We start from the raw sequence: 143812 nt of genomic DNA, 5'->3' as shown, positions 1-143812 counted from the left end.
CCCTTTACTCTACATGGATCTCAAAGGGAAAGAAAGAGAGAGGACCCACGTTCTTATGCCTGGACTAGCCCCTCCCACATTTCAGAGAGAGCCAGGCATGCTGCTCCAACCCCCAGGGCTCCCTGAGATCCTTCAGTGGGTCTGTAGGTCTTTTACTGGCCTCAAGCTCCGCCCTATTGCAGAAGCACATGTTGTGCCTTATGCTTTCTGGACTGTGGGAGGGGACATACCCCTAGGCAGCATTATGGTACAGTACACCCCAGATGGGCCCTTGAAGCAGAAAGCAGTAGTGGAAACCAGACACATTGCTGGCATCTGATGTGTATGCAGGACCCTCTCCTTCCAGGAAGCCAGCCTGCTCCTACTGTCAGGCTGCAGCCCTCTCTTTCCGTCCTGAGAGCAGATGAGGCCTTGAGGTCCTGCAAGAAAGGGGGGATGGCCCGAGGGGTTCCTGCCTATTGCTCCAGTGAGGTCACAGGGTGTGACATCATAACCACCCTTCCCCGTCTCCACCTCCTCTGACCTCGGTGCTCAGGACAGCCTGGAGGACCATGAGTAGAATGGAAAGGCCCGCAAACCATTGGAGCTGCCTGGGCATCTCACCCAGACACTTTGCCATTCCCACTTGGCAGAATTTGTAGTTGGTGGTCACAGCTCTCCTCACCAGCCCTCCAGGGCCCTCTGAAGCTCAGAGGACCCTACTCCCAGTTCACGAGTCACATGCCCAGAAGGAACCAGGCTCAGAACCCCCCCGGACTGTGGAGAGTGGCCTGCAGCCCAAAGCGAGTACCCAGTCTTCCACCCCGAACAAGGGCTCTGTGAACAGCAATGCCACAGCCAGAGGCAGCTCAGGATTGACTCATGCAGCCACCCCAGACGCCTGTCCCAAGACTCCATCACCACCGTAGACCCAGATCCCTCTAACGACTTAGGAATCATGCTGGTGGGCCTTCCCTGTCTCCTGTCTTCTCTGGGCCTATCTTCAGAGGCTGCCTCCCAGTGGTAGAGGCTGCTCAGGACCTGGGTGCAGGTCATTCATATATATTCCAGAACTTTATTCATGCACTCTTCAATGCTTTGCCCACCCTCACCTTCTGCCGGCTTCAGGGTTCTAGACTAGACCAACTCCAGTGTGGCTACCATCAGCTCAGTTGACTCCATGTCACGGGAAGGTACTCCTGCTCCCACAACTGTCTCCAAGCCCCAGAGGGCCCCCTGAGGGCCCCCTTGGTTCTGAGTACATGGCCAGTAGTGGAAGAGCTGGGATGGATCTGCCCGACTTCTAGGTTGAGAAAAGCACCTGAAGCTTCAGACTTGTCCTTCCAGGAGCACCCTTGTAGCCTTCAGAGGACAGGACAAAAGAATTAGGAGATGCTGATCCAGGAGACCTGAATCTGCCATGGTTTGCCCAGTGGTGCTGGCCAGCTATTTCCTCCCTGGGCCTCTACTCCCCAAGCCTGTCATCCTCCCCAGCAACCCTCCTCCCTCCTGCCACTGCTGAGACAGACAAGAAGACTCAGGGTCTGTCTAGTCTCCAAGCAGGCAGAGAGCAGGGTTCTTCATGGCGGGGGGGGTGGGGGGGTGGGGGGGTGGATGTCTAGGGCCAAGTTTGGCTCAACTATAGTGGAAGGAAAGTCACGTGCCCTGTACCTCTGCTTCACTGTTTCTTTCCTCTTTTTCCCTTCCCCCTCCCCCAACCCTAACCCTATATGCTTCTCTGTCATGAAAAAGGTCACAAACTTGCATGCAAACATAGCCGGTTTTGAACATCAATGCTACCATTTGGTGGCTGTGTGCCCCTGGGTGAGTCATTTGACCTCTCTGAGCCTCAGTTTCTTCATCTAGACACATGGAATGACAACACTTCACAGGGTTTCAAGGAAGGAATGAGATAACCTTTGAAGAGATCCTGGCAAATAGGAGGCTCTCCATAAATGGACCTTCTTTTCCTTTCCTCTGCCAGACAATTTTCCAGTTCCTGGACTACTCTCTTTCTATGCAAAAAGGAAACTTCTGGGTACACTAGTTTCCAGTCAAGCATTAGGAGCTTAGGGCAGATGTACTCCTGCCAGAGAAGGCAACACTTAGCCCGCAGCAAGGCGGGGCTTGTGGGGCAGCAGGAGACATTTCTGGCTAGCTGGTAGCCTTTCTGGGCACCTCCCAAGTCACACCCTGTGCTTGACTGTCCCTACACACAGGCTGATTCTAGAATCTGTGAAAAGATTTGCTGCTCCAGTTTGCAAAAATAGCAGTGTCTGATTTGGGGAGTGGGGATAGGGCAGCCAGCTGTCTTCCCCAGAGAGCCACGAGGCCCTCCCCACTCCCCCCCAACCCAGCCTCCTGCTGACCAGCCTGCTTCTCCTGCTCCAGCCTCCTCCCAGCCCCACACCCTCCCCTCCCCCATCCCAGGAACATCTGGTTCCAATCTCCTCCAGATGCTGTGGCCAAGCTGTTTTACGGCCAATCACCTCAGCTCAGCTTCCTGAAGGCCTCCCTCCATTTGGGGGAATGGTCCCTCCTCATCCCTTTCCTTGGGACCCCAGCCACTTCTTTTCCTAACACAGAGAAGAGATGCACACCAAAACCATACAAAACTGTGAGGGTCCTCAGAACTGGCACCTCCCCTCCCACTACCTTGGGAGAACTGTCATCCATTCAAGATTAAAAGAACGTTGCTAGCCCAGAAGGGAAGGAATAGGCAGAGGAGACCAAAACAGGGAGGTGGAGGCATGAGTGTGTGTGTCCATGTGTATGTGTTGAGTCTATGTGTTTGGGCTATGCCCCACTTGTAACCTGGAAACACCCCTTGGTGGCCTCTGCCTCATTTTCCCTCCCTGCCTGTACTGGAGTGGGGCTAACTTGGAATCCCTTGGCTGGACAGTGGCAGCCACAGCCCAGGGTAGTCCCTCACCTTGTGGCTCTCTGTGGCAGCCAAGCGTGTCTTCTAAACCCAGCACAGGGAGGTGGTGTTTCCGTGTGTTTGCGTGTGCACCCACTCTCATGTAGACCTCTTTTCCCTCCACCAGGTCAGATTAGAGAAACACAGTCCAGAAGGGACCCCAGGGCAGATTCCAGCGAGTGCCCTGACCCAGCTCTGACGAGCGCCTTGAGCAGCACAGGGCTGGCAGTATGCCAGAGAGCAGCCATCTGGAGAGAGGAAGGAGAAGCAGGCTCTCTGGAGAAACCTGCATGTGGCTCCACCCCCACCCCCACCTCAGTTTGCTGCCTTCATCCCCCACTAAGAGGACACTGGGAGTCAATCTTTTCCTAAGAAACCCAGAGGGCTCACAAAAGGAAGACTAAAGCCTGCTCCTCTGGGAGGATTCCAAAAACCCCTCTGGGGTGGGGTGGGGGTGTCCTGACCAGAGGTGGAAGGATGGATCCTGGAGGTCACTCCCCATCCATGGAATTCTGGACACCAGTGCTGCCCACTACTCCTTTAAAAGAAGGCTCCTTGGCATTTGTGACTCCACAGCCCCCCCTGGTGTTATTCAGGATGGAGGCGCAGCCTTGGTCAGCCAGAAGAGATGTGGAGGAGACCCTTGAGAGGGCCACATATTCAGATAGGCCTGCCCATGTCTTACAGCCCAGGTGGTCCCTGGCATACATGAGGGAGGACAGGACAGTGCAATGGGAAGATTCCAGCCTCTGAATCAAACCCAGGCACTGTCGCCTACCTGGCAATCCTTTTAACTTCTTTGTGCCTCAGTTTCTTTATCTGTTAAGTGGGAATACTACAGCACAGGGCCATTGTGAAGCTGATGTGTGTGAAAGCACCTGGCCAGATGCCTGGCCCATAATAGGCCCTCAGGAAGTGGTCATTTGCCCTTCAGCTTTCCCCTAGCCCAAGGAGGCTATGCCCCAAGCTCTGGATGACACATGTTCATTTGGCCCTGAGCCCAGGCAAGTGTCAGTGAGGTGACTCTAATTTTTCTGGAGCTTTCATACTCTGGCAGAGGATAATTTTAATAAGTCCATAATAATAGACGCAGAGGTGACTCAGATCTGCAAATGAGGAGCCCTGCTGGGGAGGGGACATTTGGGCTCTGGGGGAGGGAAATTCAGTAGCATCTGGGGTTGATGCAGTGTCAGGCTGCTGCACTGGGAAGGGCTCCAAAAAGAGGACCTTGGTTAGGTCTCCAGATTGCTGTAGGTTCTCCTCTAAGAAGCCTCAGTTTCCCCTTCTGCAAAGTGCAAGGTCATAAGTACCAAAAGACCTTCAAAGTCCCTTCCAAGCTAGAGATATGGCTCTGCTCTCTGAGCTCTGCCTCCCACAGCAAGATTTGGAACACCCTTGGAGACAGTTCCAGATGTCTTGTCCTGGGGGGCATCCCCATTTGAGTTCCTCTGTGCTTGTGCAACTTGCCTAGTCAGAACTACCCCTCCCAGAGCCCAAAGAGAGTCGGGGCTCTCAGGCCATGGTGGTTTATTGATGCAAGCACAACACAGGCGGGTGTGCCCCCAGCTCAGGGCAGACACAGGGCCAGGGGAGAGCAGTGGGCCACCCCCACAGCAATGCTGTCAGCAGAGGCAGAAAAGGCCTGGGGGCCCATGTCCTCTCCTCCATGCATCTCCCAGGGCCCCCAGACCTGTTCTGTGCCACAGAGACAGCTGACCACACCACTCCCTGTGGCTACACAAGAGGCAACCAGCTGTCCCACCTGTGCCCTTACTGAGATATGGCCTTGGCCTGCTGGCCCCTTCTGTACTTCATCACAGAAATCCGTCTCTCACTGTGGGGGCTGTTGTCCTCTGCCTGACATCATCTCCGTCATCCCCCAAACAGCTAGCTGCCTTCATCCACACCTCTACCCAACACCCCCCCGACCTGGTCCGCTTATCTCGGGGGTTCACCCTCACCACCCTCATGACCCATACAAAAGTAGGAAATTGGCAAAAACGCTGGGAAGCCCAGGAAGACTTCATCAAGAACTCCCCAGGGAAGGAGCTCTTTGCCAACAGGCTCGCAGTGGGGAGTAGACAGTGCCAGTGGGTGGGGTGTGAGGTGCGGTGGCAGGGAAGCCACAGTCCAGGTCACACACGGGCACAGGGCAGTCACGGAACCGTGGCAAAGAGAGCGAGCAAAGCGCACAGTCAGGCAGGGTGCCAGGGCTCTTAGGGAAAGCCCTCAATTCTAGTTCCACACTGGGTCCCCTCGGAGCGTGAGGCCGCCCATTCCTGGCCTAAAAGGGGTACCTCTGGGTCTCAGGGGTCTCTTTCCCCCTCCTCAACCCCAGTGGCTGCCATTGGGGGAACCAGACCTCAGTGCTCTGAGCAAGAGAGAAGGTATGCTGGGGTATTTATCATCTCCAGGTAAGAAAGGAAAAGTCCCAACATCCCGGAGCCCCCAAAGCCGAGAGGAAAAAGAGGGCCCCTTTCTAGAGGGCAGGTGGAGAAAGGAAGGGACAGCTCTCCCCATGCAGGAAGAGGGTGCTGGGAGTCAAGGAGCAGCTGGGGGGCAGAGCGGTGCAAGAGGCTATGTATAGAGGGAAAGGGCCAGGCCTGAAGTGGGAGGTCCCCGGCCCAGCAGAGCGGGGAGGGGCATTCTGTGGTTGGCCCTGAGTGGGGTGGGCGGGGCTAAAAAGGAGCACCCCGCATCTCTCTGCTGTGCCTCTGGGGGCGGGCAAGCAACTCGTGGGCTTTGGCTAGGGTGGGCTGCTCAGCGAAAGCCCCCAGGCTGAGAGTCTCCGTTAAGTGGAGGCCGGAATGAAGCAAGAAACAGCAGGACGGGGAAACCGGGAATGGGGAAATCTCCAGAGATCTACCCTCCTTCCACCAACCTACCGCGGCTAAGAAGCCTTTCCAAGTCCGCCAGACGTTGAATAGGCCACGCCCACCAAGGGGACCGCCCTCTGTTGCCTCTAACGCCTGCGGGGTGGGGAAGGGGGAGGCCGTGGCGTGGAGGGAGCGGTTGGGGGGGGGGCAGGGGAGAGAAAGCCAGCTCCCTGAACCTAGGCCACCCATCGCCACCCTGCCTGTCATCTCTCTCTAGCCCCCCACCTCCCCAGGAGTCCCTAGCGGCCCACGCTGATGTTGCAGGTTTTGCAGCTGGGGTCTTTCTTGGCGTCAGCAGTGGACAGGCTCATGAGCTGGTGCCCGCTGATCTCCCCCAAGGTGCCCAGGGACAGGTCGACGGGCTCGGTATAGATGATCTCCAGGATGAGGTCCTGGGCATGGCGGAAGATCAGCTCCCCATCCTCCACGCTGCAGGTCAGGAACTTGTTGCAGGCAATGTCCAGGAGGGGCAGGCGGTCACGGCAGAAGCGGTCCCCCAGGGAGCCCTTGGGGGCCAGCACCAGGATGGCGTAGTGGTAAGCTGTGTACATACAGTAGAAGTCTGCAAAGTAGAGGTTGGTGCTGGGGTTGAAAAGGCGCTGGGCAGGGATCTGGAAGCGCCAGCGGCCGTAGGGGGAGTCCTGAGGCGGCTGGCCTGTGTTGAACTCTGTGTTGCAGCTGAAGAAGACGCCGTGGAGCATGCCACTGGTTGGAGAGCCATGGCTGCCGCTGTTGTCCTTCAGGTAGGGCTGCAGCATGTTCCCGCAGTGGGTCCTAACCACCCCCGGGGAAAAATGCCAAAGGGAAGAGAAAATGCCGCTGGTTAGCTGGGCTGAGGCTTGGCTGCTGTGTATGGTTGAGAAGGGAGCCAGCGCAGCACCCCGCTCTCCCACCCGCTGCCGCCTCCATCAGTCACAAATAGAACATTCCAGAATGTGAGAGCAGGGAGAGCCCTGGAGATGGGCTGATGCAGCCCACTCCTTCGCAGAGGAGATGTCTGAACCTACCACTCCCCAGTTTAAAACCCTTTAATGGGGCTTTCATGAAAAGCAGGGCTATCACGATCTGTCCTTTCTAACCCCACCTCCCAACACCCCCACATCCATAGGTAAGATCCTCCAGCCACATGTGAACCCCAACTTTCCTGCCTCTGTGCCTTTGCAGTGCTCTTCTCTCTGCCTGGACTGCCTTTCCCACCTCCTTTCACCTACCCTGGCAAATTCCTAATCATCCATCAAGGCCCAGCATAGGTATCCCCTGCTCTCAAAATCTTCCAGGAGCATCAGGCATTTGTATTCAACAAAACCATGTGCAGACACTGAATTTTACTCAACAATCACACACACACTCATTACATTCCATCTGTCTGTACTGTCCCCCCGATAGACTCTGAGGTTTTCAAGAGGGGGCACTCTGCCTTTATTCACATTTATATCCTAGCACATATGGGTGCTTTCTGACTCTTTCTTACTTGCTGAAAGAGGAGCTCAAACTGGGCCAGTGAGCTCACCACACACCTCACTGCCTCTCTTCTTTAGTACAAACACCAAAGATCTCCCTTGTTCCCTGCTGCCCTGGGGTAGGGTCAGAACGCCCCACCCCAGCTGAATGCAATGACAAAGACAGTAAGAGTAGCAGCTTGCCCTAGTCCAGCCTTAGAAGGACAATGTCTTGGAGCAGTGTCAGCAGGCCTGGGGAGGATGGGCAGCCCCAGACCCAGCCTCACCCTTGCCTGGTCCTGGAAGTCTCAAGTAACTAGTGGCTTTCTGGGCTTCAGGCTCTCCATCTGTAGGCTGAGTGGGTTGGACCAGATCATCAATTGGATTGAATATTTCTGGACTACAGAGCCCCTCTCTTTCTTCCCCGAAGGAAATTATACATAGGCGGTCCATAGGCAATAAAATTGAAGATGCTCCAGCTGAATGATAGGTGTGGGGCCCACCAAGACTCAGCCTGATTTCTTCAACAACCCGTCAGTACCCCCCTCTCCCCCCACCCCAAAGTGCCCTGAGATAGCTTCCTGGAGCCTCCAGGCTATCCAGCACACAGTTGGAAAACAATGACCCTTCATGCATGGAAACCTGTCGCTCTGTGCTACCCTCACCACCTCCCCCAGGGACCCAGGGCTTGAACTGGAGAGATGGCTGACCCTTGGCATTAGAACCCAGTGAAAGGAACTGTCCCAAAGGAGGAACAAACCCGAGATCTCGTTCACCCAGGCCAGTTAGCATGGTTCCCCCAGGCAGCCCCATCCCAAGGAGAGTCCTCTCCTTCCTTGGAGCCCAATCCCAAACAGCCAGCCACCCCCCCCCCCCCCGCCCAGAGCCAGCCTGTGATAAGATGCCATGGGGACTCTGGTCTGGCAATGAAAAGGTGGGGGTGATGTCAGACAGCCAGGCTGTGTGGGCAAAGCAGAGCCAGGGGAGGAAGGAGAGACCCAGGCCCTGCTAGGGGCCATGCTGTACCTGGCATGCTGGAAGTACTCCTTGTGGTGGTTGCGGTAGAAGACAGAGAAGCGGAGCATGCGGCCTGCGATCTGTTCAGCCTTCTCCTGCAGCTGGGCCAGGTGTTCCTTGGCATAGTCTGCAAGAGTCCAGGCTGGTAAGCCCAGGGCCAGACTGAGCATCACAGCCTCCCACACTCACCCACTGTGCACATTGAACACCAGCCCACAACTGTCCTCAGAGCAACAGGGGATACCAAAGAGTTACAGCACCTTGGACCACATAGGAACAGGCCAGGTGGCCCAGCTGGGAACATGGACAGCTGGGTGCACCTCTGCACCCTCGCTGCCAGAGGCTCAGGGCTCTGAGTCAGAAAGGGGCAGGGGCTGCCCAGTTAGACAATCACGCTGGGGACCCCAGGAGCTGTAATCACTAGCTATCCTCATGTGAAGAGGACCAGCAAGCAAAGGAAGGATTGAGAGGGGAGAATTTGAGGTCCTCTAGGGAGAACTCAAACCCAGCAGGCAAAAGGCTGTGGAAGCCAGTGGTAATTACAGGTGGGGGCTCATGAGGAGATCACAGAGCACTGAAGTGAATGGTTAGCCGGACCAGGGTCTGAGGCAGTGAGTGCATCTGCACCCCAGGAGAAGCAGGGAAGGCTGGAAACAGGATGGTAAGATTGGACACCTCCCAGGGCCAGGATCAGAGTCTGGGGCCCTGGGGCCCAGGCAGGGTGGCTGCTAGCCAAGACAGAGCCTTTGTACAAATTAGAAAAAGGTGCCCTTTCCTCCTTGCTGATGTAGCCCTGGCCAGGGTGCTGGGTTTGGCAAGAGTAGTGTGGACTGGACTGCAGCCATCCCCAACTCCCCAGTTTGAATTAAACTTCCACCACGTGTGGAGTTCTGGGGTAAACCCAGAGGCTTTCCCCACAAGGAGTGGGAGCACCTCCAGAGAGTGGGGTTTTGCAGCCGAGCTAAGAAAAAGCACCACTCAAAAGAGAATGGCATGTCAAGGAGACTTGGGGCATAGGCCTTGGCAGAGGATGGAACCAGCAGCTTCAGAGGCCCGGGGCTAAGAATGTTCCCTGCCCCTTCCTTGTGACAGAGAGAGATCTGGAGCAATTCTCACTGTGGACACCAAAGGAATGGAATATTGTGGGGCAGATCGTGGGTCATCCACGACCAAGTACACATAAGCCTGGTGTTTGTTCATGCTGGAATTTGCCAACTGAATTCTGCTAAGAGGTTTGCAGGACCACCGAACAGGGGTCATTTTCCAGGCTAAGTGGAGCCTCAAGACAAGCAAATGTGATGACCTACTGAGTATCCATCTACCGACGATGGATGAACAATGTGTAGTCCGCACATACAATTGTTCAGCCTTGTAGAGGAAGGACGTTTTGACATATGCTCAACGTGGATGAATCTTGGGGACATTATGCTGAGCAAAATAAGCCAGTTGCAGAAGAACAAATACTGTGATTCCCCTCACGTGAAGTACCAACAGTAGTCAAATTTACAGACCCAGAAAGTGGAATGGTGGTTGCCAGGGACTGGAGTGAGGAGGGAAGGGAGAGCTGCTGTTTAATGGGGTTAGAGTTTCAGTTTGGGAAGTTGAAATAGTTCTGGAGGTCAGTGGCACACCAGTGTGAACGTACTTAATACTACTGAGCTATACATTTAACAATGGTTAAAATGGGAAATTTTGTGTTGGTGTGCATTTTACTACAGTTCAGAAAAACATGCTTGCCCCAAGCCAGAAAAGTAATTCCATGCCTGTACGGGAATGGTATTGTCAACATGTTTAGCAGGGCTTACGTCTGCCTCCTGTGTCAGACTGCAGGTTTGTTGCGGGCAGGCGCGAGGCTCATCCATGAGTATCTCCCTGACAGCCTGAGCATAGAGCCTGTATACAGCAGGTGTTCCTAAGTGTGTGCTGGGGTAAGATCACAACTAAGCCAGATGTGCTAAAGCAGCAGGACAGCAGGGCCTCACCCCCAGTGCAGAACTCGACTGTCTCGCTCCAGCCCGACACCAGGTACTCTCCATCACTCTGCTTTACGGCGGTCTGCACGGCCACGCTGTACTCTGTGCGGGGGCTCAGGAACCAGTGGCCTCTCACTGTCATGGGCAGTGGCACGGCCTTGGCCACAAGCTTGGTGGGGACATCCTGAGAAATGGGATACAGACGGAGAGCCAAGAGTCAAACTGGGAGTCACGTCCAATCTTGGCATTCTGCCAGACCTCACACTCCCCAGATGGCACCTGGGCCACCTGAGGAGGGCCAAAGTCTCCAAGATTCAATGGCTTGGTGCCCTGGCCACCATTTTCCTGAGGAAGGAAGCAGTGGCCATTGGGAAGGCCATTTTGATAGCCCCCAGCCTCCACCCCTCATCAATGCCCCCTGACACCCACTCTCTTGGGAACTAGGGAGAAAGGCCACTAGGGTGGAGGCCGAAAAGTTGAGGGCGGTGAGACCTCCGTTTTCGAGGGAGACTTCGAGAGCTCTGCACACTGCAGTGCCGTCTCCACGGCAACGGCAAATGCTGAGAGCCAGGGAGGAAGGGAAAATATCCTTATTCTTTGGGGGGGGAGGGTTAAGGGGGTGGTGTTGAACATTCACGTCACCGTGGCAACTGGCCTGCCAAAAGACACCCAGATCGGGAGAGCCAGTTCCAAAGAGAGAGAGGGTGAGTAACCCACATGATACGGTCGTCGTGGGAACCAGCTCCTTCCCACCTCACTCTTCCCCCTTCATCTCTGCCAGCTTGAGAAGGTGGGAGCCTTCCTCCCGCCCACCCCCACACTGCTCTGACCCAGGGAAAGGACACTCCAGCCAGCGGAGGACTCTCTCATGTTTCTTTCCTAAACCCAGCCACACCACTAAGCCAGAGGGCCAGGGCCAGAGAGGATCACAGGGGCCTAAGAGGCGTCCTTGAGGACCAAGCAAAGGGCTCCACCCCTGCCCATGGCCCGAGTGGCCCACACAGTCAACAACAAAGCTGCTTCCTGAGTCGGGGGCTTTGTTGGATCCTGAGACACCAGCCCCAAGTGTGATGTCTGTGCCCCCCCACACACCCCCACACCCCCCGCCCCTCCCCCCTGCCCAGGTTTTCCTGATCCGTCTGAAGCCCAGTCTTGATGCCGATAATGGTGTCCATGGTGGCTGGGCCCCAAGCCAGACACCACGCAAACATTACCTCACCAAAGCCTCTCACAAGCCTGCGGGGGCTGGCATTGTTATTCCCTTTTTACCAGTGAAGGAACTTGGGCTCAGAGAGGCTAAAGAACTTTCCTAAGATTACACAGGGTAATCTGAACCAGGCTTCTCTGACTCCCGACGATCACCCACAAGCATTCCATCACCCTGCTCCCTTTAAGGAGGGGTGTAAACAAGAGGCCCTCTGCACACCCTCCACTCACCCGGTGCTTGAACTTGTTGGAGTTCTTATTCTCCTTCTTGTTAAGGTCAATGAAGTAATGGGTGACCCTCTCCAGGTCACTGTTCTCCATGGCCCAGGAGATGCGGAAGGAGTCACAGGTGATGTTGTTGACCTCGATGCTGTGGGGCGTGGACAGCAGCTCCATGCTCCCCTGTGGCTTGGCTCCTTTGGGGACTGATGGGAGAGGAAGAATTAGCAGCTTCCTCCCTGCCACCGAATTTTCTGGAATGTCTTGCTCCCACCATCTCTTGCAAATTGGAACCTTGGGGATAATCCACTGATTACACCTGCCTCATCCAATCTGATGGGAAGATTGCATGGGAAGATTGCACGGTGGAGGGGTAAGACCAAAGGTGGGATGGGGTGTCCCCCCTGGGGGGTTCTTGGCTCTCCTCAGAGGGGTCTGCTGAGCAGACGCACCTGACAGGTGGCAAAGGCAGTGGGAATGCTGCAGACGCCAGGCAGGACAGATTTGCAGCAGATGGAACCGAGGAGGGGGGCTCTCAGCCAGCAGGCGTGAAAAGAGAAAGGGGGTGGGGGTGGGGAGAGCTGTGCGAGGCGTAGGAGAGACAGGAAGCACCCACGGAGGAGACCGGTGTGAGGGTTGAGGCAGGCAGAGGGCACTGGCAGCCGAGAGGCCAAGGGTGACAGGTCGCTCCGGCTTGGGCCACCCTCGTCTCTAGGGGTGACTCAGGGAGGGTCACCAAGATGCAGGGCTAGGAGGACAAGTGCCACGGAGATGCCCTTGGATACACTGGTGGCGGGAGGGGGCAGCGTGGGCCACAGCTCTTCTTTCACCCATGACTTTTCAACTATCACTCTCTCCTTTCAGCTGATCCTCTGTTGCTTGACTTGTTTAAATAATTGGTTTTACCTTTGACATTTTCCTCAGGCATCTGTGTGGTAATAATAACTGCATAAGCATCATATCGTGCAAACCTCACAATAGGTAGGTACTCTTATTGCCCCCCATTTTATTTTATTTATTTGTTTTTAAAGTAGGCTTCATGCCCAGCACAGAGCCCAATGTGGGGTTTGAACTCAAGCCCCTGAGATAAAGAGTCGGATGCTTAACTGACTGAGCCACTCAGGGGCCCCTATCCCCATTTTACAGATGGGTTAACTGAGGTGTGGGGGGGTACCAAGATGCCAAAGGTCACACAGCCTAAAAAATGATTTGAATTCACATCTGACTCCAGAGCTCAAACTCTTTATCATTAAGCCAAGGTTGTGTCCCCTCGTGTGTGCGTGTGCGTGTGTGTGTGACATGTGTGGCATGTGTATATGCATAGGTGCACATGGTTTTATTGCTATTTATTTTTCTTCCTTCTATCCTTCCCTTTCAAGTAACTGCATTTTCTCTCACCTTCCTCTTCTCTCACCTTTGCTTTTTCTACCCCGGCTGCTCTTCCAGGTATAAAAGGACCATAGCACTGTCACTCACCTGTGCTTTTGCTAGGAAGATCTGACCCTGTCCTTGACTGTGGCCTGGCTCATGAGGTCTGGGAAACAGGGTGGGGAAGGGAGAGGGAGTGGGGAGAGACTGTCTCTGGGACAAGAACATGAATGTGGGTTGGACTTGCTCCCGGGCATTTGCTTAGTGCCCAGTGAAGCTCATGCTTTCCTGGTTCTTTCTCAAGCCCCGTCCAAGCACACCTCAGCTTTCTGGAAAGTGGTTTCCTTTTCTCCCCTTCTGCTTCTTCTCTTCTCTTTGCCCAGGTGCTAAGGGTAAGGGTACCTTGTACCTTCGAAAGCAGGTACTTCTATTTATAGCTTCCAGAAGATCCAACCCACACTCTCCTGTCAATTAAGCCTGTTGTGGAGCCTAATACCTCTAAATTCATCCGTGGGCTGCCTGAGTGGCAGGCACAGGGTGAAGGATATGGGTGATGGCTTTTACCTATTCCAGGGTGTCCCCTGAGCCCTTGTTTCATTTGAGCTTCTTACCCTAAAGCGTGAGCCTGCCTGTTGTGAAGTCCAGCCAAATGCCGGTGGCTTGTGCACAGAGAATCCTACGGTAAACAAGCATGGGGGTGCTACCAGGTCCACCCAAAAATAAAACAGAATAGGATTGGTAAACAACTGGATGATAATAAACCAGTTTGCAATTCATGGGGACAGATGTGGAGACGTGGGGAGTTGCTATCCTCTGGGCTCCCTGTGAGAAGCTCCCCAGGGAGACACACGCATGCACCCACATACACACACACACACACACACATGCACCAACACAACACACCAACACAGACACAATCCCACGCTAGAAAGGGCCTGAGCCACCACCTCCCATCCACAGGGGATTCAGTCTATGCCTACCCCACATGTGGACACCTATTCCTCAATACTCCTCTCTTCAGAGTCTCCTCCAGAGACGGGGCAGCCATCTTTGCAAGGGGGGGGGTGCATCTCCAGGACCTGGCTCATCCTTTCTTTCTACAGTTCTAGAAAAGCTGAGATTACTCCCCCATGCTAGTTTGGGAGAGTGGTCATGAGTGACACTCGGGAGAACAGCAAAGCCAGGGTGGACCAAGGGTGGGTGTGAGCCCCAGTTCTCCAAGTCCAAGTGACTGGGGAAGGTCGGGGTGTGAGGGACAGGTTGAGACAGGACCTGAGAAACACCCACGCTGCCAAGACAAGCATTTACACACCCACACACAGGTAGGCACATGTGTGCGTGCACACGTATACACACACGCACACATACACTGAATGTGCCCGCCCACACCTGCCGCACACGGGCTGCACACACCTCCTCGGACATTCTCGGTCCCACTCACTCACCTACGCACTCGGGTGCCTCCGCCACGTTCCACATTCTAAGAATGTCCCACAGTTTCCCCTCTACAAGCTGTCACCTCCACACAGACCCACACATGTTCAAGTTCATAGGCTCACGCACACACATATACAGGCACACATTCTCACAAGCTATATTTGGAGGGAAGAGAAAGCCACAGGCGCGTCCTACCTCCACAGAAGGCATACAAAACCCATATGCCTGCTTCAACACACATGTGTATTCACACGCACGTCAACCTCTGCCCATATTCTGATATTCTCTCTCAAGTCTTCCCCAGGCTCAAAGACCCCAGCTATGGAAATGTGGTTTGTCTCTAGCCACACTCTGCCAGCCCTGATCCTTCCCGTGCCAACAGGTTTGCACACCTATGAGAGGCTGCCCACAGACAGTGGCTTCTGCCCACACTCTCCACCTACCTATCCCTTTCTGCTCTGGAGTCGCCCCTCCCCACATAGAAATGCTTTGGTTGCACGCATTCCCTCCCTCACCATGTACTCCCACACACATGACAAGTGATATGTCCACCCCATAAATATACTGCCTCACACTGCCCCCGCCCACATAACCCAAAGGCTACTCAGATAAGTGACCCCCCCACACACACATACCTCACATGTACAAGAAACGTATGTTCCTAAACATGCCACACAGCTGTGGAGACCCACACATGAGCACAGGCGTGTACATACAGAACTATCTACGCAAGCAAACCTCCAGGCTCCTCGCAAGCATGCATACATGCCGTGCACACGGATACCCTTTGCCCATGCCCATCCAGAAAAGCCACCCACAAGCCAGAGGGAAGTCTCTCCCCACCCCACTGTCCCTGTTGGCATCGCTGACTGCAGCAGAATGGTCACGGGGTGACTGACTGTGGTGCCCCGGGGACTGGATCCGGGGGTTAACCTCTTTGCCAAGGCCCTGGGGAACAGGGGACAAGGTCGTTGGCCCTGGCAATCCAGGTGGGTACCGTGGGCAGTGGCAGGCCCCTGGTGCCCCCACCTCCTAGCCCCTTGCCACCTGAGTCCCTCTCAGAATTGACAGCAGGATGCTCTGGGGAGAAAGGGCACTCACCTGGCTCCACTGGGCTCTGCAGAGGAAGACCTGGAAGGGAGGGAAGGGAGAGACCTCTGTGTGGATGTGCTCCCCAGGGAGAGGGGCAGCGGCGACGCCTGGGTCACAGACAGAGGCGCGCTCGCTCTCCTCTCGCTCCTCTCGAGGCTGCCAAAGAGGCTTCTTCCATGCCCCGGCAGGCAGCTCCTGCCGGCTCTGCAGCGCACTGCTGCTGCCCCCAGAGAGGCGATGTTCCCAGCCGAGCGCAAGGAGAGGCAAGAGCGAAATCAAAGCAGCGTGGAGGAGAGAGAGAGAGGCAGAGAAGGCGAGAAAGAACGAGAGAGCCAGACTGAATCTGGCTCCACCAATGGGATCAGTGGCTGCCCAGCGTCAGGTGACGATAAGCAAGCTGGGTCCCTGATCGCTCTGCTCGCTCGCTCTCCTGGGCTGGTGTGGGAGGGGAAAGGGCAGAGGGTCTCCTGGGAAGCTACGGTGATGTCCTCAGAGATAGCAGCGGTGGCTGCCACTCTTTTCCTTGTTTTTCCAGGACAAGCTGCCCTCAGAAGTCCCTCTAACACACCCCTACTTGGAAATCTCTCACTTGAATGCAGCCCCCAAACTTTAGGTGCTGGGAGAGGGGTGGAGCTGTGCTCAAAGCCTTGGGAGCCCCTAAACAGGGATTCTGACTGGGGGAAGGGAAGGGGAGCCATGAAGGGAAAGGGTCCAGATGGGGGATGTGGGGGCGGTGTAGGGGAGGTTGGTTTGTCTTCAGTCTGGATTCTCTCCTCAGGGACTTAGGCTGATCCATGGCTCTATTTTTTTTTTTTTTTTTTTTTTTTTTTTACCAACTCTATCAAAACATATTAGACCTGCAGTCCCAGGGATTCCCAGTTGTCTAGGGAGAGTCCTCTGGCTGCTTAGGTGTCTCTGGGGAAAGGGACAAGAGAGAGGAGTTGTTGGGCAGTGAAGGGTGTGCAGAGGCAAGAAAGGGGGTGGGAAGAACACACAGAGGGCCTGGAATTTTCTCATCCCAGCCAACCATCTGGGCCAGGGAGAGTACTATCTGCTCTCTTATTGACAGGAGGCTTTGCTACCACCAAAGGAAAACTCCAGGGATGCCACTGTGAAGAACACTCAAGGAAATTTGAATCAAGCAACCAACAGTGACAAAGAGTGTGCAGTGTGGAAAAGCATGGGCTTTACAATTAAACAGATACAATTAAAATTCTTGTTCTCTCACTTTCTAGCTGAGTGATCTTGGACTAGTTACTCAATCTCTCAGAGCTTTGATTTCTTCATCTGTCAAGTGACATTATAAACACTGCCATCACTGAGTGAGAAATTATGTAAATCACTAAGCTGTGGGCCTGTACACCAGAAGGGCCCAGTCACCTATCAGAACTGTTATCATTGCCATCATTATTGACAATGTCTGCCTGCAAGGAGCCCACAGTCTTTTAGGGGGAAAAGGGTGGACATAGAGAACAAGAAATATACAACTAAGTTGCAAGGTACAGATAAGGATTCAGAGAAGAAGTCCGAACCAGCTTGAATACAGGTGGAGCATGGCCAAGAGGGGACCATGGAAGCAGGAGCATGGTGGGGGTGGGGAGGGCTTGGTGCAGGGGCAGCAGACAGACCGTGCAGGCTTCAGAGTGCCACAGAAGACATGAGCTGAGTGCACAGGACCTGGGGGCTGCGGACATCAGCAGGCGGTAAAGGTTAGAGAAGGTGACAGTGGACAGAATGTGAATATTGCACAGAAAGCAAAGACAAGCAGAAGCCAATCCTTCCCTAAATGGGTGTGGAGAATTTGAGCAAGTTGGGTCAGATCCTGAGCCACAGAATGCAGTGCCGTGTGTTACACTGAGACAGGATTAAGCACTCCCTTCGCCAAACAGAGGTAGGTCCCGCCCCATGCACACCTACACTGAAATGTTGCAATCCCGAAGAGATGCAAAACGTAATCTCATGGTTATGGCCAGCACCAAACATCTGGACCAAAACCTGGCCCTACAGCTAACCTGAGAGGCGGTGTGAGGAAAAGTCATGTTCTCTATGACTCGGTTCTCCCCTTAAAAGGAAGATGAGTCCCAGCACACCTCTGCCTCCCACCTTCCCGGGATGGCATGTGGAGACCGCGTGAGATCATGTGTCCCAAGCGTGAACAACAGCCATATGAATGCCCTTTTGTGGAGCTATGTGCTAGCATCAGGTGGAGGCACAAAGCCTCTCAGGGCTTCTGCTTCTTCTTGCCTCTGAGGACTTCTCTGCAGATCACATGAGAAAACACATGGTAAGAATGAAGCTTAACAAGCCAAATATAAGTAACTCTGTATGAAACCAAACAACCACCAAAATGCGCTTTTGCTGCATTTTTATTTTTAACAACTTTTTATTACACAAGTAATACATGATCACTATAGGATGAGAAATTTTAATTCTAAAATTTAGGAGAGATTAAAATCATTCATTCCCCCACCATTCGAAATAGGCATATGAGATATATATTTTATTAACAAAAATAGAAAGTGTAAATACTGTTTTATAACCTGCTTTTTTCACTCACCAATACCTTTTCTGTTCAATACACAGTCTTTCTACAGTATTGTTTTAAACTGCTGTGTATATTCTATTGTCAGGTCACATACCCTTTTTTTAGAGCCAATCCCCTATTCTTCTATGATTATTTTATTTTTCTTCATTCTAAACAACACTACAATGTGCATTCTTTTTTTTATTTAAAAAACTGTTTTTTAACATTTATTTATTTTTGAGAAAGAGAGCACGAAAAGGAGAGGGAGACACAGAATCCGAAGCAGGCTCCAGGCTCCGAGCTGTCAGCACAGAGCCCAGCATGGGGCTCGAGCCCACAAACCGTGAGATCATGACCCGAGCCGAAGTCAGTCGCTTAACCGACTGAGCCACCCGGGTGCCCCTACAATGCACATTCTTATGGCAAAACTCTTCCCATACCTTAATTATATTTCCAATTAAATATTAAGGGGTATAGACCTTATTTGGCTACTGACTTAAACTGTTCAAAAACAAACCCCATGTGACAATTGGGCAATTTGAATACTAACGGGGTATTTGATAGTTTTTAGGAATGACATTCTGATAATAAGATTTTATGGTTATTTTTCAAAAGAATGTGTCCTTCAGAGATACCTACTATAATATTTACAGATGAATGACATGATATCTGTGATCTATTTCAAAATAATCGGGGGGAAGGGGGACACAGGACGGACAGATGAAACAAGATTGGCATGGGTAGATAATTGTTGAAGCTGGGTCCTTGGAGGTCCAATAAACTATTCTCAGCATTTTTGTGCATGCTTGGAAGTTTCCATATTTAGTAGTATATCTAAAGTATGATTCCAATGATAACAACAGCATTTAAGTACCAAGACCCTAGGCACGGGATTCTCACAACAACCTTGAAAGGTGGATCTTTCAGTCTCATCTTGAAATGGTTGGTGGTGGGAAATGAGACTCAGTTCATAAGAAGTAAAACTAGATTCAAATTCAGGTCTGACTGCAAAGGCTGGGTTGTTCATGGTAGGACACAGAGCAAATAGAGTCTGAGGCAATAGATAGAGTCCGTAAGGAAAAAAGATCTACAGTCTTAATATTATTTGTGCATTTTAAAGACTGAAAATGTTTACGTGTATTTCCCCATGGTTGAACTAAGTGTGGAGATCTCAGGGCCAATGAATGCAAACACATCCAGACAGCTCATAAAAACAACTTTGTTCATTGACATGTGTTGGCAATGACAGGAGTGGGCAGTGACTATTTATAAGAACTGTGTGGATTTCTCAGTGCTTATTTACTTTATTGTATTGAAATTATGTTTAGACCTCTTACAACCTTCACTACATTGAACGTTTAAAGTTCTTTAGCTGTTTTTTACTTAAAGACTTAATAATTTTAAGACTGGGAAAATGCTGAATTATATTTAAGGACACTGAAAAAGCTACAGGAGAGACACTAATGAAATGTTGGAGGGGCAAAAGGGACTTCAAGGGACAAAAGACCACAAGCAATGAAGAAAGAATCACAACCAAAATAAGAAGTGAAAAGACTAATATGATGAATCCATGGTCCTGGAATAGCCACTGAGTTACATCCGAGAGGACAAGCATAATGTAGAAGCTATGGAATACCATTGGGCACTTCCTGGCAAGACACCAGGGACATGTCTTGACATAGTGTGTACAGAAACTGCTGCCATGCTGCAAAGGCTTCCCTCCACTCACTATTTGCTGCTTACCTACTTACTCTATGAAGCGACTTGCATACAGAGAACCTATAGAGAAGACATACAGACACACAATGCAAAGATAGCTCTTACATCAATGGTGCTAAAGTTAAATCACGGATACAATCCACCAGAAAACAATCCACCCTTATTTCTCCAGCGCACATCTGGATTTGCTACTTGGTCTCAACACAAACTGGAATTCATTCATTCATTTAACAAAAATTTATTGGGGGTGCCTGGGTGGCTCAGTCGGTTAAGCATCTGACTCCTGCTCAGGTCATGACCTCGTGGTTCACGGGTTCAAGCCCGACATCGGGCTCTGCGCTGACAGTTCAGAGCCTGGAGCCTGCTTCATGGATTCTGTGTCTCCCTCTCCCGCTCATTCTCTCTCTCTCTCTCTCTCTCTCTCTCTCTCTCTCTCAAAAGTAAATAAAACATTAAATTTTTTTTTTAGATTTATTGGGTGCTTACTCTGTGTGAGACACTGTTTCTGGCAATTAGTATACTGTAGTGGAAGAAGGGGAAAAATCTCTGCTCTCATGGGGCTTACTTTCTGGTGGGGAGGGGGGGAGACGGACAGACAAACTCTACAGTCTATTAGAGAAAATATATTAAATATATTACAGAAAATATAGTGCTATAGATAAAAAGAAGTCCGTAAATAGGGAAAGAGAATGTCGTGGGGGAGGTTACAATATTTAATAATGCTATCAGAGAAGGCTTCCTTGAAAAAGTGACTCTGGGATAAAAAACCTGACTGAAGAGAGGAGGAGAGCTATGCAGAAATATGCGGGGGAAGGGCATTCCAGGTAGCAGGTGCAGAAGCCCAGAAGAGGAAACACATCAGATTGTTTCAGATACAGCAATGGGACCAGTGCAACTAGAGCAGAGTGAGTGGGGGGCGTGTGGTAGGAGTCAAGGACAGAGAGATGGTGGGTGGAGGGATAGATTACGTAGGGCTGTGTAGGCCAGTCTAAATTCTTTGGTTTTTACTCTGAAATGGGAAGCCGCTGGGAAGTTTAGAGCAGAGATGTGACCTGATGTGAAATATGTTAATTATGCTACATTGAGACTAGATGGAGGGGGCCAAAGTGGAAACAGGGAGGCCAGTTAGGAAGCTATTAAAATGGTGACAGCAGAGGCGTCTGGGTGGCTCAGTTGGTTAAGCAGTTTGACTTTGGTTCAGGCCATGATCTCACAGCTCATGAGTATGAGCCCTGCATTGACTCTCCTGTAGAGCCTGCTTCAGATCCTCTGTCTCCCTCTCTCTCTGCTCCTCCGCCTCTCTCTCAAAAATAAACAAACATAAAAAAATTTGTTTTAAATAATTACAACAACAACAAAAAAATGATGATGGCCAGGCCCAGGGTGGGATGTCAGTGAAGGTGGTAAGAAGTGGTAAGATTTGGGATAGATCTGGAAAAGCTGACATACTAGATGTGTCACACGAGAGAGAGGAGTGAAGAATAATTGCAAAATTTTTTACTTGAACTGCTAGAGGGATGGAGTTGCCGTGTATGGAGATGGGGAACACTTCAAAGTAGTTTGAGGAGGAGGGGCACCTGGGTGGCTCAGTTGGTTAAGCGGCTGTCTTTGGCCCAGGTCATGACCTCGTGGTTCCTGAGTCCAAGCCCTGCGTCGGGCTCTGTGCTGACAGCTCAGAGCCTGGAGCCTGTTTCAGATTCTGTGTCTCCCTCCCTCCCCTCCTCTCTCTCTCTCTGCCCCTACACCTCGCTCTCTCTCTCTCCCTCAAAAATAAATAAACATTTAAAAAATGGTTTTATGTAGTTGAGGAACATCAAAAGTTTGGGTGTGAGGGGCACCTGGCTGGCTCAGTTGGTAGAGCATGGGACTCTTGATCTTGGAGTCATGAGTTCAAGCCCCATGTTGGGTGTAAAGATTACTTAAATAAAAATAAAATTTAGGGGCACCTGGGTGGCTCAGCTGGCTGAGCATCCGACATCGGCTCAGGTCACGATCTCACGGTTTGTGGGTTCGAGCCCAGCATCTGGCTCCATGCTGATAGCTCAGATACTAGAGCTTTGGATTGTGTCTGCCTCTCTCTCTGCCCCTCCTTCACTTGTGTTCTGCCTCTTTCTGTCAAAAATAAATCAACATTTAAAAAATAATAATAAATAAACATTAAAAAATTTGGGTGTGGACACAGGTTTGAGATGGCTCGCAGATATGCAGGTGGAAGGGTGGGCTAGGCAGAGATGCACATCTGGAGTTCAGAGAGGTCCATGCTGAGATAAGCAGTGGGGAGTCATCAGCATTTATCACAGGGGTTGAAGCTGAGAAACTGAACCATTGCCAAAAGAGTAAGTATAGAGAAAAAAGGGACGGGGTCTAAGAACTGAATCCTGAGCTCTGCAATGCACAGAGGTCAAAGACCTGAGGACGAACCAGCAAATAATGGTCTGCAAAATGATGCAAACAAATTAGGGTAAATTACTCATAGAGAACATGCAATGGCTTGAACTTGGATAGCATCTTCATACCACACGTTCCTTTTATTCTACACACATCCAAAACAGTTTCCTGTTCATTTAGTATTTCCAATGCCCACCGGGAATTCATAGAAATAGGCTTTTGACAGAATGTTTATACCTTCTGAATTCTGCATTAGACCAAAAAAACTGTATTTGCTCTTGAGTTTATTAATTTCATTAAGTTATCAGAAAAGAATGAGATTATTGCCTTTACTATGAAATAGGTAGAAATAAATGTTATTAATAAGATCGCTAGAACCACAGATGCAATGACATGGGGTTCAGCTGGTAACGATTTACAAGTTTCTTTTGAGGCTAGATAAAAGAATGTACACTCTTTGAAAGAAAATGGAGAGGGAGGTGTTAGAGTAAATAAAGAAAGGAGAATGGTGCCAAAAGTATATTAGTCTAATTAGAGGGAACACTGGAGAATATTCTTAATGAGAAATTACAGTAATTGTTGTTAGGAAGCAAGCCCCAAAATATTAAAGATAGAAGGCTTTCTTCTCTTGTCTTGTTGGGGTGAAAAATTTTGTGGAAATCCAATCAGCATTGCAGGAAGGAAACTGGTTAAATTATGGTGCAAGATAACAATGTGGAGTACTATTTAGCCATTAAAAACTATAAGGTAAGGGTGCTAGGTGGCTCAGTCCATTGAGCATCCAACTCTTGGTTCCAGCTCAGATCATGATCCCAGGGTCGTGGGATTAAGCCCCATGTCGGGCTCTGCACTGAATGTGGAACCTGCTTGAGAGTCTGTCTCCCTCTCTTTCTCTCTTTCTCCCTCTGCCCCTCTACCCCACGTGCACTGGCTTTCTTTCTCTCTCCCTCGCTCTCTAAAATAAAAAATGTTACAATTTAGAATATTCAGTAACTCAAAAAATGTTTATAATATATTGTTAAGATGGAAAAAAAGCAGCTTTTAGAACCATATGTAAAACACCTCAATTTTAAAAAATCTACATGCATAGGGACATCTGGGTGGCTTGATAGGTTTGGCATCCAACTTGGGCTCAGGTCATGACCTCACGGTTTGTGGGTTTAAGCCCCACGTTGGGCTCTCTGCTGTCAGCACAGAGCCACTTTAGATCCTCTCTCGCCCTCTCTCTCTGCTCCTCCCCCACTCTCACTTTTTCTCTCTCTAATATAAAATAATAAAAACATTTTAAAAATCTATATGCATAGAAAAACAACTTTGTTTTATTACTACAAGTAATAAATACTTGTTTTAATACTTCAAGTGTATAACAGATGACTTTCATTTTCTTCTGGGTGCTTGTTAAAATTTTCCAAATTTTCTGCAATGAATAAGTATCTTTGTAAAAAACAAAACAAGAAACAAAAAACCTAGGAGATACTAAAAGGTCTGTGACCTCAGAGCCCAGAGAAATGAAAGCAACTTCATCTAGTGCTCTAGTCAGAAGGTAAGGGCTACTGTGTATAGCTCTATAGGAGACAGGAAGAGTCTTCCTTTGGTTGGGTTTAGTTATCATAAAACCAATATGGAGAAAAGAAGTTGAAAAAAGTCTGGTTAGAAACTGACCTAAAAAATATTAATTTAATATTAACATATTGAGAAATTTGCAAAAAAAGTTTAAAATCTTAAGAGCCCATACTCAAAAGGCTCCTGGGTGGCTCAGTCAATTGAGCATCCGACTTAGGCTCAGGCTCATGGTTCATGAGTTCGAGCCCTGCATCAGGCTCACTGCTGTCAGCCTGTTAGCGCAGAGCCCGCTTTGGATCCTATGTCCCACTCTTTCTGTGCCTCTACCTCTGTTCGTGCTCTCTCTCTCTCAAAAAATAAATAAAACATTTTTTTAAAGTATGTGGCAAAACATTACATATGTTATGTACTCTACATTCCTAGTGGTAATGCATATTAGCATGACCCTTTTTAAAAAAAATTTTTTTTTTAACATTTATTTATTTTTGAGACAGAGAGAGACAGAGCATGAACGGGGGAAGGTCAGAGAGAGAGGGAGACACAGAATCCAAAGCAGGCTCCAGGCTCTGAGCTGTCAGCATGGAGCCCGACGCGGGGCTTGAACTCACAGACCGCGAGATCATGACCTGAGCCGAAGTCGGACGCTCAACCGACTGAGCCACCCAGGCGCCCCAGCATGACCCTCTTTGAAAACAATTCAGCAATACAGATGAAGAACTATAAAATGTACAATGTTCAAAATGGTATAGCCATTGTGGAAATAGTTTGGCAGTTTCTTATAAAACTAAGCATATGCTACCATTCAACCAAACAATTGCACTCATGGGCATTTATCTCAGAGAAATGAAAATTTTTATATATTTACTTACTTATTTATTTTTTGAGGGAGAAAGCATGAGCAGGGAAGGGGCAGAGAAAGAGGGGACAGAGGATCCGAAGTCAGCTCTGTGCTGACAGCAGTGAGCCTGATGTAGGGTTTGAACCCATGAACCATGAGGTCGTGACCTGAGCTGAAGTCTGATGCTCAATTGGCTGAGCCACCCAGGTGCCCCTTAATGTGTGTGTGTGTTGTTGTTGTTGTTTTTGAAAATTTATGTTTATACAAAAACCTGTACATATGTGTTCACAGCAGCATTATTTGTAATAGCCAAAAACCAGAAACAACCCAGATGTCCTTCAAAGAGCAAATAGTTAGGGGCACCTGGGTGACTCAGTCATTTAAGTGTCTGACTTCAGCTCAGGTCATGATCTCACAGTTAGTGGGTTCGAGTCCCGTGTCAGGCTCTGTGCTGACAACTCAAGAGCCTGGAGCCTGCTTCAGATTCTGTCTCCCTCCCTTTCTGCCCCTCCCCCACTCATGTTCTGTCTCTCAAGAATAAAAAAAAAAAAAACATTAAAAAACTTTTTTAAAAAGAGCAAATGGTTAAACAAACCATATATACTCAGCAATAGAAAGGAACGAACTAGTGATACATGCAACAATTTGGGTAATCTCCGGGGAATTATGCTGAGTGAAAAAAGCCATCCCCAGAAGTCACATACCATATGATTCCATTTTTGAAGGAGTTCTACTTTTGAAATAACAAAAGTATAAAAGTGAAGAACAGATTAGTGTGGGCGGAAGGAGGGAGGTGTGGCTATAAAAAGGCAACAAAAAGGGCTCCTTGGAGTGATGGAAATGTCTTATATTTCCACTGTATCAATGTCAATATTCTGGTTGTGATATTGTACTATAGTTTTGCGGTATGTTTCTATTGGGGGAAACCAATAACCTCTGTTATTTCTTTTTTTTTTTTAAATTTTTTTCAACGTTAATTTATTTTTGGGACAGAGAGAGACAGAGCATGAACGGGGGAGGGGCAGACAGAGAGGGAGACACAGATTCGGAAACAGGCTCCAGGCTCTGAGCCATCAGCCCAGAGCCCGACGCGGGGCTCGAACTCACGGACCGCGAGATCGTGACCTGGCTGAAGTCGGACGCTTAACCGACTGCGCCACCCAGGCACCCCTGTTATTATTTCTTAAAACCACATGTATACCTACTATCTCAATTTGTTTTGTTTTGTTTTGTTTTGTTTTTTTTAAAGAGTACATCTTCTTTTGGCCAGTTATCACAAGTCTGAAAAGTTGTCCTACGGAGGGGTGCCTGGGTGGCTCAATTGGTTAAGCATAGGACTCTTGATTTCAGCTCAGGTCCTGATCTCCAGCTGTGTGCTGGCAGCACAGAGCCTGACTGGGATTCTCTTTCTCCCTCTCCCTCTGCCTCTCCCCTGCTTCAGCTCTCTTCCTCTTAAAGTAAGTAAATAAACATTAAAAAAAAAAAAAAAAAAAAAAAGCTAGTCCTACGAATATAATCCAAAAGAAGAAAAAACATTAGATGCACCAGATGTTCACCACAGCATTATTTACGGGAGTGGGGGTGGGGGGCAACCTAAGCGTCCAAATAGGAAAATAGGCAAATCATGACATAGCCATTGAGAATTACATCAGTTATTTGATGCATCAAGAAAGAAATGTTATTTCAAAAGGAAGGATTCAAAATTGTAGTACAATATGACAGCTCTATGAAAGGGATTGTAATATTTTACAGAAGTTTTAAAAGTAGTATTCTATGTGGAATTGTAGCAGAAACGTTTTCCTTCCCTCAAACTTTCCGCAGTATTAAGTGATTTTTACATGGTTTGGGGGTGGGGAGAAGAACAGTAAAGGCATTTTTTTATGTTAAATTACAAATGCTGGAATCATCATAAAAGTTCTTTAAATTCTTGCCTCCCAGTCGATCAACCTTCGTTTTTCAGGTTCCGGGCTTGGAACAAGAGTCCGCCACAGCTGCCCTAGCGCTGCGCCCACAGCCCCACTACAGGACCCCACCAGGAATCCAGGGAAGGGACACCCCCCAAGCGAGGGCGAGGCCGGAGCCCAGAGTACAATGACCACTCCAAGGTCATCATCGAGCCCGCAGCCGCAACTCGGCCGGACCCAGGGATCCTCAACTCTGAGTCCGGATCTCGCTCTCGGCCCCTCGCCCTGTCCGGAGCCGCGACCCCACTGCTCCCAGAGGCTCCGCCACGGCAAATCCCCATATTGGGTCGTGCCGTGCCAAGACCCCCGGACCCCGAGCTGGACGCGTCTACCGACTCGCCGCTGGCCAAGACCCCCGAACGCGGCACCGCAGGGTAACCTACACCCCTCTTCCTTTTTCGCCCTCTCAACCCAGCTTTTCCCGACTCCGGGAAGAACCGGGAAGAGAAGGCGGAGGGGAGCGAGGCGCCGCCGGATAAATACTGTGGCCCGGCCCCGCCCATCGACCTCACTTCCGCCCCGCGGCAAGATGGCGGCGCCCGGACCCTGCCACGCAGACTTCCGCCGGGCGGAGAGACTCAGGGCCGGCTGCGGGCCGCGTCGGAGGTGAAGTCGGGACGCGCCTGGTGTGGAGCCACAGCTCGGGGGCGCTGGGGTGCGTCTCAGCCTCGTGCCTGACCCGGGTCCTGGGCAGAGGGCTAGCCAAGCTCTCTAAGTGGGTGGTCCGGGGAGTCTTGCCACGTGGAAAGGGAGGGACGCACTGACTGGGGGGCGGGTGGCCACGTGGGCAGGGTTCCGCCCAGGGTCCGCGTGTCCGCCCCCTCGAGTGACTTTGCTGCCCCTTTCATCCTCTTCTCCCAGGCAACATGTCGCAAGGAAACGCCGCAGGCGAGCCGAGTGGTCCGGGAGGGCCCCGACCCCTCCTCTCTGGGGCCCGGGGGCTTATCGGGCGGAGGCCGGCCCCTCCACTTACCCCAGGTCGTCTTCCCTCCATCCGCTCCAGGGACCTCACCCTCGGAGGAGTTAAGAAGGTACCCGATGGCACCTTTCTAAAGAAACCCAACTACCTTGAATTCCAGGACCTGGAGTTCTACCGATGTTCACGTAGGGCCTGCCTTGTGCCAGGCGTGGCTTTGGGCCTAACAAATCTTGTCCCCAGACTTTGGCCAACAAATTCAAGGGAGCCTGCCCTACCTTTAAGTCTAGATACAGGGTACAAGATGTTGACGTGTTTCTTGGAGATGGCTGAAGGGCCGAGAATCCTAACTAGTTCCCAAGCAACTTGAGCATTGTTTATTTACCTTTTTTTATATGTTTTAGACACCTTTAAGAAACCATGGAAGCCAGCAGGCATAAATTTTGCCTGCAGTTTTAGAGTTCTGAATTGGCCGTGGATCCTAAGGGGCAAACTTTTATCTAGAGTGTAATGAATCCTAGGCACAGCATAAGAGGCTCTGTGACCTTTTCTGTTGTGTTTATGACTGTAGATATAGGGATACCCCTGAAATTGGGGGGTGGGGTGGATAACAAGCATAAAGCAGCCAGTGTTTGAAGACTTGTTTGCATTGGGAAATGCTGGTGGCAGTCTAAGGCTATCATCCATTTGTGAGTGCTGGCCTACTTCCTACTTGAGCCTTGCTGCTAGACTTCTTTCCTGTGATACTCAATGGTTTCTATAGCTGTTTGAGGACAAGAAGTGAGATTAGATAATTAAGTTTTAGAAATCCCGAGGGCTCTCTTTTCAGAGGGCAGAAGCTGAGGCTGCTAGCTTAATGGTTTTTGGTATCCTGTTCCGTAAGCCCACTGTTACCACAACATGCTGTTCTTCCCTCTTAAGTACACATATGTCTCTGTAAATCACTGGCAACAGTGTGGAATGTAGAGTGGTAGTCTTGGTCCATACAAGATGCCCTTTGAGAGTTGTCATTTTTCTCTGTACTTTGGGATCAGAACTTACCAAATCAGTGACTCCCATATTTTACTTTCAGAAAACCTTCACCCCAAATATCATCAGTCGGAAAATCAAGGAAGAGTAAGTAGCTGGGCCTTCTAAAAACTTTCCCCTTATTTACTTGCTCTGAATTTCGGTCTTTTGGGAAATAACTAGGTATGTTATTTCCTCAGACATCTAAATGTGCATATTTAGTTTTTTTCACTAGTGATTTTCAACCCTGGCTCCAGGTGATTCTAATGTGCAAGTTTTAAAAAAATATTGATGCCTAGAAATCCATTTCTAGAAATGGTGATTTAACTTTTTTGCAATGCAACAGTGATTATTTTTTTACAGCTGGAGTTGAGAGCCATTAGTTTAGACAAAGATGTATCAGGTTTTCACTTATGTTCTTTTGTATTACAACCTTTTGCTTTCAGGCAATTGTAAAAAGTCCACATTGGGGGCAGTCTCTGTAATTCAGCGTTTGAGTTATAATTCTAATACAGTTCTTCTCAAGCAAGAAGGTAAAGCAAAGCAAACTGAAAGGATGCTGCCCCATCAGGTAGAAAAGGTGCTAGCTAAACTTAGTATTGGGTTCTGTTTCTGATACAGTTACTGGCTCTCTACTTATCCATTCAGGTGGAGGAGCAGAGTGGTGTGAGGAAGTAAGACCAATTCTTTGAGGTGGAGTGAATGAGTGGTTTTCCTTAATCCATTTTCTTTTCTAGGCCCAAGGAAGAAGTAACCATCAAGAAGGAGAAGCGTGACAGGGATAGAGACCGGCAGCGAGAGGGGCATGGACGGGGGCGGGGCCGCCCAGAAGTGATCCAGTCCCACTCCATCTTTGAGCAGGGCCCAGCTGAAATGATGAAGAAAAAGGGTACCAAGCTGCTGGGGTTCCGGGAGGAAGGAATCAGTGGATTTCAGTTCAGACTGCCTGAGAGAAGGGCAAGGGCAGTAAAATTACCTTGCTCCCAGTTTAGTTTTCCTTGCTGTTGGCCTCTTTCGTACCCTTGGTGAACTGAGTGATTTCCTGCAGGGAACTGGGATAAGACAGTGGATGTGTCAGACATGGGGCCCTCTCATATCATCAACATCAAAAAAGAGAAGAGGGAGACAGATGAAGAAACGAAACAGATCCTGCGCATGCTGGAGAAGGATGATGTAGGTACCGGCAGACTGGGAGGAATGGGCTTCTGGGGGGCCGAGCTTGGTGGCAGAACTCTCTGATGTCCTGGAAGCCTGTGAGCAGGAGGAATCTTCAGTTAGAAAAGGCTGAGGTGGGCTGCAGTCCACCTGTGTGTATGCTAGCCAGACCATGTGACCCCCTGTCTCTTCTCTGGTAGTTCATCGATGACCCTGGGCTGAGGAATGACACTCGAAACATGCCTGTTCAGCTGCCGCTGGCTCACTCAGGATGGCTTTTCAAGGAAGAGAATGAAGAACCAGATGTTAAGCCTTGGCTGGGTGGCCCCAAGGAAGAGGACATGGAGGTGGATGTACCTGCTGTGAGAGGTACTCTGTGTCCATTAACGTCTCATATCCTTTCCTGTGGATGCCCCCCCCTCACCTGAATCCTCCCTAGGAATGAACCTCCCAGACTAATAAGCAGATCCCCCTCCCCCACGTTCTAGCTGTAAAATACATGACCTTACAGAGACTGTAAGTTCTCACTCACAGAGGGTTCATGCTTCCATGGATCTGTGGGTCAGCCTCAGATAATCCTTTTTAGGTAAGTCATACAACTCCTGGGTCCTTCTTCATAACCATAACCCTCCAGCTTCCTAGCTGAGTGACAGTGAAGCAGACAAGGATGAAGGGATGGGTACAATGAGAGGACGTAGAGGGTGGCCACTTGATAGCTCTTCCATTTGTTATCTTGGGCAGTTAAAGAGGAGCCCCGGGATGAGGAGGAGGAGGCCAAGATGAAGGTTCCTCCCAGAACAGCCAGAAAGACCCCAAGCCTTCCAAAGGACGTATCTGTGGCAGAGCTGCTCAGGGAGCTGAGCCTCACCCAGGATGAAGAGTTGCTGTTTCTTCAGCTGCCAGACACACTCCCTGGTCAGCCACCTACCCAGGACATCAAGCCTATCAAGACTGAAGTGCAGAGCGAGGATGGACAGATGGTGGTTATAAAGCAGGAGAAAGACCGGGTATGCTCAGGAGTGAGTTCTGTGAAAATGCGGGGGGACCAGGAAGGGAAACAGCAACCTGTTGGGGAGGCAAAAGTGTGCCACCCAAGCTGAAATGCCAAAATAATACACATTTGTTCTTTCTACCCATGAGGGGCTTGGGGCTTTGTACTTCAACCCCAATTACACGTGTTTACTTTTTACAATGAAATATTTTAAACATGTACAAATGAGAAAATGTCAGCAATTATGAATATTTTGTCCATTCGTTCATCTGTTTTATTTGGGTTTTGTCGTTCAGCCAACGACAGGCAGCCTTGGGAAAAGGCCTTCTTGAGGAGCTCATTCTAACCTTTGCTGCTGCCTTCCTTTAGAAAAGGTTTCATCCATGAAGGATGGAGGAAGCGGCTCCTTACCCAGTGTCCATCTCCTGATTCTCTCCACAGGAAGCCAGGCTGGCAGAGAATGCTTGTACCCTGGCTGACCTGACAGAGGGTCAGGTTGGCAAGCTGCTCATCCGCAAGTCCGGGAAGGTGCAGCTCCTCCTGGGCAAGGTGACTCTAGATGTAACGATGGGAACCACCTGCTCCTTTCTGCAGGTGAGAGTCTGTAGGGGTTGGGGATTATCACATGAGAATCATAGGACTGAGTAATGAGCTGTTTGGTTTGTTTCTCCTCACTGTCTCTGTTGGTTGGCAGGAGCTGGTGTCCGTGGGCCTTGGAGACAGTAGGACGGGTGAGATGACAGTCCTGGGACACATAAAGCACAAACTTGTATGTTCCCCCGATTTTGAGTCCCTCTTGGATCACAAACACCGGTAAAATGAGCAGATGGAGGATGATGGTGACTGTGCCCACGGCTGCTGCCTGCTCCAGACGTTTTGTTCCCAAATCTGTGCGACCCAGAAGGGGCCTGTTTAGCCCACTCACTCCAGCCTTTGGCGGCCATTGTCCCAGTTTTCCCCATAGGGCCCACGTGGCTCCCTCCCACAGCAGCTGTGAATGGCACAGTGGCCTTCCCACAGCATGGATCCTGCACATCCTCGCTGCTGGGGGGCTTGTCCCTTCTATTTATTTTTGTATTTATGTCTTATCTCTTCAAATGACTGCACCCTCCCCTGGTAGAGAGGGGAGGGTCTGTGGGAAAGCCCAGTCTCCTTCTCTTGCTGACTGTCTTGTTCTCAGGGTAGGAAGCGTAAAGACTGCTGCTGCTTTTGCTCCCTCCTCCTTCCCAAGAAACAGTGTTGGAGAGAGAGCAGGGAATTTTTTATTCTGGGACTCAGTGTGCAGTCCCAGTTCCATCAGTTACTAGCTGTGTGACCTTGGACAAACTACCTAACCTTTCTGAGCCTCATACTCCTCATAGGACAAAAATGAGGATAATACCTACCTCACAGGGTTGGTGTGAGGATTAAATGGAATGTTGTAGATGAAAATTCCTTGCACAAGGCCAGATATACACAGTAGGCACTCAATAAATGTTAGTTTCCCTTCCCTTTGCCTGAGTCTGTTTTCAAACAAAATAGAGGTTTCAAGAATCTCTTGAGAGAAGTGAATAGAGCTGCTGTATCTCTGCCTTCTTGCTGCACCTCCCATCCCCCCCTAGGCCCTGAGGCTCTCAAGGTATAGGTTCAGGCCCTTCTCTGCCCATTTTCTCCTGAGCAGTTAAGTGCTGCCGGTTCACTGTGGTGAGTTGCAAGCCAAAGGTTCTACCAGAGGTGAAGTCAGAGACTCCTCCCAGCTCTCTACACTTGCCTTTGGGTGACATCATGGTCCCGGGACTCCTTCCTTTTATCCCTCAACTCCTCTCCCCTATCCCCCCAACTCCTCCAATAAGTAGCAGTACTCTTTTGACTTCCATTTAAATATTTCCCAACAGAATCCTGTGACCACTCAGAATTATAACCACACTCAAAATACTGCTGAAGAACAACCTCTGATAAGACAGAAATTAGGATTTATTGAAGAGCCGCCTCTTTGACACTTGACAGATGACCTCCCACTTCAAAGCTTTGAATTTGAGAGGCCCCCCTCTACCTCCTGTCCTACCGTCACCAGATCTGCATCTCAATCCCAGCTGGCCACAATGGCCTTTGAGTTCATGGGTCTGTGATCTTGTTTCTTGTACCAGGTCATTACACTCTTGAACCTTCCAGTGTAGTTTCTGGAGGAGCAGCTTCTCTTCCCTTGTCCACAGGCTGGGTTTTTTCCCTGGTTCAGTGGTAGGAGACATCTTTGGGATTAGGGAAGGCTGCTCGCAGCAGTGTCTGTGATTGTTAGATGCTGATGTCACAGCTCCCTGTTCACTGTAGTGAGGTGCTAGCTATAGGCTATACCAGAGGTAAAGTCAGAGACTCCTTCCAGCACCCTACAGTTACCCTTGGGTGACATCATGGTCCCAAGTTGAGAGCTTAGCCAACCACCTCTGGAACAGTGATGGACCACACAGGCTCATAAGAGTGCCTCCTCCTGACTTTTAGGTGGTTCCAAAGGTTTTGGATGGATATACATTCCTTTGGTCTCACCTTTCTGTCCCTCAAGTCTGTTTTTTATTCATGACAGCTGGGGTTTTCCTGTCCTGAGCCCCTCAAACTGCCTAGCCAGCAGGTATGAGGGGTGATTGAACATTGCCCCTTCTGTAGCTAAGAGGTCACATGAGCTCTGTTGGTAGTGTTGCTCTGGTGTCTTCATTATAAGGGACAGAAGTCTTCTGTGGAGGCATATACCATGAAAGTTCTGTTTTGTCTAACGCTGAGTTTTTGTTCTCTGGGCTTCAGTGCTGTCTTTTAGATAGCTAATGCACTGCCAGTGGGCCTCTTGTAATTCTGTTTCTCTTCTGTTTCTTTGGTTCAAAAAATCTTCTGCTTTTTTGGGCTAACTCAAAGGCCTTGCCTCCTTAGTAACTTGCAGTCTTTAGCTCTTTGACTTCTAAGAAAGCTTGAGGAAGAGTGTGTACCACTTTCACATTATTCATTTCAAGTATCTTAGCGATTGAATATTATGATCCTGCATCAGAGTCCCCATGACCTGTCTCTATATCCCTGGTGTACAGACTGGAGGTCATCAGTGAAAGTGTGGAAAAAGATGAAGCAAGTCTGTTTTTTTAATTTTAGAGAGCATGTGCAAGTGAGGGAGAGGGGCAGGGAGAGAGGGAGAATCCCAAGCAGACTCCACACTCAGTGCAGAGCCTGACACAGGCCCAATCCCATGACCCTGGGATCATGACCTGAGCTGAAATCAAGAGTGGGACGCTCAACCAACTGAGCCACCCAGGCACGCCAGGTCTACTTTCTTTAAAAAAAATTTTTTTTTAAATGTTTATTTATTTTTGAGAGAGCGCTAGCCGGGGAAGGAGAGAGAGAGAGGGAGACACAAGATCCCAAGCAGGCTCCAGGCTCTGAGCTGTCAGCACAGAGCCCAACATGGGGCTTGAACCCACCAACTGTGAGGTCATGACCTGAGCCAAAGTCAGACATTTAACTGACTAAGCCACCCAGGCGCCCCCCCAAGTCTACTTTCTTGACCAAGCCTCTGAAGTATACATTTCTACCAAGAAGTACATGCAAATAAGGAGAGTAAAAAGCCTAGAGTCAAGTTCATAGGTGTGAGTCCAAATGCATGCAAATTTATTACTACATGCATCTGCGTGTAGGCATTTTGTTACGATTCTAAAAGAGAGAGCTATAGACTTGTTCATTTTTTAACTGTAAGTGACACAGTGTAGGCTTTAGAGTCAGGGTTGGGTTTTAATTCAATTCCACCAGTAACTTTGGGGAAAATTGGTTACCCTTCCTAAGTTCAGTTTTACTCGCTTTCTATAAAAATGAGGTCATAGTAGACTTTTAATAGGGTTGTTTTTCAATTAGAGCGAACATAAAGCGTTTATTTATATATGTGCTGCTGAAGCAAGCACCATAAAGCATTTATTTGTTGCCAGACAGAAAAGTGTTTCTTGCAGAATGAGATTGGCACAAGTGTGACAGGAAACTGGGCGGACAGTGACATAAGCAATAAGGATGTTATCACCTGTAAGGAGAAGTCTAGAGATAAATGGCTCCAGACTTGGGCAGCAGCCAAAATGTTATCAAGATTTTTCTTAGATCCTTTGGTTTTGCTAGCCTCAGTACTGCAAAGTGGCTGCTACACAATGTCATTTCTTCAAATAACCGTCCAAAGACACAGCAAGAAGCAAAGTAAACAGCAGTAAAGGAACTTTCTCCTCATTGTGCTCTTAGGGAGGAAGTTCCTTCAGAGGCCCAAAGAGACTTGCCCCTGTGTCTCTGACAGCTGGGCCACATAACTACCCTAGGATGGGGCACTGACCGAGAGGGATGGGTAGATCAGTTTGTCTCCTGGCCTTTGGCATCCTGTTACCTGAGACAGAGTTTTGTTAGTAGGGAAAAAGCAGCAATGATAGAGTTGAAGTATATCTAGGTAGAATTTTTTAAATGTTTAATTACCTTTTCTTCTAAATAAACCAGTTTTAACATTTTAGTACACGCTCTTTCAGACTCTAAAATTGTGTATATTCTGGATGATGATATAAACATTATACTGTCTTATGTGCATTATCTTGCTTGAAAGTATATATAGTTGTTTGTTAATGAACATCTTTTACTTAAGATACATCTGAGGTAGGGGAGCCTGGGAGGCTCCGTCAATTTAGTGTCCGACTTCGCTCAGATCATGGTCTCATGGTTCGTGAGTTCATGGTTCTCTGCTGTCAGCGTGGAACCCACTTCAGATCCTGTGTCCCCTCTTTCTCTGCCCCTTCCCTGCTCGTGCTTTCTCTCTCTCTCTCAAAAATAAATAAACATTAAAAAAAAAAAAAGATATGCCTGAGCTAGCTGAACGAATTAAAGACAGGATCTTTTAATCCTGGACTACCCCTATGGTCCAGTTGAACTGATCACTTAACACTTGGCTCTTTAAAGGAAAAGAGGCTTAATTCTAAGGTATTATGCACAATTGCCTGTTCATCCTGTGCTTCTGCTGCCATCCTAGTGCAAGACACTCACGGTTTGGGCTTTTGCCCTCTTCAGATGGCTGTAGCTAATGACAGATGTGGTATTAACAGCTCCTCTTGGACATGGTTCAGCTGCCAAAGTTCTCCAATAGAGGATAGGGACTGGAGTGCAGCTGGGTCTCAGGGTTATCCTCAGAAAAAATGGAGAGAGAATCCCAACTCTAGTAACTCCCTGTGTGGCCAACTTATGACTTCACTTTTCTGAAGCATTTCTTTCCTTCCCTTGTGTTAGAGTAGTCATGGGTCCAACTCCACACAAACTGAAGCAGGGGTTGGGATTTCTTCTATTTGTCTCATTTACATCTAAGATCTAGTCAGAAAAAATGTAGTCCTGATCATCATTGGCCTGACAACTGTATCTTGTGTGTTTTTCAAGGTTCAGTGGAAAAATAAAAACCATTCCAATTATTCTTTTTTTTCCAATTTTTAGTTAACCTACAATACAATATTAGTTTCAGGAGTAGGATTCAGTGATTCATCACTTCCATACAACACCCAGTGCTCATCATAACAAGTGCCCTCTTTAATACCCATCACCCATCTAGTTCATCCCCTACCCACTTCCCTGTATCACCTCTTGGTTTGTTCTCTATCTGTAGGAGTCTTTTGGTTTGTTTCCCTCTTTCTTCCCCCCTCCGCCCTTATGTTCATCTGTTTTCTTTCTTAAATTCCACGTATGAGTGAAATCATATGGTATTTGTCTTTCTCTGATTTATTTCACTTAGCATAATGTACTCTAGCTCCATCTATGTCATTGCAGATGGCAAGTTTTCATTCTTTTTGATGGCTGAGTAACATTCCATTGCATATTTACACCATGTTTTCTTTATCCATTCATCAGTCGATGGACATTTGGGCTCTCTTTTGGCTATTGTAGATAATGCTGTAGATAAACATCAGGGTGCATGTACCCCTTAGAATCTGTATTTTTGTATCCTTTGGGTGAATACCTAGTAGTAGTGCAATTGCTGGATTGTAGAGTAGTTCTATTTTTAACTTTATGAGGAACCTCCATACTGTTCTTCAGAGTGGCTGCACCAATTTACATTCCCACCAACAGTGTAAGAGAATTCTCCTTTTTCTGTATCCTCACCAACACCTGTTGTTTCTTTTGTTGTTAATTTTAGCCATTCTGACCAGTGGGAGATGGTATCTCATCTTGGTTTTGATTTGTATTTCCCTGATGAGTGATGTTGAACATCTTTTCGTGTGTCTGTTGGCCATCCGGATGTCTTCTTTGGAAGAGTGTCTGTTCATGTGTTCTGCCCATTTCTTAACTGGATTATTTGTTTTTTGGGTGTTGAGTTTGCTAAGTTCTTTATAGATTTTGGATACTAACCCTTTATCAGATATGTCATTTGCAAATATCTTCTCCCATTCTGTAGTCTACCTTTTAGTTTTGTTGATTGTTTCCTTTGCTGTGCAGAAGCTTTTTCTTTTGATGAAGTCCCAACAGTTCATTTTTGCTTTTGTTTCCCTTGCCTCTGGCGATGTGTCCAGTAAGAAATTGCTTCAGCCAGGGTCAAAGAGGTTGCTGCCTGTGTTCTCCTCTAGGATTTTGATGGTTTCCTGTCTCAGATTTAGGTCTTTCACCCATTTTGAATTTATTGTTGTATAAACCATTCCAATTATCCTAAGCAGAAAAGTTTAATACAGGAAAATAAGTGTTTATAGACTCATTGGAAAGCTGGAGGAGTAATAGGTTGGGCCTTCAGGAATCAGAACGCCAGAGAAGGGACCACCAGAGGAGCTACAGCCTCCACCATAGTCGAGAGGGTGGAGAATCTGGCCATAGAGCAGTTGAGTTACAGAACACACTGCATGCTGCATTCCAGTGATCACGAAATCCCCAGTCTCAATCACCTCTGAAGAGCCACAGAGAGAAAGACTGGACCCTGAAACACCTGCAGAAAAAAACCCACACAGATGGAGTGCCTCTGGGGTGCTAGATACAGTTGTAGCTTAGGATACATCAGTGTGAAACAGAAAGAACTCTGTCCTGCTGGAACTTTCATTTTGGTGAGGGAGACAGACAACAAGCATAAGTAAGTATGTTGCATGGTATTTGGAAGGTGACAAGTGCTTAGAAATTTTTTTTAAATGGTAAGGGGAATCTACAGGTGGCAGCTCAACACATTATAGGAAGTTGAGAAAGTGTCATTTGAGGATGTGAACTGGCAGGATCAGGGAGTGAGGACAGCTAGAATCAGCAACAGTAAAGGAGGCTGGCTAGAGCTGAAACCACGGGAGACCAGTGGAAGAGGAGTTGTGGAGTGTGCAGTCTAGGTCAGCCAGGGCTTTAGGCCACTGTAAGGAGTTTGGTTTTATCGTAAGTGAAATGGTTCACTGTGGCAAGTGTTGTCTAAGTTTTAAAAGGCTCACTTCAGCTGCTGTGTTGAGGCAAAGGTAGAAGCAGTGACACCAATCATAGACTGCTCCAGTCATCCAGGCAGCAGATGGTTGTGGTGTGGACCAAGGTGGGAATAGCGGATGTGCCTGGAAGTACTTGGACTGTAGATAGTTCTTTCAAAGGTAGAGCCGGCTTAGTCTGCTGATAAGAGTAGATGTTAGGTGTGAGAGAAACAGAAGAATCAGACTCCACAGCTTTGGCATCAGAATACAGCCAAAGTAGTGTGAAGATGGCTTTCACTTCCCCCTTTAAGATCTCAATTGGTAGAATCTAATTCACATCCAGAACCCCAGCACAAGAGATTTGGGGAAATGTGGTATTCCCTTTCTAACCCCGGATAATCAGGTGGCACTTGAGTGCTGGTAAGCTGTATTTACCACAGTTGGCTTCAGGATCCAAAATTTAAAAAAAAAAAAATTGTTTAAGTTTTTTTATTTATATTTGAGAAAGAGACCACAAGTGGGGAAGGGGCAGAGACAGAGATGGAGACAGAGTCTGAAGCAGGCTCCAGGCTCTGAGCTGTCAGCACAGAGCCCAATGCGGGGCTCAAACCCATGAACCACGAGCTCATGACCTGAGCCAAAGTCGGATTCCTAACTGACTGAGTAACCCAGGTGCCCCAAGGACCCAAAATTTTAATAAAAGCTTTCTGTGACCATGTCATGCTGCCATCCAAAGTTAAAGTTCTCACTGATTCATTCCTTTAACACAGTATATTCCAAATGAAAACGCAGTTAGTACTTAAAACTAGCTGTACTGAGCATGGCTCTTAAACCTTTCCCCAGGGCAAGATAACCACAGGAATTCTTTTGCAAATGCCTCAATTATTTTCTTAGGATCCTTTTTTAAAAATGGCTTTGCTGAGCCAATTCTATAACATTTTTAAGGCTTTGATAAATACCTCCAGAGTACTCCTATCCATTCACATGCCCATTAGCAGTGTATAAGAGGAGGTTGCACACTTGTAAAGTTGAATGCATAGTCAAGATTCTGTGTTAAACTGTATAAATGTAGGAGGTGCCTGGGTGGCTCAGTTGGTTGGGCATCTGACTCTTGATCTCAGCTCAGGTCTTGATCTCAGGGTTGTGAGTTCAAGCCCTGTGTTGAGCTTCATGCTGGGCATGAAGCCTACTTAAAAAACAAAAAACAAACAAACAAAAACTATATAAATGTTAAAAGATCTGACCTGTACTCAACTGGCTGTCTGGATAGATAACTAATGTTCTTTCTCTCCCTCCATCAAACATCAGAGAGGGTTAATGTGGGAAGAATACACTGCTCCCACAATTGATTATATGCTCCCCAAAGTCGTGTTTTACTCAGCTCATTTTTGCCAGCTGTGTTCACTGTTGTAATTACGTAATTCAGTTAAGCGTTGTATAAACTAATAAAGTATGAGGGCTAAGAGAAAGTGTTTCTGATGAAAATAAGGTAAATGTGTAACTAAGTTTTACATAAACTGATAAAATATAAGCATTAAAACAAAATTCTTATTTCTAAACTAAGGTAACTGCTGTGGGAAGACTTAATAAAAGTGAGTCAATAAAAAGTGCTGTTGAATTAAGTGTAGGCAAGATAAATGTATAAGTGTCATGTTAAAATATTTAAAATAGCTATGCTTCTTTCATTAAAAATGTTGCCCAAAATATCAGTTAAGATTAGATCAGCTATGAGAAACAGAGCCCCCCCAAAACAGTAGTTTAAACAAAATTATATTTCTCACTTATAAAACTGTAAAGATGCACAGTCTGAGCTGGTATGGCAGCTCAGCTCCACAAAGTCCCAATGGCCTAGGGTTCCTCCAGCTTATCTCCCTATGGTGTCTAGGGTGTGGACCTCATCCTCATGTTCTCAGTTGAAGACCAGAGCTCTAGCCATTGCATCCCCACTCTAGGCAGCCAGACGAATGAAAAGTTCGTACCCCCCACCCCTTGCCAGATGACAGGGTGTGTATCAGTTCTTTTAGGGAGGTTCCTGGGAGCTGTGTCATGATATTGATGATGATATACCTTTGTCCAGAAAGTAGAGACATAGTCACCCCTGGCCTTGAAGGAGGCTGAGAAATGTGGTCTTTGTCTTGAATGAGCATATACACTCCTAAAAGTCAAGGTTCATGATCATGAAAGAAACAGGATATTGAGGAACGACAAACAGCCTCTGTCACATTTATTTAACTTACTTTAAGAATAACTGAACAACTGCTGGTCCCAATTGTGACAGAGAAGAACTGCGAAGGCACATCACTTGCATAAGCAAACCCTCATTTGTCTGTGTAGATATCATGCGTGGTTATTATAACCACTTCCTCGCATACACTCTCAGTGCCCTTGCCCCTCTCTCCTGTCTTATTCATGGGACAAAATCCCACTTTTAGGTAAATGGAAAGCTCTACCTACTCTGCATTTCCCCTGAGGGCTGAAACTTGGCTGGAGAAACACCCAGCCAAGCTGATGATCTCACTTTTAGACCAACTTTCCTTGTCCACTTAACTTTCCCCACTCCCCAGAAAGGACCAGTGAATCCCTATTCCTGTGTCCTCAAACCTCCAGTACCTCTCCCCTTCTCACTCTTAGCTGATGACCCTGCCTCTTACTGCACTAAGAAAATAGAAGCACTCAGAACACATATTCCCTCTACAGCATCTATGGGTCTGTTTGCATCTGTGTCCGGGTCTACAGCCTCACCTCCTGTTACTATGGATGAACTGTCTTTCTCCTCCCTGAGACCATACCCTTCACTGGGGCACTCAATTCCGTCTCCTCTTGCCTATTCCAAGGGTATTGCTCCAGCAACCCCCCTACATAATACCCCAATTTACCTTCTATTAGATCAGTTTCAGGGCACCTGGGTGGCTCAGTTGGTTAAGCGTCTGACTTCAGCTCAGGTCATGATCTCGTGGTTCGTGAGTTCGAGCCCCATGTCTGGCTCTGTGCTGCCAGCTCAGAGCCTGGAGCCTGCTTTAGATTCTGTGTCTCCCTCTCACTGCCCCTTTCCCGCTCACACTCTGTCTCTCTCAAAAATAAATAAGCATTAAAAAAATTAAAAAAAAACAGAGACCAGTTTCACAGGATACAAATAGGCTCTTACGGATCCATCTTGAAAACAACAAATTTTCCTTCAAGGTTGTGTTGGCCTCCAGTTAACCTTTTTCCTCTGCTTTCCTTTTCAGTAAAACTTCTTGAAAGAGTTGTCTTTACTTGTCTCCACTTGCTCTCATCCATTCCCTCTTGAACCCATAACAACCAGCTCTTCTCAAAGTCACCAGTGACGTCTTTACCAAACTTAATAGTAAATTTGCAATCCTTACTTGACTGAATCTGTTACGACATTTAAACAGTTGAGCACTCCTTCCTTCTTTATGTACCTTCTTTTCTTGGCTTTGGAGTCACTGCCCTAACTGTTCCTTCTTGTCTCATGTTGGATGTGCTCCTCACCCTTCCTAGTCCCTCCCTCACCATCTCCCCACCTCTAAACATGGGAGTGCCCAGGGTTCAGGCCTTAAAGGGTTTCTCCTGTCCTCTCATCCCCTCAGCAATCACAGCCAGGATCATGGTTTGAACTATGTCTAGGACTTTTAATTATTATCACCAGTTGGATCTCTCCTATCCCCCGGCCCTATATCCAACTGGCCACTCTCCCATTTCTTCTTGAATGTCTACTAGGCAACTCAACCCTAACTACCAAATTTGGGGAAATACAGGGACCCAAAAAACGTTAAAATCACCCAAGAGAGGCCAGTCTGCAAAATCTTGATTGTGTCTACAGGACTCCATTTCTTCAACAAACTGTAAGGGAAAAAAGAGAGAAATGAAGGAGGACCCTATAGATTAAAAGAAATTTAAGACAATTGTCAATCAGTTACAATCCTTAAGTGATACGGATTCTGAGAACTGCAGAAAACTCTCAGCATGAACACTCCCTTCAAACCCCTGCCCTAAGAGTCTTGACCAAATTTTAACTTGGCATGTAACATCTCAAGGCCTCATCCCTGAGACAACCCAGCGCCTTTTGAGTTCCTGTTTGGAAAAGCTCAGCACTGTCAAAACAAAAAACAACAACAAAAACTGCTGTTTACTCCAGCTAACACCTGACGTCGCCCCCATCTCTTTTTCTTAGAGCACTCACTACAAAGGGCTTACAACTGTGAATTCTTCCTCTGTCCCTTTGAGATGTATGTATATCTTCTATAACTCCCAACTCTGTCCCAAGGACCTGAAAGCCTTCCTTTGAAATATAATCAGGAAGGAGAGGGCTTCTGTCTCCCAGTCTCTGGGAGGATAGATTCCTAACTTCCATAATTGCCAGCTAACAGATACTGCTGGCCTAATCACATTGACAGTGACCAACCCTTTGTAATTTTCAGCATGAGGCCCTGTTTTGCCCCTTTGCCTTCATTCTCCCTTTAAAATGCCAAGTTGCCTCTTCATAAATCAGAATGGAGCTCAGCTCTTTTCCCTGTTGTCAGTAGTTACTGAATAAACTCTGTTTTCACTGCTTTAACTAATATCCAGCTTTATCATTGACATTTCTCACACATGTAAAAATAACTCATGAGGTAATCTGGTATGTCTATATGTCAACTAGATACTTGATAATATCAATAGTTGTTATTTTTGGGGCGCCTGGGTGGCGCAGTCGGTTAAGCGTCCGACTTCAGCCAGGTCACGATCTCGCGGTCCGGGAGTTCGAGCCCCGCGTCAGGCTCTGGGCTGATGGCTCAGAGCCTGGAGCCAGTTTCCGATTCTGTGTCTCCCTCTTTCTCTGCCCCTCCCCCGTTCATGCTCTGCCTCTCTCTGTCCCAAAAATAAATAAACGTTGAAAAAAAAAATTAAAAAAAAATAGTTATTTTTTAAGCCGTGATAATAGTGTTGTGGTTATATTTTTCAAAATCATAATTAAAAAGAATTTCTCCAGAATGTTACCACTTCTCACCACACTTCCAATCTAGCATTCTCTCTTCTGGGATTTCATGATTACCTCCTAAACAATCCTCTTGCCTCTATACTGCCCCCCTGCCCCAGTCTGTTCTCAACACACAGCCAGAGAGATCCTGGTAAAATGTGCCATATCATGCCACTTTCCATCTCATTCAGAGTAAAAACCAGGTCTGTTCAATCTACCAAGACCTCACGGGACCCTCACATGTCCTTCATGACCTCGTGTCCTACCCTCCCGGGTCACTCAACTCCAGCCGCACAGGCCTTGCCACTTTTGAAACAGAGCAGGCAGCCTCCACCTTTAGGGTCTTTGCATTATTACCTCCCCACCCCCCCAACCCCACCTAGAACCCACTTTCCTGGACATCTTCACATCTTGTTTTCTCATTCCTTCCGGTCTTTGAGACAACATAACCTGGTTGTGCTGCATAAATTAGTGAAGTCCCATCTCAGACACTCCTTATGCCCCTTTTCCTGCTTTTCTATTTTCCATAACATTTACCGCCATCTGACATATTATTTTTTTGTTTGATATTCCCTCTAGAACATAAGCTATGTGACAGTAGAGACTGTTTTGCTCGTTAGTGTATCCCCAGAACTTGAAATAGTTCCTTGCACATAATAGGCACCAAATGAATGTTTGTTGAAATGATGAAGGGATGACTATCATTATGTAGTTGTGTGTGCTAAAGAATTGATAACCATATTCCTGAGCAAGTGCAAAAAAGGACTTTTCAAGTCTCCTTTCTTCCTCCCAAGGGAAGAACGTTCCTCACTTTTCCAGAGAGAAGAAAGGATCTCATTGACCTTGTAGGCAGGGCTTTGGACCAATTCCGTGTACTGTTCTCATGGCTTTCACTGCTGAGTGTGTAACTGGCACTGGTGTTTTCCATGAATGTACTGTGAATGCTCATAAGTGCCCAAAGGGATTAGACCAGTCCGGAATGCTGAATCAGGGAACTGCTAGTATTTGGCGGGACATCATAACCTTAAGGCCCCTTTGAGCTAAAAATCTCTCTAAATGATCATTTTCCTGATTGATCATTTTCCAAGGAGGCTGCCTTCACCATGAGGCACCCCTTGTTGGGGGTGGAGGTGAGGGGTTTCCTCCCTAATGTGGCTAAGAGGTATACCTCTTTTGAAAAGCAGTTCTTGTCAAAGCTGAGCGCCTGAAGGTGCTAGAACACACACCGATGGTGGCCTTGTGACAACTAATAACTTGGGAAAGGGCCCGACAAGTCTCACTGTTGTGATGGCAATGGTGTATTTAAGTCTGCAGCTGCCTGGCCTCAATGGCATTTTCAGCTTTACATGAAGAAAACGTCTATCCCTTTGGGGGAAATGTTATCTTCCACTCCATAGCTAAAGCAAAGCCATTTGCTCAGTGGGGCTGTCAATCCACAGAGGCTCCCCTAAATGCCTGGGCGTGGTTCACTGATGGTTTGGCTATGCTGAAACCCATGATGTCCACTGGACTGCTGTGGCTGGTTGGCACCGGTGCCAGCTACGTGGAATGGAAAACAGATGTGGTCACTCCTCTCAGAGGGCAGAACTCAAAGCTGTCCTCACAGCTCCAGCCAGTACTCCTTGTTGAACGTTGTTACATTTCTACTGGCTGTTAACACTGGCCTAGCTGTTTGGTCTGCCACTTGGAAAACTACAGACTGGCAGATTAAAGACTTCCCTCTTGGGGGCCATGAACCATGGAAACAAATCAGGGCTGATGATGGAAATTTTTGGATCATTCATGTAAGTGCCCATGGTGAGGGTCCATTCTTTGAGACCGACTGGAGTCAAGCTGCAGGTTGAGCCTGCACCACCCAGTCACCTTTGCTGTGTGGACCCATCATTAAATCAGACACGCAACATACCCACCAGCATAAACTGGGCACTGAGTAAAGGACTCAGATGCACCAGCTATTACTGTATGCCAGGCCTGTGACTCATAATAAAAGTTGAACCATTTGTCTCTCCGTGAGGAAGGCCCATTGCACAGGGTGAGACAGTTGAGACCATAGAACATTTGACCCCCTTCCTGGGGCTACCGGTGGTAGCTTACCACTGTTGATAATTTTTTTAGGTTGCAATGTTGCTGCAGTGCTGAGTCCAATCAGTTGACTCTGGCTAGACCATTGTAACACTTGAAATTGATATTTGTTATGTTTCTGGCTTTCCAGAGATTTGCAGTCTGACCATGATGTATCTTTGATCGCAGTGAGTGCTCAAGCCACTCAAGGTATTTATTGATGGACCTTCTGTACCATCCACCATCTACAGGCATCTGTGATTGTTGAGCATTGGAGTGGATTCTTCAAAAATCACCTCAAAACAATTTCTGACCCTACCTCCATCACCTCCTCCTGATTCAGGCATGTTAGTTAGGCAGTGTGGTCACTAAATTTGACTGTTTTAGAAAGCAATCGTTTCTTCTTAACCACTGGTGGGGTGTTACATAGGCCTACTTTGAGAATTTGAGATTCTCTTATGCATGTGATGTTTCTTCCTCTTGAAGGCAACCCTGGAAGACCTGGTAGCTTCACCCTCTGGTGGCTGCCCAGCTAAAAGGGGGCCTTGGGGATTCCAATTTAATGCTGATTAAGTTTTTAAAATATTAACTTGTTATACAGTTTGTTAACATTCACACTAGTAAGGAATATTAAATGTGACAATCTGAATCCCTCCCCCAAGAATTTTGTGCCTAAAAGTAAATGATTTTGTGTTAGACCCCAGTTCCCAAACTGTATCAGGAGGCTCTCCAGGGTGCTGCAGCAGTAAGCCCATGGGACACCACAGACTATTTTAAATGTCCAAGAGAAGCACCCTCGACATCTGTAGGAGACTGTGAACTGCTAGTACAAGGTAGATCATGGCTCCAGCATTAGAGTATTATCCTTTTAATAATGTCATATCTTTGCAAAGTTGGGTTTTCTGCTGTTGCTGTGATTAAAAAGTATGTACCGTGTGAATATCAGTGTGGAACAAGCAATGAATATGGTGGTGTCCAATCTGACTCCAAGGTTTGAGAACTTGTACAGCACTCAGAACATCCCATTAGCAAATAATTATGGTTACTTAAAAATAGAATTAAAGTATTATTTTTCTTCCAATTTATATGTATTATTTTTTCAAATGGTTACAAGCTATGACAACATAAATATGTGTTAAGATACTGGGACCTCACAAACTAATAATGGGATGGTTAGGTGTTTCTTTTGTCCTGAGTTGCTGTGAAATAAGTTACCCAGCACTAGGATCACAACCAATTAAATTTTATAAAATTACCCTTGTCCCTCTTGTACCTGACCGTTCTGGACAAATGGTCTTGGTGTGACAAATAGTAAGTTTACAGTTACTGGAATGGGAAACAGTGGAGAGAGAATAATGAATTACTTGCCAGGGAAAGACCACTTCAGTCCCTGAGAAGGCATGGGAGAGGGTGAGACCTTAATTATCTTTGTCTGTCAGAACTGCCTCTGGAACTTCCCCGCAAAGGAAAGCACCTTGCTTCTCTCCACCTGTCACAAGCCCTTGACACTGAACTGACTACTGAGTCGGCCTTCCTCTGCAAGATAGCTCTGACCTCTATTTGATCACCTTTCTCTTTAATCTTAGCTAGGGTCTATGGGAAAGAGCAGGGGCCGGTCCTAGCTTCTTCCCCTTCCACATGAAGCACCCATCAGCACCTCCGGATTTCACCATCATTCCTGTAGCCATTGATCAGTCATTCCACTGGATGGATTGATGAATGCCACTTGGCTGGTGGTGTGGACAGGTAGAGGAGGGTGAACTGACTGCCTTCTAGCAGTCCCTCCAAAAACAAGGATTAGACTCAATTCTTTGAACAACACTATGAACCCTAAGGATTACAATCCTGCTGGGAGGTCACATTGGAGATACTGTCAGCCTGTACCCGTGACTGATGTAGGGTCCTACTAGGGGGACCCAACAATTATAAGCCATGCTTTTTTTTTTTTTTCTAGAAGTACCATGAATACTTTTGATACATGGAAGCCAGGCATTAACTTGCCTGTATCCCCAAATCATAGTGACTTGTATGTACTTTGGGGTGAGTAATAAGAAACCATGAGAACATGACTAGTAGATCATGTGGCTCTTAGACAACTGTAGAGACCTCTTCAAAATGAGCCTGTCTTTTATTACTGGGAGATAATTAGCTTGTTATTTGTGTGGCACTACGTGGGGAGTTACCTTCATGATGGGAGTTGTCCTATTAGAAAAAATGCTATAAAATTTGTCCTTGAATTTAGCTGAAGTGATTAATGACACCACCTTGACTCTGGAAGGTACTCAGACCAGAGCCCTTTCTTTCCAATTCTTGACAAAACTTCTTTAGAATAGCACTTGCAGGGCACCTGGGTGGCTCAGTTGGTTAAGTGTCCGACTTCAGCTCAGGTCATGATCTCACAGTTTGTGAGTTCAAGCCCTGAGTCTGGCATGGATCCTGCTTAGGATCCTCTGTACCCCCTCTCTTTGCCCTTACCCCTTTCTCTTACTGACTTTCTCTCTCAAAAATAAACATTTAAAAAAAATTTTTAATGTTTGTTTATTTTTGAGACAGAGAGACAGTGCAAGTGGGGGAGGGACAGAGAGAGAAGGACACACAGAAAATCTGAAGCAGGCTCCAGGCTCTGAGCTGTCAGCATAGAGCCTGATGTGGGGCTCAAACCCACGGACCGCGAGATCATGACCTGAGCCAAAGTCAGACACCCAACCAACTGAGCCACCCAGGTGCCCCCAAAATAAACAAACATTAAAACAGAAATAGAATAGCACTTGCTACATAATAAACTCCATATGAATATTTGTTAAACAACAAGTACATAAACAAAACCAATAAAGCCTGTGATCTGTGTTATTCAAGTCTTCTCTAACCTTATTGATTTTTTTGGTTTACTTGATCAGTCAATTACTGAGAGATGCATGTTGTCAACTTCCAGTTTGTTGGCGGGTTTTTCTATTTCTCTTTGTTTTCATCAGTTTTGTTTTACATATTTTGATGCTATGTTATTAGATGCATAGAAATTTGGAATTGTCCTTGAATCCTCTGACATTAATTGACCCACTTTTTGTCTAATAATACTTTTGCTTTAAGGTTATTTTGTCTGAAATTGATACAGTAGCACCAGCTTCTTTTTTCTTTTCTTTTTTTTAAAGCATTTGACTTTCAGCCTTCCTCTATTATTATGTTTTATGTCTGTCTCTACTTAATATTTATTAAACACCATATCATTGGACTTTGTTTTTTATTTTTTATTTTTTGGATTTTGTTTTTTATTTTATGTTTACTGAGCTGTCAGCACAGAGCCCAACGTGGGACTCAAACTCACGAACTGCAAGATCATGATCTGAGCCAAAGTTGGACGCTTAACTGACTGAGCCAGCCAGGCGTCCCTGGATTTTGTTTTTTAAATCTAGCCCAATAATCTTTGTCTTTTATTTGGAAAGTTCAGTCCATTTGTATTGTAATTACTAACACTGTTGGATTTATTTCTACTATTTAATTTGTGCTTTCTCTTTGTCCAGATTTTTTCTATGATTTATTTTTCTTCTTTCTTGCCTTTTTGTTTGGATTGAGTTTTTTCTCATTTTTCCTCCTACTGATTGGAAATATATGCATTTACTTGTTTAAACAATTCTTAAAATAGGACTACCACATGATCCATGTGATCCAGAAATTCCAAATTCCAAATATATGTGTGTGTGTGTGTGTGTGTGTGTGTGTGTGTGTGTGTATTTGGAATTTCTGTATATATACACATATATATAATTCAGCTGTAAAAAAGAAGGAAATCCTGCCATTTATGATGACATGGATGGAATTGGAGAGTATTATGCTAAGTGAAATAAGTCAGTGAAAGACAAATACCATATGATCTCACTTATATGTGGAATCTAAAATACAAACAGGCTGATAGATACAGAGAACAGACTGGTGATTGCCAAAGGTGGCAATGGGGGTGGCAGGGTGGGAGAGAAGGATGAAGGGTGTTAAAATGTACAAATTTCCAATTATAAAATAAATAAGTCATGGGATGTAATGCACAGCATGCTGACTATAGTTAATATGTACTGCATATTTGAAAGTTGTTAAGAGAGGAAGCCACCTGGGTGGTTCAGTTGGTTAAGCATCCAACTCTTGATCTCAGCCCAGGTCTTGATCTCACAATCGTGAGTTCAAGCCCTGACTTGGGCTCCATGCTGGGTGTGAAGCCTACTTAAAAAAGTAGGGGAGGTGCCTGGGTGGCTCAGTTGGTTAAGTGTGGGACTCTTGATTTCTTCAGCTCAGATCATGATCTCATGGTTATAAGATGGAGCCCAGCATCAGGCTCTACGCTGGGTGTGTAGCCTGCTTGAGATTCTCTCTCTCCCTCTCCATCTGTCCCTCCTCTGCTTGCATGTACTCTCTCTCTCTCTCTCAAAACAAAGAAAGAAAGTTGCTAAAAGTAAACCTTAAAAGTTCTCATCACAAGAAAATAAATGATTTTTTGTGATTACGTAAGGTAACGAATGTTAACTAGACTTATTGTGTGATCATTTCACAATGTGTACAAATATCAAATCATTATACTGTGCACCTGAAACTAATGTAATGTTTTATGTCAATTACACCTCAATTTTTAATTAAAAATTTTAAATTGTATGTTAATTATACTTCAATAAACAATATTTTTTAAAGTTTTAATATGCATACTTATAGAGTGTAAAGTTAATTATTATACTCTCCTCCAGAACTTCATAATGCTTTAATTCTAGTTACCTCCCTCTTACCTATTATTTTTTTCAACCTCCTGGCTCTCCCTTTTGTTTTTTTTTTTAACTTCTCTGTATTGGACACCTCTTATGTCTCATTACAAATCCTCTTGGCCTTACTTCTCTTTATACAGCCAGCTCTGTAGTGAACAGTTCTCTGTGGGCACTCACCAGGTCTACACAATTACAATCTGATAATGCCTAGCCTCAGGCTTGCCCTGTCCATCCCCTGCCTTCTCCCCTGAGAAGGGGATGATGCCAAAGCACAGAAGAGCATAGGGACATGCTCTCTCTCACCTGGCATGGTGCACCTAGAAGGTATGAGGGGTTAACGCTCCATGAGGTGAGCCTTTGACCAAGGGAAAGGAGAGAATCAATGGATACATGCATCCCCCTTACTCTCCTAGGTAGCGTCCCCTCCCCCCAGGATGAAGTCTTTTTTTTTTTTTTTTTTTTTTTTTGAGGGTAGGGGGCAAAAGTGAGCAAGGGGCAGAGAGACAGAGAGAATCCCAGGAGGGGCAGAGGAAGAGAGAGAGTGGGAGAGAGAGAGACAGGGGGCATTTTTTTTAATGTTTATTTATTTTGAGAAAAAGAGAATACAAGTGGGTGAGGGGCAGAGTGAAGGGGACAGCCCGATGGGGGGCTCAAACTCACAAACTGTGAGATCATGACCTGAGCCGAAATCAAGAGTCAGTGCTTAACTGACTGAGCCACCTAGGCACCCTGAGATAGAGAGAATCTTTTTTTTTTTTTTAATGTTTATTTATTTTTGAGAGAGCACAAGTGGAGGAGGAGCAGAGAGAGGGGAACAGAGGATCCCAACTGGGCTCTGCACTGACAGGCTGACAGCAGCAAGCCCAATGTGGGGCTCGAACTCATGAACCAGGAGACCATAACCTGAGCCAAAGTTGGACACTCAACTGACTAAGCCTCCCAGGCGCCCCTGGGAGAGAGAGAGAATCATTTTTAAATTTGTAAAAATTCTTTTTATTTTTAGAGTTTTTTTAGTTTTACAAAAGAATTAAGCAGGAAGTATAAAGATTTTTTACATAACCTAGCCTCCTCAACTCCCCCCTCACTTCCCCTATTAGCATCATTGTGCATTAGTGCAGTACATTTACTACAATTGATGAATTTTTTTTCAATATATGAAGTTTATTGTCAAATTGGTTTCCATACAACACCCAGTGCTCATCCCAAAAGGTGCCCTCCTCAATACCCATCACCCACCCTCCCCTCCCTCCCTCCCACCCCCCATCAACCCTCAGTTTGTTCTCAGTTTTTAAGAGTCTCTTATGCTTTGGCTCTCTTCCACTCTAACCTCTTTTTTTTTTTTTTCCTTCCCCTCCCCTATGGGTTTCTGTTAAGTTTCTCAGGATCCACATAAGAGTGAAACCATATGGTATCTGTCTTTCTCTGTATGGCTTATTTCACTTAGCATAACACTCTCCAGTTCCATACAATTGATGAATTAATATTGGTACATTATCATTAACCGAGCCATAGTTTACATCAGCATCACTCTCAGTGTTGTACAGTTCCATGAGTTTAACAAATGAATAATATTACGTATCTAATACTACACTCTTCTACAAAACACTTTCACTAATTTGAATATCTCCTTTGCCACACCTATTTTTTTAAGTTTATTTTGAGAGACAGTGCACATGAGTGGGGGAAGGGCAGAGAGGGAGAGAATCGCAAGCAGGCTCTGCACTGTCAGTGCACAGCCCAACGAGGGACTTGAACCCATGAAATGTGAGATCATGACCTGAATGGAAATCAAGAGTCGGATGCTTAACCGACTGAGCCACCCAGGCACCTCAGTTGGCCACACCTATCAATCCCTTCCTGAAAGAGAGAGAGAATCTTTTTAATGTTTATTTCTGAGACAGAGAGAGACAGAGCATGAGTGGAGGAGGGGCAGAGAGAGAGGGAGACACAGAATCAGAAGCAGGCTCCAGGCTCTGAGCTGTCAGCACAGAGCCCAATGTGGGGCTCGAACTCACAACTGTGAGATCATGACCTGAGCTGAAGTCGGTCGCTCAACTGACTGAGCCACCCAAGCGCCCCAGAGAGAGAGAGAGAATCTTAAGCAGGCTCCATGCTCAGTGCAGAGCCCGGCGTGAGGCTCAATCCCACGACCCGGAGATCATGATCTGAGCCCAAATCAAGAGTTGGATGCTTAACCGACTGAGCCTCCAAGGCACCCCAAGATGGGTAGTCTTGATAGGTACTTCATATGGTTTCTTTTTTTTTTTTTTTTTTTTAAATTTTTTTTTGTTTTTTCAACGTTTATTTATTTTTGGGACAGAGAGAGACAAAGCATGAACGGGGGAGGGGCAGAGAGAGAGGGAGACACAGAATCGGAAGCAGGCTCCAGGCTCTGAGCCATCAGCCCAGAGCCTGACGCGGGGCTCGAACTCATGGTCCGTGAGATCGTGACCTGGCTGAAGTCGGCCGCTTAACCGACTGCGCCACCCAGGCGCCCCTTCATATGGTTTCTTAAATGGTCCTGAGGAATGGAGCAACCAGACCGTTGTAGCAGTGGCCAAATTAATCATGTATCCTTGAATGAACTCTTCTGCCCTACAATTTCCTCCGTCCCTTACTCTTGTTCCCTAAGATCACACATACCAATAAAATCCTTGCACTTAAACTTTTATCTCAGGCTCTGCCTTCTGAGGAATTCCTGTTAAGCTACCCACCTATCAGACATTATTATTATTACTTGATTCAGACAACTACTTTCCTTATGACTCCTTTTTTCATCTCAGATTTTTCTTTTGGGTTCATTTTTCTTCATTTTAGTGTTTAGAATTTGTTAGAGAGGGTTTGTTGGAAGTAAATCTCTCTTCGTGTTTGTCTCAGAATGTTTTATTACACTCTTGTTCTGGAAAGAAAATTTCATTAGATATGCAATTTCTAGGTTGACAGTGTTTTGTCATGTTTTTTTTCCCCTCTTAACTTTTCAGGCCTGTGGATATATTATACCACTGTCTTCCAGGCTTTTTCTGTTGAGCCCATTTTCTTTCATTTGTAGGGAATGTGTTTTTTCTTAGATCTTTTCTTTGGTTTTGATATTCTGCCGCACAATGTGATGTATGTATGTAGTATGATGTGCTAAGTGTAGATTTCTTCTTACTTTTCTTTTGAGATTCACTGGGCTTTCTGATTCTTTTTTTTTTTTTTTTTTTTTTTTTTAATTTTTTTTTTTTCAACGTTTATTTATTTTTGGGACAGAGAGAGACAGAGCATGAGCGGGGGAGGGGCAGAGAGAGAGGGAGACACAGAATCGGAAACAGGCTCCAGGCTCTGAGCCATCCGCCCAGAGCCCGACGCGGGGCTCGAACTCGCGGACCGCGAGATCGTGACCTGGCTGAAGTCGGACGCTTAACCGACTGCGCCACCCAGGCGCCCCTGGGCTTTCTGATTCTTAAGATTTGTTTCTTCAGAGGTGCCTGGGTGGCTCAGTCAGTTAAGCGTCTGACTTCAGCTCAGGTCATGATCTTCTGGTTTGTCGGTTCAAGCCCTGTGTCAAGGTCTGAGGTGTCAGCACAGAACCTGAAGCCTGCTTCAGATTCGGTGTCTCCCTCTCTCTGCCTCTCCCACCTTGTGCTCTCTCGCGCTTGCTCTCTCACTCACTCTCAAAAATAAATAAATAAACTTAAAAAAATTTTAAGATTTGCATCTTTCATCAATTCTGAAAAATTCTCAGCCATTAACTCTTTAAATATCGTTTTTCCTCTTTTCTCTTTATTATCTCCTTCTCAAACTCTGTTCTAACTTTGTTCTCCATGTATCTCAACCTCTCTTTCAGCTTTTCCATCAGTGCCACATTCTGGGTAATTACTGCAGATTATTGTTATAATTCATGATGGCCCCCCTCAGCCATGTCTACCCCCTTGTGTAATTTTTCTCCTAAATATTTAATTTCAACTTTTATAGTCTTCATCTTTAGAAGTTCCATTTTGGGTCTTTTTCAAGTCTGCTTAGTCAACTTTGATAGACTTTGCTCTTGACTCGTGATTTTAATTGCCACTTTCATTTCTTGAAACATCTTACAGATTTATTTATACTGTGTCTAGTGATTCTTATTTTGAGATATTTGTGGGTCTTATTCTGTTCATTGTAGTTTCTGCTTATTTCTTAATGTGTTTTTTTAAAAAGCTTTATTAAGGTCTATGTTACATATCAAAAATTTACCCTAGTCAAGTATGAAATTCAATAATTTTTGGTAAATTTATTGAGTAGTAAAGACATCACCATAAATCAATTTTAAAGCATTTTCATCATCTTAGTAAGATCCTTTAGGTCCATTAATAACTCCTCCTCATTCCTGCTCCCAGCCTCGGGCAGCTGCTAGATGACATTCTGTCTCTACACATTTGTCTTTTTCATGTAAATGGAGTCATACAATATGTGGTCTCTTGTGTCTGGCTTAATTCACTAAACATAATGTTTTTGAGGTTTATCCATGGCATCTGGCATAGTTTGTTCCTTTTTATTGCTACATTTATTCATTGTTTCGATGTACCACATTTTGTCCATTCACCAGTTGATGATAGGTTGTTTTTATGCTCTGGCTTTAATCAGTAATGCTGCTATGAACACTCTTGTGCGTGCATTGGGTGGACATATGTTTTCATTTCTCTTAGGTAGTTACCTAGAAGTGAAATTTTTGGTTCAAGTGAAATTTTTTGTTTAACTTTTTGAGAAACTGCCAAATGTTTTCCAAAGTGGTTGCACCAATTTACATTCCCAGCAGCCATGTATGGGGATTCTGGTTTTGCTACATGAGCCTCTTGATAGTGATGCTGTCAGCTAGGAATGCCGGGGGGGTACTCACCTGGCATTCACTGTTCTACTTGTGGCAGGCCCCCACAGACATTTCCCTGACTGGAGCTAATGTTGTGGCTGGACCCACCCTTGTGGTTCTTATCATTATAAGACCCATCTCAGCAACAACCATCAGGGAACTTTGAAAAAAAACAAAACAAAACACAAAGTTTATTGTTTATTACTCACAAGTCCTGGAGGGTATACAAAATGCCTGAGGGCCACATAGCAAGGTCAAGGGGAGAGAAAGAAAGGAGAGAGACAAGGTGTGTGTGTATGGGGTAGGGGGGGGACCTGAACTTCCACCTTTATTAGGATCAAAGGTGGGGTGCTGGCATTGTGTGGGTTTACTCTTTGGTGAATTTAAAACATAAGAGCAGGAATCAGGATGTGGGGAGGGAAAAATAGGGACCCTCAATAAGTCAGACTTCCACAAGGCTTTCTAAAGAACTTCATGGATAAAGGCAGCCTGGCTCCTTATCTAGTTGTTTAGCTGGCAACACGTGTATTTGAGATGGAGGTCTTTGAAATGCGCACCTCAGCAATCAAAAAGCTTAATGTCAGGCACATACACTTGCACATTCTTGTTGATATTTATTATTGTATTAGTCAGATACAGCTGCCATAACAAAATGCCACAGAATATGAGGGTGGTGACAGTGGTGCTTAAACAACAGACATTTGTTTCTTACAATTCTGGAGGCTTAGAAGTCCATGATCAAGGTGCTGGCAAATTTGGTTTGCAGCGAGAGCCCTCTTCCTGGCTTGTAGACAGCTACCTTCTTGCTGTGTCCTCACAGGGCCTTTCCTCTTTGCTCACATGGAAAGAAACAGAGATCTCTGGTGTCCCTTCCTCTTCTTAATCCTATCAGAGCAGGACCCCTACCCTCATGACTTCATTTAACCTTAATTATCTTTGTAGAGGCCCTGTCTCTAAATGCAGTGACAGTGGAGGTCAGGCTTCAACGTATGAATTTAGGGATGGCAAGATTCAGTCCATGACTTCCTGCCCTATGGTCTCCCAAAATGCATGTCGTTATCACATGCAAAACACATTCATCCCATCCCAGTACGCACCCCATCCCCTACACTTTTAACCCATTCCAGCGTTAACTCCCAGTCCAAAGTCTCATCTGGATATCATCTAAATCAAGTTTGATTCATCCTGAGGTAATTGTCCTCTCCAGCTGTGAACCTGTAAAGAAGAAACAGTTTTCCCTCCCAGATTGGGGTGTGAGTCCAGCCCTGACATCTCTGAGTCACCTTTGGGGTTATTCTTTCCTTGCCTTAAAGGATAAAGCAGACTGAATAGCTGTATTGTCCTGTCTTCTAGAGTCCCAGAAGTCCAAAAGCCTCCCTTTCTTTCATCCAGGCTCTGTTCCTTTTGGTTCAAACTGGCAGTGTCTCTGCTGGTTATAATCCCATCTTTACTCCCAGTTTCTGCTGAGATAGCTGATTAACTCCATAGTTAATCTTAGATAATCTCCTAATGGACTGGATTGTCTAGCCACACCCTTGGTGTTCTCTCCAGAGCAAGATTTCTCATTTTTGCAATATGGGTAGGCTGAGAACTTTCCAAATCATCAAGTTCTAGTTCCTTTTTGCTTAATCTTTCATTCAATTAAAAAAAATTTTTTTAATGTGTATTTACTCTTGAGAAAGAGAGAGAGAGAGAGAGAATGAGCAGGGAAGGGGCAAAGCAAGAGAGGGACACAGAATGCAAAGCAAGCTCCAGGCTCTGAGCTGTCAACGCAGAGACCTACTTGGGGCTTGAACTCACAAGCAGTATTATGACCTGAACTGAAATCAGACACCCAACTGACTGAGCCACCCAGGTGCCCCAATCTTTCCTTCAATTTCTCTCTCTCCTCTCACATTTTACTAGAAGCAGGAAGGAGAAGCCAGGTCTCACTTTCAACATTTTGCTTAGAAATCTCCTTAGCTAAATATCCAAGTTCATTGCTTATGAGTTCCACCTTCTACAAAACACTAGAGCACAATTCAGCCCAGTTCTTTGCCACTTTATAACAAGGATTACCTTTCCTCCAGTTTCCAATAACATGGTCCTCATTTCAGTCCCAGATCTCACCAGAAGCACCATTAACATCCGTGCTTCTACGAACACTTTCTTCAGGGCAATCTAGGCTTTTTCTAGCATGCACCTCAAAACTCTTCCTGTCTATACTAATCACCCAGTTCCAAAAACACTTACAAACTTTTAGGTATTTGCTACAACAGCACCCCACTTCGTGGTTCCAAAATCTGTTATTAGTCAGGGCTCTCCGGAAAAACAGAACCATTAGGGTACATATACGGTGCTGTTTCAGTCTGAGAGCTGACAGGCTCAAGACCCAGAAACAGTCAATGTTTTAGTCTGAGTCTGAAGGCAGGAAAAAGCGGATATCCCAGTTCAAAAGCAGTGAGGTAGGAGGAATTCTTTTTTTCCAGAAAGGGTCAGACTTCTTGTCCTAATTAGGCCTTCTCCTGATTGGATGAGGCGCACTTACACTAGAGAGGGCAGTCTGCTTTATTCAGTCTCTCAGTTCCAATGTTAATCCCATCCAAAACACAGAATGTTTGACCAAATCTTTAGGCACCCCAGAGATGGCCTAGTCAAACTGATTAATAAAATTAAGCATCACAGGTATTATCTGTCTTATTTATTATAAGCATTCTGGTGGGTGTGAAATGATATCTCATTGTGCTTTTAGTTTGCAGTTCCCTAGTGACTAATGATATTGAGCATATTTTGCATGTGCTTACTAGCCATTTGTATATCATCTTTGGTGAAAGATCAGTTGAAATCACTTGTCCCCTGCTTTTTTATTGGATTGTTTTGTCTTCTTATTGAGCCGTGTGTGTGTGTGTGTGTGTGTGTGTGTGTGTTTATATGTGTTTTAGATTTAAATTGCAAATAACAAAAGAACTGTTCACTCATTTATTGACCCTAAATGTGTTTTGTATGTATCTATTTTTCTTGTGAGTTCATATTTACTGACACTTTTTAATGGGACATTTGAGGCCAGGTTGAAGCTATATTTCTCCTGGGAGGATCTGTATTTACTTATACCTGAAACCCAGAGGTACTACAGACATAGGTCTACTTCCAAGTAAATCCTCCCTGTAGTTTCTAGGCCCAACAGGCAATGTAATTTTCTGCCCTTGACCATGCTGTGGCTGTGGTGACTATATTTTCTGAACAAAAATACTCTGGAAATGTGATCAGAATGGAAGTAGTTATGAGCACAAAAGGCCAGAGTATTTGAAGTCATGATTGCCTGGGAAAATCAGATTGCCGGTAGTTATAGGGTCATCTTCATCCTGAGCTTTAGAGCCTGGCAGGGCTAAGTAGATGGAATTTGGTTTTATGAAAATATCGTTGATAATTTAATTTTAAATACTTAAGACAGTATGATGTATGCGTGCTATTTTTAATTGATATCCTACGTATGGTTAATTAACAAGTGAAGTACCCTGATGGGGAGTATAAACTCCAGGAAAAGTTGATTAGCTTTTGAAAGATTCTAAGCAGATGTCCACACTTTAGAGAGCTTCAACCATCTTTATGTCCACTCAACACTGAGACTATATGGATTTTTCTTTGGTGAAGTAAGTAGTACTCATAATGTATGGATTGGCTAGAAACACTGTACAGAGGCCACCTACTCTTGCATGACAAGGAACCCTAAATATGCCCTTTGTAATACATATTACCATTACCCTTAGTAATGGTGCTCTTGGTTTAGGTTCCCAAACTGACAGCTTCAGAACATTACCTGAGAATTGTTGTTGTGAAGATCTGCTGAATTCTGCCCCTAAAATATTGTTTCCTGGGTATGGAATAAATCTTCCATGCGAAGTTTGATGAAAGTACCCAGAAGGACAGGTAGTTGGGACTTTACCAAGGTTACAAAACAGTTTTTGTTACTGTTTTTGAGTGCACTTGCTACTAAATGTTTGCATGGGCAACAAAATTCTGCCTACTATATACGTTATTAGAACATAACTTTTTAACATTGCAAGGCAGGAAGGTAGTAGGGTAGAAGAACTTACAACGTTACGTTAAACAAATAATATCTACAAACAGTAAAGGGGTATCTTGCAGATAGATCCCTGCTTTGTAAATCCTCCTGCTCCAATAATTTTCAAACTCTATTCTGATTTGAGAAAAAGAGGAGATTCCTTGAATGTGTGGATTAAAACAAGGTATGAAATATCTGAGGTTTGGAAAAGCCTTCTCTAGTGCTATTTCATGCAGAGTATTTGCATGTCTCAGCAGCATCAGCCAAGGTTTCTTGAAGCTTAAACCCATCCACCTTGGAAAAGCTGGGTTTAGGTAAGGGTGTAGTTATTTGCCAAAATATTTGGAGTGGGGGAGAAATCTTTATTTTTTTGGGTGAAAATATTCTGTAATTGCAAAATTAACCACCAATACTTTTATATAGTTTGGAGAAAGCTTTTCTTGGCTAACAGATTCAAACATCCATAAATAATAATAGTAAGCAACATTTATTGCAGGCAATCTTGTGGTAAGTAAAATTACTTACCATACAACCCTGTGAATGGATGTTTTTATTCCTATCTTATATATAAAGAAAGCGAGGCACATAGATCACATAATCAGGTGACCTTGAGTTTGAATGTAAACTCAAGTTTACCCTTTATTCACCACCTATATTCCTATATCCTCTAACTGAGAAGGATGGGGCAAGTCACTTACATTATGGACAAATTTTTTTAACGGGAGTTGCCCACAGAACGGAGTCTAGAGCTTAGAAAAAACAAACTTAATTAGGTTTACCCCTAACTTCCGGACCCCCATTTCTAGCACTTCTTTGGGGATGAACCTTCTGTAGAACGAAGCTGCTAGAAAGGGAGAGGTTCTTTTCTGAGACGAGCCAATGAGATGGCTGCATCATGTGAGTGGCACGTCGTTTAGCCAATGGGTTCAGCCCTTGAGGCCTCGCGAGAAGACCAGGAATTGGTCTGGAGCATGTGGGCCTTTAGGCGTGTCGGGGGCGTTGAGCACCGGGTTCTCCTGAAGGCCAGCAGAGCGGGGCGACGGCTGGAGATTGGTGAGTGGACGGGACGCAGGTTTGGAAGGCCAGGGAGGCGCAGCTGCTCCCGAGGCAGGCCAGGTGGGCTTTCCCTCAAGCTCCAGGTGGCGAATGGGGGCGGGGAGGGTTCCTTTCGGCCCACTGCGGACTCTCCGCCCTCCACCTCCCAACCCCAGGCGGGAGGGGCTGTGGGTCCCCGGTGGGGCCGGGGCCTGGGCCGGGGCCAGGGCGGGGGCGGGAAGTCGTTATTTGAGGCTGGGTGTGTAGGAGGAACGCAGGACTGGAAAAGGTGGGAAGCTTGTGGCCAGAGGAGAGCGTGAAAGATACTTAGACAGAAACGGGGAGTGGGAACCCCGACAGAGCTATTGGTTTTGGGAATAGGACTTTGTTCTGGGGTGGGAGAGTAGGGTTCGCCTTCACAGGCCTCCCTTCTGGTTAGGCCCCAAGTCATAGTTCCCCAGCCCAGAGCTCCCACCTGGAGAGGTCGGGAAGGTAGGCCTGACCTGGGGCCCGTCCCTATCGCGCCTTCTAACCAACCGGCTCTCTGCTCACTAATCAAAGGAGAAAAGTCCATACTAAGGGAGGGCATACTGTAGGAGGAGCCTGAATCCCTAGAAGTGATGATGGAGATGAGGAAAGGGCTGAGAAAGAGGAGGATTCCAGAAATCCTGTAATTGGTAGGTATTATAGCGCCTCTCAGTGTGTGCTGGTTAGACAACTGATTCTTTGGGTGCTGTTGGGAAGATGTGAGCAAGGAGGCCAGGGCAACTGAAAAGGAGTTTAAACAATTAAAGGGGAGTACTATTGTAGCCTTTAAGGAAGGGAGGCATATCCTGCCATTTTAGTTTTACATTTATAGTTTAGTTAAAAATCAAAAGTTTGTTTTTTTGTTTTGTGGTTTTTGTTTGTTTGTTTTTTCCCAGATCCTGAACTATAACCATCTGTAGTATTGACTTAGGAATTCTGTCAGTCTTTTCTGTATGTGGATGGCCTGATTTTTTGTAGCTAATACTTAAGGCAAGTTTGCAAAAGTTAAGAGGTTTCCTTGTCAGTTAAGGGATCAGGGGTGGGTCAGGGCAATGAAGGAAGCTCTTTAAAGAAGGAGTCCTGACTTCTATAGATTATAAAGTGATTTTGAAGAGGCTTGATGGTCCTGAGATTTGAGGAGCCAGGAAGAGTCTTATCCCTGGTTACCTGGGTGAGAAAAGAGTGTTAAATGTCACCCTTGAGACTCAACAGGTATTGCAAGCTCAAAGCAGAAGAGTCTGCATCCTAGAGACTTCAGTTCTGGTAGAGTTTGAAAGAAGAGTTTTATAGAGAATTGGATAAAGATTCAGAGAAGCAACTATGGAGATCAAGGGGGAGATGGAATAGTTTATGTGAAAGTAGACTGGGAAAAAAATTACGAGTCTAGTAGAGAAAAGAGAGGCCCAAAACAAAGCAAAACCCATAACTATTTACTGACAGAATAATTTTGTGGTATGATTATGTTAACTGTGAATTTGTTCATAAACCAAAATCCTGTCCATACATAAAAAGTGCTTCCTTGTGCAATAGGTAGTTAACGCGCAGGACTGGGTTCTCTGAGAGGCTGTTTGGGTAGAAAATACAAGTACCTTTGAGGAGAGCTTGGCTTTTAAGGGCTTGCTGGTGGAGAATATGCAAAATATTCTGGGCTAAATAGAGCTTTTTTTAAAAAAAATTTTTTTCAACGTTTATTTATTTTTGGGACAGAGAGAGACAGAGCATGAACGGGGGAGGGGCAGAGAGAGAGGGAGACACAGAATCGGAAACAGGCTCCAGGCTCTGAGCCATCAGCCCAGAGCCTGATGCGGGGCTCGAACTCCCGGACCGCGAGATCAGGCTCTGAGCCATCAGTCCAGAGCCTGATGCGGGGCTCGAACTCCCGGACTGCGAGATCGTGACCTGGCTGAAGTCGGACGCTTAACTGACTGCGCCACCCAGGCGCCCCATAAATAGAGCTTTTGAAGTGAACATGATATAGGAAGGAGGCTGGTTGTATTACTGGTCTGACCTAAAGAAACTATATTTCCGGGGCATCTGGGTGGCTCCGTCAGTTGAGAGTTTGACTCTTGATTTCAGCTCTGGTCATGATCCCAGCATCGTGGGATTGAGCTGCATTGGACTCCTCACTGAGCGTGGAGCCTGCTTAAAATTCTCCCTCTTTCCTCCCCCACCCCTGGCTTTTGTGTGCATGTGGTCTCTCTCTAAAACAAAAAAACCCAACTATGTTTTTAATGCTTTGTGAATCTGTCTTGAAGGAGAAGGAAAACAATTGGGAATCTTTAATCTTTATAAAATGAAATGTTGGCAGGTAATTTATCAGAATAGGATCGACACCAGTGTCCTCTGCAGCCGTTGAATGGATCCTGTCCAACCACCCTTCAGGGGCTCTTCTGTGAACCCATCTCAGTGTGTACGGATGCCTGGCTCTTGGCCACAAGCTCCTAAACCTTTGGACTCAGCGCTGGGCAGGGCAGGATCTACAGGCAGAGGCCATGTATTTGGGAAGCCAGGGGAACCAAGCCCACGGAGTGGGCCAGCACAAAGGGTAAGACCATGTCTGGATGCAGATGTAGCAGCATACAGCTTATCATCAGAGGAAATAAGAGATTTCAAAGTGCTTAGAAAACTGAAGCCCTGTATGAAAAAAAAATGGTTGGGGTTTTTTGGTTGGTTGGTTGGGTTGGGTTGGTTTTTCTTTAACAAGTAATTGCATGCCGGGCATCTGTTTCAAATCCTAAAGTTGCAAGAGTTTAGAAAAAGTGCCTCATAAAGAATGCCAAATAGAGTTGGGTAAATGCTTTAGTTCCCTAGCATCTATACATATAAATGCATATACACAAATGACAAGTTTAAAGATAATAGCTTGTTGTTCTTTTCTAAGTGTTTAGATTTTCATGCTGGGTTGGGCTCTGTGATATTAGCAGACAGTCCTGCTTCTGAGGTAATAATTGTTAAGAAAGTTTTTCCAGAAGGCTCCTTGCCCAAATCTTAAATAAAAAGATCTTCAGCCATTGCTTTTAATGTGTGTACTCTTGCATGTATATGCATTCTTAATCTCTTAATTATATAGTAATTTTAAGAGTGGTATTTGTAATTTAAAAATCTCAAAGAATAAGGAGTTAGCACATATAGGAAGAAGCTGATAAACAGTTATGACAATTTTAAGAGTTGACAGTGTCAAATGTAATATTCTGTAGGAAGAAAAATTGATGACGTTATGTTGGGTTTTTACTCAGATGACTTACTTGAGTCTATAAGTGGCAGCTCTAACAGGTATAACAGCAGTAAACTTTGAAAACTGCCGCAAGAAAACAGCAAGTTTTGTTAGAGGTTGTTAAAAAAACCACACAAACTTCAGATACTTTTAAATGATCCAGTTTTTCTGAAAATATATTAACTAGTATATGTTTTTTCTCTTACCTTGGGTGTGTAGGAAATAAACTAGAAGAATTGCACTCTGTTACTCTATACATCAAATCATGGGCTATAGCTGTATATATGCTTGACAGTCTAATATGACATAGTTATAAATGTCATATATAGTCACATGTAGTTATAAGTGTTTATTAAAAGTGTTTATTGGGATGCCTGGGTGGCTCAGTCCCTTAAGCATCTGACTCTTGTCATGATCTCAAAGTCATTGGATCAAGCCCTGAATTGGCCTCCATACTGAGCATGGAGTCTGCTTGGGATTCTCTCTCCCACTCCCATCCCTCCCCTCCCCCTGCCATGCGTGTTCACTCTCCTGCAAAATAAATAAATAAATGTTTTCTTTTTTAAAGGGTTTATTAAATATACCTATAATTTTTTTATAAAGCATTTTTTCCTTTATGGTTGTAACATGTATAGAATTCAAAGATGATTTTTATTACATCTTCTTAAACACTTCACTATGTGCATTACAGAATGTGCATCACTTCCAGTCATTGAAATAACACTGTTACTTCATTTTAGAAATGAAATACATTCTGCATCTTAGAATAACTTTTGAAATATATCTTAGAATAACTCTACTCTTTTCATAGGAATGTGTGGATTTGGTCTCCATGTTCCGAGGACTGGGCCTTAAAACAGTGTCTCGGACCCCTCTGAAACGGGAAATGCCTCCATTAGGTATGTGAAAAACTAATTTGAAAAAAAATGTGGTGGTATGTATGTATGGTTGCTTTGTTCTTAAATTCGTACAGTTTATCTTCAGGAAAATAATTGTACTTTAAAACATCTTCAGCTCACAGTTATAGTTGGGTTTTGGCCCTTCCATTCAGGTAGAGGCATTTTAGGTCGAGGCTTGTCTACCAGTATGGTACGCAAGGACAAAGAAGAACCCCATCCCACTTTTCCGGATCCTTCAGTGCTGATAGCTGGGGATAACAAGATGGCAGAGGCCTGTGTTGGTTGGAATAGGTAGGTAAAGTTGCCTTCTCAGGTAAGTGTCAAATTCAGATGAAATAGCTCTGTAAATCCAGAGAGAAACTCTGAAAAGGGTTGTATTATCTTATAAACAATGCATGGTTTTATATTAAAGAATGGATATTTTGCAAGAATAATTAGGAGCCACTGATGTAATCAGTCATTAGAAAAGGGTAAAAAGTAGTTCTCCACTGAGCAGTTTACAACTCCATTTGCTCTGTTAAGTTAACCTGATTGTGTGGTTCTTTAACCTGGCTGATTCTAACTTCCACCTCAGTTCTGCCATGAAAGTTGGCCCTGAGAGTCAGTATTAATAGAAATTAGCGAAATGAGTCATGTAGGTGTATTGGATCTGGAGAGAATCCCAAGGTTGGGTCCCTGTTGCTGACTCCTCCAGGAAAAGAATGTAGACTTGGAGGAATCATTTAGATGGGTTGTAGACGGTCAAGAAAATCCTGATTTGTTCTCTTTTCAATGTTTCAGAATGCTTGGAAGAGGGAATTCGGATATGTCTTTATTCCCTTTGGGAAGAGCAGCTGGTGGTATAGGCAGAGGAGTATACAAGGCTCCTGCTACTCTCAGCTTGACTTCTCGGGATCCTGCCCAGCTGTCATCACCACCACCTCTGCCCCCATCCTCACCACACTCTCTGGATCACCCTCTACTTGGGACTGTAGAACACAAGGGAAAGTAAGTCTGGAGCACTGCCTTCTCTGCTTGGCATTGGTGTGGGGAGAGGCCTTCTCATAATATTGTAAACACTGTTTTCTGTTGTAGCTAAGCTCCTTTGTGGGTGGTAGCTACTGGAGGGTTGTTTGTTGTGTTTCTTGTTTTTTTTTTTTTTTTTTTGCCAGTGGGGGGAATGACAAGAGGTGGGACAATTCCTGATGAAGTAAAATGGGTTGATGGTATAGATAGCATGTACCAGAGAGTGATTCAAGTGATTTTTCATTTTCTTCTCAATTCAGACACAGCAGTTCTTTGTCACATTGAAGATAAGGAAGTCATCTAGGAAAGATATTGCAGCAGTTTATCTTAGTGGAACTAATTTTTGTGTTCTTAGTTATCTGGCCTAGATTATTCCATTTATATTACTGGAGCAAAGAAGGTGAACTTGCCTCTCTAATTAGAGATTGCTAAGAATTTAGCTTCTAGCCTTCAAAGCTTGCTTTTGTGTGTCTTGTGTAAGCTAAGTGTAAAATATTACTTCCCTCAATGTTTTTTTATTTCTTTTTATTTATTTTCTTGTGGTATGGGTTTGCACTTTTGTTTTGGGTATATATGCATGCTTTTGTTTATTTTTCAGAGAGCTTTTTGTGAAGCAAGGATCAAAAGGTACACCTCAATCTTTGGGATTGAATCTTATCAAAATACAGTGTCATAATGAAGCAGTCTATCAATATCATGTGACTTTCAGGTATTCACAGCTTTTTTCTCTGTATTCACTTCTTAGCATTAATGAAATAGTTTTCCTGGAAAAACTGAATATTTTTCTGTGTGTTTCATAATGAACTTCTGCCTACAATAATGCACAAACTCTGGTCTTTGCATTAAATTTAAGGTTAACGTTATTTATATTTAGCTATGTTACCATTTCAGATTTTATTATTTTTGTTTTACCATTTTATGCGCCTGTAAGGTGGATTTTCAACGTTTATTTATTTTTGGGACAGAGAGAGACAGCATGAACAGGGGAGGGGCAGAGAGAGAGGGAGACACAGAATCGGAAACAGGCTCCAGGCTCTGAGCCATCAGCCCAGAGCCTGACGCGGGGCTCGAACTCACGGACCGCGAGATCGTGACCTGGCTGAAGTCGGCCGCTTAACCGACTGTGCCACCCAGGCGCCCCTAAGGTGGATTTTCTATGAAGTTAATGAAGCTTAAGTGCAGGGCCTTTTACTTGCATAGACCCCTTCCATAATCTTTTAACTTATTTTGTATCTATTATTTTGTATTCCTTGTCTTAAGGAGAGACCCCTCTCCTCCAGTGGCGTGAGACCCACATCTCACAAAACGCAGATCCTCCTTGCAATAAGTCTCCTACCATGATGGCTCTCCAGTGACAGTCTGCGACAAAATCTGAGAGTGAGGGGTGTCTGGGTGGCTCAGTCACTTGAGTGTCCGACTTTGGCTCAGGTTATAATCTCACTGTTTGTGGGTTTAAGTCCCATATGGAGCTTGCTGCTGTCAGCGCAGAGCCCGCTTCAGATCCTCTGTCCCCTTTCTCTCTGCCCCTCCCCCACTTACACTCTCTCTCTCAAAAATGAATAGACATTTAAAAAAATCTAAGAGTGAGAAAATCAGAGAGAATAACTTTAATATTATGTCAGTAACTTCAGGGTTTCTCATTCTTAAAAATTAAGAATTCATTTTAGTTTGTGTTCTCTTTTAAAATCTCAGGAAACTTATTAGCTGGAGGTTATTGCTGGAATTGTGAAAATGAGTGTTTTGGAGTATTTTGGGGGAGAAAATAGGAAAATGGAAGACTGAATTTTTGAAGCATAGCTGCTAATTGGTGCAAGAGGAACACGTAGAGTGTAAGAGAGAAGAAAGGAACAGTTAGGAGGAAATACCCTGAAGATAGATTATAAAGACCAAAGGAAGGGCTCCTTTGAAATTTTTTTTTTAACGTTTATTTATTTTTGAGACAGAGACAGAGCATGAATGGGGGAGGGTCAGAGAGAGGGAGACACAGAATCCGAAGGAGGCTCCAGGCTCCGAGCTGTCAGCACAGCACAGAGCCTGACGCACGGCTCGAACTCATGAGCTGTGAGATCATGACCTGAGCCAAAGTCGGTAGCTCAACCTACTGAGCCACCCAGGCGCCCCTTAACATTTATTTCTTTTTGAGAGACAGAGAAAGAGCACAAGCAGCAGAAGGGCAGAGAGGGAGGGAGACACAGAATCTGAAGCAGGCTCCAGGCACCGAGCTGTCAGCACAGAGCCCAGTGCAGGTCTTGAACTCACGAACTGTGAGATCATGACCTGAGCCGAAGTTGGACGTTTAACTGACTGAGCCACCCAGGAGCCCCCAATTTTTTAATCTTTCATCATGTACTTGAACATACTTCACCCTTTTAAGCCTTAGATTTGTTTAAATTTTGCAGTTAGAGAAGAGATGGTGTGTTACTGAGATGAAATGGGACAGTCATTGTACCAAAGTAGCTACTGGAGCTTTTCAAAGCTGTAAGATTTGTGACAATGAATCAATAAAGTGTAGAAATTGCCACAAGTGAAAAAAAAGTAAAATTTTTTTATTATTTATTATTTATTTTTGTTAATTTTGGAGTGCAAGTTGGGGAGAGGGGCAGAAAGAGAGAGAGAATCCCAGGCAGGTTTCACGCTCAGTGCGGAGCCAGACTTGGGGCTGGCTCCCATGACCCCAGGTTCATGACCTGAGCGGAAATCATGAGTCACATGCTCAACTGACTGAGCCACCCATGCACCCCATAAAATCATGTTTTTAAAAAGTTGTTTTTAAAGTGTGTATCTCTGCAGGTTCTAGAGCAGGGATTGGCAAACTATGACTGGCCTGCGGGGCAGATCTGGCCCACCATCTATTTTATAATAAAGTTTTACTGGAACATAACCAGGCTCATTGGTGTACATACCATTTGTGGTGTTTAGGTACTTGTTGGTCAAGTTGAGTAGCTATACCAGAGACCATGTGGCCTATAAAACCTAAAATATTTGCTATCAGGTCCTTTAATGAAAAAGTTTTCTGTCTGTCTTTTCTAAAATCTGGAAGAACATATGCTGACATGCTAAGGCAGTTGTCTTTGGGTAGTGGGGTTTTTTTCTGTGGGCAGGTATTCTTGGGTTGAAGTTCCTTTTGTAGTCAGGTAAACTGTATTTGAATTTTTCATATGACCACTAGATGGAGCAGTAGTTACAACTGACTGGTTCTTAACAAACCTATTTAGTAAAGGTTGCCATTTTAGCAAATTGAAGTAAAATCCTTTTTGTTTTCTAGCCCCAATGTGGAGTGCAAAAGCATGAGGTTTGGCATGCTGAAGGACCATCAAGCTGTCACCGGCAACGTTACTGCTTTTGATGGATCCATTCTCTATCTGCCTATTAAACTTCAGAAACAAGTGAGACCAAATAGGAAATGTATTTTGGAATGAAACCTAAGAGAGTTCTGGTGTTTTGAGTGGTAGGAAGTCATAGACATCCTGACGTTTGAGTTATTCTTTCCTATTCTTAGAGGGAAGACAGACTTCTCCATAACAACGAAATGTCAAACTAAGCCACTTTTTCATCTGAGTTCTCCAAGAAGTCCCTTCTTAAATAAGAGGAGTGGTTTGAAGCCTGTGAACTCAGTGATAGGAAATGGTTTAAGATTTCAGATGGAAAGGGATCTATTGCTAGTCAGTTCTCCATTACATTTCTCTTACCAAATCTTTTCTTAAATCCTTGTTGTCATGCTATGATTTTGTTCAGTGTGGACAGCAAGGTGAGGGGAAAGTGGAAAATATAGTTAAGATATTTTAGTGTTTTCTAGAACACATTTGATGAGATTAGGGCTTGGTAGTTTTGTCTTTTTTTTTTTTTTTTTTTTTTTACTTGCATATATTTATTTGTTAGGTCCTTGAGTTAAAAAGTCAAAGGAAAACTGATGATGCAGAGATCAGCATTAAGATTCAATTGACAAAGATCCTGGAGCCCTGTTCTGACTTGTGCATTCCCTTCTACAATGTTGTTTTCCGTCGGTGAGAAAACAGCTTATTTTCTTTAATCACAGTCTTGTGTTTGTAACAGTGCTCTTCAAGAAGCTTGGATGGTATTATATACCACAGTTCCTATAGAGATGAGTTTGGGAACATTTAATAAATAAATGGATGGTATTGAGGCTAACTTATTCAAAAATTATGTCAAGTGATTATCCAGATTTGGGTATAATGAAGGTCAGTAGCAGGATGGGTTCCTTGGAATCATTCAGGAACTTTAAAAGTAGATGTTTATATTGCGTAATTTAATGGTGTTACTGACAGGGCTATTCAAAGTGGTAGTGCACAAAAATTTTTGCTGGAAGAATTTTTTCTAGGTCCCTTGAATTTTTGGATACAGACAGTTCATATGTTTTTAACTTTTTATAAGATCCAAATTTTCGTAAAACTTATTCCTGCACCACCTCTTTTTAAATGAAACACAGAACCTGATTTCTAACCAATAAGCTGAACTACCAGGACAAACATAACTTCCTATGCTAGAGTGATCTTTACAAACAGAAATTGACTCTCTTGCATTCTTTTTAGTTAATTGTGAAAAATAATGTAAATGGAACTTGGGAAATCAACTTAGTTTTTGGTTACCTAGTAACTAAGACAAGCTGTTGTCAGTTGTATGTACTCCAGGATAAATGCTTTGATAATTTTTCTTTTTCGTTTGGCAAGGGTGTTCTCAGCATAAAAGCTATATTGTGCAAAGGACACCAACATTTTTGGCATTTCAGGCTTTAAAAGGAAAATATAACTAAGAGTAATAGAGCTTAATTTTTTTTCATTCTTCTCTAGAAGACCCATTTTTGCTCTTTATTTCAGGGTAATGAAACTTCTAGATATGAAGCTTGTAGGGAGAAACTTTTATGACCCTACAAGTGCTATGGTTCTACAGCAGCACAGGTCAGTGGTGTTTTTCTCTTCCTTACTTTTGAATGTTCTGGAAAGAAATTTTTCATTGTGATTACCATATTTAGTACAGAAATCTCAACAGTATTTTATGATTGTGAATACAATTTATCAGTTAAATCTATTCCACAATTTAGTTTTTTTAGTAAGTTCACAATGATGTTGATTTAATTTGATTTGTGGTGCTTTTTCCATTGTTATTAGGGAGGCGGGTGGTATTTACTCACTTGTTTCAAATGGGGCAGGGAAGTATCTGTGGCCCTTTTAGAACCCTAAGATGAAACTCACCTGTCTCTTCAGGTTGCAGATCTGGCCAGGCTATGCAGCTAGTATCCGAAGAACAGATGGAGGTCTTTTTCTGCTAGCTGATGTCTCCCATAAGGTCATTCGGAATGATTCAGTGCTGGATGTCATGTGAGTGAATGGTGGGATCAACTTTTAACAAGCTAACAATTTTCTGAAAAGTTTAATAATAGCTGGTAATAAATACAGATTGGCCATTGTTCTCTTTGGGTTTTAAATTGTAGAACTGATTAAGGGTACTGAATATATGTGCTCTATTGATGAGTCTTGCTGAGGTAGGTATTACTTGCTGTACTTTGAGGAGGAATTGTATTTAATGCTCTGGTTAAGAAGGCTTGGTTTAAAACATTCACACCCTGAGGTACCTGGGTGGCTCAGTCGGTTAAGCGTTAAGCATGTGACTTTGGCTCAGGTCGTGATCTCATGGCTCATGAGTTCAAGCTCTGCTTCCAGCTCTGTGCTGAAAGCTCAGAGCCTGGAGCCTGCTTTGTATTTTGTATCGCTCGCTCTCTCTGCCCATCCCCACTCGTGTGTGCATGCGTGCTCTCTTTCTCTCCCTCTCTCTCAAAAATAAATAAACGTTAAGAAAAAGTTAAAAAAAAAAACCACACTGACACCCTGGATTTTGTTTAAATGTGCTACTATAGTGAATCATTTACTATAGTAAATATAGATGTGTACAATTTGTAATGGCTTCACGAAATCTCATCTTACAGATTAAATCTGCGTTCATCGCGGAGTCTTTAAGGCTATGTACTTAGAAGTGGAATCACTTAATGAAAGGGCTGAACATTATAGAAACTTGATAAATATTTCTATAATAAAAATACTTAAATGTACGTTGACAAATTACCCTCTAGAAGACGTTAGTTCATTTTTTTCACCATCTGTGTACAACTACTGGGTGTTATCAGGCTTATAAATCTTTGCTTATCTGATAAATTGATTGATTCATTCAATATGCATTTGAGCTCCAATTACATACCAGAGCCTTGAGATGTACCAGTTAACATAACAAAGATCCCTCTTCTCATGGAGTTTACATTGTAGTCAGGTAAGTGAATTGTATAGCGTACTGGAAGTGTTGAGAGCTTTGGAAGGAAGAAAAAGAACACAGGGTAAGGAGAGATGGGAGTACCAGGGGTGGGATGGGGTAGGTTGGAGAGCTGTAATTTAAAAATTTTTTTTTTCAACGTTTATTTATTTTTGGGACAGAGAGAGACAGAGCATGAACGGGGGAGGGGCAGAGAGAGAGGGAGACACAGAATCGGAAACAGGCTCCAGGCTCTGAGCCATCAGCCCAGAGCCTGACGCGGGGCTCGAACTCACGGACCGCGAGATCGTGACCTGGCTGAAGTCGGACGCTTAACCGACTGCGCCACCCAGGCGCCCCGAGCTGTAATTTTAAATAGAATGGTCAAGTTTGTTTGTGCCAATACTTGCAGGAGATGAGGGATTTAGCCAGGTGAATATATGGTCGAAAGGACTTGTTGTCAGAGAGACAGCTAGGATAAAGGCCTTTAAAAGACAAATATGCCCCGCTCATTCAGGGAGTGGCAGGAAACCCAGGGTGGCTAGAGCAGAGCAAGTAAAAGAGTGGTGGGAGGAAGGGGAAGATGGAGGAAATGACAGTATAGGAAGGCTACTGTAAGGATTTTATCTTTTAATTTGAGTGAAGTGCAGGACTTGTGGCTGGAGTGACATGATGTGGCTTGAGTTGTAAAATGATCCCTCCCATTGCTACGCGGAGGAGAGACTTTTAAAAGGGTAGGGATAGAAGTGGGGTGACCAATCAGAAGTCTCAGTGGCAACATGAAGATGGCAGCAGTGGAGGTGGTGAGAAGTGGTTGACTCCTGGTTTCATGTGTGTGTGTTAAAACTTAAGTTTATTTATTTTTGAGAGCAAGAGTGTGAGTGGGGGAGAGGCGGGGAGGGGGAGGGAGGGGGAGAGAGAGAGACAGAGAGAGAGAGAGGGAGGGAGAGAATTCCAAACAGACTCCACACTGCCAGTGGAGAGCCCGATGCAGGGCTTGAACCCATGAACTGGGAGATCATGACTGGAGCCAAAGTCGGAAGCTTAACCAACTGAGCCACCCAGGTGCACCCTGGATATATTTTGAAAGTAGTGCTCAGTCAGTTTCTTTTCTACTCTTTCACCATTAAGTATGTTATCTGTGAGGTTTTTTTTCCCCTTCAGTGTTCATTTATTCTGAGAGAGGGAGAGAGAGAGTGAGCAGGGGAGAGGCAGAGAGAGAGAGGGAGACACAGAATCCAAAGCAGGCTCCAGGCTCCGAGCTGATGCGGGGCTCGAACCCGTAAACTGTGAGATCATGACCTGAGCCGAAGTTGGACTCTTAACCGACTGAGCCACCCAGACACCCCTCTGTGAGCTTTTTTAGAAACCCTTTTTCAGATTGAGGAAGTTCCATTTTATTCCTAGTTTATGAAGTGTTTTTATCATGAAAGGCTCTTGGGCTTTGTCAATTGCTTTTTCTATTGAGATGATCATTTAAAAAAAATTTTTTTTTAATGTTTATTTATTTTTGACACAGAGAGAGAGACAGAGCATGAGCAGGGGAAGGGACAGAGAGAGAGGGAGACACAGAATCAGAAGCAGGCTCCAGGCTCTGCGCTGTCAGCACAGAGCCCGATGCGGGGCTCGAACTCACCGCAAGATCATAACCTGAGCCAAAGTCAGATGCTTAACCGACTGAGCCACCCAGGCATCCCGAGATGATCGTTTTTTAAAAAACATCCTGCTTTTAGGGCGCCTGGGTGGCTCAGTCGGTTAAATGTCCAACTCTAGATTTCGGCTTAGGTCATGACCTCACAGTTCGTGGGTTCAAGTCCACGTCAGGCTCTGTGTTGACAGTGCAGAACCTGCTTGGACTTCTCTCTCTCTCTCTCTCTTTCTCTCTCTCCCCCTCCCCCTCCTTCCTTTCCCCTTTCTCTGCCTCTCTCCTGCTTGCTCTCTTGCTCAGAATAAATAAATTTTATTTTAAAAATCCTTTTTTAATTGATCTTTGGATATTAAATCAACCTTGCATTCATGGGATACATCTTACTTGCTCATGGTGTATGATTTTTTCTATATGTTGCTAGATTTGGTTTGCTTGTATTTCATTGAGGATTTTTGTCTGTATTCCTAAACAATATCTGTATGTTTCTTGTGAGGCCTTTGTCTGATTTTGATATCTCGGTAATATCGGCCTTATAGGAAGAGTTGGGAAGTATTCCCTTCCTCTGTTTTTTGAAAGAGTTTGTGAAGGATTAGAATTCATTTTCTTTTGAATGCTTGGTAGAAAGTCAACAGAGAAGCCATCTGGGCTTTGGTTTTTCTTTGTGTGCAGTTTTTAAATTACTAATTCAGTTTCTGTACATGTTAGATATTTATCAGATTTTCTGTTTATTTTTGGGTCAGTTTTGGTAATTTGTGTCTTTCTAGGAGTTTGTTCATTTTATTTAGGTGACCTAATTTGTTAGCATATTGCTGTTCAAAGTGTTCCCTTACAATTCTTTTTATTTCTATGAGCCAGTTGTGATGTCCCCTCTTGAATTCCAGGTTTTAGAAATCCAAGTCTCCTTTTTTCACAGGTAGTCTACCTAAAAGTTTGTCAGTGTTGTTGACCTTTTCAGAAAACCGGTATTTGGTTTTGTTGATTTTCTTTATTTTCTGTTCTTTATTTCATTAATTCCCACTCTTATTTCCTTCCTTTTGCATACTTAAGGTGTAGTTTGCTTTTCTCGTTCCAGTGTTTTGAGGTGGAAGGTTAGTGTATTTGGGATATTTTTTGTTTTTAATATAGGCTTTTACAGCTATAAATTTCCCTCTAAGTAATGCTTTAGCTGTATCCCGTACATTTTGGTATGTTGTGTCTTCATTTATATCTAGTTCAAAATATTTTCTAATTTCCTTTATGATTTCTTGTTTGATCCATTGATTATTTAGGGGAGTGTGTTGTTTAATTTCCATATATATGTGAGTTTTCTGAATTTCTTCTGTTTTTGATTTCTAATTTCATTCTATTGTGGCCAGACAACAGAATTGTATTTCTATCCTTTTATATTTATTGAAGTTTGTTCTATGATCTAGCATATGGTATACATTGGAGAATGTTCTGTGTGCGCTTTCGACATTGTAATTTTAACTCAAAAATTTTTTTACATTTATCAAGGAAAGTGCCAGAATCAGAACAACTATAGTATACCTTTATATTGGAAGGAGAAATTCTTCCAGGCAGAGTTTGAGACCTTTGACTTAGGCAAACTTAATGACAAACAAGAAAGAGAAGCACTAAAGTTGTCTAAGGATGTGTGTTTGTGAACCGTATTTCAGGTTCCAAGCACAGATAGAAAGGGCCATGAGATCAGTGATCCAACTATCATTGACCCTGGAATTTGAACTAAATAAACACAGTGAGCTTCTTTCACAAATTACCAAGACAAGAAGTGCCTTCCTAACTAACGTTTGACCACTTGCTTTTTTACAAATTGGTTGCTGGATTAATGGACCTTCAAGTATGATGTCTCTGAAGTGGATTAGCTTAGTTTGGAGGCTTTATCTGGTTTATGCCTCCATGCATTCTCTATAGAACACCCTCATACATTTAACAGAGACAAGGAAATCTAGGGCAAAACAAAAACATATGAAAGAAGACTTTATGCATCTAGACAAACAACAGCAAAAGCAAAGTAAGCAAATGGAGAATAATCAAGTTAATGGCAAAAATAATTTTCAAAACAAAGACTTGGGTCCAAACAATGACTTTTTTTTTCTTTTTTAATTTGCATCCAAGTTAGTTAGCATATAGTGCAATAATGATTTCAGGAGTAGAATCCAGTGATTCATCTCCTACGTAAAATACTCATTGCTCATCCCAGCAAGTGTCCTCCTTAATACCCCTTGTCCATTTAGCCCATCTCCCCCCCCATCCTCCCCCCAACAACCCTCAGTTTGTTCTCTGTATTTAAGAGTCTCTTATGTTTTGTCCCCTTCTGTGTTTTTTTTTTAAATATTTATTTTTGAGAGACAGAATGCGAGCCGGGGAGGGGCAGAGAGAGAGGGAGAGACAGAATCCAAAGCAGGCTCCAGGTTCTGAGCTGTGTGTCAGCACAGAGCCTGACGCGGGGCTCCAGCACACAGACTGCAAGATCATTACCTGACCTGAAGTCCGACGCTTAACCAACTGAGCCACCCAGGCACCCCCCTTCCTATTTTTATATTATTTTTGCTTCCTTTCCTTTATGTTCATTATTTTAAATTCCACATGAGTTAAGTCATATGATATTTGTCTTTCTCTGACTAATTTCGCTTAGCATAATACACTCCAGTTCCCTCCACATTATTGGCAAATGGCAAGACTTCATTCTTTTTGATTGCTGAATAGTACTCCATTGTGTGTATGTGCGTGTGTGTGTGTGTGTGTGTGTGTGTGTATCACAATCTTTTTTACCCATTCATTAGTTGATAGACATTTGGGCTTTTTCCATACTTTGACTATTGTCAATAGCGCTGCTATAAACAGTGTATGTGCCCCTTCAAAACAGCACACTTGTATCCTTTGGAGAAATACCTAGTAGTGCAATTGCTGGTCATAGGGTAGTTCTATTTTTAATCTTTTGAGGAACCTCCATACTGTTTTCCAGAGTGGCTGTAACAGTTTGCATTCCCACTAGAGTGCAAAAGGGTTCCTCTTTCTCCACATCTTTGCCAACATCTGTTGTCGCCCGAGTTGTTAATTTTAGCCATTCTGACTGGTGTGAGGTGGTATCTCATTGTGGTTTTGATTTGCATTTCCCTGATGATGAGTGATGTTGAGCATTTTTTCATGTGTCAGTTGGCCATCTGGATGTCTTCTTTGGAAAAGTGTCTTTCATGTCTTTTGCCCATTCTTCACAGGATTACTTGTTTTTTGGGTGTTGAGTTTGATAAATTCTTTTTAGAGGATACTAACCTTTTATCATATATGTCATTTGCAAATATCTTCTCCCATTCCATCAGTTGCCTTTTAGTTTTGCTGATTGTTTCCTTTGCAGTGTGAAAGCTTTTTATTTTGATGCAGTCCCAGTAGTTCATTTTTGCTTTTGTTTCCCTTGCCTCCAGAGACATGTTGAGTAAGGAGTTGCTGTGGCCTAGGTCAAAGAGGTTTTGTCTGCTTTCTTCTCTAGGATTTTGATGGCTTCCTGTCTTATAGTTAGGTCTTTCCTACATTTTGAGTTTTGTGTGTGTGTATGGTGCAAGAAAGTGGTCGAGGTTCATTCTTTTGCATGTCGCTACCCAGTTTTCCCAGCACAATTTGCTGAAGAGGCTGTCTTTATTCCAGTGGATATTCTTTCTTGCTTTGTCAAGGATTAGTTGGCCATATATTTGTGGGTCCATTTCTGGGTTCTTTATTCTTTTCCATTGGTTTACGTGTCTGTTTTTGTACCAGTACCATACTATCTTGATGATTATAACTTTGTAATATAGGTTAAAGTCTGGAATTGTGATGCCTCCAGGCTTGGTTTTCTTTTTCAGGATTATTTTGGCTATTCAGGGGCTTTTCTGATTCCATACAAATTTTAGGATTGTTTGTTCTAGTTCTGTGAAGAATGCTGGCATTATTTTGATAGGGATTGCCAAACAATGACTTCTAACCTGAAAGGTCATTAGGCAACCAAAACCTAATGAAACTAGTCAGAGCTCAGCTTGTTGTTGGGATTGACTCACTGCAGCAGATCTGGTGGACAAATAGAGTTAAGCACAAAAGGCCCAGTGAGTGCATCTGTTGGTCTGAAACTCCTGGAGTGTTGCTGAGGAAGAGCTTCCATAGTTACCTTGGTGAAACCTTCAGAATTGCCAAAGAATGATGAGACTTCTGTTTTATCTGAAATAAAGAAAAGGCTGAGTTCCTGCTTATTGAAGTAAAAAGAGACTGCTGACCTTACATAGAGTATTGGAGAGGTATGGAGTTCAGGACGGCAGTCTTGCAGAGGGGCAAGCAGTAGAAAGTGGTTGCTCAGGCAGTCTATTGTTGATTGATTAGTACTCTGTGGGATGCTAATTGGATTAAGGCGTTCCTCAATGTATAGAAACAAGGGGTTGACATTGGTTAGATAGCTTGCAAGAGGTGACTTGATACAGATGTATTAAAACTGGATTTTATGGGGGTGCCTGGGTAGCTCAGTCGGTGGAGCATCTGTCTGACTTAAGCTCAGGTCGTGATCTCACGGTTCATGTTCGTGCTGATAGTGCAGAGCCTGCTTGGGATTCTCTCTCTCTCTGCCCCTCCCCTACTTACCCCCCCCCTCAAAAATAAATAAACATTTAAAAAAGTGTTTTTAGGGGCACCTGGGTGACTCAATATGTTAAGCATCTGACTTCTGCTCAGGTCACGAGCTCAGGGTTCTTGAGTTCAACCCCCACGTCAGGCTCTGCTTTGACAGTGCAGAGCCTGCTTGGGATTTTCTTTTTCTCCCTCTCTCTCTCCCCCTCTGCCTCTCTCTCTCTCTCTCTCTCTCTCTCTCCCTCCCCCAAAAAAAACTTAAAAAAATTTTTTTTAAACTGGATTTTATGGCTACTGGTTACTGTGGCTACAAAATTATCTTTTCCAAAGTTTGTGATGATTTCTTTTTTAATTTCCAGGAGGATATGAATGTTTGTTATCATCTACTTTTATTACTTAATTTCTTACACATTAACATTAACTTAATAAGAATTTATTTTGTAAATGATTAGCAAGTGTTCTTATCCATTTTTTAAGGATCTATTTCCCCTCACTAACTTGAAATGCCACTAGTGATCACTGGACACTCAATCCTAATGTATATTCCAGTCTCATTTGGGTCTTACTCTATTCTCTTTTTTCTTTTTTCAGATTTAGTAGGGCACAGTGGACACAATCAACCTTATACATTTAAAGTATACAATTTGATGAGTTTTACTATACTTACATACCTATGAAACATCGCAGTGAAGATCATGAACATACCCATTTCCCACTCAAAATTTACTCATGTCTGTTTCAGACCTCTCTCTACCCACCATGGGCAGCAAGCACTGATCTGGTTTCTGCCACTAGAGATCAGTTTGCATTTTCTAGAATTTTCTAGAAATTGTAAGTAGAATTATATGGCATAGACTCATTTTTTGTTTTTTTGTTATTTGGTCTGCTTTCTTTTCAGCATGATTTTTTTTTTAATTTTTTATTTTAATCTCAGTAGAGAACTCAGAGTAAAATAGTACAGTTAAAAATCATTGATTTTTATCTACTTTTCAATGTTGAATATTGGAGTAACAAGATATAGGTCTATATTCTTTATCTCCTGCCTTCCTCAGTCCATTTTTAGCTTTTTCTTGATTGGGCCTCCCTCTTCCACATCTTCCACCTACCTTTTCTAATGCAAAAGACAATGATTAGGGGAATGGGCTTTGGTGAGAGAATATTAAAAACTGTCATGGAAGATTTTGAAAATAAATTACAGCTTAAAAAGTGTTTGAATATAGATTGTATACTAGTGGTTACTTTTGACTTCCACAGCTACATATATATAGCAAACTGTGTTTGTAGCCATCTCTCCTCTGTATTTAACCTAGCAGACAGAATAAGGCCCCACACACACACACACACACACACACACACACACACACTCTGCATCCGGCATGTATCAAGCACTAATGGCAATGATGGAGATAATATTTGCAAGCACTTAACACAGTTCTATTATCTGTGCTAGGCACTGTTCTCAACGCTTCATTTATATAAAGTCATTGTGTTCTCTCAACAACACTATGAGTTAGGTTCTTTCACTGACCCACTTTCACATGAGGAAACCAAGGCACAAAGAGCAGTAACTCGCTCAAAAGTTTCATAGGCTAGTAAGTGTAAGATGCAAGATTTGAACCCAGGCATTTTGGCTCTGGGTCTGTCATCAATGTTGAACTGCTTCAGGTGTCTGATTTTCATCACTTACTATAGTCTTTCTTAGGGAGAGTTCTGCAGGACACTAATTATCCAGAGTGGTAATGAACTGAATGTTCATTCTGTGAGGTAAAAAGGAAAAAGGTGGGAGGAATCTGGTTAAATACATTGGAGGTAAATCAAGCTAAGTATGTTTCTTTAGTAGCCTGATATGCTAATGTATGCAGTGAATCTCTATGCAGGACTTATAATATGCAGAATGGACTCAGCTTTTTTGATTGTACAACCTTTTCCACACTTCTCACAACTTCTCAAGGGACCAGTGTTTCTGAAGAATATACCCTGGGTGACACTGACCCACAGAACAAAGTCCAAGCTCCGATCTTTGACTTACAAGGACATTCACATCTGGTCCCTGCCTATCTTCAGCCTGTGCTTACCATCTTCTGTCCCTGTTCCACCTCCTTGTCCTCCCCATCCCCAGATCCCTGCTTGTCCCCTGCATACTGCTGCCTCTGCCTGGAGTGTCACTCATTCCTCTGCCCCCTGGCATTTCTGCTTGGCAGATTGCTTCTTCAAGTATCAGCTGCCTCTGTAAACTTTCCTGGACTCCCTGGGCATATTCACACATGCTTCCTGTGAGTTACCTGTGTTGGGCTTGTTCACGGCATTGTTTAGAGGTTACCTTGAGGGTACATTTGCCTATGGTGAGTCTGCTTATCTGCATCTTCAGCATCTTCACCAGTGCTGTATAATGATAGGTATTTGTAATCCTTTCCATTAGCTCAAAAGGGCAAATATAGTTGAAAGAATGTTTTGTTGTTCCACTGTAGGCTATCCTAATAATGATGATACAGAATAATTATTTTGTTTGATTTGTTTGAATAAATACCCTTTTTGAAGGCAAACTATGAATTTTACTAATTTGTAGTTGCTGTTTTTGACTTTTACCTTTTCACTATTTTTTATTGATTTTGATTTTTTTGGTAATGTTAAAGAAAAGAGATGAGAGTCCTATCTCTTTAAAGAGACAACTGGAGCCTTCTCGTGCTATATAGCTGTGATCATATCCCTGAGGTACTTACTTGTATCCCCTATCCTTTTCATTGTGCTCTGCATGTACAAATATGATGAACAGTCTTTTGTCTCTTTCCAAAGGCATGCCATGTATCAGCAGAACAAAGAAAACTTCCAGGATGAGTGCACTAAGCTTCTGGTTGGCAATATTGTTATAACCCGATACAACAATCGTACCTATCGCATTGATGATGTGGATTGGAATAAGACACCAAAAGATAGCTTCACAATGTCTGATGGGAAGGAGATCACATTCTTGGAATACTACAGGTGGAAAGAAGAGACTGACTGGGCCTGTGCCTTTGGGAGGGTGTGGAATATAATCTACCATTCTATTGCAGGATATTGAGTTCCATAGTAGCAAACAGCAGGACACTTTTAAAATAATTGGATTGGTAATACACCTAAGGTTGAATGAGTTTGTTTGTGGGATTTGATTTGAATATGCTACCCTTACAATTTCATTTCTTTAGTGCATTTGGAAGTTACTTTATAAATTAAAGCCAGGGCTTTGAATTATATTTCTTTTGCTGGTTTAGAAGTCTGGTTGGAGAGATGAAATTTGAGTCATTAATCATTTGACTATCATTTTGCCTTTCCAGTTGCCCAAGCCTTCAACCTGATACAGTTTTAAGCAAATTTTTCCCTGGACTATTAGACAATTTCTCCTCCATTTAATTGCAGTGTTAACTTGAGCCTGCCTTTTCCAGCTATAAATACGCTATAATGAGTTTCTAGTGGATTCTTGACAAGGGTATTATGCAAATTGTGTGCCTCAGTGCTAGTTAAGAGAGTCAGACTGTGTTGCTGTTAAGAGTAGTGATGCTGCTTCTGAAATGTTTTCCTGCCTCTGCCCTACTCTAGCAAAAACTATGGGATCACAATTAAGGAAGAGGACCAGCCACTGCTGATCCACAGGCCCAGTGAGAGACAGAATAACCAAGGGATGGTGAGTGGGGAGTGTCAGATTTGTACTTCCAGCTTAAGTTCTTCATCTTCATCCATGGTGCTGGGGACCCTGGAGCAGAGTTACAATGTGGTTGGGGAATGCTGTGCATGGCTAGGACTTGCTTTTGAAGCCCCCGTAGTGAGGAGCTAAGTATCCATATGAACAAGTTAGGTTAAGGAAGAAAGAATTTGCTGCTAAAGATTAGAGCACTGCATCCATTAGGGAAGTTGTAGACATTTAACAAACAGGGCTAGGGGCCAGGGGAAAGTGCCTTGATACTGATTCCTCGGTCTTAGGTGAGAAAGCTGAAAATCAATGGGTTAGATGAGATGGAGGTATCACCTTAGCTTGTATGGAGGCCCAAGAGGGACAGATTGTTTTCTTCTAGTTTTTCCTTTCTTTTTTACCATATCAGTATTTTCCCCTTTACCAGGGTGCCTGGGTGGCTCAGTTGGTTAGGGTTCTGACTTTGGCTCATGTCATGATCTCATGGTTCATGGGTTCAAGCTTGGGTTCAAACATGGGGCTCTGTGCTGACAGCTTGGAGCCTGGAACCTGCTTCGGATTCTATGTCTCCCTCTCTCTCTGCCCTTCCCTTGGTTGTACTCTCTCTCTGTATCAAAAATAAACAAACATTAAAAAATATTTTTTTTTTCCCTTTACCTAATACAACAGGCTCAAAGTATTGTGACTGAAGGGAAAAGGGTAAAATACTTGCAGTGTTTCATTGCCCTCTTTGGGGTTTTATGTTCCCTAGTGTGCCAGTTATGTCCCTGCAGGCCCAGCCATGAGCATGGCATGTCTGTCAGGTCACGGGAACAAGACAATCTTCTACTTCCTTATTTTTGCTTTCCGTTCTCTCTTCAAAGCTGCTGAAAGGCGAAATCCTGCTGCTGCCTGAGCTTTCATTCATGACTGGAATCCCTGAGAAGATGAAGAAGGACTTCAGAGCCATGAAGGTGAGAACTGCCCATGTTGAATGGAAGTCCTTTTTGATAGCAGCTTGAGCTAGACCTGGGCAGGCTTGTGGCATCACCTGGGTAGGTCTGTTCTTCCAGGCTCCAGTTCTCCTTTCTATAAAACATGATCCAATGTCCCTTCCCACACGCTATGAAAAAGCTGATCAGATTTCCCTTTTGAAGAGTGTTAGAACAATGGAATGATTGGATTATAAGGTAAAAGGAAACAAGTATCTCTGTTTTAACCCTAACCAATCAAATAGATGACTATAAGCTAGTCATATGATCATAAGAGGTTTTTTGAGAGCACTGAGTTTTTCTAGCATTGCTACAAGCCTTCAGTCTATTTGAAGGAGTGGAGGAGATAATGTAGCAAAAGGCAATCCACAAGTCAGAGGCTGACGTGAAAGGATAAAAGTTTATCTTGGGGCTTGGAGTGTCCAGGAGGTGTCAGGCTCAGCCCCTGTAGGAAATAGCTGAGAAGCAGAGACGTGCGCAGCAGCATGAATCCAGAGCCAGAGTGCTTTGCCTCCACTCTGTCTGCAACGCTTGGGACTTTCCACGCTTGAACTACTGTGCTGCTTCACTTTTTCAGCCCTTGTCTGTGTTACCCTTGGATCCATTCCTGTCTCCAATGCCACAGACTATTTTCAGTAACATCGTCAAGAGCCTGAAGTGAAGCTTAACATTCTTGTAAGAGATTTCTTTCATGTTTAGTTTTGTTCCTTCTCTGTTTCTTACATAGGTCAAGGCTCCTTCCTTACAAGGCTCAGTCACCTAATGATTTTATGATCACAGAGCTATCTGTGTAGCCACGTTGACTGGTGCTAATGACTGCCTCGCAGGGAACAACTGTACTGTTCTTTGGTCTCAGAGAAATAAAGAACTCACTTATGTGATAGTCTTCATATACACCTTCTAGATAGATATTCATTCAACAATAACATTTAGAAAGCACCTATTATCGTTGAAACATTGGACAAAAAGTGTCTTATGGTGACATTAAATATAGTGCTCTGTAGTATGACATGAAGATTAAGACTGGATGTGATTTTCCATTCTGTTATGTTTGACTCTGTGCTGGGTACAGAACGCTTTCCCGCATATTTTTCCAAAATATTAAATAGGTATAATCAAGCCCCCTTTGCTCCTGTTTCATAGACTTTCTTAGGAATTTTAAATTCAGAGCCTGGCTTTGAGAAAGAGATAAGGTCATATGGGAGAAAGAAACAATAACATTTCAAATTCTTTTATGGTTAAAATTTTAACTGTAGACCTCATTTACATTCCTGACAGATGTTTATTAAAATCCTTGGAGGTATTTGAAAATTCTACAGATTTCAATGGGAAAGAGGTTTTCTTTTGGAAATGTTTTAGACACATTGGGGTTTAACTTCATGTTGGAGAAAGTAATACTTATAACATTATCTCTGTCTTAATTCTATTTAGGATTTAACCCAGCAGATCAACCTGAGCCCCAAACAGCACCATAATGCTTTGGAATGCTTGCTGCAGAGAATTTCGAAGAATGAGACAGCTAGCAATGAATTGGCACGCTGGGGACTCTGTCTCCAGAAGGATGTACATAAGGTGAACTGGAGGATGTAGTGGAGTAGGAACCAGCATTGACCAGCAATTTTAAGAGCTTAATGAATGAAACTGGCTGATAGCTCCCTACCTTATCTTTATTTTGGAGTTTTGCTTTATTATTATACTTTTTTTGGGCCCTAGTCATAATATTTGAATTTCCTTATCTTAATTTGCTACTAGCTCTTACAGATTTTTCTTCTATATTTCCCAGGGCTCCGAGGTGTTAATTTTTAGTCAGGCAGATGGCACAAGGAATATCGACTTACAATTTACCTCATTTTCAGGTTTCCAACCCAAATAATTCTTAAGGTTCTGTATGTCCTTTTCTTTTTTTTTTCTTCTCCAAGAAGTAACTTGTGATTCTTTGAATATACTATTGTCATGCTTTCTGTAGGCATAGAGAGTCTTAGTCTTACACAATCGAATTTTCTTACAGCCCTTTGTACCTGCGGTTTGCTGGAATCTGCTATGTTGTATTTTATGCAGCGTGATCCGTAGGGCAGAGGCAGCATGAGATGGTAGAGTCCTTGGCCTTCAGTATCTGCTTATTTGTCTTTGAATCTGGGGGCGCCTGGGTGGCTCAGTCGGTTGGGCATCCAACTGTGGCTCGGGTCAGGATCTCAGGGTTCGTGGGTTCAAGTCCCACGTCAGGCTCTGTGCTGACAGCTCAGAGCCTGGAGCCTGCTTTGGCTTCTGTGTCTCCCTCTCTCTCTGCAGCTCCCCCCTCTGTCTCTCTCTCTCTCTCTCTGTCAAAAATAAACATTAAAAAAAAACTTTATTTGGCTTTGAATCTCAGCTCTACCACTTGCCATCTTAATTACTTTGAACAAATTGCATAGCATATTGTAGTTTCTTTATCTGTAAAATGAGGATAATGATTGAATTATAAAAACTTAAATGGTACCATCTTTCGTATAATATGTGACACATAGCAGGTGCTCAGTAAACATTAGCCGTTATTATTTTTCACCTGCTTTCGAGATTATACCAAAATAATTAATTCTGTCTTTTCTGTAATTCTTTTGCATTTTTAATTGACTCCTTGTTAAAAATTTCTTTTTCTCGGGGTGCCTGGGTGGCTTAATCAGTTAAGTAAGCGTCCAACTTCAGCTCAGGTCATGATCTCACAGTTCGAGCCCCACATTGGGCTCTGTGCTAACAGCTTGGAGCCTGGATGGAGCCTGCTTCAGATTCTGTGTCTCCCTTTCTCTCTGCCCCTCCTCTGCTCACACTCTTCTCTCTCTTAAAAATAAAGAAATGTTAAAAAAAATTTTTTTTAATTTCTTTTTCTCTGTTTTAATAAAAGTAATGGATAGTGAATAAGGAAAATTTGAAATTTTAGAAAATATAAAGAAATAAAAACATCAGTAATTTCGTCATCCAAAGATGATATCTCGGTGACTTATTTTAGATATTTATAAAAGATAACTTCAGGGGCACCTGGGTAGCTCAGTTTGTTAAGTGTCCAGCTCTTTATTTCAGCTCAGGTCATGGTCTCGAAGTTGTGGGATCAAGCCTTGTGTCGGGCTCTGTACTGAGCTGAGCGTGGATCCTACTTAAGCTTCTCTTTCTCTCCTTCTCTCTCTCTGCCCCTCCTCTGTTCACACATGTTCTCTCTCAAAAAATAAATAAATAAATAAATAACATAACAAAATAACATAAAATATACTTTGGTGTATTTCCTTTCCCTACACATTTTTCTGTGAGAATAAATCTTTTTCTTACAAAGTTGTGATTATATTGTGTATGGTTTTATATCTTCTTTTTCATTTAATATTATATCCTGAACATGTTTTCATGTTATTAAGTGTCAATTTGAAGACATAGAAAACATAAACCAAAGAAGAAAAAAGTTCATCTTGCTGTATCAGGATAACTACTCTTAACATTTTGGTACATAACCTTCATTGGATTTGTGTGTGTGTATGTATGTGCATGCTTACATGCTTACGCACACTCACACATAGCATGTATTCATATCGTTTCCTTTTTTCCCCTCAGGTTTTCCATGTCATTTCATATTTTTCTGAATATTTTAATGGCTGCCAGATAGTTTATTAACAATTTCCTTTTCTTTTACATTCAAATTGAATTTAGTATTTTTCTGTTAGAAATAGTTATTCAGTGAAGAGCCTTGTAACTGAATCTTTTTACATGTTTATTTTCATAGTCAAATTTATGGAAGTGGAATTATTAGGTCAGGGGACACTTATGTTTTTAGTGCTTTTGTTGTATATTGCCAGTTGCCTTCTAGGCTCAAGTTTCAAGGTTTAAGGTTCAAGTTTTTACTTTCATATCATGAGTTTGATTCCTTACACTCCTGCTAATATGGGCATTGTTATTCTTTATGTTAGATTTTGATAATGGTAATTAAATCATTGAAATTTCTTTTGATTATAGATGAAATAAGATATATTTTTTTTAATTTTTTATGTTTTTTATTTTTGGGAGAGAGAGAGAGTGTGTAAGCAGGGGAGGGGTAGAGAGGGAGACACGGAATCTGAGGCTGGCTCCGCTCTGAGCTATCAGCACAGAGCCTGATGTGGGGCTTGAACTCACGAACTGTGAGACCATGACCTGAGCCGGAGTCAGATGCTTAACTGACTGATCCACCCAGGCGCCCCTGTTATTACTTTTTTGTATTAAAAATTTTTTTTTTAATTTTTTTTTTTCAACGTTTATTTATTTTTGGGACAGAGAGAGACAGAGCATGAACGGGGGAGGGGCAGAGAGAGAGGGAGACACAGAATCGGAAACAGGCTCCAGGCTCTGAGCCATCAGCCCAGAGCCTGATGCGGGGCTCGAACTCCCGGACCGCGAGATCGTGACCTGGCTGAAGTCGGACACTTAACTGACTGCGCCACCCAGGCGCCCCTGTATTAAAATTTTTTTAATGTTCATTTATTTTTGGGAGAGAGAGACAGAGTGCAAGCAGGGGAGAGACAGAGAGAGATGGAGAGACAGAATCCGAAGCAGGCTCCAGGCTCTGAGCCCAATGTAGGGCTCAAACCCACGGATTGTGAGATCCTGTGCCAAAGTCAGATGCTCAACCAATTGAGCCACTCAGGTGCCCCACCTCTGTTATTTTTTAATAAGCAAATGGTAGAGATCATAGAAAGTAAAAATCCTCTGTAATTACACATCCCCAGAGATAATCACCACTAAGTGTAGATGCATTCAATTTTTTTTTTTTTTAGTTTATTTTGAGAGCGCAAGCGGTGGGGGTGCGGCAGAGAGAGGGAGAGAGAGAATCCTAAGTAGGCTCGGCACTGCCAGTACAGAGCCCAATGCAGGGCTTGAACCTATGAACCTCGAGATCATGACCTGAGCCAAAGTTAGATGCTTAACTGACTGAGCCACCTGAGCGCCCCAGACTCAATTTTTATGATGCATACATTACTATTTATTTTTTTGTAAAAACAGGATCATATTACCTGTTGTTACAAAGGGGCTGCAGACTGGTGCCGCCAGTCTGGAAAAGAGTATGGAGGTTCCTCAAAAAATTAAAAATAGAACTACCCTACTACTCAGCAATTGCACTACTAGGTATTTATCCAAGGGATACAGGTATGCTGTTTCGAAGGGACACATGCACCCCAATGTTTATAGCAGCACTATCAGCAACAGCCAAAGTATGGAAAGAGCCCAAATGTCCATCGATGGATGAATGGATAAAGAAGATGTGGTATATATATATGTATATATTTATATATGTATATATATATACATATATACACACACACATTGTATACACAATGGTGTACATACACACACACACACACACACACACACACACAATGGAGTATTACTCGGCAATCAAAAAGAATGAAATCTTGCCATTTGCAGCTACGTGGATGGAACTAGAGGGTATTATGCTAAGCAAGGTCAGTCATAGACAAATACATGATTTCACTCATGTGAGGACTTTAAGACACAGAACAGATGAACATAAGGGAAGGGAAGCAAAAATAATATAAAAACAGGGAGGGGGACAAAACATAAGAGACTCTTAAATATAGAGAACAAACAGAGGGTTGCTGGAGGGGTTTTGGGAGGAGGGATGGGCTAAATGGGTAAGGGAGTTAAGGAATCTACTCCTGAAATCATTGTTGCACCATGTGCTAACTAACTTGGATGTAGATTATAAAAAATAAATTATAGAAAAAAAGTGATTTCAATGTTGGCAAAATAATTCATTATGCTGTTATATCAACTAAATTATTTTCCTGTGTTTGGATATTTAGATCTGATTGACTTATTCCTAACTTTAATTTGTTCTTTCATTATATTTATGTCTTTTCCTGCCTGCTTTTCTTTTTAGAGTATTATAGTAGGTATAGTTTATGTTCAGCCTTATTGAGAAATTTTACTTTTCGGCACCTGGATGGCTCAGTTGGTTAAGCGTCTAGTTTTGGCTCAAGTCATGATCTCATAGTTTGTGAGTTCAAGCCCCACATCAGGCTCTGCGCTGACAGTGTGGAGCCTGCGTGGGATTCTGCCTCCCTCTCTTTCTGCCCTGCACATATGTGTGCGTGCTTGCTCGCTCGCTCTCTCAAAATAAACTTTAGAAGAATTCTTTTTAAAAAAAGAAATTTTACTTTTAATTTTCTACTTGCAATTTGTCCCTTAAAATATTTTTAAAGATTATATTCCTATTTATCTTGAAATTATAGTTTTATATGCATTGTCTACTTCTAAAGAGATAATGCTTTCTAATCCTTGTTTTGGGAGACCATGTTGGAAACTTCAATAATTAAAAAGCCTTGCCTATAAAAATTTTACCTGTATTTGTCCAGGGTTTTATTGACCTGGACTCATTGCTAGCAGTTTCATTTTTGTGCCATTCTCAGGGGTTATAACAGGAACAGGTCTATACAGTGGAGTTGACAAGGCCCAAGAGAGAACAGCGTCAGTGTTTTTTCTTAAATTAGTGTTTGCAAATGACTCATGTCATGTGTCCTTTGTTTTCTGTTATAGATTGAAGGACGTGTTCTGCCAATGGAAAGAATTAACTTAAGAAATACTTCATTTATCACATCTCAGGAACTAAACTGGATTAAGGAAGTAACCAGAGACCTTTCCATCTTGACTGTAAGTGACTTTTAAGGTGGTGAAGAGAGGACCAGTATTACTAAAAATATGGAAATTAGAAAGCAGGAATGATTCAGTGTCTTCTTTTTGAGGGAGAGTACCAACTGAATTCCCATCCTGAATTATCTGCTAAACAGGGGTCCTTCAAATAGAGCAAATTGATGAGTTGTTAGAGGGAAGCACTTTGGTTGGCCATAAACTTAGGAAAAGGAAATAGATTGCTATGGTAATTCATGTAGTGCAAGCCTAATACCCAGTCTCCCATTTATTTTCCTTTATCTTCCTGGATTTTCCCTGGGAGTTCCTTGAAGATGTTTTTATCCATGAAAGAAGTAATTAAAACAGTCTCCCACCAAGAGAACTGAAGAACAAAATTGTGTATCAGTATTTTTAAATGTTTTTGGCTAATGTGGTCTTTTTGGCCATGCATAAAGTACATCTGTTTCTAAAACTTTTTATTGAAATATATTTAAAGGAAAAGTATACTTACAAGTGTACAGTGTTCCACTGTGGGAGTATGCCACAGTTTACTTATCACCCACAACTATGTTAGTTATAGAAATTAGATCAAAAAGGACTCAAGTAAGAGAGAATTAAAAGCAGTTTCTTCTCTAGACTAATATCTCCTGGGTGTGAGTTTGGAGTGTTTAAGTTGTGGGAAGTGCTAAAAATAGCTTGTGGTTATTCCTAGGTCCCCATGCATTTCTGGGCACTGTTTTACCCAAAGAGAGCAATGGATCAGGCCCGAGAACTGGTTAATATGTTGGAAAAGATAGCTGGCCCCATTGGTATGCGCCTGAGCCCACCAGCCTGGGTTGAACTAAAGGATGATCGAATTGAGACCTATGTCAGAACCATTCAATCCATGCTAGGAGTTGAGGTAATAAACTAATTTGAGTATATGAGTAGAATGCTTGTTTTAAAATACTTGCATACTTGATTTTAAATTCTCTTGCTTATCAGTCTGCTGTTTATGATGCCCAGAAATCTGTGTCTTACTCATGTACACATGAAATACTATACCAAGTAGTCTTCATGCCCTTTGGTTAATTGATTCTCTCATCCTATGTTGGCAGTAGTCTCTCTCACTCTGGTGTTCTTTTTTCACGTAATTGACGGAGAGAATAGCTGACTTAACTTTAGTTCGTTATCTGTATAGAACATGTTGTGCTCAGAAAGCAACTTTTTGGGCCCAGTGCCATTTTGCACAATTCAGTACTGCACTGTCACGGTCTGGTCTGGCTTAAGATTTGAATTGCTCTGGCGATGAACTTGGCACCTGGGCCATCAGCTCGGTCCTGATAGCTGATCGCGAGCGCTGCAGCTGAGCAGGTCATAGCACTCATAACTCAGTAGTTCAAGCCTGCGGTTCTTACCTGTTTGCACACAAAACGGAGGAAGAAACTTAAGGAACAAAAGCAGAGCAAATGTTTTGGGAAGTAATTAGTCTTTGACTTGAATAGTCCATTGTTGTGAGATCAGTACTGGAATTAGATTTTTCTGGGATCTCTCTGATCCCCAACTCTGGGTTATCACCCAGAGCAGCACCCTCATATTCTGTCTTTGTAATTTCCTTCTGGTTCCCCATGCTAGTTGTACTCTGCCATGGCTACCCCCTGAGCCTGATCATTGATAATTCTGCTGTGCTTTCAGAAGAATTGCCCAGTGTAGTGCATCAACTCCCCAATCTCATACTTGTTCATGTTCTCTTTAGAAGAGTGTACTTCCAACAGTTTTCATGCAGCATGGATAGAAGTTTCATTCATGTTTACCAAACTTAACTCATCTTGGTCTTACTGTTTCTTTGTCATCTTTAGGGCATGCTGTTTTATTATATTTTATTATTTTTTTTATTATTTACTCATTAATTTATTATTATTATTTATTTATTATCCCACACATGTCTGCAGGAGCCAGATGAGAAACACAAGTGTAGTGGGCTAGGAGGGGACTATAGTGAACTTAAGAGAGTAATCAACCCCATGACTGCAGATAAAAGCCCAGCATTATCAAATTAATTTTTGATTTATTTGTTTTTCAGTAGAAGCAAAAAATCTGGATTTGTATGTGTGTGCCCCTCCATATGTTTAAATGTTAATTAAAAAAAAAAAACATGCAACTCATTGCAGGGACTAAAAAGCTACATGTGTTTGATAGATCCAACCCATAGGCTCCCAGTGTGCAGCCTGTGTTCTACGTGACTTCAGAAGTTCTTTGATGTGATTGCTGGAACGTGTGTTCTCTGAGAAGTCTTAATCTAACACTAATCTTGATTTGGAATAATATATTATTGATTTACCATTAATAGCTGTTTCTGGCATAAAGGATTGGCACTTTCATTTCCCTTCAGTGCTACTTTTCTTTATTTATGCTGAAAGATCCTCTGTTTCCAGTGTTGGATCTCTTAAATGGTGAGGGATCACAGATGTTTATATGAGATATGCTGCTGGCAATATCATTCTCTCTCCTAACCAGGAAGTTAGGAAAAGCCATTTACAGATTTGGCAGTAGCTTCATTTCTTTGTACTTGGCTCTGAATCTTTTCTTGTGGTATTGCATTCCATGTTTGCTCAGTTTTGTGGTATGAATGTAATAAGGTGCTTGGTTTACTGAAGAGAGTGGTAAAAACATTCTAGGGAATTGAAAGCAGCAACTAAAAAGTAATCTTTGCAAATTTTCAAGCCTGCCTTGTTCAGGCATCTTAATTTTCCTAAGGAAGAACCCAGGTAGTCAGGGCCACCTCTAGATAATTTATGGTATTCTATCCCGTATTTCTACAAAGAAGCCCTGAATCCAGCAAAGGTTCAAGGACCTGTTCGGGGTTGGAGTGTCTACCCTCTTTGTTTCAGTCCCTTTTGCCTTAAAGGTCCTATGACTTCACAGGCTCTTAGACTGCCCACAGCTGGAGTCCCATCAAGGTCCCCTGCGACTTCCAAAGCCTGACTTCTATGTATTTTATCTCTTCAAGAGGAAGATACAGATGGTTGTTTGCATCATCATGGGAACACGTGACGATCTCTATGGGGCTATTAAAAAGCTGTGCTGTGTGCAGGCTCCTGTGCCCTCACAGGTGAGTGGAGAGCTAGGCAGGAGGCATATGTGGAAACTCTATAACCTCCCTTGAGGTTTTGAAAAGAGGGGTACAGATGTTCAAAAACTGAAGTTACTATTAGAAGCCATCATGTGTAACCCTTCTGGTGGAAAGTTCCCCTTATTAGAGTAACCTGGTGAAAAGCAGAGGCTCTTTGTAAATAAATACTGCCTTCATATCCACAAATGAGTACTCTTGCTGGTTCAGACAGTGAGCTGCTGGGTGGTTTCACATGACTGGGTTCTGAGAGTATAGGCTTCACTCTGAAAGGGGAAAGCTGTTAATCCTAAGTAGGTTTGTTTGTTTGTTTAATTTATTCTGTGTGAGATCCTTTTGAAAGTTTTTGAGTTTTGGTTGTCTTTTTGTTTTGATGTGTGTTGTGTATGCGCGTGCATGCCTACATAGAAATCCTAGAATTAGAGCTAGTCATGCATAGTGTATTGCCTGCTAACTGGGGTGTCTTAAACAAATGTAGTGTTTACTTCAGGATTGTTTATATTGTCTGACAGGTTTATAGTGTCCCCTTTCTCCACACCCCTTTATTATAGGTCATCAATGTTCGAACCATTGGTCAGCCAACCAGGCTTCGGAGTGTGGCCCAGAAAATTTTACTTCAGATTAATTGTAAATTGGGTGGTGAGCTCTGGGGAGTGGATATTCCTCTGGTGAGTGATGCTGAGATGTTTCTTCGTTCAATTTAGCTCTCCAGAGACTCCTACCTAGCTATTTTCCTAGTTTTCCTCATAGAGTTATCCTTATTCTCCATGCTTAGTGGTCTAAATGGTTCATGGCCTGCTTTTGTGTAGCCCATGTGCTGAGAATGGTTTCTATAACCTTAGTTGAAACCAATAAAAATAAGACTGATATTTTCTGACACATGAAAATTATATGACATTCCATTTTCATTGTCCTTAAATGAGTTTTATTGGAGTATAGCTATACTTCTTTACAGACTAACTGTGGCTGCTCTTGTGTTGTAATGACAGACAAAATTGAGTAGTTCCTACAGAGACTGTGGCTCACAAAGCCCAGTGTTATTTACTGTACGGTCCTTTACAGGAAAAGCATGCTGATCCTTGTTCTAGATCTCTGACTTATTCATAGTGTTTAAAAAAATGTCAAGTTGATTACAGTCTGTTTCTTCCTCCAGAATTCATTTTCATATGTTGCTTTTGGGGTTCAGATAATAATTGAAGATGGGGTGATGGATTGCTTGGTTTTTCTGGTTTGTTTTTTGTTTTCTAACCCAGAAACAATTAATGGTGATTGGGATGGATGTTTACCATGACCCCAACCGAGGCATGCGCTCCGTGGTTGGCTTTGTTGCAAGCATCAATCTGTAAGTCTACTCAGTTCCATTTTGTTTGGTTACCTCATTTTGATGCCTAATCTTATTGTAAATCCAGCAAATACTTTTTGAATATTTTGTATTATAGTAAAAGTATACTTTAGAAAAGAATACTAAACTCTATTTTCTCCTTTATCTTTCTATTAGTTTATGCAGTCTGTTAGCAAGCTTGTCAGGTCTGTAAGTTTGTTGCCTCAAATGTGGTCTGGTCTTCTTCAGAATAGGGGCTCTGTCTTGGTGTTTTTTTCCCCTAGGAATGAGGGATTTTTTTGTTTGTTCTGATTAAAAACAAGACCTGTTCATGCAGATACCTACAGAAATTTAGAAAGTGAAGGTTCCTCGTGGACCATCTTTTATTGACCACCACCAAAGGTTTGAAGTATATATACTTTTCAAATTCTCACTTATGTGCATAGAAACACGTATAGGTGGTGCATGTATGTTTACAAAATGGCATATTGCTATGTATACTATTTCTTAACTTGTTTTATGTACTTAAATTGTATATTGCAGATATTTTCACATATCAATACAAAGAATCTCAACCAATTCTTTTTTTTTTTTTTTAAATTTTTTTTTTTCAACGTTTATTTATTTTTGGGACAGAGAGAGACAGAGCATGAACGGGGGAGGGGCAGAGAGAGAGGGAGACACAGAATCGGAAACAGGCTCCAGGCTCTGAGCCATCAGCCCAGAGCCTGACGCGGGGCTCGAACTCACGGACCGCGAGATCGTGACCTGGCTGAAGTCGGACGCTCAACCGACTGCACCACCCAGGCGCCCCACAACCAATTCTTTTTAACTGCTGCATGGAATTTATTGTATGCCAGAACACTATTTAACTAGTCCTCTGTTGGTGGATATCTGAAATTTTTTCAGTTGGAAGCAGTTTTGTATCAAATGCCACAATTATGCCTATATTTTTACATTCTGTATATGACTTACATATATATCTTTTCTCATATTAACGTATGTTTTTATCTGTAACATAAATGCATTTACTAGATACCGTATCGGTGCATAGAGGCGCCTGTGTGCTGACATTCAGACTGTGAGCCTTCCTCTGTGAGTGTGTGTTCATCTCTCTCTCTCTCTTTACTACCTCCTCCACAGCACACTCACAAAATGGTATTCACGAGTGGTGTTCCAGATGCCTCATCAGGAGATTGTGGATAGCCTGAAGCTATGCCTGGTGGGTTCCTTAAAAAAGTTTTATGAGGTAAGGGGAACAGAAATTCTAGAGTTGTTTTTAAGGACTACCTATCTGACCACTTTAAGAGGAAGTCTGATTTAGTGGGAGGGATCCCATATTGGAGGTGAATCTCCTAAACAGACTCAAAAGTTAGTCATTGCTGAACAGGTAGCTCAAAGGGACTGCCTTCAGGCTTCTACTTGTACAGAGCAGCATAAAGAGATAAATGCTTTGATTTTGCTGGGTAAGTAATGATTATTTCCCAGATTGTAATAAGCCTGATGCCTATAGATATAATCTCATGCCCTTATCAGGGAAGTGAGGGTAAATTTCAGCAATTAAAGCTTTTGAATTTACTCAGCTTTTTATGACTATTATTAGGCACTTTTCATTTTGGTTCAAGACAAATGCCTCCCTGTAATCACCCCTAGAACTCCCAGGAATGCTAACCATAGAGAATTGCTGTCATTAAACTGATATTGGGTCTGGCACAATGAGCAAGCAAAATACTGGGTTTTGCCTTGGCCAGTACATCAAAGGAAACATTGATAAGTGGCTTTCATTTCTTAGGGTCAGAGTTAGCCCTTTGCATGGAGATTAACAGCAAGAAATTTAATAATTTCATATGATTACAGTCAGTCACTAGAACTCCACCTTGTTTCATTTTAGATTAATATTCCCTACACTGTCCTTCAAACAGTTTGATGTTTTTCAGTGTTAGAGATAAGGAAAAAAAAAAAGTTGAATTTTGTCTCTAAGGAGACCTGTATGATACACTACTTTGTCACCAAGTTCTAACACCTTCATTTTTTTTTCCTTTTCCTTTTCTTTAAAATTTATATTCAAGTTAGTTAACATACAGTGTAGTGTTGGCTTCAGGAGTAGAACCCAGTGATTTCATCTCTTACATAAGTACACCCAGTGCTCATCCTGAAAAGTGCCCTCCTTAATGCTTGTCACCCATTTAACCTCTACTCCATCCCCACCAGCAACCCTCAGTTTGTTCTCTGTACTTAGGAGTCTCTTATGGTTTGTCTCCTCTGTTTTTATCTTATTTTTCCTTCATTTTCCCTATGTTCATGTGTTGAGTTTTTCAAATTCCACATATGAGTGAAATCATGGTATCTGTCTTTCTCTGACTGACTTATTTCACTTAGCACATAATACCCTCCAGTTCTAGCCACATTGTTGCGGATGGCAAGAATTCAGCCTTTTTAATCTCTGAGTAATATTCCGTTGTATATATATATATATATATACCACATTTTCTTAATCCATTCATCAATTGACGGACATTTGTGTTGTTTCCATAATTTGGCTATTGTTAATAGCACTGCTATAAACATTGGGGGGCATGTGTCCCTTTGAATCAGCACTCCTGTATACTTTGGATAAATGCCTAGTAGTGCAATTGCAGAGTCGTAGGGTAGTTCTATTTTTAATTTTTTGAGGAACCTCCATACTGTTTCAGAGTAGCTGTACCAGTTTGCATTCCCACCAGAGTGCAAAAGGGTTCTTCTTTCTCCACATTCTTGCCAACATCTATTGTTTCCTGAGTTGTTAATTTTAGCCCCCCTGACAGGTGTGAGGTGGTATATCTTATTGTGGTTTTGACTTGTATTTCCCTGATGATGAGTGATGGTGAGCATCTTTTCATGTGTCTGTTTGCCATCTGGATGTCTTTTTTAGAAAAGCGCCTCTTCATGTCTTCTGCCCATTTCTTTACTGGATTGTTTGTTTTTTTGGGTGTTGAGTTTGGTAAATTCTATATAGACTTTGGCTATTAACCCTTTATCTAATATGTCATTTGCAAATATCTTTTCCCATTCTGTTGGTTGCCTTTTAGTTTTGTTGATTGTTTCCTTTGCTGTGCAGAAGCTTTTTATCTTGATGAGTTCCGAATAGTTCATTTTTGCTTTTATTTCCCTTGCCTCCAGAGACATGTTGAGTAAGAAGTTGCTGTGGCCTAGGTCAAAGAGGTTGCTGCCTGCATTCTCCTGTAGGATTTTGATGGTTTCCTGTCTTACATTTAGGGCTTTCATCCATTTTGAATTTATTTTTGTGTATGGTGTAAGAAAGTGGACCAGTTTCATTCTTCTGCATGTTGCTGTCTAGTTCTCCCAGCACCATTTGCTAAAGAGACTGTCTTTTTTCCATTGAATGTTCTTTCCTGCTTTGTCAAGGATTAGTTGGCCATTTATTTGTCCATTTCTGGGTTCTCTATTCTAGTCCATTGGTCTATGTGTTTGTTTTTACGGGTTAAAGTCCAGGATTGTGATGCCTCCAGCTTTGGTTTTCTTTTTCAGCAGTACTTTGGCTATTTGGGGTCTTTCGTGGTTTCATACAAATTTTAGGATTCTTTGTTCTAGTTTTGTGAAGAATGCTTATGTTATTTTGATAAGGATTGCACTGAATGTGTAGATTGCTTTGGGTAGTATTGACATTTTAACTGTATTTGTTCTTCCAATCCATGAGCATGAAATATTTTACCATTTCTTTGTCTTCTTCATTTTCTTTCATAAGCTTTCTATAATTTTCAGTGTACAGATCATTTACCTCTTTGCTTAGGTTTATTCATAGGTGTTTTATGGTTTTTGGTGCAATTGTAAATGGGACTGATTCCTTGATATCTCTTTCTGTTGCTTCATTATTGATGTATAGAAATGCAACTGATTTCTGTACATTGATTTTATATCCCACGACTTTGCTGAATTCATGCATCAGCTCTAGTAGTGTTTGGTGGAATCTTTCAGGTTTTTCCATGTAGTGTCATGTCATCTGCGAAGAGTGAAAGTTTGACTTCTTTGCCAATTTGGATGCCTTTTATTTCGTTTTGTTGTCTGATTGCTGAGGCTAGGATTTCCAACACTATGTAAAACAACAATGGTGAGAGTGGACATCCCTATTGTGTTCCTGACCTGAGGGGGAAAGCTCTCAGTTTTTCCCCATTGAGGATATTAGCTGTGGGCCTTCATATATGGCTTTTATGATGTTAAGGTATATTCCTTCTATCCCGACTTTCTTGAGGGTTTTTATCAAGAAAGGATGCTGTACTTTGTCAAATGCTTTTTCTGCATCTACTGACAGGATCCTATGGTTCCTATCCTTTCTTCAAATGTGCTGTATCATGTTGATTGATTTGCGAATATTGAACCAGTCTTGTGCCCGGGAATGAATCCCACTTGATCGTGGTGAATAATTCTTTTAATATACTGTTGAATTCGATTTGGTAGTATCTTGTTGAGTTTTTTTGAATCAAGGTTCATCAGAGATATTGGCATGTAATTCTCCTTTTTAGTGGGGTCTCTGGTTTTGAAATCAAGGTAGTGCTGGTTTCATAGAATGAGTTTGGAAGCATTCCTTCCATTTCTATTTTTTGGAATAGTTTGATTAGAATAGGTATTAACTCTGCTTTAAATGTCTGGTAGAATTCCCCTGGGAAGCCATCTGGCCCAAGACTCTTATTTCTTGGGAGATTTTTTTGATAAACGATTCAAATTCTTTGCTGGCTATGGGTCTGTTCAGATTTTCTATTTCTTCCTGTCTGAGTTTTGGTAGTGTGTGTGTGTGTGTGTGTGTGTGTGTGTGTGTGTGTGTGTCTGGGAATTTGTCCATTTCTTCCAGATTGTCCAGTTTGTTGGCATATGATTTTTATAGTTCTCTTATAATTGTTTGTATTTCTGTGGTGTTCGTTGTGATCTCTTGTCTTTCATTTGTGATTTTATCTGTTTGGGTCCTTTCTTTTTGAGAAGTATGGCTAGGGGTTATCAATTTTGTTTATTTTTTCCAAAAGCCAGTTCTTAGTTTCATTGATCTGTTCTACTGTTTTTGTTTTTTTATTTTTTTGGATTCTGTAACATTTATTTCTGCTCTAATTTCTATGATTTCCCCTTTTCTGCTGGATTTGGGCCTTATTTGCTGCTCCTTTTCTGGCTTCTTTAGGTGTAAGGTTAGGTTGTGTATTTGGGACCTTTCTTAAGATAGACCTAAATTGCATTGTATTTTCCTATTAGGACTGCCTTTGCTGCATCCCACAGGGTTTGGACTGTCATGTTTTCATTTTAATTTGCTTCCATGTATTTTTTTTTATGTCTTCTTTAAGTTCCTGGTTAACCCATTTGTTGTTTAGTAGGATGTTCTTTAACCTCCATGTATTTTGGGGGCTTTCCAAGTTTTTTCTTGTGGTTGATTTCAAATTTCATAATATGATTTGAAAATACTCATGGTATGATCTCAGTTTTTTTGTACCTGTTGAGGGCTGTGTCACGACCCAAAATATGATCTATTTGGAGAATGTTCCATGTGCACACTAAAGAAGAATGTGTATTCTTCTGCTTTAGGGTAAAGTGTTCTGAATATATCTGTTAAGTCTATCTGGTCTAGTGTGTCATTCAGAGCTCTTGGTTCCTTATTGATTTTCTGCCTAGATGATATGTCCATTGTTGTAAGTGAAGTATTAAAGTCTGCTAGGGGCGCCTGGGTGGCTCAGTCAGTTGAGCATCTGACTTCAGCTCAGGTCATGATCTCGCAGTCCGTGAGTTCGAGCCCCGTGTCGGGCTCTGTGCTGACAGCTTGGAGCCTGGAGCCTGCTTCGGATTCTGTGTTTCCCTCTCTCTCTGCCCCTCCCCCGCTCAAGCTCTGTCTCTCTCTCTCTCTCTCTCTCTCTCTGTCAAAAATAAATAAACATTAAAAAAAATAAATAAAGTCTGCTACAATTGGGGCACCTGGATGGCTCAGTCAGCTGAGCATCCAACTTCGGCTCAGGTCGTGATCTCATGGTTCATGGGTTCTGGCCCTGCTTCGGGCTCTGTGCTGACAGCTCGGAGCCTGGAGCCTGCTTCGGATTCTGTGTCTTCCTCTCTCTTTGCTCCTCCCCTGCTCACACTCTGTCTCTCAAAAATAAATAAAGATTAAAGTCTGCTACAATTATGGTATTATTATCAATAAGTTTCTTTGTGATTAATTTATATATTTGGGTGCTTTCATGTTGGGGGCATAAATATTTACAATTGTTAGCTCCTCTTGATGGATAGATCCCTTAGTTATGATATAATGTCCTTCTTCATTTCTTGTTACAGTCTTTAAAATCTAGTTTGTCTGATACAAGTATGGCCATTTCAGCTTTCTTTTGATGTCCATTAGCATGATAGATGGTTTTCCATCCCCTCACTTTCAGTCTGCAGGTGTCCTCAGGTCTAAAATGAGTCTCTCAGAGGGGTGCCTGGGTGGCTCAGTTGGTTGAGTGTCCAACTTCGGCTCAGGTCATGATCTCGCAGTTTGTGGGTTCGAGCCCCGCGTCGGGCTCAGTGCTGACAGCTTGGAGCCTGGAGTCTGCTTCGGATTCTGTGTCTGTGTCTCTCTCTGCCCCTCCCCTGCTTGTGCTCTGTCTGTCTCTATCTATCAAAAATAAATAAAATGTAAAAAAAAATTTTTTTTTTTAAATGAGTCTCTTAGGGGTGCCTGGGTGGTTCAGTCAGTTAAGTGTCCAACTTTGGCTCAGGTCATGATCTTGCAGTCTGTGAGTTCAGGCCCTGCATTGGACTGTGTGCTGACAGCTCCAGAGTTTGAAGCCTGCTTCCAATTCTGTGTCTCCCTCTCTCTGCCCCTCCCCAGCATGCATGCGTGTGCTCTGTAGCTCTCTCTCTCTCTCAAAAATAAATATTAAATAAAATGAGTCTCTTGTAGACAGCATATAGATGGATCTTGTCTTTTTATCCAGTCTGATACCCTGTGCCTTTTTATTTAGTCCATTTGCATTCAGAATCATAATTTAAAGATACTAATTTAGTACCATTCTGTTATCTGTACATTTCGTGTTTGTTGTGATGGTCTCTCCACTCACATAGTCCCCATAGGATCTCTTGCAGGGCTGGTTTAGTGGTCACAAACTCCTTTAGTTTTTGTTTGTCTGGGAAAGTCTTTCTCTCTCCTTCTATTCTGAATGACAGCTTTGCTGGATAAAGGATTCTTGGCTGCATATTTTTCTTATTCAACACACTGAATATTTCCTGCCACTCTCTTCTGGCCTGCCAAGTTTCAGTGGACAGTTCTGCTACTAACCTTATGTGTCTACCCTTGTAGTCTAAGGACCTTTTGTCCCTAGCTGCTTTCAGAATTCTCTTTTTATCTTTGTATTTTGCCAGTTTCATTATGATATGTCATGGTACTGACCTGTTTTGTTGGTTTTGAAGGGAGTTATCTTTGCCTCTTGGACTTGGATGCCTGTTTCCTTCCCCAGATTAAGGAAATTCTCAGCTATAATTTGTTCAAATAAATCTTCTCCTTTCTTTTGCTTTTCCTCTTCTATTACTCCTATGATACAGATTTTGTTTAATTTCATGGAATCACGTAGTTCATGATCTAGTACTTTCCTCTCTCTTTTTCAGATTCATTATTTTCCATAATTTTATCTTCTGTTTCACCTATTCTCTCCTCTGCTTCTTCCATCCTTGCCTAGTCACTGTAACTAGTTTATTAGTTTACTTTGCATCTCAGTGATAGCGTTTTTAAATTCATCCTGACTAGTTCTTAGGTCTTTGATCTCTGCAGGCAAGAGTTTCTCTGGTGTCTTCTGTGCTTTTTTAAAGCCCAAGTATTAGTCTTATGACCATTACTCTAAATTCTTGTTCACATACATTGTTTATATCTGTTTTGGCAATTCTCTGGCTGTGATTTCTTGTTGAACTTTCTTTTGGGGAAAATTCCTCTGTTTTATCATTTTGGCTAAGTTTCTGTCTTTTGCATGTTTTAAAAGCTTGTTATGTGTCCTGCGCCTGAGAGTATTATATTAAGAAGGAATCATAACACTGTCTAAAGCCTGGCACTTCAGCAAGTGTTTTAGGCGTGTGTTGCATGCACTCTGTTGTGCTTTGGCTGCTTTATCCCACTAGTCAGTCCTCTGTAGAGCTCTTCCTTGATTGTAGTAGTGGGGTGTTTAGACCTTCAACCAGGTATGCTTTGATTCATTTGTTGAAGTAACCCTGGGAAACAAAAGGAAAGGTGAGGGGAAGCCTTGATCCTGCCAAGCTGTTTCCCTCCAACTGTGGAGATCCTTCTGCCACTCCACAGGTCAATTTCCTGGGTGTTCCAAGTGATAATGACCTCAATACAGCTATGTTTGAGGGACAAGGAAAATCCTGGTTCCCCTATTTCTCTGCCATCTTAACTCCCTCCCCACACCTTCCTTTTCCTTGTTGTTGATGCCATGGTTTTCCTTCAAGTTCTGTCTGTTAAGGCCTAGTTCAAAGATTACTTCTGTGAAGGCTTTTCCATTTCTCCCCACTGCTCTTTCCCATAAAGAGACTTATTTCTTTATGTTCCTTCCTCTTCCAAGGCCCTTTGTTTATATTCTGTGTAGTGGATGTTATATCCTGCCTTATATTAGTTATTTGCATCCTTATTTCTCCGGGTTGTAAATTACTTGAGCACTGCTTGGTTATTGATGGCTGTGTAACAGATTTACCATAAAACTTAGTAGCATGCAGTGAGCATTTATAACGTTTAAGTCAAGAAGTTGGACAGGATGCAGTGGGCTCTGGTGCCTCTTCATGTGGTCTTTCCACATGAGCTAGTTTGGGCTTCCTCACATTGTGGTGGCAGAGTTCAAGATGTACGGTTTCCAAGAAACTGAGAGTCACGTGGAAGTCATGTTGCTTTTATACCTTAGCCTTGAAAGTTATGCAGTATCACGTTCACTGCATTTCATTTGTCCAGTATATCATTATGAATATGCCTTATAATTGGAGGAGCCAGTGTGGAGTAAGGATAGATTTAAAGAAACAACTAATCTGCTCTTTAAAGCTGTTACATACATTTTCATATTTTTGTTCTAATTTAATTGCCTCCCCCACCCCTTGATTTGCCACTGTTTGTACACAATAAATTTGTACAGAACTCTTTGGCATAGAAAGTAGCTGGTGGTTTGTTAACCAATCTAGTTCTTTCTCAGGCCATTTGTTCCATCAGTTTTATATCCTGAAGAAGCATTAACCCAATTTCCCAATATATTTGATTATCAGTATCAGGATTATCATAAGATTTGTGTAAGTAATATAACTGAATCTTACCACTGAGGTTAGTGTCACATCACATTGTGATATGGTAGTAAATATAATCTGAAATATGAGTCAAAAGATAGTGGCATGTTGCTAGAGTCCCACTCAGGCATGAATAATTAGTCTAGTTTTTCATCATATTACATGACCAAAATGTCTCCCAGAACTATGCCAGTTACATTTCCAGACTTCCATTTGACATTGTCAAGTTCTAAAAGCAAAAGTAGTCTCAGCAACATGGCTTCACCCTTTCAGGTTGCTGGTATACTTGAGCTAACACACAATAGGATCATCTCTTACTCTAAGCCTATTTGAGATACAAATACAATATTGCATAACGATTGATTCATTCTTTTATCCTCAGCTCCCATTCTTTCATCTTTCCAGTTCTACCCTAACATTTCTACTTTTGGAGCCAGTGTTAGGTTTGGCCACTGTGCTGGTGTAGATTGCTGACAGCAGTGCTAGGATGGCAGGTGCTTCCCCCTTAATCCATTCTCATTAATAGGGAAGGGTTACACAGGTTCAGAATTAGTGAACTCTCTGACCTCTAGCTAAATACAGTTTATAAAGGTTTTTTTTTTTTTAATGTTTATTTACTTTTGAGAGAGACAGAGTGTGAGTGGAGGAAGGGCAGAGAGAGAGGGAGACACATAATCCGAAACAAGCTCTAGGCCATCAGCACAGAGCCCAATGCAGAGATCAGACTCATGGACAGTGAGATCTTGACCTGAGCCGAGTCGGGCTCCCAACTGACTGAGCCACCTAAGCGCCCCTAGCTAAATACAGTTTAGCTGTATTTCCTGTGAACCTCCATTTTTGCTAGAGGGGATCAAAGCACAGTCCACCTCATGAGGCCCTTAGGAATTTTATCATAAAGGTTTAAAAATATAGTTATAAAAAATATATACGACTACAGTTTTTTTTCTTTAACATTTATTCATTTTTGAGACAGACAGAGCAAGCTAGGGAGGGGCACAAAGAGAGAAAGGGAGACACAGGATCTGAAGCAGGCTCTAGGCTCTGAGCTGTCAGCACAGAACCTGACACGGGGCTCGAACCCACAAACAATGAGATTATGACCTGAGCTGAAGTAGCCTGCCCAACCGACTGAGCCACCCAGGCATCCCTGATTACAGTTTTTTGCTTAGGGATTGTTATAGGTTGAATTGTATCTCCTCCTACCCCCAACAAAGATACTGAAGTTCTAACCACCACCCAGTACTAGTGAGTGTGTTTGGAAATAGGACCTTTGCAGATGAGATGGAGTTAAGATGAGGTCATTAGAGTGGGCCCCAATCCAATATGACTGTGGTCTTAATGAAAGGAGGAGATTTGAACACAGGGGCGGATACATGTAGACAAAAGACAATGTGAAGACAAAGATCACCATCTACAAGCCAAGGAACACTTAAGGCCACCAGAGGCTAGGAGGGAGGTCGTAGAACAGATTGTCCCTTATAGCCCTCAGAAGGAGTCAACCCTGCCAGCACCCTGATGTTAGACTCTTGTCCTCTAACCCTGTGAAACAATGCATTTGTGTTGTTGAAGCCACTCAGTTAGTGTGGTACTTTGTTATGGTAGACCTAGTGAACAAATACACAGTTCATCCCAGTTCTAACACCTGCAGTTTCAGCTCTGGTCTGAGAACCAGTAGGAAAAAAGAATATTGAGATCTTGTGGGGGAAAACAAAATATTGTATACTAGCATTCTTCTCCACTCCCTCTTCTCTAGATCCCCCAGAGAAGGGGAGGGACATTTTCTGGGCCCTGTTCATGTTGAATGTTAGTACACACTCTCGAAAGCATGCAAATCAGCCTTTCTCGACTTTATCCCTTTGGTGTTAGACAAAAAACGTTTCAATTGCCCATTCTATTCTCTACCAAACTGTTACTCTGAGGGTGAAAATATGTTCCTTGGTCTGAGGAAATGTGAGTTGGCAGTCCAAATTGGTGCAGTATCTTCTGTTTCAGTCCTTTTGTTTAGTATTTTGAACATTTATATCTACCAGCAGGTATGCATAGCCCAGTCAACAATAGATGTCTGTTTATGTCAAGAACTGTTTGTTGCCTCCCGGAGCTACCAGGGTCCGTGTAACTTGCCAACTATGTGCAAGGCCTTCCGCTCAGGGAATCTACCCCAGAACCATCTGCATTCTCTGTATCTCCTCTTGTCAGAAGAATTCCTGTTGGCATTTTGCACTTCTGAGGGTGTAAGAGAAATATCGAGATTCAACCCATTTCTGCATTGCCATAGCCCCCAGTGTCATTTCATGGATCCAGGTGTCACCTCAGACAAACAAGCACACCAAAATAACTGCTTATTAGTTCCAACCTCTTTTTGATCCTCAAGATAATGATTCCCCATTTACTCTCCCCCCTACTTACTGATTATGTCTACTGTGCTTTTCTGTCTCTCATTTATTGATTTTGGGTTATATAGAAGTAATCGTAAAATGCATGACATTTTGTGTCTGGCTTATTGCTTCAGTGTGTTTTTAAGGCTCATGCAAGTTGTAGCTCATGTAGTTGTAGCTCATGCAAGTTTTGTTTTTTTGTATGGATGAATAATATTCCATTGCATATTTATTCCACAATTGGTTTATCTATTCATTATTGATGGACATTTGGACTTGTTCCCACCTTTTGACTATTAAAATACTGCTGTAACATGCTTGATTATGTATTTGCTTGAGTACATATTTGCATTTCTTTTGGGTAGATACCTAGGAGTAAAATTGATGGGCCATAAGGTAATTCTGTATTCAACTTTTTGAGGAACCAGCAAACTTTTCTGCAGTGGTTACAGCATTTTCTTTCCTACCAGCAATGTATAGGGGTCTCAATTTCTCTGCATCCTTGCCAATACTTTGTTTTCCATTTTTAACTATAACCATTGTGAAGTGGTATCTCACTGTGGTTTTAACTTGCATTTCCTTAATAACCAGTGATGTTGAACATCGTTTCATGTGCTTATTGTCCATTTGTGTATCTTCTTTGAAGAAGTCTTTTCAGATCTTTTCCCCATTTTTTAATTGAGCTATTTGTCTTTTTGTTGTTGACTTGTAAAGAGTTTTTTTTACATATTTTGGATACAGAATGCTTATTTGATAAGTGATTTGCAAATATTTTGTCCCATCCTGTAGGATGTCTTCACTTTCTTGATAATGTTAATTTGATGCATAAAAATTTTTAGTTTTTATAAAGTCTAATTTTTGTATTTTTCTTTTTCTTTTTTTGCTTTTGGTGTCAAATCTAAGAATCTGTTGCCAAATCTGAGGTCGTGAACATTTACCCCTATGTTTTCATGTAACAATTTTGAGTATTACCTCCTGTATTTAGGTCATTGATCCATTTTGAGTTATATTTTGTATATGGAGTGAGGTAGGGATTCATCTTTATTCTTTGACATGTGGTTATCTGCTTATCCCAGCACCGCTTGTTGAGGAGTCTGTATTCCTTCTCCATAGAATGGTTTTGGCATCCTTGTTTGGTTGGGGGGCATCTGGGTGGCTCAGTTGGTTCAGTGTCCAACTTCATTTTGGCTCAGGTCATGAGCTTATGGTTCATGAGATAAAGCCCTGTGTTGGGCTGTGTGCTGACAGCGTGGGGCCTGCTTGGGATTCTCTCCCTCTGGATCTGCCTGTTGATCTGCTCACTCTCTCTCAAAATAAATAAATTAAAAAAATTTTTAAATAAACTTTTTAAAAAATTTAAAAAATCAGCTGGGCATAGGGGTGCCTGGGTGGCTCAGTTAAGTGTCAAACTCTTGATTTTGGCTCAGGTTATGATCGTGCAGTTTGTACGATCAAGCCCCTTGTCAGGCTCTGCACTGACATAGCTTGCTTGGGATTCTCTCTCTCCCGCTCTCTGCCTGTGCCTCCCCTGCTTGTGTGTGTGCATGCTCTCACTCTCTCTCAAAATAAATATTTTTTAAAAATCAGCTGGGCATAGATGTTTATTTCATAGAGTTTATCTCTGAAGTCTAAATTCTGTTGGTCTAAATATCATTCTTGTCAGTACAAGACTGTTTTGATTACTGTTTTTTTATTTTTACTTATTTTTTATAATGTTGATAGATCTTATTTTTTTTAATGTTTATTTTTATTTTTGAGAGAGAAAGAGTCCAAGCAGTGGAGAGGCAGAGAGAGAGAGAGGGGGAGACACAGAATCCAAAGCAGGCTCCAGGCTCTGAACTGTCAGCACAGAGCCTGATGTGGGCTCAAACTCACAAACCTCAAAATCATGACTTGAGCTCATTCAACTGAATGAGCCACCCAGGCACCCCTGTTTTTTATTTTTTAGGTAGTTTTGAAATTGGAAAGTGTGAGTCTTCCAGGTTTTCTTTTTTCAATATTGTTTTAGCTGTTCAGTGCCCCTTAGAATTTCATATGAAATTTCCATCTCTGAAAAAAAAAAAGCCATTGGAATTTTGATAAGGAATGCACTGAATTTATAGATTGCTTTGAATCTATAAATTTGAACTTACTAGGGAATAATTTTAAGTGTTTCAGTGTTAAGTATATGTTAACTGTGAGTTTTCCGTAAACTTGTTTTATCATGTTAAGGAAGTTTCCTTTTGTTCATAATTTGATGAGCATTTTTATGTTGAAAGCATGTTGGGTTTTTTCAGATGCTTTTTTTGCATATTAATTTTTAACAATCTTGTTCAGATTAATACCAAATTGATTTCGGTAGTACATAAAAACTTTGTTCTTATGTGATTCTATTCTTCTCCTGTTTTTGTGTGCTAATTCTATATTATGGTTCTCCAGAGAAACAGAATCAGTAGTGTGTGTGTGTGTGTGTGTGTGTGTGTGTGTGTATAGAAGGAGATTTGTTTACGTTAAGGCTTACATAATTTATGGAGGCTGGCAAGTCCAAAAACTTCAGAGTGGGTCAGCAGGCTGGAGACCTAGAGAATAGCTGATGTTGAAGATCAAATTTGAGTTTATCCTAATTTGTATTCCTTAGGCTTCTTGGATGTTCAGTTAAATTTTTCATCAAGTTTGGTAATTTCGGGTCCACTGTTTCTTCAGATATCCTTTTTGACCCTTTCTCTCTCACCTCTCCTACTGAGACTACAGTTATTTGTATTTGGTATGTTTGATGACATCACATTGTTTCAGAGGCTGTGTGCATTTTTCTTCTTTTCCCTTCTTCTTTTTCATACTGGATAATCTCAATTGACCTATCTCCTGTTTCAATGGTTATTTCTTATGCCTAGTCAAATTGCTGTCAAGCCCCTCTGGTGGAATTTTCCCTTTCAGTTATTACACTTTTTACCTCCAGAATTTTTTTTTTAATTTTTTTAATGTTTATTTTTGAGAGAGAGAGAGACAGATCACAAACCAGGGGTGGGAGGCAGAGAGAGAGGGAGACAGAGAATCCGAAGCAGGTTCCAGGCTGTCATCACAGAGCCCAGCGCAGGGCTTGAACTCATAAGCCATGAGACCGTGACCTGAGCTGAAGTCAGATGCTTAACTGACTTGACTGAGCCACCCAGGCGCCCCATTTAACTCCAGAATTTCTATTTGGTTCTTGCTTGTAACTTCTTTCTCTTCATTGATGATCTTTTTGGTGAGATACTTCCTATACTTTCTTTAAAGATTTCAGATCTGGTTTTCTTTAGTTCTTTGAACAGTATTTAAAGAAAATTTTTTAAACATTTATTCATTTTTGAGAGACAGAGACAGCGCGAATGGGGGAGGGGCAGAGAGTGAGGGAGATAACAGAATCTGAAGCAGGCTCCAGGCTCTGAGCTGTCAGCACAGAGCCTGACGCCAGGCTCGAATCCACAAACTGTGAAATCATGACTTGAGCCCAAGTCAGATGCTTAACCATATGCTTAAGCGACTGAGCCACCCAGTCAGTTGAGCCACCCAGGCACCCCTGGACAGTATTTAAAATACTGGTTTGGGGATGCCTGGGTGGCTCAGTCGCTTAAGCGTCTGACTCCGGCTCAGGTCATGATCTTGCAGATCATGAGTTCGAGCCCCACATCGGGCTCTGTGCTGACAGCTCAGAGCCTGGAGCCTGCTTCAGATTCTGTGTCTCCCTCTCTCTCTGCCCCTCCCCCATTCGCTCTCTGTCTCTCTCTCTCTCTCAAAAATAAACATTAAGAAAAATAATAAATACATTATAAAAAATAAATAAATAAAATAAAATACTGGTTTAAAGTCCTTGTCCTTGTCCAGTAAAGCCATCTGGATTTATCCCAGGAAGTTTCTATTGACTACTTTTTTTTTCATGTGAATGGGCCATATTTTACTGTTTCTTGGAAGGGCTGGATTCTTCTGAGGTTTCTCTTTTTGTCTTATAGATGACTGTCTTCATCCTGTGTATATCAGGATCTGTGTCCCGATATCTTCCTTTTTTTTTTTTTTTTTTTTTAGTTTATTTATTTATTTTGAGAGAGAGAGCGAGAGCACATGTGTGCACAAGTGGGGGAGGGACTAAGAGAGAGGGAGAGAATCCCAAGCAGGCTCTGCACTGTCAGCATGAGCCCGATGCAAGGATCAGTCCCACAAACCATGAGATCATGGCATGAGCTGAAATCAAGAGTCAGATGCTTAATCAACTGAGCCACCCAGGCACCCCCCCCTAATATATTCTTATAAAAGCACTACTAGTCATATTTGATTAGAGTCTGTTCCTTGTATAAAAATTGGTGACAGTAGTTTAGACTTAATCGAGGCAGTAAATAGTCAACTGAAAGATGGGGTGCCTGGGTGGCTCAGTTGGTTAAGCATCTGACTTTGGCTCAGGTCATGATCTCACGGTTGTTGAGTTCAGGCCCCATATCAGGCTCTCTGCTGTCAGTGCAATGCCCTCTTCAGATCCTCTGTCTCCCTCTCTCTCTGCCCCTCACCAGTTTGTGCGCACATGCACACGAACTCTCTCTCTTCTGTCTCTGTCTCTCTCTCAAAAATAAACCAAAAAAAAAAAAAAGTCAACTGAAAGATAAGAAAAATATCAAACTGAAACATTGAGATACAAAGGGATGGTAGATAAAGGGTTAAAATATAATATATGCATAAGTGGTCCAGAGGGAAGTTAAAGAGGGTATACAACAGACGAAATACCTGAAAAGACAATAATAAAGAATATTCCAAGAGTCATGATAGAAAATAACAAAGCACAGATACAAGATACCCACAAAATCCCAAGTAGGATGTATAAAAACAAAAGTATACTAGGCACATTGTAATAAAAGTCTTGAAAGACAAATACACATACACACATACACACACACACACACACACGTTAAGAACAGTGAAAGGAAAATAAAAGAAAGGTTACGTTAAAAGAGCAACAAATGGACTAAAAGCTAACTTGTCAAAAGGAAAAGTGTAAGCCACAAGATAATAAAATTAATAGCTATACAGTGCTTAAAGAAAATAACTGACAGGGGTGCCTGGCTGGTTCAGTCAGTAGAGCATGCAACTCTGATCTTGGTGTCGTGAGTTCAGGCCCCATAATGGATATAGACATTATTGAAAAAAAAATAAAATCTTAAAAAATTGCTATCATAGAATCTAGTATTCACTAAAACCAATTTTTAATAAAGTGAAATAAAGACGTTCCATGACAAATAAAAAAATTGAGACTTTCTGTCACTAGCAAGCTTGTATTGAAGGAAGATACTAAATGTCATTCTTTACCTGGAAGGAAAATTATCCTAGAGAGCAGCTTAGAAGTGGTTTTAAGAATAAAAGTGGCAAAAATGGGATAAATTTGAATGAATACATACCATCTAAGATAATATACTATCCTGATAATATATATCCTGATATATATTCATGTGTGTGTTTAAATTTCAAATTAGGGGCGCCTTGGTGGCTCAGTCGGTTAAGCGGCTGACTTCGGCTCAGGTCATGATCTCATGATCTGTGAGTTCGAGCCCCGCGTCGGGCTCTGTGCTGACAGCTCAGAGCCTGGAGCCTGCTTCAGATTCTGTGTCTCCCTCTCTCTCTGCCCCTCCCCGTTCATGCTCTGTCTCCCTCTGTCTCAAAAATAAATAAATGTTTAAAAAAAAATTTCAAATTAATGACAATAGTGCATACATCAGGAGGAAGTAAATGAAATTCTGTTGCTTTTAGTTGCTTGAATTGTTTAATATACTAATTTATATTACACTAGATTCGTTAAGGATCTATGTTGTGATTTCCAAGTTAGCCACTAAAAGTATAATAAAAGTATATAAATATCAAGATAAGAGAAAGCATAATAATTTTTTAAAAACTTAAAAAAAGGAAGAGAGGGAAAATGTGGAACAGGTGAGTCACATAGCATGCATTGCTTGAATCTTGAAAATGTTATACCACATTAAAGAAGCCAGTCATTTCAGTGAACAGAAGACCACAGATTCCATTTATTCAAGTGTTCAGGGGGTACCTGGGGGGTTCAGTTGGTTAAGCTTCCAAGCTTAACCTAGACACATCACACTAAAATTGTGATACCTAGACACATCACACTAAAATTGCTGAAAGAGCATGAATCATGAAAGCACCAAGAGAAAGCCACTTACTATATTCAAGGCATCTTCAGTAAGATTAAGACCTGATCTTTCATCAGAAATCATGGAGATCAAAAGGAAGTGAGATGACATATTCAAAATAATGAAAGAAAAAGGTTGAATAAGAATTCTATATCCAGGAAAAACTGTTTAAAAATGAGAGATACCTTGACAATATTAAGCTCGGTGAAAGAAGCTTGACGTAAAAAAGCTGCATTTTATATTCTTCATTTCAATGAACTGTCCAGAATAGGCAAATCCATAGAGACAGAAAAGAGATGACTGGTTTCCAGAGAATGAGGATGTGGGTGAGAGTGGGGAGTAATTACTAACGAGTACAGGGTTTTTGGGGGTGGGGAGTGATGAAAATGTGGGATTAATGTTGGTAACTGCATAGCTTGGTGAGCATATTAAAAACCACTGAGTTACACACTTTGAAATGGGGAATTTCATGGTATGTGATTTATGTCAGTTTTTTTTTTTAGATAAAGACATTTCCAGATAAAAACTGGGAGAATTTGGCACTGGTAGACCTGTCCTACAATCAATACTAAAAGGAGTCCTTCATGTGGAAATAACACTAGACAGTAACTTGTGTCCACATGAAAAACTCAGTAGCACCAGAAATGATAACCATACAGATAAATATAAAAGAGAGCAAAAATGTTATTTTTGTCACTTTTTTGTCTACTCCATTTTTGAGAGACAACTGCATAAAGCAATAAATGTGAGTGGATGTGCAAACAGTGTATTAAGATGCAATTTGACAATAAAGGCACAAAGGAGAGAGGAGGGAATAGAGTCATACAAGCAAGAGTTTTTTTTTAATTTTTATTCTTTCAAGCAAAGTTTTTAATATTGCTGGAATTAATTTTATATTAGTCAACTAGATGATACTATTCCAAGTGAATATGTTAATTGTAATCTCCAGGGAAAACTCTATGAAAAGCACTCTTAAAAATATAAAAAAGGGAGTTAAAATTGTAACTAGAAAGTGTCTGTTTAATAGAAAATATAAGGCAGTTGTTGAAGAACAGAGGGACAAAAAAGTTACAAAGCATGTGGAAAACAGTGAAATGGCACATGTAAATCTTCCCCTATTAGTAATTACCTTAATTGTAAATGGACTAAACATTCCATTCAAAAGATAGAAATTAGAAGAAAAAAATTAGAAAATGGATTAAGTGAAAAATACATGGTTATGCTTTCTGCAAGAGACATATTTTAGTTTCAAAGACACAGTGGATTGAAAGTAAAGGATAGAACAAGAATATATACCATACAAATAATAACCAAAAGAGAGATGGAGTGTCTGTACTAACACCAGACAGAATAGACTTTAAGATAACAATTGTTAATAAAGACACGGAAGGATGTTTATAATGGTAAATCTATGAGGAAGACCTCTTTCTCTCTCTACCCCTCTTCTGCTCATGCACACTCTCAAAAATATTTAAAAATAAACATTAAAACAACAACAACAGGGATGCCTGGGTGATTCAGTCGGTTAAGCGTCCAACTCTTTGACTTTGGCTCGGGTCATGATCTCGTGATTTCATGGAGTTGAGACCCACATCAGGCTCTGTGCTGGCAGTGTGGAGTGCAGAGCCTGCTTGGGATTCTGTCTCCCTCTCCGTCTGTCTGTCTCTCTCTCTCGATTCTGTCTCCCTCTCTCTCTGTCCCTCCCCCACTTTCTCTCTCTCTCTCTCTCTCTCTCTCTCTCTCTCTAAAAACAAAACAAAACAACTTAAGAATGTTTAAAAAAAAATTAAAACAAAAAAACTCCCAGAAAATTAGCAATAGGAGAACTTCATAAACTTAATACAGAACATCTGCAGAAACCCTACCGCTAATATTATTATTAATTATGAAACAGTATATACTTTCCCCTAAGATTGGGAACGTGTATTTCCCCTCTCACCTTTCCTATTCACATCATGCTAGAAGTTCTAACTAATGCAAAAATACAAGAAAAGGAAATAAAATATATAAATATTGTGAAGGAAGAAAGAAAACTGCAGATAGACTGTCTATGTAGAAAACCTCACAGAATTAACAACTAAAAAACCTGGAATGAACAAGAATTATAAAGTTGCAGGATATCAGGCTAATATATAAAAGTCAGTTTTTTTCTTATTTACCAGTAGTGAGCAACTGGAATTTGAATTTTAAAAATGCTATTTCTATTGGCACCAAAAAATTAAATAATTAAAGTATAAATCTAACAAAGTTGGTATAAGATCTACATGAGAAAATCTATAAAACTGTGATAAAAAAAGAATAAATGGAGAGATATTTCATGTTCATTGATAAGAAGACTCACTACCATTAATATGTCAGTTCTTCCCAACTTGATCTGTAGAGCCAATGCAATTCCAATAAAAATCTCAGCAAGTTATTTTGTGGTTATCTACAAAGTATACAGTTTACACGTAAAGGCTGAGGACATAGGATAGCCAGCACAATACTGAAGAACAAAGTTGGAGGACTGACATTGCTCAACTTAAAGAGTTACTATAAAGCTATAGTAATCCAGGTGGTGTGGTCTTGACCAGAAAAATAGATGTCAATGAAACAGAATAGAGAGCCCAGAAATAGACTTCTACAAATAGAGTCCAGTGATCTTTGATAAAGGAGCATAGACACTAATGGAAAAAGTGTGGTCTTTTTTTATTTTTTATTTTATGTTTATTTTCTTTTTGAGAGAGACAGAATATGAGCCAGGAGGGGCAGAGAGAGGGAGAGACACAGGATCCAACGCAGGCTCCAGGCTCTGAGTGGTCAGCACAGAGCTTGACACAGGGCTGGAACTCATGAACTGTGAGATCGTGACCTAAGCCACCCAGGCAGCCCTGGTCTTTGCTTTTAAAAAAAAAAAATTTTTTTTAAGATTTTATTTTTAAGTAATCTCTATACCCAACATGGGGCTCGAACTCATCATCCTGAGATTTAACAGTCACATACCCCACCAATTGAGCCAGCCAGGCCCCCCAAAATGATAGTCTTTTCAAAAAATGATGCTGGAACAACTGTCTGCCTACAAAACACACACACAAAAACCTAAATGCATACCTTTTACCAAAATTAACTTAAAATGTACCACAAACTTACATTTAAAATGCAAAATGTTAAAACTTCTAGAAGGTGACATAGGAGAAGTGCCTGGCTGGCTCAGTCAATACAGAATGCAACTCTTGATCTAGGCTTGTAAGTTCAAGCCCCATGCTGGACGTAGAGATTACTAAAAATAAAATCTTAAAAAAAAAACAAAAAAAACCCAACTGGAGATATAGCAGGTTACCACAGGGAAAAAAATCTAGGCGACCTTGGGTTTTGGTGATGACTTTTAAAAAAATTTTTTTTTCAACGTTTTTTATTTATTTTGGGGACAGAGAGAGACAGAGCATGAACAGGGGAGGGGCAGAGAGAGAGGGAGACACAGAATCGGAAACAGGCTCCAGGCTCCGAGCCATCAGCCCAGAGCCTGACGCGGGGCTCGAACTCACGGACCGCGAGATCGTGACCTGGCCGAAGTCGGACGCTCAACCGACTGCGCCACCCAGGCGCCCCAGTGATGACTTTTTTAGATACAAAAGTACAATCCATAAAAGAAAGGATAAACTGGACTTAATTAAGATTAAAAACTTCCCCAGGGTGCCTGGGTGGCTCAGAAAAGCATGTGACTCTTGATCTCAGGGTCATGAGTTTAAGCCCCGTCCCCCATGTTGGGTCTAGAGATCACTTAAATAAACAAAACTTTTTTAAAAGATTAGGGGTGGCTGAGTGGCTCAGTCGGTTAAGTGTCTGACTTGATGCCAGCTCAGGTCATGATCTCCCAATTTGTGAGTTCAAGCCCTGCATACAGCTCTGCACTGACAGTGCAGAGCCTGCTTGGGATTCTCTTTCTCTCTGTCTCTCTCTCTCTCTCTCTCTCTCTCTCTCTCTCTCTCTACCCCTTCCCTGATTTTGCTCTTTCTCTCAAAATTAAAAAAAAATAATAAATAAAAGCTTTTCTGTGAAAGACACTAAGAAAATAGAAGCTATAGACTGGGAGAAAATATTTGCAAAAAACCCACCTATCTGATAAAGGATTATTATCTAAAATATAAAGAACTCCTAAAACTTAGGCCAGTCTAATTAAAAGATGGCCAGAACACTTGGGGGCAGCTGGGTGGCTCTGTCGGTTAAGCATCTGACTCTTGGTTTTGGCTCAGGTCATGATCTTGCAGCTTGTGAGTTCGAGCCCTGCATTGGGCTCTGTGTTGATAGTGTGGAGTCTGCTTAAGATTCCCTCTCTCCCTTCCCCTCCCCCCTCCCTCCCTCCCTCTTTCTCCCTCTTTCTGTCTCTCTCCCTCTCCCCCCTCCCCCTCCCTGTCCCTCTCCTTCTCCCTCCCCCTCTCTCTCTGCTTGTCACCCACTTGTTCTGTCTCTCTCAAAACAGACATTAGGAAAAAAAAGATGGGCAAAAGACTTGAACACATACCTCACCAAAAAAGTTATAAAAATGGCAAATAAGTTATAAAAATGGCACATACAGACATACACACACACACACACACACACACACACTCAATATAATAATATAACATTGGGAATTGTAAACTAAAACAATGAGATAACATTACACTACACTCCCATTAGAATGGCCCAAATCCAAAACACTGACAATGCCAAATGTCAATGAGGATGTGAAGAAACAAGAACTCTCATTCATTATTGCTGGTAGGAATGCAAAATGGTATAGATACAGTGGAAGACAATTTGGCAGTTTTTTTTTTCAAAACTCTATTAAAAATACTCCTGAAGTGCCTTGCTGGCTCAGTTGGTAGAACATGCAACTCTTTGATTTCATGGTTGTGAGTTCAAGCCCCATGTTGGGAGTGGAACCTACTTAACAAAAAGATATCCCTTACCATAAGATCCAGCAGTAGCACTTCTTAGTATTTACCCAAATGAGGTGAAAATTTATGTCAGTGCAAAAACTTTCACAAAGGTATTCATTGCAGTATTCTCCATAATTGCTGAAGCTTAGAAGCAACTAAGATGTCCCTCAGGTAAATGGAAAAATAAACTGCAGTACCACCAGACAATGAAATGTTACTCAGCAATAAAAAGAAGTGAGCTATCAATTCATAATGAGATGTGGTAGAACTTGAAATGCATATTACAAAGTGAAAAAAAGCCAACCTGTAAAGACTACATACTGCATGATTCCAACTCTAGCACATTCTGGAAAACACAAAACAATGGAGATAGTAAAGATCAATGGTTGCCAGAGGTATAGGAGTATAAGGAAGGGAAGCATAAATAGGGGGAACACAAGGAATATTCAGGGCTGTGAAACTATTATATATGATACTGCAATGATGGACACATGGCATTATGCATTTGTCGAAGCCTAAAGAACATACAACACAAAAAATGAACCCTAATATAAATTATGTACTTTACTTACTAACAATGTGTCAATATTTGCTCATTAATTGTAACAAAGATACCATCTTAATGTAATATGGTAGTGGGGGAAAACTGTAGTTAAGGGAGGGAGTATGTGGAACTCTGTATTGTCACCTCAATTTTTGTGTGAACTTAAAAGTGGTCTAAAAATAATCTCTTAACATACAGTGAGATACCACCTCACACTACAGTGGCTACAGTTTTAAAAGATACTGTGTTGTTGAGGATTTGGAGGTACTAGAATCCTCATACATTGCTGATGGGATTGTAAAATGGTGGAGCTACTTTGGAAAACAGTTTGGCAGTTCTTTGGGATGGTAAACATAGAGTTACTGTATGACTCAGTAATTCTACTCCTAGGTATATACCTCAGAGAACTGAAAACATATGTCCACATAAACACCTGTACACAAATGTTCGTTCAGTATCATTCATAATAGCTGCAAATGGAAATAATCCAAACTGTCCATGAACAGATGAACTGGCAAACAAAATCTGGTCTATCCCACAATGGAATTTATTTAGCAACACAAAGAAGTGAAGGACAGATATATACTACAGTATGGATGAACTGTGAAAACATGCTAAGTGAAATTATTTAGTTACAAAAGACCACATGTTCTATGATTCTGTCCAGAATAGGCCAGTCCAAAGAAAAAAAAAAAGTACATTGATGTGTTCTAAGAGGGGTGGGGAGCAATGTGGAGTGACTGTTAATATGTGTGAGATTACCTGTTGAGGTCATCAATGTGTTCTGAAATTAGTGGTGAAGATTGCAAAATTCTATAAACATAAAATCCTTTGAATTTTATACCTTAAAAGGGGTGAGCTTATGGTATAGCAAATTAGAACGAAATAAAGCTGTTCAAAAAAAGAAAGAAAACACCTCCAAACCTTCTAGCCTTTTAGGCACTTTTGTGGAATCATAAAACCAGCAACTGTTGCCAGGGGAAGAACAGATACAGAAGCCTGGTTTATTTCCTTAGGCCCCCATTCTCTCACTGATGCTACCTGGATCTAAGGCCTTCCCCTGAATGTTTATGTACTTGGTCCAGCTTTTCATTTGTAAGGTTTCCTCAGTATTCCTGGTCCACCACCTGAAGCATTGCAGGCAAGCTTTAAACTCATCATGGCTTTATTTAATATCTATATTTAGATTTATATTTCTAATCCAGCCATTCTCAAATTTTTGGTCTAAGGAACCTTTTACATTCTTCAAAATTCATGAGTTTTTGTTTATATGGTATATATCTATCAATAATTACCTTCTTCAGAGTGAAAACTGAGGAACTTTTATTTTTTTTAACTATTTTTTAAGTTTGTTTTATTTTTGAGAGAGAGAGAGGGAGACAGAGAATCCCAACAGGCTACATGCTCAGCACAGAGCCCCACATGGGCCTTGATCTCGTGAACCATGTGATCATGACCTGAGCTGAAATTGAGAGTCAGACACTTAACCGACTGAGCCACCAAGATGCCCCTCTTACTGTTATTTTAAATTAAATTTAAAAATACAAAACATTGAAGGCACCTGGGTGGCTCAGTCAGTTCAGTGACTCATTATTTAATTTAGAGCACTATGTTAATTATATCACTGTCAGCACAGAGACTGATTGGGATTCTCTCTCCCTTTCTCATTGCCCCTCTCCCCCTCAAAATAAATACATAAACTTAAAAACCAGTAAGGGGGCGCCTGGGTGGCGCAGTCGGTTAAGCGTCCGACTTCAGCCAGGTCACGATCTCGCACTCCGGGAGTTCGAGCCCCACGTCAGGCTCTGGGCTGATGGCTCAGAGCCTGGAGCCTGTTTCCGATTCTGTGTCTCCCTCTCTCTCTGCTCCTCCCCCGTTCATTCTCTGTCCCAAAAATAAATAAACGTTGAAAAAAAAAAATTAAAAAAAAAAAAAAAAACCAGTAAGAAATACCGGCAAGGTTGTGGAGAAAAGGGAACACTTGTGCACTGTTGGTGGGAATGTAAATTGATGCAGTCTCTATGGAAAACAGTATGGAGGTTCCTCAAAAAAATTAAAAATAGGACTACCATATGATTCAGTAATTCCTCTTCTGGGTATTTATCTGAAGAAAATGAAAACACTAACTTAAAGTGGTATATGCAGCATTATTTGCAGTAACCAAGATATGGAAACAACGTCATTATCCATTAGTGGATGAATAAAGAAATTGTGGTATATATGTCACCATGGAATATTACTTAGCCATTAAAAAAGAATGAAATCTTGGGGCAGCTGGGTAGCTCAGTTGGTTGAGCGTCCGACTTCGGCTCAGGTACTGATCTCACGGTTCGTGGGTTCAAGCCCCGCGTCGGGCTCTGTACTGATAGCTCAGAGCCTGGAGCCTACTTCAGATTCTTGTCGTTCCCCCTCCCACGCTTCCCCCACTCAGGCTCTGTCTCTCAAAAGTAAATAAAGATTTAAAAAAAATTTTTTTAGGGGAGCCTGGGTGGCTCGGTTGAGCAACTGACGTCAGCTCAGGTCTTGGTCTCATAGTTTGTGAGTTTGAGCCCTGCGTCGGGCTCTGCTGACAGCTCAGAGCCTGGAGCCTTCTTCGGATTCTGTGTCTCCCCCTCTCTGCCCCTCCCCTGCTCATGCTCTGTCTGTCTGTCTGTCTCTCTCTCAATAATAAATAAACGTTAAAAATTTTTTTTTTAAAGAATGAAATCTTGCCATTTGCAACAACATGGGTAGACCTTCAGGGCATTATGCTAAGTGAAATAAGTCAGAGGAAGAAAAATACCATATGACCTTATTTATATGTGTCATCTTAAAAAACAAAAAAATAAAATACCTAAGTTCATAGAGAGCAGATTGGTAGTTGCAGAGGTGGGGAGCAAGGAGAGTGGACAAAACGGTTGGAAAAAGTTGAAAGGTAGAAGTTATAAAATGATAAAAGTCAAAGAGATGTAAAGAACAGCATTATGACTATAGTTAATAAATATCACATGTTGTATATTTGAAAGTTGCTAACAGACTAGATCTTAAAAGTTCTCATCACAAGAAAAAAATTGTTTTATGTGGTGATGAATGTTAAGTAGATTGATTTTAGTGATGATTTTGCAGTATATATAAATATGAAATAATTACGTTGTACACCTGAAATGAATGTCCTGTATCAATTATATCATAAAAATAAGAAAAACTGTAAACTCAGTGTATTTTTGTTTTTATTTTACATATTTTTTAAGCAAGCATTATGCCCAACATGGGGCTAGAACCATAACCCTGAGTTCAAGAGTTGCATACTCTACTGACTGCGCCATACAGGTGCCCCAATAATATAACATTTTTAAAATGTTTATTCATTTTTGAGAGAGAATGAGCAGAGGAGGGGCAAAAAGAGAGGGGAACAGAGGATCCAAACTGAGCTCCACACTGACAGCTGCGAGCCTGATGTGGGGCTCCAACTCATGAACCATGATATGACCTGAGCAGAAGTTGGAGGCGCAACCAACTGAGTGACCCAGGCGCCCCAATAATATAACATTTTTAATTAAAGATAACTATTTCCAAAATGTTTAGTGAGAAGAGAGCCATTGCTTTGCATTTTGCAAAAGCCTTTAATATTTGGGTTAACAAAATGCAAGTAAATATTCTTTTTTTTTTTTATGTTTGTTTTTGAGGGAGCACAGGGGAAGGGCACAGAGAGGGGGACAGAAGACCTGAATTAGGCTCTGTGCTGACAGCAGTGAGCCCAATGTGGGGCTTGAATTCACAGACAGAAAATCATTACCTGACCTGAAGTGGGACACTCAACCAACTGAGCCACCCAGGCACCCCGCAAGTAAATAATCTACATTTAATCTGTTGTGATGTCACATATCATTTACTCTGGAAAATTCTAGTATATATTTATGAGAGAATTACAGAGAAAATGGCAGATAGTGTAGTAGCAGCAGCAGCAACATATTTTTGACTTTATGGACTCCCTAGAATGTTTCAAGGACTTCTGAGTAGAGAAAGATGGGACCCCAGAGAACACACTAGCCTGTACTGTTCATCTGAACTCCTACTCTTATCTCCAACTACCTACTTGGCCTCTCTAGTTCAGTGTCTCAGGGGTCATTGAAACACCTAGTATGTGAGTCTGAATGCCAGTGTTTACTTCTGCTCAAGTGTGAAAATCAAAACCAAGCCACCTCAGCTTTATCACTCGTGATGAGTAATCAGCAGATATTCAGTTCATCAGTTATTTTGCCTGAGCTTAAGAAGCTGGAACTCCGCTCTGATCAACCCTTGTTGCTGCTGATGTGATTCTGGCTATGGCTAGGACTATGTAGGGCTAGAGTGTTCTTGACTAGTATTTGACTTTAGAGGGGGAAGAGCCAAGGTATTGCCATTGGAATGAAAAGTTGCAGGCAGCTGTAGAATATGTGGTATGGGTTCTTTCTGCTTTTCAGTTCCACCTTCACTTCTCTTTTCTTAGCAGAATTGGGAAGAGATTGGGGCAGAGTGCTAACTTGAGCAAGTGATTATTGTTTAGAGGGGTCTTCCAGATGTCAGCCTGTCCTTCCTGAACCCACAGTTGCCAGTAGCTTGCCTGGCCTCTTCTTACTTTTTTTTTTTCACATTTTTTTAAATTGAGTAAAATACATATAGCATAAAATTTACTGTCTTAACCATTTTTGAGTAACACAGTTCATTGGTTTTAAATACATTTATAATGTTGCGTAGTCATTACCACCACCATCTCCATAATTCTTTTCATCTTATAAAACTGAAACACTGCACACATTAATCTCTATTCTCCTCTTTCCCCAGCTCCTGAGCAACCACCATTCTATTCTTTTGATTTGACTAAGTACCTCACATAAGTGGAATCACGCAGTGTTTGTCTTTCTGTGACTGACTTATTTTACTTAATGTCCTGAAAGTTCATTCATGTTGTAGTATATTGCAGAATTTTCTCCCTTTTTAAGACTGAATAATATTCCATTGTATGTATGTATGAAGTTATGATTATCCATTCATTTGTCTATGGACGCTTGGGTTGCTTCCATGTTTTAGCTATTGTGAATAATGCTGCAGTGAACATGGATATACAAACATCTCTTTGAGAGTCTGCGTTCAATCTTTAGGGTATATATCCAGAAATGGAATTGGTTGAACATATGGTAAGTCTTATTTTTAACTTTTTGAAGAACTGCCATACTGTTCTCCACAGCAGCTATACCATTTTACAACCCCACCATAAGTGTGCAGCGGTTCCAGTGTCTCCACATCCTTGCCAATACTTGTTTTCTGTGTGTGTGTATATATTAGCCATCCTAATGGACATGAGGTGGTATGTTATTGTAGTTTTGGTTTACATTTCCCTTCAGTTCTGTCATTTTCATATATATTGATGATCTGTTATCAACTGTATACATGTTTATAATTGTTATATCTTCTCACAGTTTTGGAACCTTTTATTAATATATAATGACCTTTGTCTCTTTTGTTTCCAATCTGAAAGTCTGTTTTGTCTGGTATTAGTATAGCCCTCCCTAGTTTCTTTTCATTACTAGTAACACAGAATATCATTTTTCATTATTTCTGTTTCGGTCTGTGTTTTGGATCTAAATTGAGTCTCTTGTAGACAGTATATAGTTGGATCATGTCTTTTTATCTATTCTGCCAATCTTGGGTTTTTTTACTGTAAAGTTTAATCCATATTAATAAGGGGAGAAATTCTGTCATTTTGCTATTTGTTTTCTATACGCCTTATTCCTTTTTTTGTCTTACATTTACTGTATTACTGTCTTCTTTTGTGTTCAGTTCATTTTTTGTAGGGGAATGGTTAAATTCCTTTCTCATTTCCTTTTTCAAAATTGTGTAATTAACATACAATATATTAGTTCAAAGTGTACAACATAATGATTCAATAATTATTATTTTTTTTAATGTTTATTCTGAGAGAGATTACACAAGCAGGTGAGGAACAGAGAGAGAGAAGAAGAGAGAGAGAGAGTCCCAAGCAGGCTCTGGGCTGTCAGTACAGAGCCTGATGTGGGGCTCAAACTCATGAACTGTGAGATCATGACCTGAGCCAAAATCAACAGTGTGCTTAACCGTCTAAGCCACCCAAGAGCCCCTGATTCAACAATTCTGTACATTACTCAGTTCTCATCAAGATAAGTATACTCTTAATCGCTTTTTTCTATTTCACCCATCTTCCCCACCCACCTTCCCTCTGGCAACCAGCAGTGTACTCTCTGTATTTAAGTGTCTGTTTTTTTGTTTGTCTCTTTTTTTTTCTTTTGTCCATTTATTAAATTCCACATATGTGGGGCGCCTGGGTGGCGCAGTCGGTTAAGCGTCCGACTTCAGCCAGGTCACGATCTCGCACTCCGGGAGTTCGAGCCCCACATCAGGCTCTGGGCTGATGGCTCAGAGCCTGGAGCCTGTTTCCGATTCTGTGTCTCCCTCTCTCTCTGCCCCTCCCCCGTTCATGCTCTGTCTCTCTCGGTCCCAAAAATAAATAAACGTTGAAAAAAAATAAATTCCACATATGAGTGAAATCATGTATTTGTCTTTCTCTGACTTGTTTTCACTTAGCATTATACTCTCTAGCTCCATACATGTTTTTGCAAATGGCAAAATATTCTTTTTTGTGACAGAATAATATTCCAGTGTGTGTGTTTGTGTGTGTGTGTGTGTGTGTGTGTGTGTGACACACATCTTTGTTATCCATTCATCTGTTGATGGATACTTGGGCTGCTTCCCTGTCTTAACTATTGTAAATAATGCTGCTATAATCATAGGGGTGCATATGTCCCTTTGAATTAGTGTTTTGTATTCTTTGGGTAAATAGTAGTGCAATTGCTAGGAACCTCCATACAGTTTTCCACAGTGGCTGGACCAGTTTGCATTCCCACCGAACAGTGCACAAGTGTTCCTTTTTCTCCACCTCTTTGACAACACCTGTTTCTTGTGTTTTAGCCGTTAGGACAGGTGTGAGGTGATACTGTAGTTTTGAGTTGAATTTCCCTGATAGTAAGTGATGATGGACATCCTTTCATATGTTTCTTGACCATCTGTATGTCTTCTTTGGAAAAAATGTCTATTCATATATTCTGCCCATTTTTTAATTGCATTATTTACTTTGGGGGGTTGAGTTTTATAAGTTATTTATATATTTTGGATACTCTTTATTGGATATGTCATTTCCAGATATCCTCTACCATTCTGTAGGTTGCCTTTCATTGTTGATTATTTCCTTCACTGTGCAGAAGCTTTTTATTTTGATTAGTTCCAATGCTTTATTTTTGCTTTTGTTTCCCTTGCCTCAGGAGACATATCTAGAAGAATGTTGCTATGGCTGATGTCAGAGACATTACTGCCTTTGCTCTCTCTTTTTTCTAAGGACTTTGAAGTTTTCAGATCTCACATTGAGGTCTTTACTCCATTCCAAATTTATTTTTTATGTATGATTAAGACAGGTCTAGTATCTTTCTTTTGTATGTTGCTGTCCAGTTTTCCCAACACCATTTGTTAAAGAGACTGTCCTTTTCCTTTCCTGCTTTGTTGAAGATTAATTGGTCATATAGTTATGGGTTTATTTCTGGGTTTTCTATTATGTTCTATTGATATATGTGTCTTATATCTGTGCTAGTACTATACTGTTTTGATTACTGCTTTGTAATAGAACTTGAAGTCCAGAATTGTGTTGCCTCCAGCTTTGCTTTTCTTTTTCAAGGTTGCTTTGGTTGTTCAGGGTCTTCTGTGGTTCCATACAAATTTTAGGATTGTTTGCTCCAGCTCTGTGAAAAATGCTGCTGGTATTTTCATAGCAATTGCGTTAAATGTGTAGATTGCTTTGGGTAATATAGACGTTTTAACAATATTTGTTCTTCTAATCCATAAACATGGAATGTCTTTCCAGTTCCCTTCTATTACTGTATTACTGTCAATTTTTTCCTTGTCTGTTAATAGTTACTTTATATATTTAGGTGCTTTTTTGTTGGGTGGATAAATATTTATAATTGTTATGTCCTCTTGTTGGATTGTTGCCTTTATCATTATGTAGTGTCCTCCTTTGTCTATTTTGTCTAATACAGATATTACTTCCCTGGCTTTTTTTTCACTTCTATTTCATGATAAATGTTTCTCCATCCATTTGTGGGGGTTATTTTGTAACGTTTATTTATTTTGAGAGAGAGAGAGAATGCAAGGAGGGGAGGGGCACAGAGAGAGAGAGAGAGAGAGAGAGAGAGAGAGAGAGAGAATCCCAAGCAGGCTCTGTGCTGTCAGCATGGAGGCCGACATGGGGCTCAGTCCCATAAAACATGAGATCCATGACCTGAGCTGAAACCAAGTGTTGGACACTTAACTGACTGAGCCACCCATGCAACCCTCCATCCCTTCATTTTCAATCTTTATGTGTCTTTATATCTGAAGTGATTTCTCTTGTAGGCAGCCTATAGATGGATCTTGCTTTTTTATCCATTCAATGACCCTATGTCTTTTTATTAGAGCATTTAGTCCATTTAAATTTAAATTAATTATTGATAGGTATGTATTTATTAACATTTGTTGTTTTATGGTTGTTTTTATAGTTCTTCTCTATTCCTTTCTTCTCTTGCTCTTTTGCCTTGTGGTTTGATGGCCTTCTTCAGTGAACTGCCTGTATTCCATTTCCTTTATTTTTTGTGTATCTGTTACAGGTTTTTGATGTGTGGTTACCCTTAGGTTCATGTATAACATCTTATGGGTCACTTCAGTTTGAACCCATTCTAAAAGCACCAAATTTTTATTTCCCCACCTCATGGTGTATGTATATGATGTTCTACTATATATCCTTTTATTTTGTGATTCCCTTGACTGATTTTTATAGATAGAATTTATTTTACTGCTTTTGTGATCCTTATTTTCTTCTATAATGGCCTTTTTTCACTCAAATAATATCCTGTAATGTTCTTGTAAGGGTGATTTAATGGTGATGAACTTCTTTAAGTTTTGTTTGGCATACTCTTTATCTCTCCTTCTATTCTGAATTAATAACCTTGCTAGGTAGAGTATTCGTAGATGCAGATTTTGTACTTTCATTACTTTGAATATATCATGCCATTCCCTTCTGCCTTGCAAAGTTTCTGCTGAAAAATCAGCTGATAGATAGGCTTTTGAGGTTCCCCTTATATGTAACTGTTTTCTTTTCTCCTTTTTTTTTTCTTTTTCTTTTTTTCTTCTTTTACTTTATTTTATCTTATCTTGTTTTGTTTTGTTTTGTTTTGTTTTGTTTTGTTTTAGAGAGCACATGAGTGGGGAAAAGGAGCAGAGGGAGAGGGAGAGAATCTTAACTAGGCTCCACTGTCAGTGTGGAGCCTGATGTGAGGCTTAACCTCACATCCCTGGGATCGTGACCTAAGCTGAAATCAAGAATTGGACACTCAACCAATTGAGCCACCCAGGCGTCCTTCTTGTTGCTTTTAAAATTCTCTCTTTAGGGACACCTGGGTGGCTTGGTTGGTTGAGTGTCCGACTTCGGCTCAGGTCATGATCTCACAGTTTGTGGGTTCGAGCCCCGCATCAGGCTCTGTGCTGACAGCTCGGAGCCTGGAGCCTGCTTCGGATTCTGTGTCTCCCTCTCTCTCTGCCCCTCCCCCACTCATCCTCTATCTGTCTCTCTCAAAAATAAGACATTAAAAAAATTTCTTTTAATAAAATAAAATTCTCTTTACCACTGCTTTTTGCCATTTCAATTATTATGTGTCTTGGTGTGGACCTCCTTGGGTTAATTTTGTTGGGGACTCTCATTTCCTTTTGTGTATATGTTCAATAGCTATTTTGTATGAGGTTACTGTGAGGATTACATTTAATATCCTGAAGTTAAAACACTCTAATTTGGGGGTGCCTGGGTGGCGCAGTCGGTTAAGCGTCCGACTTCAGCCAGGTCACGATCTCGCGGTCCGGGAGTTCGAGCCCCACATCAGGCTCTGGGCTGATGGCTCAGAGCCTGGAGCCTGTTTCTGATTCTGTGTCTCCCTCTCTCTCTGCCCCTCCCCCGTTCATGCTCTGTCTCTCTCTGTCCCAAAAATAAATAAACATTGAAAAAAAAAATTAAAAAAAAAAAACACTCTAATTTGAATGTATAGTAGTTTAACTTCAGTAACATATAGAAACGTTGCTCCTTTACAGGTCTATCTCTACCTCTTTAGATACTGATGTCATAAAATTATATACCTTTATATATTTTGTGCCTTCATATATAGACTGATAATCCTTTTAAATACATTTGTCTTTAAATTTTGTAAAAAGACAAGATTTGGAGTTATAAACCAAAGTTAAATAATACTCGGTCTTAGACTAATGCGCTTTTTTTTCTTTAAATTTACTTGAGTCATAAATCATATAGAAAATTTTTAAATGTAGTACAAACCACTGTTACGATAATACAATGATATGTCACCTTTATTGAAATCTTTATTTCTCTCTATGGCTACACATTACTGTCGAGTCATCTTTTATTTCATCCTACAGGACTCCCTTGACCATTTCTTGCATGGCATGTCTCTTGGCAAGAAACTCTCTGAGCTTTTATCTGGGAATGTCTTAATTTCTTTCTTATTTTTGACAAAGAAATAGTTTGCTGGTATAAGTTTTGAGTGGCGGTTTTTCTCTTTTAGCACTTTGATAATCAACCCACTACATTCTGGTCTCCAGAGTTTCTGATGGGCAGTCTGCTGATAATCTTTTCTGCGTGCAATGATTTTCTTCTATCTTGTTTTCATGATTTCTTTTATCTTCTGCTTTTGAAAATTTAATTGTGTGTACCAGTGTGGTTCTCTTTGAATTCATATCACTTGGAGTTCATTGAGCTTGACTGTTTATATTCATGTGTTTGATCAGATTTAGGAAGTTTTCAGCCATTATTTCTTCAGATATTCTCTCTACCCCTTTTCTCTTTTCTTCATGGGAGTCCCAAGATGCAAATATTGGTCTGCTAGATTGTGTCCTCCAAGTCCTTTAGGCACTGTTCTCTTTTCTTCAGTCTTTTTTATTTGTGAACAATGATTTCCATTATACAGTCTTCAGTTTGCTGGTTCGTTCTTCTACCTGCTCAGATCTGTATTTGAATCCATCCAGTGAAGTTGCAGTTATGGTACTTTTCAGCTCTGGTAGTTATTTTTGTTTACTTTTTAGGTTTTCTCTTAATTATTAATACTTCACTTTTTCCAAACATTGTTTACTTTGCCCACATTCCCTTCGGTTCTTTGAGCATCTTTAAGACCATAGTTTTTTAGTTTTGTTTTTACTATTTTAATGTTTATTTTTGAGAGCGACAGAGACAGTGTGTGAGCAGGGGAGGAGCAGAGAGAGAGGGAGACATAGAATTCAAAGCAGGCTCCAGGCTTTGAGCTGTCAGCACAGAGCCCAATGCAGGTCTTGAACTCACAAATCATGAGATCATGACCTGAGCCAAAGTCAGACACTTAATTGACTGAGCCACCTAGGCACCCCTTTAAGACCATTGTTTTAAGGTCTTTGGTCAGTGTAACTGCCATGAGGTTTTCATCACTGACATTTCTATTGATTTAATGTTTTCCTTTGGTCCATACTTCCCTGTTTCTTTCTTTGCCCTATGACTTTTGTTGCAAACTAGACATTTGAATCTAATAATGTGGTAACTTTGGAAATCAGATTGGCCCCCTTCTTCAGGCCTTTGCTCTGTTTGTTACTTTTTATTTCTTGTCTGGTGTAGGTTATGATTGTGCTGGAACTTAAGGTCTTTCAGTGTTTTGAGCTTTTATCTGAGCATGCATTGTCACTTTCTGATTTTTGACATTTATGCAGTTGTTTTTGAATGTTCCAGTCTTTAATGTCTGACTTCCAAAAAAGGATAAAGAGAAAAATGAAGGGTCAGGGGAGGATGGCACTTGCCCATTAAATACCCTGGAAGTCACTTCAGCTGGAGAGTTAGCTGCCAGCCTCTTTGTCTGCACTTCTGTGATCAGAAGCAGCACTCAGAGAACAGATCCCAGTGTTTGTAGGACAGGGCCCTGCAGTGTGGGTGAGCATAGGTATAGGACAGCTTTTGTACCAAGAGTGGAAATTAACCGCAGTTCACTGTCCACATCTTCCCTGGGAAATTGCAAGCCTTCAACAAACTCCAGAGTTCCAAAATTATTCACATCAGACAGATTCTGCTAGTACATTTGTTATCTAGGTGGGGAGAGAATGTCCTTTTCTTCCTCCTCTGCCATCTCCCCAGAATCCTGTCAGTCTTGTCTGTTCTTGGTAAAATTTCTGCAACCTCAGGCCGCCTCTTCCTGCTACCCACGTTCACTCTTGTCATTTGTCTCATGGATGCTTCAGAAATTCACTGCTCCTTTTTGAAGGCTCCTCTCTGTTCAAGTTCATCGAGGCTTTCTTGCTTCCACTGGTCTTTGATAGTCCCATATGTAAGTGTGATTTTTATATTATTTTGATTTTTGTGGTGTTACCATAAGAGTGAAGGGTTTCAGTGTTCTCATTTGACATCCTCAACTGGAAGTGATCTGGTCCTAATACTCATTCTTAATCATCTTTGATCTGTTTTGTAGATGGTTGCCAGAGTAGTTTTCAAATGTATGACTGATAATATAGTGGTCTCTAGTTGTTTTCTTACCCCTTGTCCAGCCACAATCTAGGCCTTTGCTTGTGTTATGCCTGGAAACCTTTTACCCTTCTTTGCTGCCTGAATTATCTGCTGATTCTTTCATTACACCTTTTCCTGAGGCATAATGTTGACTTTTCCTTGCAGACAACAAATGTTATCTTTATTATGTTATTTGTAATTTATTGCAAACATTTACTTTATGTGTCTGTCTCTCCAGTTCTAATTTGAGTTCCATGAACATTTGGATTGTATCAAAGTAATTTTTTAATTTTGTGAGACTAACACAATTGCTTGTATGTAGTGGCATTAAGTGTTTATTTTATGAACGAATGGAGCCATGCCTAAAAGAACATCTCAAACTTTCAGCAGATATTTATTTTCTACTTGATCCTTGCCATCGTACTCAGTGCTAGCAATACAAGTCAAACAGGCACAGTCCTGCTTTCAAGGTACTCATTAATTTATTAATTTATTTACTCTTGTACTGAAGTGGTTTAATAATACACATTTAACATTTATGTTTCAATATTGTGATTTGTCTTATATCCTGACCCTTGTCTAGACCCTAATCTTAACCATTTATGAAATAAAAGAGTATGGATTAGATGACCTAGAAGAGTTACCATTGTTGACTATTACTAGATTTTTAAGCTCCTTGATAACAGGAATCATCTTTCACTTCTACTGGCAGCTTATATTATAAGGCCAAGTATAGTATCTCACACTGAGTGGTTGCTTAGCAAATTTTAAAGAAAGAGGTGATGTCAGTGAATACTTCAGATGAATTTGATTCTATTTTTCACTCCATTTATCTCGTTATGTTACTTCTCGATGCTTTGGAATATCTGTATTTCCTTAATCTAGTGCATTCTGAACAACTTTTAAAAATATATGCAGTTGGCTGTTGAACAATGCAAGGGCTAGGAGTACTTACCCCCATGCAGTCAAAAAACTGTATACCTTTAGACTTCTCAAAAAAGTAACTACTAATAGCCTGCTGTTGACCAGAAGCCTTACCAATAGCATAAACAGTAGATGAAACACATATTTTATATGCTAAAGGCATTATATGCTGCATTCTTACAATAAAATAAGAGAAAAAAATATTAAGAAAATCATACAGAAGAGAAAATGCATTTACAGTAATGTACTATATTGAAAAAATTCACATATAAGTGGACCCACACAGTTCAAGCTCATGTTGTTCAAGAGTCAACTGTGTATATTTTTTACTTTATCCCCCTTAACAACTCTGACAAGAAGATAAGGTGGTGATTTATCTCCATTTTTCAACTGAGGAAACAGTGTTCTGAGATCATAGCCAAGGAACAGCAGAATCATACTCAGTCCCAGGTCTCCTGACCCCAGATCCATTGGACTGCCACTCTGTTTCCTTCTCTGAAATGATGGTTTCCTCCTGATCTAAGTACCCCTGGTATCTACCTTTTAACATAGTGTATCAGTAAGGGGTCTTTGAGAAGTCATAGAAATGTGTTAGCTTTAGCAAAGTGAGAATTAATTGGTAAAATCATGGAGAGTCTCAGATGATTGGTGAGAAGGCTTAACATCAAACTGGGAAATGGACAGGAGTCAGGGTAGCTCCTGGAGTTCCAGACGCAGGGACCTAAAGAGACACCACCACAGAGGGACCATACTCCAAGTGATTTTCATTATCTGCTCAAGATTCAAAGCAAGCAGGCACATTATGTTGGCATAACTTGGGTCATCTTTATGTCCTTTGATTAGTGCAGTGGTCCTCAGCTGGTGGCAGTTATGTCCTCCCAGTGGGCAATGTCTAGAGGCATTTTTAGTGGGGGGCGATTGCTACTGGCATCTAGTGGGTAGAGGTCAGGAATACTTCTAAACATTGTCAGCCCCCCAAAACAGAATAATCTAGCTCCATAGATCATGAGTGTTGAGATATCCTGGATTAGGGGAAGGCACCTCAATTAATAGTCCCAGCAGACTTATCCTGTTGGGGGGAGAAGGAAACTAAACGTTCTTACCAAAAATGATAGAATAGATTCTGGACAGCCAAAGACAACACAAAAACAGAAAAGTCATACAAACAAGAGCAATAATTACAGTTGGGACTGTGAGGTGAATTACACATTTGTAAATGTAATACTTGAGGTGTCTCAAAAAAAGGCACATTTATAAAAATATTTGAAATTCTGAGCTTTAACTTCAGCAAGATTCTAGGGGATTATTTTTAAAAAGGATTCTTTGAGGGGCGTCTAGTTGGCTCAAGTCGTTTGAGGTTCTGACTATTGATTTCAGCTCAGGTCATGATCTCACGGTTCATGGGATCGAGCCCTGCATTGGGCTCCGTGCTGACAGCCTAGAGCCTGCTTGGAATTCTTTCTCTCCTTCTCTCTGCCCCTTTGCCACTTGCATGTGCACGCTCTTTCTCTCTCTCTTTCTTTCTCTCAAAATACATAATAAAATAAACATTTTTTTAAAAAGGGTTCTTTGGGGGCACCTGGGTGGCTCAGTCAATTAAGTGTCTGACTCTTGATTTCAGTTCAGGTCATGATCTTATGGTTGTGAGATCAAGCCCTGTGTCCAGCTCTGCACTGTAAGGGCAGATTTTTGGGATACTCTTTCTCCCTTTTTCTGACTCTTCCCCACTTTTTCTCTCTCTCAAAAATAAACATTTAAAAAATTTTTGTTTAATGTTTATTTATTTTTGAGAGAGACAGAGTGTGAGCAGGGGAGGGCCAGAGGGAGATGGAGACACAAAATCTGAAGCTGTCAGCACAGAGCCTGACACGGGGCTGGAACCCACTAGCTGTGAGATCATGACCTGAACCAAAGTTGGACACTTAACAACTGAGCCACCCAGGTGCCCCAAATAACCATTTTTTAAAAAATAAAGGATGCTTGGGGCACCTGGGTGTTTCAGTAGGTTAAGCATCCAACTTTGGCTCGGTCATGATCTCATGGTTTGTGAGTTTGAGCCCTACGTCAGGCTTTCTGCTGTCAACACAGAGTCCACTTTGGATCCTTTGTCCCCCTCTTTCTTTGCCCCTCTCCCACTCAACGCTCTTTCTTCCTCTCTCTCTCTCTCTGTCTCTCAAAAATAAATAGAACATTTTTAAAAAATAGGATTCTTTGAATTGAAACTTAAAAAGAATAAATGTATAAAGAATGTATAGTGTATATATATTTAATTCAGTAATAATTTAGGTTTCTGAGGGAAATTGTGAATAACCTATATGACTTGATTAGAATCAAACTACCACTTACGGACTGTGGACTAAACTAAAGCACTTTTCAGGGAACTTCTAGTTTAAAGTTAGAACAGCTTAGGGGCACCTAGGTGGTTCAATCGGTTAAGCATCTGACTCTTGATTTCAGCTCAGATCATGATTTCGTGGTTGTGAAATAGAATCATGTGTCAGGCTCAGGGTCGGGTGTGGAGCCTACTTAAGATTCTCTCTCCCCCTCTCCCTCTGCACTTCCCCTGCCTGTGTACATGAGCATTCATATTCTCTCTCTCTCTCTCTCTCTCTCTCTCTCTCTCTCTCTCTCCCCGCCCCCCCAAAAGAACAGCTTATTCTCTTGAACTATTGAAATCAAACACAGCTAGAACACAATTATATACTCTAAATGGGAAAAGCATTATTGTTCAAACTGATTGAATCCAGCATCCAAATTTGATTTGGATCCATGGATAATTTACCATAACTGTATGCTAATTTTAATTATTTAGTAAAAATGTTTCACATTATACCTGATTGTAGGATAATATTTTGTAAGGGATCCTTTCACTTGTTAGCAACTTTAGATGTTGCTTGTACATAAAAATGTGAAGAAGATGGATCTGTGGGTTGTGCAGTCCTATGTTAGAATTTCTCTAACACTTACCTTGTTCTTTGCCTAAATGGTAATTCATATGAAATACAAGTCAAAGGAAGGTTGATTCATCCCATAATTTTCCTACCATTTCTTTCAACTTTGTTTGTATTTTTTGAGTATGGGCCTTATGTATGTGACTCATCACTGGCTTATTTTACTTTCATAGTTTATAACACTTTTGCTGTACCAGGTCTGTTTTACTACCCTGAGGAAGTCTAGAAATGACTAGAAGCTTTTCCTCCCTTCCCTTCTGACATGGTGGCTTTGGGCCCAGCTGTCAGAGGGACCTACTGCCAGATTGCCAAGCTGTGTGCTGAGTGAGCTTCATACTGCCTGCGGTCATCAACCCCAGACTCCATAGTTCACCTCAGGAGGGTGTCGTTTCAGGTGAACCACTGTCTCCCAGAGAAGATTGTGGTATACCGTGACGGAGTGTCTGATGGCCAACTAAAGACAGTTGCCAACTATGAGATTCCTCAGCTACAGAAGTGTTTTGAAGCTTTTGAGAATTATCAGCCCAAGATGGTAGTATTTGTAGTTCAGAAGAAAATCAGTACCAATTTGTACCTGGCTGCTACTGAGCACTTTGTGACTCCCTCCCCTGGGACTGTGGTAGATCATACCATAACAAGCTGTGAGTGGTAAGTGGGGAAAACATTATATTTCAGCAAGAATAGGTTGGAGGGGTTATTTGTTCCTTGGGTATTGGAATGGGGAGGTTGACTAGAGAGATGTGGAATGGAATCCTCAGAGATTTTATGGTCATAAAGTATTTTCGAAACAACTGAAGAACAAACCAACAATAAATCTTTTACCTCTTAAGTATAAAATATTGAACGCACATTCTTTTCCTAAGATTATGTATACTTTTAACTTCCTGCACACAGATTTGGTAGTTTCTGCTACCATTCCCTTTTTTTTTTTTTTAACAATTTTAAGTAATTTTATACTCAACGTGGGACTCAAACTTACAACTCTGAGATGAAGAGTCACACACTATTAACTGAGCCAATCAGTTACCCCTCTAATACCATATACTGTTGAGTCCAGATTCCTGAGCTGTAATATGGTTTGGTCTGTGTGTATCCTTGATCCAGTCATTTGACCTCTCTGAGCCTTAGGTGAAGGAGGCAAAATGATCACCAAGATCTTTTTCAGCTCTCTTTGGCCAAATCTGACCATATCATTCCTTTGTACTTTTTCCTTCCTAGGGTGGACTTCTACCTTCTTGCCCATCATGTACGGCAGGGTTGTGGCATTCCTACCCATTATGTCTGTGTTCTCAACACTGCAAACCTGAGTCCTGATCACATGCAGAGGTGAGCTGATCAATAACTTACTCTTTCTCATAATTAATCGTGGCCAACTAGCTAAGATGGGGTCACTGCCACCTGACTGGAATATTTACCCTTTAATTTTTTTCATGTCTTTCATAATGGTATTTTTTTTGAAGAGTGATTAGTAATTCCTGTGCACTTTAAAATTACTTGAAGAGCTTAAAACAAAACATTGGTAAAGCTGATGCCCAGGCTTTACCCCAAGCATTCTTAGGCATTCGTATTTTAATACTTCTTTTTTTTTTTTTTTCAACGTTTATTTATTTTGGGGACAGAGAGAGACAGAGCATGAACGGGGGAGGGGCAGAGAGAGAAGGAGACACAGAATTGGAAACAGGCTCTAGGCTCTGAGCCATCAGCCCAGAGCCTGACGCGGGGCTCGAACTCACGGACCGCGAGATCGTGACCTGGCTGAAGTCGGACGCTTAACCGACTGCGCCACCCAGGCGCCCCAGGCATTCGTATTTTAAGAACTGCTCTGGGGGCGCCTGGGTGGCTCAGTCGGTTAAGCGGCCGACTTCGGCTCAGGTCATGATCTCACGGTCCGTGAGTTCGAGCCCCGCGTCGGGCTCTGTGCTGACAGCTCAGAGCCTGGAGCCTGTTTCAGATTCTGTGTCTCCCTCTCTCTGACCCTCTCACATTCATGCTCTGTCTCTCTCTGTCTCAAAAATAAATAAACGTTAAAAAAAATTAAAAAAAAAAAAAAAGAACTGCTCTGGGGGTGCTTGGGTGGCTCAGCTGGTTAAGAGTCTGAATTTTGATTTCTGCTTAGGTCACGATCTCATAGTTCATGAAATCAAGCCCCACATCCACTCTGTGCTGACAGCAGGGAGGCTGCTTGGGATTCTCTCTCTTTGGCCCTCCTCTGCTCACTTGCGTGTGCTTGACACATTCTTTCTCTCTCTCTCAAAATAGATAAACATTTTTAAAATTTTGTTTATTTTACTTAAAACAATTTTTCAATTTTTTAATATTTATTTTTAAGAGAGAGAGAGAGAGACAGAGTGTAGGGGCGGGGGGAGGAAGAGAAAGAGAGGGAGACACAGAATCCAAAGCAGGCTGTGGGCTCTGAGCTGTCAGCACAGAGCCCAATGTGGAGCTCAAACCCACGAGTTGTGAGATCATGGCCTGAGCTGAAGTCAGATGCTCCACTGACTGAGCCATCCAGGTGCCCCTTATTTATTTATTTTTGAGAAAGTATGAGCTGGGGAGAGGCAGAGAGAGGAGAGAGAGAGCATCCCAAGCAGGCTTGCACTGTCAGAGCAGAGCCTGACACGGGGCTCAAACCCATGAATCGAAGTCAGAAGCTCAACCAACTGAGCCACCCAAGTGCCCCAAACATTTTTTAAAAAAATAATTCTTTTAAGAAAAGAAACTACTCTGGATAATTACAACACACAGCCAGTTTTGAGACCCAATGTCATCGGGCTCAGATTATTTCAGTACTTTGCTGGGGTACTTAACGCATTCTTCAGCCTATTCTTGAGGCAAAAAAAAAAAAAAAAAAAAAAAAATTCTGTTGTTTTCCTTGTTTCAGTCTAAAAATGAGGGTACCTAAAGTGAGGGAATTTACCCATGTCCTCTTACTTACAAATAGAAATGAAATGAAATAATTCCACTTAAAAGTAATGATTCCCAAAAGTTGCATCATGTATTTCTTAGTTCCCCAGTTTTCTGGAAAGCATGCTGTGTGTCATACACCCATTAGTACCTAATCATGTCCCAAAATTAAAGGTGGAGAGTGATTTGGATCCTATTTTCTTCTTGGCCTACAGGTTGACTTTCAAGCTGTGCCACATGTACTGGAACTGGCCTGGCACCATCAGAGTCCCAGCTCCCTGCAAGTATGCCCACAAGCTAGCTTTTCTGTCAGGACAGATCTTGCATCATGAACCAGCCATCCAGCTGTGCGAAAACCTGTTCTTCCTGTGACTGGGCGACCAGGATATGGGTGCTTAGGGAGATTAGACTTCTGAACTCAGCTGCAACTCAGGCAGGATCAAGAGGGACCCAGGGGGTTTTTGTGTTGGTGGTGGGTTGTTGTGTGTGTGTGTGTGGTTTTTTTTTACTAACCTGGTAGAGTAAGATTTCTTTTTTCTTTTTTTTCTCTTTTATACCTGATATCACCAAGAAGTAAGTTCCATTTCTAAATATCAGCTGGAAATTTCCTTGTTGCCTTTGTAGAGCAAGTGGTGGCAGTACAGGTCCTGTATATATGGAGGGGGTGAATACAAGGGAACCTCTAAAAGCCCCCATAGCCAACATGAGCTGTGGAAACCTGCAGAAACAGCATTTACACCTTGTAAGTTATGCTTACTAAGCACTTCCTATTTCTGTGCCAGAGGTGATAATGAATGAAGTCATTCCAAGTTTCTTGAAGTAGAGAGTTACTTTATTTGGGCAACTGAGAAAGGTAGTAAAAACACCTGTGAGGCAAAGTTTTTCTAGATATTGTGATTGCTGGTAAGTGTGAAAGGCACATAATAAAACCAGCTGGCGGCATAGTCAAGTCCTACTGACCTAATCTTGTCTGGGAATTGAGTTTATGACACCTGTGCCTTGAGTTGGCTTTGAAGCTTTGAAAGGGGCATTTAGCCATTCCTTGGCCTCCTGAGAAAGGCCAGATGAAGTTTTTTTCTGTATATTTTAGTTGCTTTACAGTGTACCATGTTGATTTCTTCCTACACCACCTCCCCTGCCCACCCCCCCCCACACACACACATTGGCTCTTTGTTATTGATCTTTAATAAAGTTTCAGCTTTTAAATTAAGAATCAGAACACGGTGAAATTCAGCAGCTAGGAAGATTCATGATGGAGTGAGTCTTTCTTAAACCTTTTTCCTGGATGTGTGGCCTTCTCTTCGTTGATGTGTTTGTAAATGGAATCACTCATTTCCCTTGCTCAATAACCTATTCCTGGCTGTTGGCTCATATTGTTAGGAATTTTTCTGAATCCAGCTTAAGGTTTCCAAAAGTCAGCTTTGGAAAACATGACACTCCTGCCAGAGTCCAGACATTTCAGCTTAGAAAATTGTCAATATGCCTGTGGGGTTTTTTTGTGTTTATTTTTCCGTTTTAAAATCCTCTGACCCCTTCAGGGTTAATTCAGTTTTAACTTGCTTTAACTGGTTTTAAACGCCAATTTTATTTACCCATTTCAAATTTGTATTTATTTATTTATTTTTGGGTGTGATGGCAGGGAGGGGACAAAGCAGAAACTCCCATTTTATATAATAGTGTCTGAGAAGAGAAACTTTAGCTTAAAACTCCTTAGAAGAATAAAAGCAAGCAAGTTTTCAGTTTGTTGCAGTGCCCCACAGAGGTTGAGGAACTTTGAATGAGTGTTGCTAGTCCTGAAGTGCACTCCTAGTTTCATTTAGAGTGTGGGACATAGGGCAAGGCTAAAGCCTAGAATTTAAAACCCACTGAATCAAACAAATTGGACCACTGGTCTCCATCTCAACAGATCAGCTTTCTGATTCTCTGTGGAAGCATTTTGAATTTCTCTTTTGAAGTTGGATTTCCTAATACTCATTTTCTCTTATATAATCAGAAAAGACAAATGCTTGAATATAATACAAAATTTCTTCACTTTTTATTCCTGTTCTCTTGCCTTTTTTTTCAGTCTTAATGTGCAATGATTGGGCTGTGGGTGGGAAATAAATAAAAACAAATTTGTATAAACATGTAGTTGTGTTTGAAATAGTGCTGTTGATATATTGATATAGTTCTTTTCCTTTGTAGAGCTGTATAGCATTTGTTAGAATTACTGATTTATTACTCAGCAAGCAAGGTGCAGCTTCAGTAATATTAGGTAATTTCACTGTGATCTGGTAGTAAGATTTCTTGGAAAATAAGACTAATAGTCTTACTTCTGGGACAATTGAGGGGTGTGTGTGTATGTGTTGTTTTTCAAATCTGTTTTCCCATCAGACAGTTTCTATCAGCCTATGTGAAAGCTCCAAGAGTGGCCTCTTCTCTCCCCTTATTCTAATGCTTGCCCTTCTTTCCATATACTTTACAGTGTGTCTTTACCCCCTTAAAAATACCTTCCCAAAGCACCCTGGTTGCTTGCTTCACTACTACGTCTCTTTCAGTTTATTTAGAAACTCCATTCTGAAATGGTGCAGTGCTTCTTGAACTCATTCTCAAGAGAACCAATTTTTTAAAAAGTAGGCTCTTTGCCCAACATGGGACTTGAACTCATGACCCCAGATCAAGAGTCACATGCTCTACAGACTGAACCATCTAGCCACCCCTAGACAGAACCTAATTTCTGTACAATGTTATAGGGCCCTTTTCATTGGGCAACATTTTGTTGAATGATGTGAAAGGAAGAAGTTTTTTAAATGACTGTCTTTCTACATTGAAAACAAAATTTGTGCCTGAAATTTCTCAGTGATTTGAGATTATTGGAGAAGACCCTACTTTCACTTTGTGGCTCCATACCTAGCTTTATCTGAGTTTCTTAGTTTTCCTGTCTGGATTTATTTTGTTTCTTTAAAAAATGAGGAAAATCAAGAGAATGAGAAAATGACCCATAGACTAGGAGAAAGTATTTGCCAAAAATATTGGTAAAAGACTTATCCAAAATATACAAAGAACTCTTAATAGGAAGAAAACAAACAGCCAGATTAAAAATTGGGCAAAAGACATGACCAGACTTCTCATTAAAGATATATACTTGGTAGGGGCGCCTAGGTGGCCCAGTTGGTTTAGAATCTGAATTCGGCTCGGGTCATGATCTCACAGTTCATGGGTTCGAGCCCGTCGTCAGGCTCTGTGCTGACAACTCAGAGTCTGGAGCCTTCTTCCGATTCTGTGTCTCCCTCTCTGCCCCTCCCCCACTCACACTTTGTCTCTCTCTCTCAAAAATAAACAATAAAAACTTAAAAAAAAAAAAAGATATACACTTGGCAAATAAGTATATGAAAAGATGCTGAGCATCACATGTCAGTACAGAATTACAAATTAAAACAAGATACACACCCAGTAGAATGGCCAAAATCTAGAACACTGACAAAATCAAATGTTGACAAGGATATGGAACAATTGAAATTTCTGTTCATTGCTGGTAGGAATGCAAAATGGTACAACCACTTAGGAAGACAGTTTGGCAGTTTTTTTACATACATTCCAAAAGAGGTAACGCTGACTGAATGTATAAAAAAGCAAGATCCATGTATACGCTGCCTAGAAGAGACTTAACTTCAGACCTAAAGACACCTGCAGGCTGAAAGTGAAGAGATGGAGAAGCATTTATCATGCAAATGGAAGTGAAAAGAAAGCTGGCATAACACTACTTGTCATCAAACAAAATAGACTTTAAAAGAAAGACTAATAAAAGTCAAGGGGCTGCCTGGTTGACTCAGTTGGTGGAGCATGCTCTTGATCTTGTGAGTTCGAGCTCCGCACTGGGGGTAGAGATTACTTAAAATAATAAAATGGTTAAAGTAGCAAAGGTTATGTGTGCTTTGTTCCAGTTAAAAAAATTTTTTAAGCAAAAATGGACACGATATGGGGCGCTTGGGTGGCTCAGTCGGTTGAGCAACTAACTTCAGCTCAGGTTATGATCTCAGGGTTCGTGGGTTCAAGCCCCGTGTGAGGCTCTGTGCTGACAGCTCACAGCCTGGAGCCTGCTTCGGATTCTGTGTCTCCCTCTTTCTCTGCCCCTCCCTGCTCATTCTCTGTCTCTTTTCTATCAAAAATAAATAAATGTTAAAAAAACTAAAAAATAAATGGACACTATATGATCATAAAGGGAACAATCCATCATGAAGATATAAAAATTGTAAATATACACCCAAGGTGGGAGCACCCAAATACATAAAGGAACTAATAACAAACATAAAGAAAGTAATTGATAGTAATATAATGGTAGCAGGGGACTTTAATACCCCACTTAGATCAATGGATAGATCACCCAAACAGAAAATCAAGAAGGGAACGGTGGCTTTGAATGACACATTGGACCAGGTGGACCTAACAGCTATATTCAGAACATTCCAACAGAATAACACATTCTTTTCAAGTGCACTTGGAACATTATCCAGAACAGATTACATGGTAGGCCACAAAACAAGTCTTAACAAATTCGAGAAGATGAAGTCCTGCCGTGCATCTTTTCTGACCATGGTCTGAAATTAGCAATCAACCACAAGAAAAAAATCTGGAAAAGACAAATACATGGAGGTAAATAACATGCTACTAAACAATGAATTGGTCAAAGAAGAAACCAATGAGAAAATTAAAAAATGCAGGGAGAGACAAATGAAAACACAGCAACACAAAATCTTTGGGATGCAGCAAAAGGTGTTCTAAGAGAGAAGATTATAGCAATATAGGCCAACCTCAAGAAACAAAAATTCAAATTAACAACCAAACTTCACACCTAAAGGACTAGAAAACAAAACCGAAAACCAGTAGAAGGAAGGAAATAATAAAGATTAGAGCAAAAATAAATGAAATAGAAACTAAAAAAAAAAAAAATCAATGAATTCAGGATCTTTCTCTGAAAAGACAAAATTGATAACCCTTTAGCCAGACTCCTCAAAAACTAAACCTACTCTTACCATATTCTCTGGCAGTCAGTCACACTCCTTGGTATTTGCTATTTGCTCAAATGTGTTGAAAACTTATGTCCACACAAAAACCTGCATGCAGATTTTTATCGCAGCTCTATTCGTTAACTGCCCAAACTTGGAAGCAACCAAGATGTCCTTCAGTGGGTGAAAGGATAAATAAAATGTGGTATGTCCAGATAGGAATATTATTCAGCAGGAAAAAAAAATCATGCCACAAAAAGACATGGAAGAAACCTAAATGTTTATTACTAACTGAAAAGCCAATCTGAAAAGGTATGTGCTGTGTGATTCCAAATATTCTGGTGAAGGGAAAAACCATGGAGACAGTGAAAAGATCAGGGTTGCGGAGAGAGAGGGATGAACAGGCAGAGCACAGAAGGTTTTTAGGGCAAGGACATTTCTGTATGATATTGTAATGATGGATAGATGTCATTATATATTCATCCAAACCTGTAGAATGTGAAACATTAAGCATCAACCCTGATATAAATTATGGACTTTGGGTGATTATGATGTGTCATTGTAGGTTCATCAGTTGTGACACATGGGTCATTCTGGTAGGGGATATTGGTAGTGGGGGAAGCTGTGTGTACATGGGAAATCTTACTTTCCACTCAGTTTGTGTGAACCTTAAATTGGTCTAAAAAATAAAACATTTTTTTTATGTGAGTAAACTAGGGAGACCTCTGGCAACATGGCAGACTGAACTGACCATACTGACAAATGTTGGCCAAAATAGAAAAAAAAGATTTTTTCCTTCGGTTAGGTAGCTGAATTTGGGGGGACATGGAATGGGGTTGGGAAAGGAAAAAGGAAAGAAAATATCAAGGTACAAGAAAGAAAGGGAAGCCAGAAGGGTAATAGCTGATTCCAACACAGCTCCCAGGGATACAGACAAAAATGCAGGAGCAGGATCCCCCAGGATTCTTGTTCCAGTTAAGGATAGAAGATACGGTCTCACACCGTATGAGGTACAGGATCCCAGGACTGAAATCTCTTGGATGAAGAGAGCTGGAATCTAGAAGAGGAGTCAAGGGTCCCTGCCAACCATCAGCAGCAAGGAACTCCGGGGTAAAAAGGCATTCGTGAGAGATCTCAAAGCTTGGGCCACATGTAGGTATGTGCAGGCTGAATTTATATTAGGAGCATGTGGAAGGATCACAAGCTGAAAAATTACCACGAAGATTGGCTCAGACTGGTGAGAGACGCTGAGCCCTGCAGAAACAAGTGCAAAGTCAATTGAATTGCAGCCCAAAGAGGTATAAATGGGAACTATGCAAGAAAAGTGACCGGAGGAGGAAAAAAAGAAAATGAGAAAGTTGATGTTTGTCTGATAGGAGCTCTTGCAGCTTAGAGAATGAGTGACACAATATGAAAAGGTAGGATTTTCCAGAATTCAAGACAAATATCAATCCTCTACTTGGAGAAACTGAGGATAAAGAAAAGCACATTCACTTCTAGATGTACTGTAGTGAAACTATAGAACCCTAAAGACAGAATCTTAGCAACAGTTAAGAGGTGAAAGACATTGCTTATGAAGTTCATCAAACTAGCAGCAGACTGTCATCATTCAACAATAGATGCTTAACACAAAAGGAATAATAAAAATGCAGCATCAACTTAGAATTCTTTTCCCAGCTAAACATTCATGCAAGGGACAGGGCAAAAACAATGATATTTTCTAATAAAGATCAGAGCAGAAATTAATGAAAGAATAGAAAAACGAGAGAAAATCAACAAAATCAATTTTGAAAGTATTTAAAAAGTGGGCAAACCTCTAGCTAGTTTGGCAAAGAAAGAAAAGACTCAAATTACTAAAACCAGGAATAAAAGATAGGGGATTACTGACCTGACAGAAATAAAAAGGATTATAAGGGAATACTATGAACAATTGTATGCCAACAAACTAAGTTATCTTAGATGAAATGGGAAAATTCCTATAGTTGTTACTTAATCAAGTGTTATTTTTACTATTTGGCTTTTTTTTTTTTTTTTTTTTTTTTTTTTTTGTCTGCTGAAAGCATTAGATGAGAACAGAAATGACTGAGGCTGAAAGGATTCTAGCTCTTTTGGCTGACAGAGTGTGGAGTGCTGGTGCTCTGACATGATTTTGGGTAAACCAGAAACTTACATTTCCTCTGATCCTCTTAAATTCATTAAAACATGCAAAAACATGAAAAACTTGGAACGCCTGAGTGGCTCAGTCGGTTGAATGTCCAGCTTCAGCTCAGGTCACAATCTCACGCCCCGTGAGTTGGAGCCCTGTGAGTTGAAGCCCCGCGTGGGACTCTGTGCTGACAGCTCAGAGCCTGCAACCTGCTTTGATTTCTGTGTCTCCATCTGCCTCTGCCCCACCGCCACTTGTTCTCTCCCTCTCTCTTTCCCCCCTCCTCTCTCTCTCCTTCCCTCAAAAGTAAATAAACATTTAAAAAAAAAATTTTTTTTTTTTTAATTAACATGGAAAACTCATTTTTCCCCTTGAAACTATCTTACCTGGTCATTGGTTTCTCTCTCCAGTCTCTTTCAACTGTTCTGAGAGCTGAGGAGTAGAAAGGGGATCTTTGGCCCACCCTGCTGATCAAGTTGCCTACCTTGTCAACAGAAACCACAGAGCGAATTTTTGTTTTCTGAGTCCCCATCCCATTTTATACACGCTCATAGCTGGGGTTTTATTTCTCTGGCTTCTTCCCCAAGGCTGTTTCATTGGCTTCAGCTATGGGTAATCTGCATATCTTTTGGCTGGTAGCTGTGGTACCTTGTCAAAAAGGAAATAGTCAAGAAAATGTCAGGTTTTTGTGCTTAGTTCCCTTAAATATCATCCAACTTCAAACTTTTAGTGAGCTGGCCTATTCATTCATCCATCAAATGCTGAGAATTTCTTACATGCAAGATGTTATGTTAGGAGATGCAGAAATCTTTGATAATCCAGACAGTTTAAGGTCAAATTAAGTTAGAAATAAAACTGAAATAAGGGGGAAATGCAAGTACCATAAACCATAAAATGTGGTGGGTTTTTTTGTTTTTTTAAAATAGGCTCCATACCCAATGTGAGGCTTAAACTCACAACCCTGAGATTAAGAAGTTGCATGTTCTACAGACTGAGCCAGCCAGGCCTGAACCATATAAAATATTTTAATTCTATGCATCATAACCCAATATTGGGTCCTGAAATCAATTTAGTGGGCTTGTTATCACTTAAAAAAAAAAATTGAAGCAGG

The 143812-nt window shown here is 42.2% G+C and overlaps 3 protein-coding genes across 3 annotated transcripts; 2 read left to right on the top strand and 1 right to left on the bottom strand.

The window, feature by feature from the left end:
- Nucleotides 1-4409: 4409 nt before the first annotated feature.
- LOC122472462 (phytanoyl-CoA 2-hydroxylase interacting protein) lies at nucleotides 4410-15905 on the bottom strand. Its single transcript, XM_043562040.1, has 5 exons — nucleotides 15536-15905; nucleotides 11642-11835; nucleotides 10214-10388; nucleotides 8241-8358; nucleotides 4410-6549 (listed from the first exon to the last, which is right to left on the bottom strand). Exons 2-5 carry the CDS (start codon nucleotides 11804-11806, stop codon nucleotides 6015-6017), a joined length of 993 nt encoding a protein of 330 aa, XP_043417975.1. The 5' UTR covers nucleotides 11807-11835; nucleotides 15536-15905; the 3' UTR covers nucleotides 4410-6014.
- Nucleotides 15906-27029: 11124 nt separating this feature from the next.
- POLR3D (RNA polymerase III subunit D) lies at nucleotides 27030-32081 on the top strand. The gene is made up of 9 exons (XM_043562024.1): nucleotides 27030-27177; nucleotides 27384-27553; nucleotides 28511-28554; nucleotides 29184-29335; nucleotides 29495-29619; nucleotides 29802-29970; nucleotides 30343-30608; nucleotides 31034-31186; nucleotides 31287-32081. The coding sequence occupies exons 2-9, from the start codon at nucleotides 27389-27391 to the stop codon at nucleotides 31407-31409; spliced, it is 1197 nt and encodes a 398-aa protein (XP_043417959.1). The 5' UTR covers nucleotides 27030-27177; nucleotides 27384-27388; the 3' UTR covers nucleotides 31410-32081.
- Nucleotides 32082-61960: 29879 nt separating this feature from the next.
- On the top strand, nucleotides 61961-137608 carry PIWIL2 (piwi like RNA-mediated gene silencing 2). Its single transcript, XM_043562014.1, has 22 exons — nucleotides 61961-62199; nucleotides 63680-63767; nucleotides 63920-64058; nucleotides 64548-64754; nucleotides 65371-65481; nucleotides 68038-68158; nucleotides 68652-68776; nucleotides 69608-69688; nucleotides 69995-70108; nucleotides 80056-80244; nucleotides 80839-80923; nucleotides 81793-81882; nucleotides 83332-83472; nucleotides 88450-88563; nucleotides 89255-89443; nucleotides 91532-91633; nucleotides 92203-92319; nucleotides 92905-92993; nucleotides 94116-94221; nucleotides 133061-133314; nucleotides 133885-133992; nucleotides 135786-137608. Exons 1-22 carry the CDS (start codon nucleotides 62011-62013, stop codon nucleotides 135940-135942), a joined length of 2916 nt encoding a protein of 971 aa, XP_043417949.1. The 5' UTR covers nucleotides 61961-62010; the 3' UTR covers nucleotides 135943-137608.
- Nucleotides 137609-143812: the final 6204 nt, after the last annotated feature.

Source organism: Prionailurus bengalensis, chromosome B1 (genome assembly GCF_016509475.1).
Source record: "Prionailurus bengalensis isolate Pbe53 chromosome B1, Fcat_Pben_1.1_paternal_pri, whole genome shotgun sequence".
NCBI lineage: Eukaryota > Metazoa > Chordata > Mammalia > Carnivora > Felidae > Prionailurus > Prionailurus bengalensis.
Note: the sequence above shows the minus strand (reverse complement) of the source record. Positions and strands in the feature narration are given on the sequence as shown.

Coding starts and splice junctions, on each gene's coding strand:
- LOC122472462 (XM_043562040.1), bottom strand. CDS start 11,806: ATGGAGCTGCTGTCCACGCCCCACAGCATCGAGGTCAACAACATCACC. Junction 8,359..10,213: donor AGTCGAGTTCTGCACTGGGG/GTGAGGCCCTGC, acceptor GGACTCTTGCAG/ACTATGCCAAGGAACACCTG. Junction 6,550..8,240: donor GAGTACTTCCAGCATGCCAG/GTACAGCATGGC, acceptor GGGGGTGGTTAG/GACCCACTGCGGGAACATGC.
- POLR3D (XM_043562024.1), top strand. CDS start 27,389: ATGTCGCAAGGAAACGCCGCAGGCGAGCCGAGTGGTCCGGGAGGGCCC. Junction 28,555..29,183: donor AGTCGGAAAATCAAGGAAGA/GTAAGTAGCTGG, acceptor TTTCTTTTCTAG/GCCCAAGGAAGAAGTAACCA. Junction 31,187..31,286: donor CCACCTGCTCCTTTCTGCAG/GTGAGAGTCTGT, acceptor GTTGGTTGGCAG/GAGCTGGTGTCCGTGGGCCT.
- PIWIL2 (XM_043562014.1), top strand. CDS start 62,011: ATGGATCCTGTCCAACCACCCTTCAGGGGCTCTTCTGTGAACCCATCT. Junction 64,059..64,547: donor GCCTGTGTTGGTTGGAATAG/GTAGGTAAAGTT, acceptor TCAATGTTTCAG/AATGCTTGGAAGAGGGAATT. Junction 89,444..91,531: donor AATCCATGCTAGGAGTTGAG/GTAATAAACTAA, acceptor TATCTCTTCAAG/AGGAAGATACAGATGGTTGT.